The sequence below is a fragment of the Dipteris shenzhenensis genome, chromosome 32 (genome assembly GCF_047967505.1).
Source record: "Dipteris shenzhenensis isolate YYH24624 ecotype China chromosome 32, Dip_SZ_1.0, whole genome shotgun sequence".
Lineage (NCBI taxonomy): Eukaryota > Viridiplantae > Streptophyta > Polypodiopsida > Gleicheniales > Dipteridaceae > Dipteris > Dipteris shenzhenensis.
In genome coordinates, this window is record NC_141627.1 from 5630570 (window position 1) to 5774748 (window position 144179).

General features: G+C 42.2%; 2 protein-coding genes across 9 annotated transcripts; both read right to left on the reverse strand.

The window, feature by feature from the left end:
* Positions 1 to 14024: 14024 nt before the first annotated feature.
* LOC147880225 (leucine-rich repeat-containing protein ODA7-like) lies at positions 14025 to 71090 on the reverse strand. 8 transcript variants are annotated; one of them, XM_087371160.1, is made up of 11 exons: positions 70958 to 71090; positions 69896 to 69944; positions 69702 to 69768; positions 60071 to 60132; positions 43054 to 43125; positions 41145 to 41243; positions 40978 to 41043; positions 36943 to 37044; positions 29020 to 29097; positions 28711 to 28777; positions 14025 to 14395 (listed from the first exon to the last, which is right to left on the reverse strand). In XM_087371160.1, exons 1-11 carry the CDS (start codon positions 71071 to 71073, stop codon positions 14193 to 14195), a joined length of 981 nt encoding a protein of 326 aa, XP_087227286.1. In that variant the 5' UTR covers positions 71074 to 71090; the 3' UTR covers positions 14025 to 14192. The 8 variants fall into 8 exon arrangements, 6 of the variants coding, with proteins under 6 accessions (XP_087227286.1, XP_087227282.1, XP_087227281.1 ...); XR_015540590.1 differs by having other exon boundaries at positions 14313 to 14395; positions 29020 to 29060; XR_015540589.1 differs by lacking the exon at positions 14025 to 14395 and adding an exon at positions 27937 to 28310 and having other exon boundaries at positions 29020 to 29060.
* Positions 71091 to 105794: 34704 nt separating this feature from the next.
* Positions 105795 to 108424, reverse strand: LOC147880226 (U-box domain-containing protein 17-like). The gene has a single exon (XM_087371063.1). It carries the CDS (start codon positions 108110 to 108112, stop codon positions 106013 to 106015), a length of 2100 nt encoding a protein of 699 aa, XP_087227189.1. The 5' UTR covers positions 108113 to 108424; the 3' UTR covers positions 105795 to 106012.
* Between the last annotated feature and the right edge of the window lie 35755 nt (positions 108425 to 144179).

The following is a 144179-nucleotide window of genomic DNA, read 5'->3' on the forward strand; positions in this document are numbered from 1 at the left end:
GATAAGAGGCAAAGCAGAGGAGAAGGTTTGGCTATTTCCGGCATCATTTGCCACAAGCCTTATAATAGATTGGATTATATATTGCAGTTCTATCTTCACCGACAGTTCAAATTTCACTTGGCATAGTCAGTGTTTTGCAATTGATTTAGACTGTGATTTCACAGACACTTTTACATTTCTTGGACCATGTCTATGACTAGCAACCTCAATTTGGACATCTGCTAAGCTAGACCACTCCAATTACAGGACATGGAAATAGCGAATGGAGACCATTCTTGTACTCCAGGACAAATGGGAGTATGTCGATGGATCTACACCTAGACCATTGGATGATCCAGCCAGTAGTAGCTCTACTCCACCTGTTGTCATAGCACTAGCAATGGAATCTATAGAAAGATCTCTAGCTACATAAATAGTTTCTGCACCTGTAGTAGATCCTGCCATTGCTCGAGTGTAGGAAGAATGGGATAAGAAAGACAAGTATGCATATCATCTAATCAAGCATAATGTGCAAGATGTCATGCTAGGATAGCTCAACATACTAAAGACATCAAAAGAAGCATGGGATATGTATGTAGCTCTCTACAGGTCCAAGAACACTTCTAGAATTCTCACACTAAGAAACCAAATCAACTAGAGTTTTCACAACAGCAGCGAAACCAGTCATGCTTACGTACTCAAAATCAAAGATTACAACAATCAATTTGCAGTAGTAGAAGAGACTATGAATCTCGCAGAAATGGTTCAAGTCATCTTGAATGGACTAGGAGAGGGATACAAGAATCTAGTTCAGAGTATTACCATTCAACAACAAATTTCGACACTGGAAGAACTTCAGTCAATTTTACTTGGTAAATGACTCAGGACTCAGGCCATTCATGCACGCAAAGGTCATTCCAATGATCAAGCATTCACAGCTTCAAATAGAAGTAGAGGTAGAGGTAGAGGAAAGATCATTCCAGCGAAGTGGTCATCATCAGCAAAGTTAGAATCAACATCAACAACATCAGAATCAGCAAAGACGAAATCATTCCAATCGAGGAAGATCCAAGGATGAGGGAATGCATTCCAAGGAAAAGGGGATGCATCCACCAATGTGTTAAACATTCAGTGCAACTATTATCATAAGTTTGGACAGTATGAAAGAGATTGCCTCAAGAAGCACTACGACCAAGGTGGTTAATCTAGCAAATCGAAGAAATTTTTGCAAAAGAGGAAATCATTGTGGTGGACATTCTAGTCATAGTCATTATGCAAATGAACATGGGAATATGTTCCTTGCAAATGAGGAAATGTAGAAGACTGATACAATGTATCTAGACATTGATTGCAATTCAAAAGAGGATTTCAGCTATCAAGTCGACCAAGCAAATCAAGATCCTTGGTATATTGACAGTAGCGGTGCATCATCTCATATGATAAAGCATCAGAAATGAATCACAGAGATGAAACCATTAGAAGGTCAAAAGAATGTCATCTACATAGCAGATAATACACTGAATCTAGTTCAAGGGACATGCATTATCCCTATGAACAATTTCACAAGTACAAAAGGATTGGTGAAAGATTTACTCTATGTTCCATAGCTCAGCAAGAACCTCTTGTAAGTAGGTCAAATGATGGAACACAACTATTGATTTATCTTTGACGGAGATGAACGTACTATCAGAGACAAATCCAGAGGATTTTAGCAAATAGGAAAAGAAATCAAGGAAGGATGCTTGTTTAGAATGTTATCCATAGTACCGGATATGCATGCCATGTCAGCTCAATTGCAAACAGATGCCACTATCCACAAAATGGCACAAGAGATATGGACATGTCAATTTCAAAAGCTTGATAGAGCTCAGGAATCAAAACATGGCAATTGGGATTCCTAAGCTATAGTTTCTTGGAAATGTTTGCGAAGCAGGCTGCTTCGGCAAACAAAAGAGAAAAAACTTTGGCAGAAGCACCTCTTGAACATGAGGTATTCTTGATTTGATACATACAAATGTATGGGGTTATGCCCAGACCTTTTTGAAAGAGAAATATGAAGTGTTTTCCACATTTCGAGAATTCAAAGCCATGGTAGAAAACCAGATAGGCAGAAAGATCAAAGGTGAATACATGTCTTCAACATTCATGAACTTTTGCAGAAGTAATGGCATTCGAAGACAATTTACTTGTGTAGATACTCCTCAGTAGAATGCAAGAGCTGAAAGGAAGAATGGTACTTTAGCAGACAGTGCTAGAGCAATGCTTAGTTAGAAGCATCTTTCAAATCAGTATTGGGCAGAAGCAATAGCCACTGCAAACTACTTGCTTAATCGGCTTCTGACCAAACCGATTGACACCTTATGAAGCATTCACTAGACACAAGCCACGCATTGCGCATCTCCGCATATATGGTTGCATAGCATATGCCCACATACATGATGATCATTGTAGGAAATTGGATGCGAAGTCATGCAAATGCATCATGGTTGGCTACAATGAAGACAACAAAGCATACAAGTTGTATTATCCCATCAAGCACAAGGTCATTTTCTCTAGAGATGTAATCTTTGGTGAGGAATCATAATGGAAAACCTCAAATACACAGGAGATAGATGCACCGATTACTCATTCATCTATAGAAAAGGTTGATGAAAAAGAGCATGAATTGCCAAAAGCACCCCAAGAAGAACCACAACAACTCAGATGGTATAGTTGGTGGTTTCAACTTGAATTGCTTTGCCTTTTTGAGCATATGTCAATCTGGCTAGAGGTCTGATCCCCTTGTATAATTTTTTGAAATAGTCTGGTACTTCCCTAAGGCTTTCATAGCATTGTGAGGTGCTAGCTTTTGACTATTTGTGCTACTGCTTGTTGATCTATTGAATCGATACCCACTTGCTTTTCTTTTTTTTGTGTACTATCCAGCTCAGTCTTCATCCACATGCTAGGTTTGAACTTGTGGAACTTATGGAACTTCTTGCTTTGGGAGACTGGTGGAGGACTCGTGCTGGATTCTCAATGGGCATTTTGTTTTCAAAGAGTGGTTCCTCTACCATGCATACACCCTCAAGGCCCTTGGGGTCGCATTGTAATTTTGGTGGTTCCTACACTTGGGTGGGCTTGGTTAACTATAGTTCCACCACTATGGCTTGCATCCTTTCAAACTCATTGAAATGCTCCACCTTATCCTTTTCATGTTGCACACCCTCTTTCTTATTCCTTGACTATTTGTTGTTTGTTTCTGCCAGAGGGTCTAACTTGGGACACTCTAATGCCATCAATGCGTGAAGGATGGCCAAGTTTTATCAAAGATTTGACATTTTAATGTGGCATTCTCTACTTTTATTTCTAGATCCCAATCAAAATCTTCACCATAGCCTTCAATGATGGATTCTTCAAGATCACTATCCCATTCTATGCCCGCCATGAAGATAGGTACATCCATCACCTCAGATTCTTTATCCTAGATTGGTGGTTCTAGCTGTATCATTTGTGCGTCCACATCTGGCAACATTGGATGCATTATTTTGTAGTTGTCTATGTGGCCAATGCTTGTATCCAATTTTTTATGTCACTTTGGCTATTAAACCTTCTAAGGGTTTGAATTCAAGTGTTGCATGACTGGTGGTTCATCCCTAGCACCGAATTTCAATGATATAGCCTTTTCTTCCTCTTCAAGTGGTGGGAAACACTGTGCCAATTCTATCCAACCCTTGAAATTTTTCCACATTGTAGGACAATTTCCCAATAAGGTTCCGATTGGCATTGTGAGGGGGTAGCTGATTAAGCTGGCTAGGGTGGCTCCATCCATTTGGGATGAGTTGCATGTAGATCCATTACCCTTGACTTCACATGTCAAAACTGTTCGGTGTTGGTTCCCTACCCTCTTCTGTTGCTCTTTGATTTGCCCCAAACTTTTCTTGTTCATGTCTTGTCCATTCCTTCAAGGCTTGATACCGAGCTTTCTCCACTATCGCTTTGGGGCCAACTTCCTTTGCTTCTTGAAGAGCACTGACAGCAAATGTACTTGGGGTTGTGGCACTTTGTTCTAGGACTGGAAATGCTTGTATGGCTTTTGGATTTTTGCTTTCTGAGCAAAAATTAGTTTTTATCGTTTTACTTTCTTCTGCCTCCTTGCTATCATTGGTACTAGTTGGGATGCAACACTTGGTGTTGCCACACTATGGCTCTCTATGCCAATGATTCCAAGGGGTACATCTGCCTTTGCTTCATGGGGCAGTTGAGGCTTTGCTCTGAGTGGGAAATCCATGCACGCATGCCCAACTCCACAACCTCTGCACACAGGTTGGAAAGTACTTGGGCTACCTTTGTGAGGGCACTCAGCAATTCGATGGTTTTCTCCATATCCAAAACATTAGATAGGTGCTCGATATGTGGTTGGCCTTAGTTGATTGGTATACATCGGAATGAGTCCTTCAGCACCATCCATGTACTACATGGGTTATTCTGTTTCATACTCATATTGCAATTCTACTTCTTCAGGTTGGAGTTGTTGCACTAGAACTACTACTCTTTCCTCTCCTCTCTATCTCTCTACCTCTCTCCTCTCTATAGTCTCTCTATGTCTTCTTTCTCCCTTTCACTCCCTATCTCCCTTCTTTCACTATCTCTCTCCCAGGCTTCACTAGGGGCAGGCAAGCTGCATTAGATTGCCGACGACATTCGATGATCAGACAGTTTCTCATTCGCGAGTTGAGTCTCTAGATTCTGAATCCGCGTTTGATTTGTGGTCTCGTACTAATGTTTCAAGACCGTCCATGCCTCCTCCGTTGTGGTGACATGTTGAATTAATGCCATGACCGAATCACTTACACTGCATACAATAGAACACAATGCATCTACATTTCTTCTTATCCACGTGAGAATTTGATCCGCAATTGGTACTATATGTTGTCTTGCATTGGCTGGATCCAGTCTCGTGGATCCGGTCTCACAACCGGCTTCACGTCCACCCTAGTAGCAGTATCCCAAAGCTCGTATGTGCTTAGGATGGTCTTCATCTTGAACTTCCAGAGTGGATAGTTAGTGCCATCCAACTTTCCACTTTTGCCGAATGGTGGGATTCGCAGTCTTGTGGGCTGGGCCATCTCTCACAATCTGCTCGCAAATAGAAACACACTACCAAATCTTCTTGCTACAGCCCAAGCTTTGATACCATGTAAGAAAACAATACGTCTGTGCTTAAAAGATAATAGGATCTCGTATGCAAGAGAGAAAAGTAGATAGTATGGAGAATTTAAAATTTGATTACTATAAAACTGATACAATAGATGGTGCTGCCTCCCAGCCATGTGCTCCTGTGTGAGAAGCGTCGATGGCATGCTGGAAACAGTAGAGGACAGAGGCTGGATGTTAAGGAATCAGGGTTGATGTAGCCAGTGATGAATATGGGCTTCACGAGCTTGCTCTTATATAGCCACTAGTCGTAGTCGGTTAGACCCAATTGAGAGACCAACCTATCGGCCCAAAACGGCCGACTAGAGTTCGGTCCCAAAAAAGGCCACTGACCACACATTAGAACCATGGCGCAGAATAGAGCCATCCGAGATTTATCTAGGGCTCCAAACGGGCCCTGCAACCCGAGAGTGGGCTGCCCTGGGAAATGCTCCATCAACCCTTAGTGCGGTCAGTCATGGGATGCCTTACCACACTTGCATGTAGCCTAGTTGGAGGAAATAACTCAAGGAGGGTAAGAGAATGTGGGACTTGAGGACGACGAAAGATTATCTAGACCCTTGAACACCCATGGAGGCAAGAGCATCCATCCATTGTTGTTGTGATCAAGCCTTCTTCTCACCTTTGTGTGCATGAGATCTTCTTTCCATGCTTTGACCTATATCTCTCACTAGAATACGACCTACGCTACACTTGTGAGCACCTATGCTACAACGAGCAATGACAAGATTTTAGGTGTCCAACACCCTTGAAACCTGGTCTTGGGACAGATAGTGACAACATTTTGGAATAGTTGTCAAGGAGGTGAATGCCTTAGGCGAAAGCGGAGCATATGTTTGCATGTGTGAAAAAGAACCCCCTTGAAAAAACCATTCAAGGCAAAGGAGTGAAAAAATGCCTCTAGTCGGTGCACAAAGAACACCCCCCGCCCCCCTCCCCTCACTTTTGCAAGCCATTTCCATCTCTCCTCCATCTCCAAGTTCCGTCAAGCCTCCATATTTAGCATCTACCTCCATTTTCTGTCCACCTTCCGTCCACCACCACCACCACCATGTTTCCCATGTAGCTTCTCCTCTATCTCCTCCACTTTCCTTTGACCTCCCTCCCCTCCATCACCACGTTTTTCATCAAACTTTCCCCCTCCACCATCCGTTCTGTCATCCATCCCCTCCACCTCTCTCCACCCCCTCTACTGCTACTTTTTTCAAATACTTTTTTCAAACATTCCCCCTCCACCATCACTTCCATCATCCATCCCTTCCACCTCCCACCCTCCACCACCGCTTTTTTCGTCAAAGCTTCCCCCTCCATCTCCATGTCCCACTTTGTCCCCTCCCTTCCTACCACCTTCACTTTTTTCATCCATCCCCCCCCGCTCCATGACTTTTTCGTCAAAACCCCCACCTCCACCTCTATCAAAGGTACCCCCCTTTCTCTCTGCACCTCACTCTCTCTCTACACCAACTTCCTCTCTCCAGCCCACTATCTCTCCATCTCTCTCTATAGCCCCTTCCTCTCTACACCCCACCATCTCTTTGCACCCCCTTCCTCTCTCCACCCCACCATGTCTCTCCACCTCCTTCCTCTCTCTACACTTCCTTTCTCTCTCTATTCCACCATCTCTCTCCAGTCCACCATGCCTACTCTCCCTTCTCTTTCTCTAACTCTCTTAGGGGGGCTGTAAAGTTCAAAAGGGGGATAGGGTTGAGATAACTCTCTAGGAGTTTCAGGGTTCAGAGAGGGTTTAGAAGGAGTCCAAGGTTGAGGAGTGGAGACAAAGGAAAAGAAAGATGCAAAATAGAAAATATTAATACTGCAAGGGCCACAATTTCAAAGTCTACTAGCTAGTCTCCTTCGTGACTTCAAGGGGTAAATGGTTTAGGAGGAGGGACAAGGAAGGAGGAAGGAGGAGGGGGAGGAAGAGGAGGGGGAAGGAGGAGGAGGTGGACGAGGAGAAGGGGGAAGGAGGAGGATGAGGGAGGAGAAAGAAGGGAGGAGGAGGAGGAAGGAGGAGGGAGGAGAAAGAAGGAGAAAGGAAGAGGAGGAAAGAAAAGAGGGGACGAGGAAGAAGGAGGTAGTACAAGGGTAGGGAGTGCAAGGGTAAGGGCATGCTAGGACACGATAGTGTAAGAAAGCATGGATGCAATGGAGATCAATCACATGAACATAATATTCAGCTTGAACACTAAAGCCCAAAAAGCCTATTGAAGCTTCATTCCATTAAGAGAGATTTATATACATGGTGGTCTCTATACAATCTATAGGTACGTCCAGGTTGGGACCTCTTGTGTAGGAGATCTCTTGGATGAGAGTCCCTCCACTTTTTGGGGAGACCTCTTGGGTCTCTACACAAAGTGGGGCAACCTCATGAGTCCCTACATGAAGTGGGGCAACCTCATGAGTCCCTCCATAAAGTGGGGGACCTCAAAAAGCGTAGGCGTTTAGTATTTCTCTCTCTAGTTTTAGTCTTTCTCTTGCTAGATCCTGATTTTGCAAGTATGATTAGATCTTTTCTAGAGAACATTTTGGCTATCCTAATTCTTTAAGATTCATCATACCATCTTTCATGCTCAAGATATTACAAGCGGAGCTTTGCCGCTACTCTACACATACAATGATCTTATCGTCATTGCACTAGACTGCGATTCTGGCCTTGTTGCCACAAGGTTAACACTAAGATCAAGGCTTGTGCAAGGTATCATGTCCATGAAAGATATTTACATAGGTTAGAAGTAAACCAATGCATATTTTTAGACAAATATGAATGATCATGGTAAGAAAGAAGAAAATATGCATGTCCAACCATGCAAATTATATATGATGGGTATGATACTTTGTACAAGAAATAATATTGCTTACATTTGGTCATGTGTAAAGTATCATGCCTAGCACAAACATTCACATAGGCTAGAAGCACACCAATGCATGTTGCTTGACCCTCATCCATGACACATCATTTGAAGAGTTGAAACTGAATGACATTGTCTGTGAATTGGCACTTTATGAAAGCAGATACAAGGATGGTGATGAAAAGTACATACTCTATAGAAAACAGATTCCTTGAAAGGTGCATGTTTGAGTCCATTGATGGGCAACACTTTTGCAAAGCATGTAGAATCGCATGCAAAGAAGCCAGAAGAGAAAACTTACCATCAAACGAGTACATGCAAAAGTTTGCAAGAGTCATAGCTTGTCTTTGTTTATTCAAAAATGACTCGAATTATATATTAGAATCCGTCATCTCTTGAAAAGGATAACTAAATTAAGGGAGTTATGGTTTGGGTACGGGAAGCCACAACTTACAATGGATAGGAGACCCATTATAGAATTCTTAGGAAGGTAGAAGCGATTTTACAAGTGTTTAACAAGTATTGTAAATGATGTTTGGCCATGTATCCAATGTCTAAAAAGAGCCAATAAAATATAGGGATTGCACATCCATTGTGCTTCATGCTTGAACCAGTCTTTAGATCAACTGTGGATGTATGCATTGCATATGAATATTGTATGATATCATTTGAGTCACTTGAACATGAGGTAAGTAAGAAGCAAAAAGTCATAACAGTTATGTCAATTTTCTGGTGGAGGCCATTGAGATACTATACTGACAAGATAGTAAAGGTGGTTTGCCAAAAGTTATTAAAATGGTGAATGCTTTTTTTGTAAGACGAAGAAGTAAGGAAGCGTCAATGAAATGGTCAACCAGGTAGTAAAGAATAAAGTGGCATATGGATCATTAAAGTCTTTAAAGAGATAGTGAATCAAGAGTATCATGTGGACAAGCGAAAAGCACATGGACTAGGAAAAATGGTTAACCAAAGTTGGCCATGTAGTGGATGAAATCATGGGACAGTGAAGCGGCACCAACAAAGGATGTTCGAGTAAAGATGCCTGTTTGCGTGGAGATGATATTTGCAAATATATGGTCAAATGTCACGAAAAACTAAATGGAGCTTCGAGTCCCTAACAAGTATTTCACGTTCTCCCAGATATTGGTTTGTTAAAGGAGTTCAAAGTGAAAGATGGATGGCAATGGACAGTGAACCTTGGAAGAACCCATATACATTCTTCTTTGATAAACTACAGGATCTTTCAGTGTCAGGGATAATTGAGCTTATATAAGTTGTGATACAAGGTCCTTTGGCACGGCAACCAAGAGCAACATTTGTCATGTTCATCACAGATGTACAATGGGTTACATTGTTTGTTAGTTTGTGGCATATGCATTCAGGGACATGATTGGAAAGATATTGCATGGTATATTATTATGAAATGATCATAATTATGTAGGTGATGCTGGCACCCAAAACTTACAACCCTTGATGGTTGCATCTATGCATAAGGACGATGGTCCACCATCCAGGGTTTCCCAAAAGACTCTTGAAAGATTCTTGTGCTCTTTTTCCAAGAGAAAGAAACATAAAGAATAATCTCCTCCTCTCTTGACTATCGACAACCAAAGCATCCTTTCTTGATAGAAGAGATGGTAGAAGCATATCAAAGGGAAGGTTGGAATGTGGCGCTGTATGGAATGGGATCCCCTATGAGACTATACTACGAAAAGGTATTGATGTAATTATAATTGATGTCACCTATCAAATTGAGTACTTTGATACTTATTTCACTTGCATGCCGACATTTGTAATAAAGAGAAACCAAGATCAAATGTGGACTCAAGTAAGAAAGTGCAAGACAACTCAGGGGACTCAGTAAGAAAGTGGTGGAGAGCTCATCCTCTACTACTAAATCTGAGGATGGTAGCTCTACAGCTAGGGAATTTGACATCGATAGCTCTATACAAAGAGTTCACATCTATAACTACACACAAAGATGAAAGTGGATGAAAGATTGCAAAGGACTATTTAGGTTCCACTAGTCATAAGGGGAGGCAGCAACAAGGAAGAAAGCCAAATTATTGCAATGAAAGGCAAAGGAAAGGCAGTGGAGGTCTCAAAGCATGAAACATGAAAAGGAGATTGTTTTGAAGGGATAGGGAAGTTGAGTACTTAAGGATGTAAGGATGTGCCAATGAGTAAAGTAGATGTACTACTAAGTAATGAGGAGCTTGCATCTAAAACCTTGCAAACTTAATATCACACCAAACTGATATTAAGTCTATACTTGAGACCTCCCAAACTGGTCTAGAGCACCTATTAGTCAAGACCTTAGTATTCAAGCACCCGAGACCACTATCCAAGTCGCTATTGCACTATTTCAAGATGTGAAACTTGACAAAAAATTACAAGATCAGTTGTACGCAGGCTATAGTGTTGAAGAAGCAAAAGAAGAAGTTGAATGCCTTGGCAATGAAGAAGGAAAGAATGCAAACTAGAGTGCTGTTCTTATATGTAAGTCCTGTTTTGAAATAAAGAAATCATTTTGGCTTTCTCAACTATGTGTATGAATATTTTTTATCATTTATTTTAATATTTTAATGATGAATATTAAGACCAAGATTGTGTTTATGTTAAAAAATTTAATCTAGTATTTTAATATATTTTTGAATAACTTATCTTATAATGGCAAAATGGAGTCTAATTGAAATCGTTTCCTTTAATTGTGAATATAACACCAAAAGGGTGTACATGTACACCACCTCTTAGTGAATTAAAACACTAATTTGAAAAGGATATATATGTACACCACCTCTCTATGAGAACACTTATCTTCCCATGTGTTAAAGATTCAAAATTACTTTATGCAAGTAGATGTAAAGTATTGCTTAATTATTTTAGTTTAATATTTTAATAGTGAATATTACCACCAACTCTCTCTGAGGGAGAACTTCTCTTCTCATGAGTCCAATGTAAGCCTCAGACTCCTTTCGTCCTACTTGACCATCTACACAACAATGAGACATAGGTTTTGTGCATGGCGAGAGCATCTTTGATTATATCGTCTTATTTTGGCAAGCAGTTGAATGAACCAAGCAAAGTTATCAACCCTTATCCATTCTTTTGCTCAACCTTGAGAAGCCTATGACAGGATGGACTGAAATTTCTTGGAGGGAACTCTATGATGCATGGGCTTCTTTGAGACGTGGATTTTAGGTATCCCTTTATTTTACCTTTCAACTCAAAACTAAATTCGCATTCAAAATGATAGGTTAGATATCCAGATTGCCACCAAGGCTGCCATTTGCCTTCTTTCGTTCTCTCTTCATATAGCTGAGAATTTTCTCTGCTTGGACTTTATCTAGAAATGATGAGGAACTTCTTGACTACAAGCTCGCAGATGACACGACCTTATTCCTAAAGGCCTGACTCATGAATTTACAATGCTTCAGAATACACTAATCAACTAGCACAAATCCATCGACTTTTGGGTTAGTGATGTAGACACACCAAGATGGGAGGATTGATCTTGGCTTCAAATGGATAGAGAGGGGTACTAATTTTAGCTATTTGAGATGTTGAGTAGAAGTAGATGTGACCCCACCCAGCAATTTGCTCCAGTCTTGGAGAATATCAATAGACAGTTACCCACCAAGAGAGCACAATGGTCTCTTAGTCAACATCTAGAGGCAGACCCTTGATGGAAATCCTAGATGCCTTGATGCTTCATAGCTTTAGGGTCCATTCAATGTTGCATATAGGATTGCATGAGGGGCCTAGGGGATCTAGTAGTGCATTACAATGGATAGCACATGGCCATAAGGCTATCTTCTAGGTGCCATTTCCCAAGGACAAGCCTAGAATGGGTGTTTAGTGGTAGTGATCCATTTGGGATGTGAGCGAGAAGCTCCGCAATGTGACTCATCAACCATTGAATCAATATTCTAGAAGGTTGGGAGTATCAGCCTCAATGTTGATGCATTGGGTCCTTAAGATGGGTTTGGAGCCAATGGTGCCTTTATTGCATCATTGCAAAAATCTCAATGTTGGAAAAAAAGATGATCTATGGATTTAGTGTTGGGTAATTAGGGTCAAAATAGTGATATTTAGACCTTAGGCCCTAGGTTAGGACATCCATGATGCTATGTCACGATGATGGTATGTCATGGATTGGGATTATATATTTTCAAGGGGCCACCACATGATGTGATAAGTCCCCACATACATCCATGCTAGATGAAGGGGATGTGTGCCACATGGTACCAATCCATTGGTCTCTCTCATGTGGCCTTGCCACGTGTCATACAAGCATGCACTCACCATTTCAATCACTCTAGGCTAGCCAATTAGATGTAATTATTGCATCTATGGTATGTGTTTGATGCATTTTAATTGAGAACAATGTGTCGCTTAGGATGGGGCTGAAGCCCTAGCTTCTATGAGAAGCCACCAAGAAGCCCCTCCCTCTCACCTTATGTGTGCGTCTATCTCTACCTATGTATTTGGAGGGCACTTCAGGCTAGAAGGCCTCCAGCTATATTCTTTCAAGTCTAACCTCCTTAAAATACACTCGTTTAGAAGTTGTCACACAAGCTTCCAGGCATCAGAAGGCCTTCTTCATTAACCCCCCATCTTTCCCATTATGAGCTTGAATATGGATGACTTTCATGATCGTATGAAAAAACAGCCACAACACCTAATCCTTGCCAAGAGTTACATAGGCCTTTGTAAGAGGGTCTATGGATATCCTCATATTACAAGAACATATCTAGCCTATCTTGTGCAAACTCTAGGTTATTGAAATTACCTCCAACCACCAAGAATAGACATTATTGTCTGAAAAGAGACCTTGTCGTCGTCTAAAGCTGAAGCAAAGACATTTAAGATTCCTATCATGAGACCCCCCAAAGCAGAGCACGACACTTTGGAGTGTCTAAAGTTTCTATTAGAGGGCCATGACCCATGGAGGAAACCACAGTTATTTAGCAGGGCAGTCTCAAATTCTAGGAGAGGAGCATCCTGAATAGCATCTTTACGTTCTCGAAGGCCAATGTCTGAGGAATGACCACCTCTTCTAATTTCTTTTGGATTTCAAGAAGGCTTATCTAAGAACGGATTGGAGGCAGACCTTCTAGTGTAGTGGATATGTGAGATGCCTTGCTAGATGCCTACATTATATGCTAGCACCTTTAGCTACATCGAAGAGGCTTTCTTCCTCACATGCTCGGTGAGACAAGGTTGTCCACTTGCACCCTTTCTCTTCCTGTTTGTGGCAGAGGCCTTGGGGTATAACGTACAATCCCAAGAGACAAGTTTGGTGACTCTGGACTCAAAGTTATGATGATCCTTCATGCATGGATTCCATGATCGTATAACCCATCACGGCTCTGATACAATCTGCTGGAACAAACTCAATAGATGTATATGCAAATAAATCACACTCATATGACAAGAGAAGAGGAAAGAGAATCGACATAAGCAGGCAATGTATCCATCTCCTCAAACCTACAGGTCTTGTTGGAGCACGAAGGATATCAAATAAACTAAAAAACTCACACGTACTTAAGAGCCATGCTCAGTATATAGATATAATAGGTCGACACAAGCCATGGGCTGGTAGAAATCTGCTGCCTATGCACCATCAAGAGAATTGCGCCACTAATTTCAGACTCCAAATGAGAAAAGGAAGCATGCCAAACCAGTGCAATCATCTCCAATCATACATGCCAATCAGCCACGTGTTCTTCCACATTCCCACAACTTACCCACTACTCTTAAACCGTGGCTATCAAAGTTTGCCGCCCCAACGCTATTCACTTGCTTAATAATCTACAATTTCATACATAGCACCTAATTCAATTAGTTTTCTATAGTTAAGTTAGGGTGCTGGCAAACAACAATGAAGACAAATGTAGCATATAAGGTGCAAGATCAATCCTTACAAGATTAAATCATTGTAGAACAACAATGAAGACGAATGTAGCATTTACGGTGCAAGATTAATCCTTACAAAATCATTGTAGAAATTTGCTGGGCGTTTTTTTTCCCAATATTGAACAATGGAAATGTTTGTGGATATGGGGAGAAAATCCAGACCAACACCATGTTCTAATCCAAAATTGTGTAAATTCCAGCTTCTCAAGCTGAGTTTGCACACGTTTACTAGAGTATAGGTAGCTTCATTCAAGCTACAATATCACAGCCATTTACTACCTGTAACATTTCGTTTTTACTTCCCAAAACTTCTAGGAGACTTTCTTCACAATTGATTTCAGCTTTTGGTTTAACATATTCTGGGACACGTTCATCATAGTCCAGTTCAATTTCAGTTTTTTGAACATCTGAAATGTTTTCTGACTTTGCTCTGGTCAGCATCTCCTCGAACGCTAAGTTCACCAATCGATTAGTTTCCGCTAAATTTTTCAACAGTACTCACAGCAAGAGTTAGGATGATTTGGTATGTAAAATTAGGTACACATTCATCAATAAAATGATACTCATCTACTTCAAAAGTCACCACTTGTTCCCTCCGTAAGATTTTATTAGCAATATTTGAGCCTGATTTTTGTTCCACAACTCATATTTGTAAATGTATGCATTATGTTTACATTAGGTGTCTTTCTTGAAAAAGTAAAACAAAAGGAGGAGCTTATTTCAAGGGATTTTACATTAAAGGAAAAAAAAATCAATTGGTTTTTTGGTAGTGGTTGAATGACATTTTAGTCCATTGCTTCACAAATGAGCTAATTGTATAAGCTAGCAAATAAAACTTCTCATCAAGTGTCTGGTTTCCCACTATTGGTTGAAACAAAGAAGAGATGAATTAGCATATATAAGAGGAAGACGTGGAAAAGAGAGAGAGAGAGAGAGAGAGAGAGAGAGAGAGAGAGAGAGAGCTATATTAGTGACTTTAGAGGACTAAAATAATTTATGAAACAAAGATAGTGCAATGCATAAAGTAGAGCCTAAATGCTTTTTCGTGTTCACTAAAGAAAAACAACGAAGTGTACAAGGTGACAACTTTGTTGTGTAGCGTGCAATGTGACTCCAAATAGTTGAGGTATGCTGCAACATCTGACAACAGGCAATCAGGACCAACACGAAACTCAAGTGGGCTGAGATGTTGCCATCATTAGCTAATATAATGGAGATAGCTTCTTAAACCCCAAAGAACGTCTATTAGAAACTTTGAGAAAATACCAATTTAGCAATCCATCAGGTGCTGAAATGAGAAGATGCAGGCTGTCCTGCTGCAGCCCACATCTCAGGATCTCAACTCGCTGCCAAGAGTACTGCGAAGCAGGCACCAATAGCTAAAGGGAGGCGTATGCACTCAGCAGATATCTCAATCCATAAAATACAAAAGGTGCCAGCACATCAAGCCTTACAAAAACACTCACACCTTCTGGAGTTCTTCTTAGAGACCTCTGTACCACACTCCTAGATGGCATGCAGAGTATAGATGAGATCATGCCAAATGCCCAATAGGGTGGCCGCAGGTTGGGTCTTCTGAACCCCAATACCAGGCTGCATCCAGCTGGTGCTAGGCAGTGATGCTGGAAATTATCTTCCAAACGGTGGTTTCAAGGATATCCTCACTAAGACCTCTTGCCAAATAACAATGAAACGTTCTATCTCTCTCCCTCTGTAATAGCCATGTGTCCAAATGGGTAGGGTCCCATGAGCCAATGGCCAAAAAAGAAAGAAAACCTTCCTCGGGAGAACTGAAGTCTAGAGCCAAGACCAAAATCTGGTAAAGACCTTAGTGGGGAATACTGCTCCATCCAGCAGTGCTCTCTAGAGGAGCGTCAAGATGAGGCCTCATCTGCCAATCTGAGTGGTGTACGAAAAGAACTCCACTTCTGCACTCTTGTCTGAGCTTCCCACCTTGGATAGCCAAAACTGCTCCCTACAGTGAACTTGTGGAGGTCAATCTTTCAAACTGCTTCTCCTCCCCGCCTCCTCCCTTGCTGCCCCCTCTCTCAGCTCCCCCAGCCCCTCCTCCTCTAGCTGCAGGCCACCCCCCCCTGCTGCTCCTTTCCACCCCTCTCCCTATTCCTCTCTGCCCCCCTGGCTGCTATCCCCCCCCCCCCCCATCTGCCCTTCTCCCTCGCCACCCCCTCTAGCCCCTACTCCTTCCACCGCCCCCCCCTTTAGCCCCTACTGCTACCCTCGTAACCCTTCCCTTAGCCCCCCTGCCTCACCCCTCCTCTCTCCTCCTTTCAGACTCCCTCTTCCACCTCTCTCTCCTTAGCCCCCTCTCAGCTCTTCCCCAGCCCCCTCCCCTTCAGCCCTCCTTTCTCTTTCTCAAAAAAGAGAATCTTCCTGCCCCCTGCAGCAAGGAATTGATGGATGGAGATTCACCGTGTTTGAGTCGGCCTCTTCACCTCGATTGACGAATGGATTCGCATTCAGTTGATCCTCGACCAATTCCATCTGCCACGAAGACATTCAGTTTTTCAAAAGACGAGTTGCAGCAACTCAGAAAGAATATAGAGCTTGAAATCTCTACTTCACTCTTCGCTCGCATCCATGGTCCCACCCTTCCAGATGTCAAGCTAGGGATTAAAAGCTTGTGGCCTTACCAAAAGACCTCGCTCCTCACATTTTATATGTACGCTTATTGGGACCAAGCTTCTTTTAGGTGGTTTTCGATTCTCTTGCAGCCACATTGCTTCGGTACTCAAGGCTAACCCCTTGGCGCTAGCTTCCAGGAGACATTTTTTATCACCCTTCACCTTGGGTTTTGATCCTGTTGAGGAAGATAGTCAGGTCACCTCTCTCTTTATCCAATTTCCTAGCCTCCACTCAGGTGTACCACCGACACCTTGCTACTATTGTAGCATCCTTTGGAGTGGTCACATAGATCCCCCCCCCTGGCTTGCCTAGAGTTAGGTTTATTGTTTTTGACCCTAACAGCATGGATGACCATGCTATGCTTCAACACCTAGATGGTTCCTTTTTTCATTAGAGAATTGAGATTACGGATAGACAGGATCAATGCAAAATTTATAAGACCTTTGGGCATTTCACTAGAGATTGCCCGAGGAAGAAGAAAAGACCCAGGAAATCTTTTGGCGTGGCTCCTCCTCGTACTACTCCCTCGGCACCTACTTCTTGTCCTGCACCTTCGACATGCCATACTAGACATTCATCAACAGTACTATCTAAGGGGAGGTCCGATCTCTTCCAGTGGTGTTACCGGAGGCCTAATGCCACTGGTGTGAGGTGCAAGAGTGTGTGACACGAGCAATAATGGGTGTGGATGCAAAGCTACAGATGACTTCTCGTAAGAGTTGGTGTAGTAGATCGCTCAATGATTGTGTAAGTGTCTATGCTATCAGTGATGATGCAAATGCAGTGTGGTATGTGTACGGAGTGGACAACAGTGTGAATGATGGTGCAAGTGCTAAACCAAGAAGAAGTGCAAGAATCTTTGGGAGGATGGTGAATCGAGAAGGAGAACACAAAAGCGGAGCATGGTCACAAGAGCCAACCTTCAATGTGAATGAGACGAAACTTGAGCCACATGACAAGGGTCCGTTATACCAAGTGAAGGAGATGAAAGGAGGGGAACACAGCACAAAGAAGTGTTGGAGTAGCGAGCAGAGATGGGAAGAAGCATAGCTCATTAGGAGGAATGAATCATACACCAATGGGAGTTACACCAAATGGCAGATACACCAAAGAGGAGTACATATTTACAATAGCTAAATATTGGAAGTACATAATTGAACGAAAGTACTAAAAATCCCCTGTCCAAAAGCGAGAGCTTGCTAGACCTACAGAAAAGACCAAAGAGTCTCATGCAAAGAAGAGAGTACATTATGGAGCTACATAACTCAAAAGAAAAATATGAAAAACTCCCATGTCCAGGAGCCAAAGCTTGCTAGACCAAAGGAGAAGACAGTCGAGTCCCATGCACAGAGCACATCATGGAGCTGCAAATGCTCTCGAGTGTGTATCCTCCTCCTTCTTGATAGTCTCCATGATGTTGCATAAATTATTATACTTGGGCTTGTGACGATGATAGCCCAATCCTGTGTGATCATTCTTCGATCTGAGAAGGGAGACCTCAACCTCTAGAGAGGAAACATCCTGTTGTTGCAAGGACCCTGAAGTAGTGTAAGGTGCTAAGTTATGGCTGCAAGCTCTTTTTGGACCTCCTCGATCCTTGCCTTAGCTGTCGCGTGCTCAGATAAAACCGATGCATGTTGCTCCTGGAGCAGTGGGAGCTCCTGTTTGCAGCCCGGCTTGCTAAGAGGTATGCGGGGCTTGTATGGCAATCTTCTCTGCTTCCCACTCATGCTTTGCCTTTTCCACATTTCCTCCTCAACTTCTGGCTGCCGAGAACGGTGCTAAGTGTCTGTTAGTTTTTCGAACTCCAATCTGAAGTGTTTTTTATGGGACATCAATCAGTGGGTATGCCCTATGGAGTTGAAAATCGCAGCACCTAACTAAAAGGTGTCGTCCATGATCCAGTGCGCCATGTGTAGGGATTGCTTGGCCCAAGCATATCTGTCTCACTATATCTCATTCTACATGGTGGTAAGCTCGTCCATAGGAATGGCTGATGAGGATAACCCTAGAGAGTGTGCCCTTGGAGAAACCTTGTGGACTGATGTTGAGAAGATGGGATCTGTGACTGTACCCAAGAGCAAGAAAACCACTCCCAATGTCACCATCTATCATAGATGGCACTATGCCTCAACCAAGTGACTCAAGCAGCTCATAAGGAGTCTCAACCACATCAATCACCTCTCTAGACATCGAAGAGAAGATCGGAGTTGTATGAGAGTGCCACCCTAAAGAGAGAGTAGAAGATGCCGGCCCCGACTCTAGGAGAGGCTTGTCCGGTAGAGGCCCCTCCTAAAGAGACGGCAGAAGTGGGCTGGAGGGTAGGAGGTGAAGAAAAGGGAGCGGTAGTGAGTGTAGAGGCACAATGGAGGGTAGAAGACGAAGAGAGTGTAGAGGCACGAAGGGGAGAAGTAAGTGTCTGAGAGGCGAGGGACAAGCTGCCCGCCACTAATGGAGAAAGTAAGCCAAGTGGGGGCCACATGTGCAGGTGTGTGTACCCTGGCGTTTTCGCACAGTGCTACGGAAAGTGGATCAGAAGAAGGCGGAAAAGTCATAAGACTGAATGGTAAAAAGTGCATTCAAGATGGGACGAATACCTTTGTTGGCGATGAAGACATGATCCTAGTGCAGAGTATAACTGTGTGAAGAAGTATCATGTGAGGACGGCTTCCTTGGCGGTCCCCTTCTATGACCTTGCGACAGTCGTCTCCTCGTCTATGTGAGTACAAAAGCAACTGAGATTCACCAAAAGTAGGCTAAGATGGTAGAGTGGGGAGATGAAGGTAAGCCGAGACAAGAGCTGGCATAAGAGTATAGCGTGGACCCAGAAACTCACACGTGTCGCTATCAACATCATAAGACTTGATCAATGCTTTGCAAATCTGACACTCCACTCGTGAAAAGGCCACCTTCTCTCAAACTTTGTCAAGGAAATTGCCTCAATCTCTGACGTGGGCAAAACGCTTGAGAGTTTGAGATTCATATCGAGGAAGGCTTTAAACACCACCTTGAGCTTAGAGGACGAAGATGGTTGATGGGGAGGGGCTATGGCGTTGTCCACCTCTAGTGATGCCCTTTGGGGGATAGTAGTCAGAGCCACCATTATCAAAACTCGAAGCGCTTGAGGCACTAGGAGATGAGGTGGCCCAAACCATCACCGGCGTGCTCTATAAGCGGTCCTCGTCAGAAATGATGTTAATGTCAGGGTCGTTAGGAGCCACTTTCTGTCTCTTGGGATGTTGGACCTCCATTGTGAAATGCCTTGAGCTGGCGCCCTCAGACAAAGGTGGTGCGAGATGTGGAGAGGAACTCGGTAGTGGTGCGAGATGTGGAAAGGGACTCTAAGAAGTCATGCTAGTGTAAAAGGGAATAAAGAGTGTGTCCTTTGGTAGGCGAGGTTTGTACCTCCGAGGATGTGCCTCCAACATGAACTTCTTTGTACCGCTGAAAGGGAAGAGCATAAGAGTTGCCAAGAAAAGAAAAGGATGGGCTACCTACAAGAGGGCGAAGGCAAGGAAGGGGATATTTTTGTGCAAGGGGAGGTGCAAATTGCGAAGTAAGGGGGAAGGGGATGGCACTACAAGAAGGAAGAAGCGAGGGAGATGAAAGGAGATTGCCCTGCAACCGGAGGGCTGTTGGGAGGCTAGATGGCGAGGCGGGGGGAAGAGATGGCGCAAGAAGGGATAGATGGCACGGCAAGGGGAAGAGATGGCGCAAGAAGGAGTAGATGGTGAGGCAAGGAGGGGAAGAGATGGCGCCGCAATGGTAGATGGCAAGCCAGGGAGAGGGAGCAAGAAGGGGTAGATGGCGAGGCAAGAAGGGGAAGAGATGGCGCAAGAGGGGTAGATGGCAAGGTAGGGGGTAGATGGAGCAAGCAACGAGGAGGATAGGTGGCGAGGTAGGGGAAGAGATGGAGCAGGAGGGGGTAGATGGTGAGGTAGGGGTAGATAGTGAAGAGACATTGTAGCTAGCTAGGAACGGAATGGAAATATGGAAAGCATAATGAAAGGCAAAATGGAAAGGAAGGAAAGTACAAGTGCAAGGCAATAACCAGAATACTCACAATGTATTGATAGCTTGATGTTGACTGATATCTTAAGACTCAAGACAAGTACAACACTATATAGTGTATGACACTAGACTCTAGAAGGCCATAGTGTATATGGGATAGCTCCCAATATGACACGTGGCATGTCTAGGACTCACTAGAATATAAAACACCCCCTAGACACCTAGTACACTCATTTTTGACTCACTTTGGCTTCATATTCCAACACCCTCCCATGAAGGCAAGGTGAGAGACTACTAGAATGGAACCAAGAACAGAACATGACAATGACGGTCTAAGGTGAGGGACTATTGGAATGGAACCAAGAATAGAACATGACAATTACGGTCATCAAACTATGCACCCTATGTAACTCAGAGGCTAAAGTCTGAGCGTGTTCAGAGGCTGATCCAAGCACTCTCATGGCTTGAGACTCAACATGCTCAGAGGCTCACGTTATAGCATAGCTACATGACCAGCTCATAGGTCTAGGAATACACCAACATCCTGGAACTCGGCCAGGCCTGATAACGAGACCTATCAAAGCCAATACATGGCTCCCACAATACATCCCTCTTTCAACCTATCAAAGCCAATACATGGCTCCCACAGTACATCCCTCCTTGGCTTCATAACAAGAACATGTTAGGAAGCCACACACCAAGATAGGAAAACCAATACATCTTTTTAGGAGGACTGTCCAAGGCAAAGGACCTTTAGACTCAATGAAAACCAAACACACAATACATATCATTTTAGGGGGACTACCCAGGGCAGAGGACCCCAAAATACATCAAGCGTGTAGTAATAAATAAAAATCTCTTTGTGAAAGAGATGTCCTCCAAGTAGCTAATGCACATGTGTGCACATCCTTGTGAGTCAATGAAGCCCTAGGCAGGAATGCCCTAAAATATGTCGGTGAAGTCCATGGGTAGCTACATGGAGCAATTACATGATGACTCTCAAAATGCAGGAAGGAGAATCACCAATGTTGAAGTAGAAGCCTCAGGTACCACGACCAATCGTGAAGTCAATCAATGCGAAGTACCTCAAGCACCGATCGAATAAGCAATGTTGAAGAAGTTACTTGTTGATGTAGAGTGGTTTACATCAAGCTCAATGTAATGCACTAATCAGAGAGATCACTGTAGTGGAGTGTGTCGGAGTAGTATTGGAGAACTCGCATTTAGCTCGAGAAGTCTTCACCAAAGTGTGGAGTAGTCACGTGAAGGAGTCACCGCAATGTAATGTCAAGAGCTCACAGCTGCGTGGGCAATAGAGCTACGTGGAGCAAAATGGCGAGCACCAACTTGCGGGCAGCAACTCCAAGAGAATGTCGCGCAGAAGGAGCAAATGGCGGGCTCGAGCAAAGGTCAACGATGAAGAGGATGGACAACTCCAAATGGTTTGATTGGAGCTCTCGGCTAGGCCACTGGCCCGAGGATAATATGAAGTGGATGTTTTGTGAATGATCTGCAATTGTTTAACTAGGTCGTTAATGATGTCATTCAAAAAGTGGGTTCTCGATCACTGATCAATTACTAGAGATGATCTGATTAATAAAAATGTCGCCACCACGATGTCCTCACTGCCTTGGCCTCGACCCACTTGGTACCATAGCCTATGGCAATTAGAGCATACTTGTTTCCCCGTCTTGTGGGTAGAGAGATGTGTCTGACAAAATCGAAACCCATCTATAAAAGGGTGGCACAGGGCTGAACGGCTTAAGGAGAAGGTATTCACGTCTCGTAGGCTTGGGTCCCAGCTCGTTGACATGGGTCATGTCAACGCACATGAACGTAGCAATAACTCTGGCCACCAGAACCCAACATGCATTATCTTCCTCCAGTGGCTTTCGGGGCCATATGACCTCCTCCCATGCTAGCGTGAGCGCTTCAAGAATGGACTGTGTTTCATGCGGAAGCACGCACCGTCTCAAGGTGTGGTCCTTTTCCAGCTTATACACCTGTCCATCCATCAATTTGAAAGGGGTTACTGGAATGATCAGTTTCCTCTTCTCTGTTGGGGCCATACCTTTAGGAAACTCACCTGTGGACAACAGAGAAGCTGTGGTGGCATACCATGGTGGAAAGCAATCTACTACGAACAAGCATTCATCCATTGGTATATTGACCTGGAAAAGTCCAAGATCTGGCAATTCATCCTCATGGTGCTTCTCCCGAAGATATCCGTGACAAATGACCTATAGGTTGATGCAGTCTTCTGGGGGTAGATTGAGTAGATGGATTCTTCTCTTTCAAGAATTTGACTTCAACATTGTGGTGAGGACCAGGCTGGGTTTATCAATAAATACTTGAGGGCTTGATCATTAGTAATGATAATGAACTTACTGCCCAAGAGGTAATGTCAGTACTTTGTCATGGCATATACTATGCCTAAACCCTCCCGTTCCGTGGTACTGTAGTTTCATTCCGTTCCGTTCAATTGTCTGCTGGCAAAGCACACACGCAAGTCAAGTTTGTCATCCTTGTCAAGCTGGGCCAATATTGCACCAATGGCCAGTCCACTTGCATCCACATGTACAGGAAAAATGACGTCCCAGTTGGGTTGTCGTAGAATAGGTGCTTTCATGAGACACTCCTTGAGTGTCGAACGCTAGTTGTTGAGGTGTGGATCAAACAAAGGATTGTTCTTGGCGGAGTTCTGTCAATGCCACCACGATGTTAGAATAAAACTGGATAAACCTTTTGTAGTAACCCATATGCCCCAAAAAGGACTTCACTTCTCTGGGTGTGCAAGGGATGGGGCAAGGTGAATATCACTTTCATCTTAGCTAGATCTGTAGTCATTCCTTCAGCTGAGACAATATGGCCAAGGAGAAACCCTCGAAGTGCTAGAACGAAGCACTTGTCATGATTGAAGCACAAACGGACTTCTCTACACTTGTCAAAAACCCATCTCAACTTATGAAAATGATCAGTTTGGACAGCAAGATCCAGGTGAGAGGCATTCTTACCGTTGAAAGAAGAGAAACCGTCTAAAAATACCTCCAAAAACTTCTCAATATTCTCTTGGAAAAGTTTGGTGACAAGGCCGTCAAATGTAGCCGGTGCATTACATAGACCAAATGGCATCATTCTGTAAGCATAGGTCCCCCATTGGGTGACAAAGGTGTCTTTGATTGATCCTGCTCTTGGACCCTGACTTGGTTGTAGCCGTTGTACCCATCCATGAAGGAGTATATAGCATGACCAGCCACTGTCTCTAACACCCTATCAGTGAAAGGGAGGGATTTCCCATCATTCTTCTCCTCAATTTTTCAAAAAAGGTTTGTGAGAAAATTCCCTATACATGCTAACATCTCCAACACTAGTAGGTGAACCCAAAGGAAATAAATAATTGTAAATGAGTACGAAAATATTTTCACAAGATTCACAGCTATGCTCTTCTTGGACTCTCATATGTGGTGGTTTCTGAGGCTTGTTTTCATAATTGCTGAATCGCGATGGATAGAGGTTGTTCCTAAATAGGTTGTGAAGGAGCTGAAGTTGGCTGTATTTCCTCCCCTTAATCACCCTCTATGATATTATGAAGCTCCAAGTATTACCTTTGTCTTTAACATGACACTTCCAATCAATAATCAGCTGCTTCGTATATGTCGGAAACCCCTTTTTGAGATTATTCATGAAGGAGCAAATGGAGAAAGGTTGTGAATACAAGTGAACAAGAAGTGGTCACACAAAAACTCCAATAGAATGTTCAATGAAAAATGCAAGTACTTGGTATATATAATACCCGAGTACTACACACCAAAATACACTAAGTCCTAGTCTATCCTACACCACTATATCATTTAAATCCCCCATCAATGATATGGCTGAAGTACTCTGGAATGATCTTAGAAGTACTTGTTGTACATAAAGTACCATGGTTGCACAACTTCATCCATGTGTGGATATAGGAAGCTCTTGCATGACTTGCATCATGCCCACGATGGTGAGGCAACCTCTCTCCTTTGTGATAGCCAGAGTTGCATTGCCATTGACAACAATCCTGTCTTTCATGCTCGCATGAAACACATTGAAAATCATCATCACTACATACGGGATTGTATTTCAGATGGTTCATTGACCTTATCTATTGTTTCACTGAGGACAATGTGGCAGATATCTTCACCAAAATCCTGTCAGCACCTCTTTTCACACGTCATCAACATGGCTTGGGGATCAGAGACATTAAAACAATGTCAAGGGGGGTTGTAAAATGACATTGTTTCTTTTGTACTCCCAAAGGCTAACCACATGCATTCCATAGTGGCTGCATTTGCTGCTTTATACTCCGCTTCACTAGCCTAGTGGAGCATAAATCAATGAGACTTACAACTAGCTGCCTGTAAAGTGTGCCATTAAACTTTTCAGCCTCATCATGCTTAGTAAGTTTGAGTCCTTTTTCCAACGGAGTAGCCATAGGTTTGGAATATTCCATCTTGAATTTCTGCAAGAGACCTTTAGCATACTTTGTCTGTGACATGCATATTCCCTCTTGGGTCTTCCAAAACTCAATGCCAAGACAATAGTGCAATAACCCCTGATCTGTCATGTCAACTGTTTGACATAAAATGGACTGCATTGCTGCAATTTTCTGTGTATTACTCCCTATGAGTAGTATGTCATCCACATAAAGCACTAGAATGACCAAATCTGTGTTTTCTTGCAAAACTTAAAGATTTCGCAGAAGAGGTCTATGTGCAGCAATCCCAAGGATTTGTGGTAAAGGGACAACAGCACAAGGTGTGCAAGCTTACAAAAGCTTTATATGGGCTCAAACAAGCACCCCGTGCATGGTATCACAAGATGCATCATTTTCTTATGTCCCAAGGCTTTGTCAATACACATACAGAACAAAGGTCATTGATCTCAGAGATCAACTAGCAAGTGTTGATGAGGAAATAGATGACAAGAAATTAGTCTCTATCACTCTCAACAGCTTGGCTCCCTCTTATGGCACATTTGTTACCTCTTTGACTATTATGCTCAGGGCAGCCCCTCTCTCGTTTGATGAGCTAGTTGGGTTGTTGTTACAAGAAGAGGAGAGGACCTCCAATTTTGCCTATTCTTCTCATCAAGGTGAGCAAGTACTTGCCACCCAAGGAAAGGACAAATTTCAGGGAGGTCATTTTCAGAAAAAGAACGACCATGTATATCAGCCCAACAATGAGAGGAATGCAAGTACAAATCAAGGTTCTAAGGTGAAGAAGAATGTGCTCTGTGATTTTCTGACCTTCTTGAATCTTCTGCTCCTTGAGCTTATTGGTCAATGCAATGACCCTTGCCTCATTCTTGACATGACACATGTTTGCCAAATTTTCCCACGCATCCTTTGCATCTGTGCATGACTTAATGGTTGTCATAATGTGCCTCTTCACTGATGAGGCAATCAAGAACAAAGCCTGGGGCATTTCTATGATCAAACTTATTCTGCTCCTTCAAAAGTGTTGGAGATGGAGCAGCAATACAAGAAGTAGAAGTAGTGGCAGAAGTAGTAGAACCTGTGGCAGGAGTAGTAGAAGTGGTGATAGAGGATGAGCTAGTGCTAGATGCAATAGTCCTAATCTCATTACCACTCAAAATATCCCATAAGTTCTTGCCAACCAAAATGTTCTTGAGCATGAATGAGCACAAGGCATAGTTGGGTCCTTCCAACTGATCACCCTCGGTCATCATAATACCAAAGCTCTCATTCTGAGACATCCTGACTACAAAAACAACACTGACTGCAAGTACACCTGTAAAGAAGAATGCAACTGAATGGAAAATGCCTATGATTTCTATGTGCAATCACTGCACGTATGGCATCAACCACTGCAAAGTGGAACTGACTGCTCTGCAATCCACCAACAAAATGCGTCTTAAGTGCAAACGTGTGCATGTGGGCTCACCAAAAAATCTTGTACACCAAAGAAAAGTTGTATGCCAAAGAAACGTTGTACGCCAAAGAAACGCTATAGGCCAAAGAAAAGTTGTACACCAAAGAAACGTTGTACACCAAGAAAAGTTGTACACCAAAGAAAATTGTGGCCGTAGCAAAGTGCACCGGCTAGAGCAAAATCCACACAAATTGGCTGGAGCTGAGCGTCAACACCAGACCAGAGCAAGATGGAAGCAACACACTGACGGGAAGCAGAAGCAACACACTGACAGGAAGCAAGGCTAGAACGGGTGCTAGTGAGTGTGGCTCTGATACCACATCAAGGAGCAAATGGAGAAAGGTTTGTGAACAAAAGTAAACAAGAAGTGGTCACACAGAAACTCCAATAGAATTCTCAATGAAAATGGAGTACAAGTACTAGGATATATAGTACCCAAGTACTACACACCAAAATAGACTAAGTCCTAGAGTATCCTACACCACCATATCATTGTTATGTGTCTAACAATTCACCTTTTCCTAGTATGTCTCCATTTAAAGACCAGATGTCAGTTGAATGTTCTTGACAGTTTCATCAAATGGGAGAGCCAACAGTTGCATTCCATGCTGTGTAGCCTCCAGATTGATTCCATCTCAAATCAACGTGTTTCTTGTCAAATTCAGACCATAGCATAGTCATCTCAGCCCTCCATGTGGATTCTGCATGTGTATGAGAGACTCTAGCTATAATTTCTCGAAAGCAGCCTGCTGTTACACAGCCACCAATTGTGCTTTCAATGATGCAGTCGCTTTCTTTTTTCTTGCAAATAATTATGCAGAAAAACTGTTCTATTTCTAGAGGATACTCAAGAAATTGATTGGATGCTGTTGCTTTGCTACAAGTACTGGATTCTCTTTCTGCAATACTGGGATCTGTATTACATCAAATACATGACTGGCATTCCATATTTTTGTCTAAATGTGTGAAGATGGGCTTAACAAGCCCAAGTATGTGCACCTATGGGAGTCCTCCAGCTCAGTCTCGCAGAGCCCATCCCAAAACTCTTGGGGAAGGTGCTCATAGGGATCTCCACAGCACATCGTATGTTAGGCACGTTAGAACTATTGTTCCAAAGTCCACATATCCATTAGGGACTTTTTAGCCCTCCATACATTACACCATGAGTGATAGGATCCATGTTCCCATGGAAGGTGTAAACATAGATTTCTGCTATGTAATTGTAAGAGAATCTACAAGATGCAAACTATCCATCGTCATGTGAATTTAGGACTTTTCCCTGCCCTCTCAGCCCCCACCCCTTTATAAACATATTATGCACCTGGTTCTCTGAAAGCATGTCTTCCTACCTCAAATCAATGTCTGATCAAATCTTGTCATCCAAGAAATATATATAGATCTTGCAAAGTGCATCCAAATTTTGGTCAGTACCTGTCCATTTGCATGGAATTGGCTACCCCCTACCTCAAGTCACTGTCAACCCAGAAAGAGATAAAGATCTTTCACAGGATCCAAAATTCGGTCATTACAGGTCCATTGCCTCTACTGGTTATCCAAGCCACAAAATGCAATAATGATCACTTTTTGTTACACTTTCACCCCAACTCACTATATTGCAGTACACGTTGCACTATAATCCAACATAAAAGCAATCAAAGGCTCTTCAAAATGGGATTCTCCGAGATAAGACACCCAACCATGAGGTGAAGGCTGCATCATCCTCTCCAACTGAACTCCTTGAGGCCAAGCATCGTGCCCTCTGGCTACCAACAGACGTTTCTCCCACGTGCTATGAGGAATAAACAAAGACACAATCACCAAGCTTTTCCAAGCCTCACAGTGATCATAATCACCCTCCCAATGCATGAAGTTTCATGCTGTAGATGACTCAAGAACAAGTGAAAATATGCCCATGCCCACTAGTTCAATTTTCATAATAGGCATGCACAAATGTTGGCTCTTCAAGAGTTATTTGGTTATTCTTGAGTTTAATCGGTAAGACCTCTACTATATATTTTATGAACTATTATAACTTATACCTTTGAAACTTAAAATCAAGCGACACTAGAGTGCTTGAACGCTGTGACAAAACTGAGTGTGGAATTTGTATAGTGATCAAATTGTACGTCATAATTACTAAGCAATGACGACGAGTTTTCTTCATTAAAAGATGCAAATCTTAAAGTTACCTCTCCTATGTCCTTCACGTTCTATGGCCTCTTCCATTTTTATAGTTTCTCTCATGTTCTGTTCAGCCTATACATACATAAATCCATAACATCAAAACTGGGAATGCTTCAACCTAAATCTTTCCATTCTTCTTACTTACCATTGAAAACACATGTAAGCATGAACACTCAAATATTATTAGTACAAATTGAGGATTCTCATGCTTAAATCAAGAAATTAAGGACCAATAAAATGAAACGATAGTTCAACTAAACATTTAAATCTTATAGCTATTCATCAATGATCACAAAGAGAATCCAATCCAATACCTCAACCCCACCGTGTAGCCATGCTTCTGCCAATCTTCGCTCTTTCTCAAAAACAGGAGAATCATCAAGATAGCTTAACTACTTACAAAATAAAAGAACTCGTTAATTGTGCATAGAGATGCATTACATTGCATGACAATGAACAAAGTTTATCAAATTTGTTTTCATCAAGTCTTTGTAAGTGTGTGAAGTATGAAGACGATGTGATGTATAAATACTCTTATGATTGGAATCTTTCTGTTGGAATATGAAGCCAAAGTGAGTCAAAAATTAGTGTTCTAGGTATCTAGGGGGTGTTTTATAGTCTAGTGAGTCCTAGACATGCCAAGTGTCATATTGGGAGCTATCCCATATACACTATGGCTTTCTAGAGTCTAGTGTCACACTATATAGTGTTGTACTTGTCTTGAGTCTGAGTACAACAATCAACATCAAGCCTTATATCATCTGAGTATTTTGGTTATCATTGCCTAGCACTTGTTCTTTCCATTATGCTTTCCATATTTCCATTCCGTTCCTAGTTAGCTTGGCATTCTCCTACTGCCATGTCTCTTCATATGGTATCAGAGCCTCCCTTCCTACCTTCCCCTTCTTCTTGCTCTACCTAGAGGATGAGAGAAGCCTGCAAATGGAAGCTCCTCTCTCCTCCATGATTGAGCTCTCTTCCACTCCTTAGCCTCACCTTCGGAGCTGATCTACCTCGCCATCAACTACCCCTTCTTCAGCTCGAAATGCCTTGCCAACGGCCTCTTCTTTTACCTCGCCATCAGCCACCTTGAGCTCTTCTCCTCCTGAGAGCTTCAACGTTGCTGCCTAAGATCTGCTCCAGCTGAAGATGCCACCATCAAATAGGCCGTACAGCCCGCTGTAAGCAGGCCGTATAGTCCGTACGGACTGTACGGACTGTTTTCGTGCAGCCTGCCCATACAGTCTGCCCACTAGACTCGTACACCTGCAATCAGCTCTAACTCCACGCTCCACGCTGCTCCTGCTGCCCATGCAGCTCTAGCTCTTGCTGTCCACGCTGCCTCTGCCTTCTCTGTCCTCGCCAGCTCTTCTCTGTCTTGCAACAAACCCTCTTCTCTGCCCGTCACTTACTCCACATCCCGTCAAACAACAAGTGAAGCTGCTCCGAGCTTGATGTGAGCTCCAAACACTTCCCGACTTCTCCGATTACCGCCCCGATTGTCCTTGGTGCCCGAGCTCCTCTTTTGATCTCAATATGTATGCCCCAATAATAGAGGGGAACGTATAATTTTTTGGAAAGAACTTCTCTCTTGGGCTCATTTGTAGATTCATGGATAACTGGAGATCATATCAACATGTGGAATTGGCTTCAGATCAAAAGGAGAGAAGAGGAGGTATCCATTCACTAGAGAGAGGACTTCGGATGCCTTCCTTTTTCAACTCAATGGCAAAGGTGCTTGGATAAATGATGTCTTTCGCACTTTGCCACAATCACTCGATGATGCCTTTCACACTTTGCCACAATCACTCATGTTCTCATAGTCAAACAAGAGGTTGCATATGCCCATCCATGCAAGGATAAACATATTTTATGTGGATGATTGGGCACTAGACACAAGAGGTTTGATATGTATTGCACCGGATATCTCCACCTCAGATCATTGTCATGTAGTCATGGCTATCTCTGACCCTCATTTGAGACGCCAATATCTGCCAGTATCAGAATCCTAGATGCCTGATATGCAAAGGAGGGCGTTACAGAGGATGATTTATAGTTTTGGGTGTCTCACGTGCAAGGTGGAGCAGCATCTCTCCTTCTCATGTGACAAAACCCTCTCTGGTATTAGTGATTTTTATAACACTATCGCTAATGCAAGAAGAGTTGATATTCTCAGTTGGGAGATGGGCCTTAGATAGCAGCGCTCATCAGCAGCGCTTGCTAGATCAAAGAGTAGAGTATGCCTTTCATGCACATGAATCATTTTGGATACAGATGAGAGGCAATAATAATTTTATTAATCCATGTCTCTCAAATTTCATTACTCATTCTTACACTTTCTTCTGAATGAATGTTTAATATTCTTTCAATAGAATGTGAATGAATGACAATTAATATATTGCATTCTTGAAAGTTTTCTTAAAGTATATGTGTTGCTTTCAACAAAATGTGTATTGCAGTATGTTTCTATTGCATATGCAAATTAATATTTTTGGATTTTGTTTTTTTTGCAACTTCAAAAGCATGGTGTGTGGCAAGAGATCTTGATGCCGTTTTGCATAAGTTTTTATGCCTCCCTTTTGTCAACACATCCTGACATACTAGCTAGAGATGCTATATATAGGGTGTGGTAGCATGTTCCTACATTGGTTTAAAAAACATGACAGTTATGCTTGATGCACCTTTTACAAAACAAGAATTCAAGACTGCACTTCAAGGACAAGTGCCCAGGTAAGTGCCCAGGTTCAGATGGGTTGTCACCTTTCTTCTTTATTGCTTTTTGGGATATGATTGGGAATCATTTGACGTCAACCTTGGTACTATGGTACTATGCTTGACTCACTTGCAAAGGGCCTCATTCATCTCATACCTAAGGAAAGTTTGTAGAAATTTTATCTCCCAATGGAGGCCCATCACTCTCTTGGGAACTTGTTATAAGATTTTGGCCAAAGCCATCAGTTTGCATTTGCAGCCCCTTCTTCCAGACCTTATCCATAATACGCAAGCAGGCTGTGCATGGCAGAAGTATATTTGATAACATATTTTCCTTTTGGGAAGCTTCTCAGTGGGCTTATGCATAGTGGCCAAAGACTTGGCACTCTACTCCTTGAATTTGAGAAAGCTCGAGTAGAGTGGGGTTTTTTGGAGAGTACCCTTCTACGTTTTGGATTCTCAAATACATGGACTAGAGGGCTCTCCTCGTTGTACAAATCAAGCCACAGCCAAGTTTATTAAAGAAGTAAAGAGGAAGAGGTTTCAGATGTCAAGATGAGTCTGACAAGGATGCCCTCTTGCATCTTTTCTTTACTTATTTGTGGTGGCTGAAGCGATGAGCTTTTTTTGAGACTCAAGAAGATGTTGGGCTAAGATTCTCCCTAAGACAGCATGCAACTAGCCCTCCGAAGTCAAAACTTCCAAATTATCACAAGACAGCTTATTACTTAGGCCCTGATATGGTACTTTGTGCCCCACATGAGCAAGACGTCGTCCTATGAGAAGCCCATTAGGGGTTGTCCCGTAGACTCTTCGCCGTTGACATAACTAGTCAAAAAATATTACAAGCAAGACTCTGGTGCCCATAGTGACTAGAGATGCCCATAGGTATGCTAAGCAGCCCGACCTCTGCCAATGTTTGGGTCAGCCGACAATCGACATTGAAGCCTACACAATCCTGTCCTTCCCTTTGAACCAATCCCAAAATCCTCTTTATCAGATTGGCAGTAACCCAAGAAAGTTTTCAAGCCAAGGACAACGGCCAATACGAATTTGATGGAAGATGCATCATCCTCTAAGGAGAATGTGGCAGTGGATGGATTTGGGGTTAGTAAACTTTGGTCCACGGTGGTTTGTGCAGATCCATTGTGCTTACCTTTAATGATGGTTGTGTATGATGATAATCCGATGAATCCATAGAGAAAGCAATGAGGCACAAATGTAAAGCTTTATTCAAAGAGTGGTTACATATATAGGCAACTGCCTCCATGTTGATAGATCCTAGATCCACAATCATCTCCATGATTATCTCAATCAATCACCTCCTATGATCACTCACACATCACACCAACCTAACACACCCAACAGATGAGTCACTAGAACCTTCTAGCACACCTACACTCACACACTCCTTGCATATAGGACTCCAAGCCCATAGGCATACACACACACACATCAATTTACCCCTTCATTCCCCCCCACAAATTAATGACCTCATCCCTCAGTAGTATTACATGGGATGCTCCATGGCTTGCCCACCATCATGTGGCAACACACATGGCCCCAACCTGTGACTCACTCTTAGGATTCTTGGTTTACAATTGGGAGATAGACAATGACTATGTATGAAAAGCCCAATGAGTCCAACAAGGAAAGAATCTTAAAAGAATAATAATCATTTAAGGCTGGACTATCCATGGCAGAGAACTATTATTGACCTCACACACACATAACTTAGAAAACATATGGATCCTCACCCTTGTCAGAATTGACTTGGGTGTTATAAGTAGTGAGAGCTTTGATATTCTCTGGTTCTTCTTCTTCTTCAGTCTATGCTTCCTCAACAAGATTGGCTGAACATCTCTTCTTGGCATACCATTCCTTTTCAAAATGTCCAAGTTTGCCACAAAACTTACACTTCATTTTGCTCTTTCCCTTGAAGTTGCTTTTAGCCAAATATGAAATTCTTTGTAATATGCCCCTTCTTTGTAATGACTTCTTTGTTTGATCTTTCTTTCCTCTTCAAAGAGGGATGTTCAATTTCTACCAGACTTATCTCTGGTATATTGGTGAGTGTGGTTACAATAGTGCCATATTCTTCAGTGAGACTTCTAAGTAAGATGGCAATTACAATATCTTCATCAAGATTCAACTTGATGCTAAATAACTGTGTCACAATGCTCTTCATTGAATTTAGATGTGAAGAGATGGATTCTCTGTCCAATTTTAAATCAAAGAACTTGATAAGCAAGCTAAACTTAGAGCATCTTCCCTGTGCTCCAAAAACATGCTCAAGATGAGTCCATGCAGCATGAGCAATCTCACATCCATCAATGTGATGAATCACTCAAACCGAGAGCAATTATAGCAAGTGCTTTTTCATCTTTGGGAAGCCATGAAGCTTCTCCTTCTCTAGTTGTAGGTTTAGTTTCTTTTCCATTTGCTACCTTCCATATCCCTTTTTCATGAGAATAAACTTCAGTTTTGTTTGCCAAGTGTGGAACCCCTCTCCTTCAAACTTATCTATTTTCAGTTTGGAAGCCTTTTTTTTTTTCCAAGAAAGAGACTTCTACTAAGTAAGAGAAAAAATCCGCGAAAGCAAGCTCAAAGCGGAATACATCATAAAATCAATCATGAGGTTAAATAAACCCCCTCAAAGTGAGGTGGAAAACAACCAAGGTCGACGAGGCTGAAAGTGCCACCTCAACCCTATAGGAGTCTCAGAGAAGAAAGAAGAATCCTTCCATTCCCTGAAGAAAGAAGCTCTCCTAGCTGAGGCTGCACGGGAGTCTCCCTGCACACTCGTCCATACGGCCATCAAGGTATGTATGGTGTCTATCCAGATACTAGCCAATGTGTGTGAGGGATGAACATGAGTTCCTTCCAATGCCTCTGTGCATCTAACTCTCCAGATATGCCAGGCTGCTATGCTCGCTAGAATCTCCCGAGGTATCCACAGAGGCATGTACAGCTGCAAAAGGAAGGTGTGATATTACATCCAAAGAACAGGACTCAACTTGATGACATTGAATCGAAATGGCCCGAGAGGAGTCAAGTCTCTCATAGAATACCTGAGGCCCTGTAAGAGAAAGCCAAGCCACTGAGCCCCATGTCATTTTGGAAAGGTCTTACCAATTTTGGAAGCCATTTTGGGAAGACCTTACCAATTTAATGACAGTGTCTAATCCCTTTATAAAATATCAATCTTTCTAAACAAAGAAATCACCTTCACCATATAGATGCAAATCGCAAGATAAAAATCCTAATTGTTTGGTATATGCATAACCAGTTGGCTTCTCCCACAACCTCTTAGCTGGGGTCTTCTTTACCTTATACTTAATCTTTGTAGTCTTGTTGGCACTTGAAGAAAATTGAGAGTTTGGCATTTTGTCAAGAAATCAACATCAACTAAACTTCAAAGAGCATTCTCTCATCTGAAAAAGAAATCTCTGAATCTCTGATTTGAATTTTAACTCCTCAAGCATCAACTTAGTATTTAGTATAGCATCTATTTTTAAAAAAAATAGTCAAGAAATGCTTATAGAAACAGAGTAACCTTGGAGGATTGCTACCTCACACGACAAAGCATCAACCAGAGGGCATTTTCTACGCAATTAATGATCCTTGGGAGTTAAAGACTCAGTGCAAGTCTCAGACCAAAAGAAGCTTCACACCTCCAGAGGCAGCAACATCTTCTCTGCCTTCAAAGACCATGTCTTCTTGAAAAACCCGACTGATTTTTATGTAGTTTCTTCTCATTCCTTGGACCATTTGCTCTCAAAATTTAGCAGGTAGCCCATAGTGTCGCCTAAGTGCACGTCAGACCGTTTTTGAAATGATGACTCCAACAAGCTGTATCAACAGAAATGGCGCAGGATAGGGCGAGTGTAAGCACGGGCTGTGGAAGCCATAATCCTTCAATTGCTCTCAGCTGGAAGGGCGCCCTAACTAGGGAAATCTACACCCGAAAGGGCTGGAGCAATGGTGGCTTGTAGGAGGAGAATGAGCTTAAGGAAATTCATGGAAGGAAGGAGGAAGAAAACTTCATTTGGGGAAGAAAATAGAATCTAGGAGGAATCTTCAAAGAATCTTTTTCTAGGATCTTCAGCAAACTCTAATACCACGTGTGAATCCATAGAGAAAGCAATGAGACACAAATGTAAAGCTTTATTCAAAGAGTGGTTACATATATAGGCAACTGTCTCCATGTTGGTAGATCCCAGATCCACAATCATCTCCATGATTATCTCAATCAGTCACCTCCTATGATCACTCACACATCACACCAACCTGACACACATAACTGATGAGTCACTAGAACCTTCTAGCACACCTACACTCACACACTCCTTGCATAAGACTCCAAGCCCATAGGCATACACACACACACATCAATTTGCCCCTTCAAATCCTGCTTTTCCTCCGTCATCCGCTTGTCCTATTCTTGATGATGACCCAAGGAATGCATATCACGAAAATGTTGGTACACCACAACCTGGTGTGGCCATGCAAGGATAGCTTTGATGTTATGTCACACCTAATGGTTTGTAAATATGTACATTCCACTCAAATGTCTTACGTATAATGTTTAGGGCCTCTGCAATATAAATAAATGTTGCTTTGGGATTATATTACTTGATATTTGTTTGCAAGAACATAGTAGCACTCCTTCGTGAGCCATAAAGGTTCCTTTGTGGGATTTCGCATCTTTCATGCTGGCCTTACTACTCTTTTTTCAGGGGTTGCCCTGCTGGTTCATAATGATTTACAGCCGCATTTGGTTTATCATGATGCACTCCTTTATAATGATGTGCTCCTTCATAGGCCGTGAAGGTTTCTTTGCGGAATTTCGCATCTTTTATGCTGGCCTTACTACTACTTTTTCAGGGGTTGCCATGCTGGTTCATAATGATTTACAGCTGCATTTGGTTTATAATGATGTGCATGGTCATGTTCTTATTGTCAGATGCATCATAATTATGAATTTGTTTTGATTTATGCATCCTCTACATCTACAGTTCGGGCTGAAATGTGGCATCGTATGGCTGAATATCCCTGATGATTTTGTATGTGGAGATTTTAATAATTCCCCTGGCAATGAGGATAGCAGTACACATCGTTCACATATGAAAGGATTCCTATACACTCATGGTTGATAGTTTGCATGCTTGTGATTTATGGCAGCATCTTATGTCTGATGACGTTGGATATACATTCCATCATAATGCATTCACTCAGCATCTATCATGCTCAAATTGATGGTACATGCTTCATGTGATTGTGAGAGTGAAAAAGTGAGTGATTGAGTGTGACAGTAAGATGGAGCGGGCAAAAGATGAGAGGGTAGAAACACAAATGCAACGGGAGGCAAGGATTGCGAACGGGGAGCAGCCTGGTGCTGTTTATTTATCTTTCTTATTCGTATTTATGAGTTTTTAACATGTCAATCATCAATTTTCGCTGGATATTGCTTGGAAGAGAACGCGAGCAACACAAATTGTCAAATGCTAAGTTGAACAAAGTACCGTTGGCATGCTTGTAATCGTCGTCTTTCGATAATAGCGTGTTTTACTTACTATGGGATTTCCATTCATTCGCAGTAAGCTGAGTGGTAAGGCTCTAATGATCTGTCAGCATTTTGGCATTCAAACTTGATAAGAAAAGAAAACATGGAATCATACTTCCTTACTTCTTTCCCAATTGAAACAGCTTCTATTGCCCAAATCCCCTTCCCCCTCCCAAGCTTAATTTGATTCTAAAAGAAAACAATAAAGTTATAGTCAACCATTTATTAATGTGGAAGATGCAACAAAAATAATGCACCTCATTTAACTCAATTTGCTTTATGAGTAGTTTTTTTTCCCTTGAACTTCAACTAAGTATTACCAAAGTGCATGAAGTTAGGATTAAATCCTGTGAAAACCCCAAATACATCAAGTAGACATGCGGTAATGCTTGGAGTAGCCAATCCAAAGAGGGGATTTGCTGTGAAAGCCCTGTAGCTATGAGTGTGAACAACAAACCATGGTCCCACTGTCTTATGAAAGCTGCTCTCTGCTACACGTGAAGAACCTTGGACTTTGCTCTAGTGGACATGAGGGTGTGTATGATATCCATGCCAGATCATAGTAAGTAACTGGAAGATAAAGGTCTAGGTCCCATCTAGGACCTCAGGGCATTTGGGTCTCCAAATCCGCCATCTCCAAATCTGCCATGCAGTGAGATTGGCAATGACGTCCAAAGCCAAGTCTATGGGGGGGGAGTTGATATTTGTGCAAGGAGGGCCACATTGCATCTAGACCGATAAGCTAGGGGGTTCCCCTAGCTACGAGAAAGGCCCTGAATGAACCTACTTTCTTGTAAGAGACCTATGAGCTGGACTGAGTGAGCCAAGCCACAGATCCCCAATTGATGTAAAGGGTGCCTGTCATCATCTTGTCGAGCAAGTGTGCAATACTAGACGAGTCAGAAGAACATGAGAATCTTCCTCTTCTCGTAGGAACTCCAAACTGCCTCCAAAAGTAGGTATGTAGGAGAAAAGTGACACGAAAGTACTCCCAGTGTGCTCTCCGGATAGGCACACTTTCTAAACTCTGGAGCTGGCCTGATCTCACATTCTAGCTGTGTAGTTGAAGAAGGGAATGTCCTGTGGGGAGCCGTCATATCATTCCACTCCCACTCTCTTGGATCCCACGGAAGATGCTGGAGGGGCCATCCACCATAAAGCTAGAGATGCCATAAATGACCTGTGAAGAGTGAAGGACGAGGGCCTTGAAACCAATCACTTTGATGCCCTCAATCGGTGTCTGCTCTAAAAATCTGATGAGTCTCCGACCCTTGCAACCTCATACAAGGCAGTGTCTCCTCATACAATGCAGACACAGGGGGGTGTAGGTCGCTCTCTTGCGGGCACGCTGATCCAGATTTTGCTCTATGCAGATGATGTGGCTCTCTTGTCTTCCTCAGCAGAGGGGCTTCAAAGACACCTAGACGCACTACAGTCCCTTTTGTGAGTCTCATGATTTAAAGGTCAACCTGGGTAAAACCAAGGTCATGATCTTCAATACATCTCGAGCCATCATGGGTCAGGAGCACTTCACATTTGTGGGGTCATCTGTTGAGATAGTTTCATCATACACTTATCTTGGGATTATCTTCTCCGGACCGAGCTTCACTATGAGACCCGCGATGCAGGCACGCTTGAGTAGAGGGTATGCCTCATTGGCCAGGCTAGAGAGGCAGTGCTTCCGCTCACACTTTCAGGATCCACGCACCAAGGGGTTGCTTTTTGACGCCTTGGCTCGCCCAGCGGGGATGTACGGCAGCCCTTGTTGGGGGCCAGACTTGTCGGATACAGAGTGGGCCCGTGTGGAGCGGCTACAGGTTCTCATGCTATCACGGATGATTCGTGGCAAGTCATCCGTTCCTCACCAGATCATTCAGGCTGAGTTTGGGTCACCCCCTTTACAGCTAGATGCTGCTTTTCAGGTCATCACATATCTGTACCGAGTTAGGGAATATGGGGATTATACCTCGGGGCGTAGCAGGCTACCATGGATAGCTCTATCCTCTTCTATGGCACTTGCAGCAGGAGGAGATCAGAGGTGCTGGTATGCACGTACAGAGAGATGGTTTGAGCAACTGGGGCTCCACATGGATAGACTACCTCCCTTCCAGTATAACATGGATGCTCCGTTCTCTCCCCTCTTATCACATGAGGTCAACCAGGTTATCCGTGAGGATCTACTACAGCTACACACTTTTCGGAACTGGTTGGAACCGAGTGAACTCCCAGTGAAGCTTAGCTTCTACAGAGATCACTTCTTACATATTCTAGCGGAGGGTTTCATTGACCCACCAGGATACACACAGATTCACCTACCCCACTCGATGAGGATCTCTCTTGGGCAGTTCCGGGTCTCTTTACACAAACTTCGCATCGAGAGCGGCAGAGCAGAGCGACTACCCAGGGAGCGGCGCATATGCACACTATGTGACATACAGGAGGTTGAGACAGAGGAGCATTTCATCTTCAGGTGTCCTATGTACTATGAGATCCGAGGACGTTTCCACTCCCTCTTCAGGGATAGTTATGGGATTTTAGCCCGTTTCCTCTCTTACCCAGACCAGCGGTGTTTGGCAGGTTTCATTCATGAGGCACTTAGACACCGCGAGAGGATACTCTGAGCACGGAGACGGGAGCAGACTTCTTCCTCGATTGATCCCTCTCAGAGCTCTATCACGGAGTTCTTTCAGCTAGATCACATGGACCCCAACGAGACGAGGCCTCGACATGACCGTGACCCAGAGCCCATGACCCGACAGCTGAGACAGAGGGTCGACACACAGATCACACTTGGAGACATCCCCTCCTTGTTTAGAGTCGGAGCCCGACCGACGGGGGTCACACTAGCCCTAGTTAGACGCAGAGCTACGACCAGGAGACGTGCCAGGACCGCACCTCTGAGTGGCCGACAGCACTCTATTGCCGACTTCATGCATCCACTGCCTCATCCATCCTGATATCTTGCTGTTGCTGGGGATGATGATGATATTGATGATGATGCTGAGATTGATATATAGTCAACCATCGACATGACTATGTTGTACTTAGGACTTAGTCCTCCCATTCTGCATTTTTGCATTTTTTGCATTTTGCATTTTGCATTGGTATGGATGCTCGTTTAGTAGCTCCACTACCACAACTCGTTGTATCAGGATTTTCACACTCTCATAGACCCATCGGTCTTCCGAAGACTTTAATAAAATTTCTTTCTCTCTTTCTTTCTCTAGCTCCATAGAATGTGGATAACCTATAAAGGAACATATGTGACTAGAAACACACTGAGCCAATGGATTTGTTGACCCTATATCCCAATTGATTTATGCCCCCGCAGCAGTGCAGAATATATCCAAAGCTGTCCTGAAAGAATTGAGCGTATGTGTTGTGGCATCCAAAAAAACAACAATGTCATCTGCAAGCTCAATGTCTAGAAGTTCTACATCCTGTGTGAGGGGAAGTCTCAGCCCAAAGATGAGTCCTATGTACTAGGCCCGACACGAAAGCAAAGAATAGGAAACTGTTGGAATATGAAGCCAAAGTGAGTCAAAAATGAGTGTACTAGGTGTCTAGGGGGTGTTTTATAGTCTAGTGAGTCCTAGACATGCCACGTGTCATATTGGGAGGTATCCCATATACACTATGGCTTTCTAGAGTCTAGTGTCACACTATATAGTGTTGTACTTGTCTTGTGTCTTTCACATCAGTCAACATCAAGCTTTATATCATGTGAGTCTTTTGGTAAGGTGGGATGTACTGTGGGAGCCATATGTATTGGCTTTGATAGGTCTATTTGTTTATCAAGCCTAGCTTGAGAGTTCCAGGATGTTGGTGCATTGCTCTCCCAAAGGCGAGACACCTAGAAAAAATGAAGCACCTGCATGCCACACCAAGATTTGAGCGTAGATAAAGAATTGTAGTGTCGAAATGGACATGAAATTCCATTCAACATCTATGTAAGTTAAACCAAGGAATTAAATCTTTTCCAATAAAAAGTTACCTTTAAAGCATCTTCATCATCGATTCTATTTTTTGATATATCGAGTGATTGCAGACTTTTGCAATCCTGTAACACAAGAATTGAAAACTAATATATGGAATCAAAAAGCCTTATTAGAGGATGCATTTATCGCTTAACAAAACTATGGACCAGGTTGGATGGCTTACATATAAGTGAGACACGTCTTCTTCTGTACGAATGCGGTTGCCAGAAATAGTAAGTTGTCGTAATAAAGGACAACATGATAGTCCCTTAATCTCTTTTATCTGCAATAATATACAAGATGAGAGGCATAACAATCCATGATTACACATGAAATGACCAACAATAGCAAAACTAACTAATGGATCAAAAGACATATCTACAATGATCACATTGGAGGAAGACAATGCCATGAAGCGTGAGAGAAAAAGGGAAAATAATGTGTGTACTCTAGCTTTCTTCTAAAGCCAAAACCTTGACATGTAGAATGCCTTTCAAAGATTTGAACAAAAAGGAACGTGTATGACCTGTAGAAATATTACAATGACATGGTTATGTTGGCTACCTACATTGAATTTATTCCACTTATGTTCAGTCTAAGGTTTCATATATAACCTAGTACTTTTTGTTAGGTTAGCTGTTGGTTAAACCTCAATGCATAAGGTGGTTGGCACGTGGAATTCCTCCATGCAATCTTGGACGTGGTTCTAAAGGAGGCACATCAAGGTCTATAGGTCTTCTCCTTTGGCGACACATGAACGTCAAAGCTCCATGAGAGTCAGAACAGCTTGTGACCTCTAGCGATAGTCAAGTACGTAAGATGAGAGCTGGTGATTGGATCTTGCTGCTGGCAGATACTTGGCGGTGTGATCACAACGGTCTTTCCAGGTGGTTTCCTATGGTATAAAGTCAATGCTGCTGCATGCAAGGGTGCGCTTGCTTGAAGTCTTTCACTGTGTGTGTCCCAGTGTAGTGTGATAGCAGCAAGCCTGTGTGGCTTGTCTTGTGAGCACGTGAAGGAACAAAAAGAGATGGTTGTGAACACAAGTGAGCAATAATGTGGTCACACAGAAACTCCAATAGAATGTTCAATGAAGAAATAAGTTCAAGTACTTGGTATATATAGTACCCTAGTACTACACACCAAAATAGACCAAGTCCTAGTCTATCCTACACGACCATATCATTGTATATGCATTCTGAGGGCAAAGGGCATTCCGTACGTGCAGGCTGGTACGTCTGTATGGACAGTCAGACAAGAGCATACAGTGGGACAGCGTGGTTGTACGACGGATAGTACGTGGCAGTACGGCGTATTACGGGCAGATGCAATGGCGAGACTGGGTACGGATCGCACGGCAAATCGTACGACTGTACAACTGAGCGTACGATCAATCGTACGGCAGTTCATACGATTGTACGATAGATCGTACCGTAAATCGTACTGCAATTCGTACGATTGTACGGCTGATCATACATCTATACGGGCTGCTTATGGCGAGGCATCCAGGCTGATGTTTGCAGCTGATGGCGAAGCTTCTGGGCTGATGTAGCTCCATCAGCTCCCGAGGTGAGGATAAGGATTGGAAGGGAGCTCTACCTTTGAGGAGAGGGGAGCTTCCATTTGGGGGCTTCTCTCATCCTCTAGGTAGAGTGAGAAGAAGAGGGAAGGTGGAAAGAAGGCACACGGTGGAGAAGGGAGAGAGATGGTGATACTCAAAGAGAGACATAATGAACTGGAAATGAAATGATTAAGCAATGACAAAACGAAAGTACTCACATGTAGACCAAAGAGCTTGTACCTTGATACTTGATTGATTTGACACTAGACAAGTACAACTCTTATATAGAGCACACACACATATGAATACCAATGCATATGGGATAGCTTCCAATGTGACATGTGGCATCCATAGGACACACTAGACTAGAACTCACACTAGAACACACCATACTGACTCATCTTGACTCCATTTCCTAACAAAGTTGGTGTTTTGGGATTACTATAAGACCGACCAGCATGTTACAAACGTTTTCTTTGATTCACAATAGCATCATCTAGGATTGTTTAGAGAGAAACACAACCCATTAGACCTGGTTGTCAGACAAGTCGATTGTATCCAATCCTTTGAGATTCTCTAGTCCCTTGATGTCTTCAACTAGATTCTGCATAGTAATGTTGTAAAATGATTACTTACACAACCATGTTTCTTACTCTAATCGTGATAAATCTGCAATTTTTTCACGAGTCCGTACTTGGATAAATAATTTGAAGTTCATGTGCGTGCTATTCATATTATTGCAAAAATGAATATTTACACAAGTATGTTTCCTACTCTAGTTATGAAAAACTGCAAATGTCTCATGAGGCTGTCCATTGGATGCCAAACATTTTTATATTCATATGTGTGTTATTCAGACCGCAAAGATTATTACATCCTTTCAAAATCCACAACAAAGTAAAAAATATAAATCATTGTCACCTTATTCATAATGTGCGATTTGCAATTTTGTTCATGTAATTCTTGTCTTTAGATCTACTCGGTCGCCAAAATCAAACTTTTGAACTGATTCTTAAAAATTATTAAGTCAGACAGAAGCTATCCACCACTTCGAGTGCAGCTCATTCTCATACCACCACTTTGGCACAAACTGTGCGTCTTGCACCTTCGACACGTGCTACCAGACCTCCAACAGATCGTCTTGGACTTTCGGCACCAGCCACTTGACTAGGACCTTAAGCACCAGCACGTCCAGAACCTTCAGCACGTCCTACTCCTGTTGTCCCCTGTTGGGTAAAAAGAGGGTTGTCGCTCCTACTTCTGCACAGGAGGACGCCGCTGGTGCCACAAACCATTCATCTTTACAGGCAGGTGACATCCCATTCATAGTTTCTAGTGCTGATGTGGTGGCCCCTGTTCCCCCAATTGCAAAGCAAGAGGGGTTACCCACTCATGGTTCACCCGTGGAGAGAGTCAGAGCTGGCATTCACACTGATAGTCCCCTGACCTTCCACCTCAGCAGCCCCCTTCTTCTTCGCATCGTCATGTTACTTCTCTTGATAGAGGTAAGGGGGTTATCTCTTCCACACCACCAAGTGCAGGGATTCTTCACACTCTGGCTCCAGACTTGGCTCACAAGAACTTTTTTGTAGCTCTGGCAGAGATGGCACAGTTTGATATGGAGGAGTTTGTTCCCTCCACTTCAGGGGAGGCTCTTATCGGGATTCCTATAGACAGAGCCTCCCCGTCTGCAAGTGTGGGGATTCTTTCCCCTATTGATTTTCCTCCACTTGATAGGAGGGGTTTTTCGCAAGAAAGGATTGTCTCTGCCACCACGTCAGGTAAGGTCTTTCACCCGACCTCTCGTTGATGAGGATTGTCAGCTAGAGCGTTCAGGGCCTAGGTGGTGTATCACATTGCCACCGTAGGCAGATGATTCGTAACTAACTTCATCCAGGTGTAACAGGTGGCTCTATAGACGTACTCTTTCTTCAAGAGCACAAACTAATGCTAGAGATTGTGCTAAGTCAGGCAAGTTACTTTCAGGACACACTTTTTGGTCGCCTACTCTCGGCACTAGGGGAGATACTTGCATTTTTGTTTCTTCCGCTATGCTCCCCTTGGTGGTTGGACACGGGATTATTGTTCCCTCTAGAGCTCAGTGAATTATTTTATTGATTGGGGGAAGTAAGGTGGGCTCGCTAAACCTGTATGCCACAAATATTAAAGGGGACCATGTCCTTCTATGGAAGGAACTGCTCTCTTGGTCCTCTATTGCAGATTCTTGGATTATTAGAGGTGATTTCAACATAATTGAGATGCCTTCAGATAAAAAAGGGGTAGAGAAGGTGGGATTCACTCGTTGGAGAGAGCAGCATGGAATGTCTTTCTATTTCAGTTCAGTGGCAGAGATACTTCGTATGATGATGCTTTTCACACTCAGCCACAGTTTTCTTGGTCAAACAGGAGGGTGCAGATGCCTATCTATGCACAGATTGACAGATTTTATGTGGATGATTGGGCTCTAGATAGAGGCGGGTCAGTATGCATTAGCACTGGTGCCATGTTTTGGTTGTTTTGATGGTTTCAGAGCCTCGGATGAGAGGACACTCTGCCAGTATCAGGATTCCAGGTGCCTTTTGTGCAAAGAAGGGCCTCACGGAGGTTGTTTTGCAGATTTGGGATTCTCACACATAGGATGGACATCCTCACCCATCACATGTGGCTTCAGCCCTCACTGATATTAGTGATTTTTATCATTCATTTGCTCGCACTAGGAGATGTGAGATTCTCAGGCAAGAGGTTGGCATTTGTCAGTAACTCACAGCCCTTCAGAGGAACAGCAAAAACGGCCTACAGATGCTTGGATTCAGGAGCGCCTTGCTGCAGCAAAGGCTCAGGATCAGACACTATTAGATCAGAGAGCAGAGTATGCCTTTCATGCCAGAGAGTCATTATGGACTCAGATCGGAGGCAGGTCAATAAGCATTTTTTCTCTACCTTGGCCCCAGACATAGTAGAGAAAGTGTCTCTTAGCTTATTTACTCAGATGGCATTCTACAGACAGATCCTAATGCTGTCATGTATATTACTATAGATTACTAGACCTCACTTCTTAGAGCAGATCCAGACACGCAGGCCAAAGAAGATGCTAGGGATGCTACTTGGCAGTGTATACCTATATTGGTGAAACCTGATATGAGAGTCTCACTTGATGCACATTTCACCAACACATAAATTCAGGACTGCTCTTACTTGCCTTCACAAGGAAAAGTGTCCAGGTTCAGATGGACTGACTCCTTGTTTCGTTGCTTTTTGGGATCAAATTGGGGATCACATTACCTCAGCCCTGTAAGGCGTTTGGGACTTCGGCGCAATGCCTGACTCACTTATCGAGGGTCCCAATGGAGACCTATCACTCTATGTACAAGATTTTGGCGAAAGCAATCAACCTTTGTTTGCAGCCCATTCTTCCATACCTCATTCATGATTCGCAGACGGGCTTTGTACATGGCAGATAATATCTTCTCGTTTTGGAGGCTTCTGAGTGGGCCATGCACAATGGCACGAAGCTAGCCATTCTACTTCTGGACTTTGAGAAAGCCTATGATAGGGTAGATTGGAGCTTTCTGTAGGGAACTCTTCTTCGTTTCGGATTCACAGATGCTTGGATTAGAGGGGTATCTACTCTCTATAGATCAGCCCACAGTCAGGTACTTATTGGAGGAGTCAGGGGAGACAGGTTCAGGATCTCTAGATCAGTCCATCAGGGATACCCATTAGCCCCCTTTCTTTTTTTGTTTGTGGCTGAACCTATGAGTATCTACATTAGATCTCAAGTTAATCTTGTTGGGCTGAGACTTCCATTGAGGCAGGAAGATGAGCTTTTGGACAATGAGCTGGCAGATGACACGGTTGTTTTTTTGGATGCCACACCACAAACGCTCACTTCTTTCAGGACACAGCCTTGGATTTGTTTTGCATGGTGGCAGGGGCACATATAAACTGGCACAAATCCAATGACTTTTGGATCAGCAATGAGGACGCTCCAGACTGGGGAGCTGATTTTGGTTTCACATGGATTCAGAGGGGTGTTTCTGTCAAGTATTTGGAATGCCAGGTAGGTGGGATGCTGGAAAGCATCAGGAGGAAACTCCTCTTCTAGAGTTTGGCCAAGCTAGACTTGGCATCTGGGGTTGTGGTGGTCAACCAGGTGTTTTTGGCCACTGCTTGATTTGTTTGTTCATGATAGTGCTGCTCCAGGGACACTATCAGTCAGCTCAAGAGACCTATAAGAAACTTTTTGTGGAGTAAACTTGATGGGACGGCAGATGCCATAGCCAAGGTGGCTTGGGAGACCCTCATACTCCCCACTGGGGAAGGGGGTCTTAATATCATTGACCCAGACATGCAATGCATGGCCTTGCTTTGTAAGATTGTGGTTAAGGATTGATGCCTCGACAGGAGCCTTGGAAGGATTTTTTCGTACGCACCATACACACATGTACTCCCACCTCGGGAAGAGATGGATGGACATCACTAGATGGATTTTTACTTCAACCCTGCTCAGACCTCCCTCCTCTCCTCTTATGGCTGCCATTTTGAAAGCTTGGGATAGCTTCAGAAGTACGCTTCAAAGAGTGCCACCCTCCTCTCGTGAAGAAATGGATAGGCAGTCCATTATGTGGAATGAAAGCATACTTGATGAGCATGGCAGACCACTCGGCACTTCGCACTATATGCAGTGGTCCAGATGGGAGAGAAGCCCTGCATCCACTATAGGATCTTGGAAAGCTTCTAGAGAATCGGAGAGTTTTATCAGTTGGTCATCTCAAAGGGAGTGTAGGGAGGATTCAACAGATTGATGCAGCCATTCCAGTGGAGTGGATGGAACGCCCCTTACGGATTCCACTTGGTTGGGTGCTTTCACTGGGGCGGGTATTCCTATTCAGGTTATTGCTTTGCAAGATGCACATGAGGATGCCATGGTTTTTGATGTTCAGTCTAGAGGGAGGCTACATATGTCTTCTAATGATATCCTTCAGGGGGTTTCCTTCCAGCCGGTCATGGTTGCAACTTTTATGGAGCAAGGTACATATTCACAATGGTACCTAGATCCCGACCCTTTTCTTTTGGCTCTAGGTTCATGAAGACTTTGGCTCTATGGAGGTGTCCCTATCAGATGTTTGCAGTGGGGCCCTAGAGAGTGGCAGTGGATTGATGAAGAGAATCGAGAGAAGAGCATCCCCTTCTTTCGTTACACGGTTAGAAATGCTAGGAGATTTCTGCAGATGTGCAGAAAATTTATTAGGAATATAAAAACCACTCTCTTCTTTTGGCTTTATATTCACGTAGGGATTGCAATGAACCTATGGAGGTCCAGGTGTGGGACCATCCCACCGAAGTGCCTTCTGAGCCTTCCTCAACCACCTTTTCTAGGGTAGAGGCGGCCTTAGTTTCGCTCTATTTTGGGCCTGGTAGTTTGGGTGTATGTTATCCATGCCCTTGCTGGTCCTGACCCTTTCCTCCAATTTTTCTTGGCAGTCCTCATGGACCAGCTGTTGTGCCTCTACGAGGCATTTCTTCTCGACTGCTGGATCAGGGTAGCCGTGATCACAACAAGACCATATGCTCCGAACAAGCATTCCAAGCTGCCCATGCAGCTCGCCATGCAAACCAGACAAGTGGAAACCAGCTCACCAACCTCCTTAACCAAGCCCTCCTTGAGTTTGCCTCATCACCAACAATCTCTCTCCCTTGACCCCTCTAATAGGCTAGCTGTGGGCTGACATCTACTAAGAAGAAGCCCCTCTAATCCAAGCATCTAAAAATCCAAAGCATCGAAGGGTACCTCCAAGAAATCCCAATCTACTCTATCGTAAGGTTATCAAAATCCAAAAGTAGAATGGCTATCCTTTGGCCACTTTGCATAGCCCATTTCGAAGCCTCCCAAAATGAAAAGATATTATAAAAATGCTTTGGCCATGCACAAAGCCCGTCTGCGTATATGAATAAGATATGGAAGAGGGGACTGCAGATGCAAAATGATAGCTTTGGCAAACATTTTAAAAAAAGTGCCCAAAACAGAGATTGGAAACCTTCTGCAACCCCCCCTTTGGGATAAGATGAATGAGACCCTCTATAAGTAAATTAGGCATAGCACCACAGTCCCAAACGCCTTGTAGGGATGAGGTAACATGGCCCCCATTCATTTCCAGAAAAGCAATGAAAAAGAAGAGTGTCAAATGTCTAAAGCTGGGCACTTGCCCTTGTGAAGGGCAAGAAATGCAGTCCTTACAGACAACCTCAACTGAGCAATTGCTGCTGCTGCCCACCCTCCTCTCCCCCATCACCTTCCTCCATCCTTCACGCCATTCCATCACTTGTTTGCTCATCTCCACATGCCATTTCTGCAACTCCCTTCGTTGTCTTTCTTGGAGCGCTTCTCCCTCCTACACATGGGTCTTGCTTTCTTGGAGCATGCTACTGTAGCTCTTCTTGATGTTGCCATCATGGGTCCTCCTGCCACCATCGTTGGATCTTGCTGCCATCGTTGGGTCTTCAAGGATTGCACAACACCTGCAGCATAGGCTGCGCCTTGTTTGGTGCATCATTGCTGTCTTCTACGTACCTCCTTTGCTGCATATGAGTACAGGCCTTGGTGCTGCTTCCAGTAGCCTTTGCCAGCGAAATAGCTCCCTCCAATTGTTGCATATGAAGTTGAAACTGTTCATTTTCTGCTCACCATTTGCTACGTCCTTTTTTGCAATTTGGAGTAGCTCGGATTCGCATCAAATACAACATTTGAAGCTGGCTAGGTTCCTCTTTTCATTGTTGTTTTAGCAGGAATCTTAGGGTAGGTACATTTGCTCGAGAAATCGAGCTTGAGGACGTCAGTGTTGCACCTTGTGGGGCAGCATACAATGTTTTAGTTTATGCATTGTTAGGTATGCGTATGGTTGATGCTTCTCAGAGATTTAACACCTCACGGGGAAGCAAATGTTGTGTCACAACATTTGTAGAGGAGGCTTATGCATGAGTCATTTCAGTGCTAGTGGTATACCGCCTCAGTCTCAGAAGACCATAGGTCAGCATCAGCACAAGAGTCAGACCCTATTCTCAATGACATTTCCCTCTCTCCTCATCCGTGTTTTGACTAGAGCTTATTTTGTTTTTTGCAGTCAATCAGGTGCATTAGGGGACTATCTAGGTTCTATAGTTTCCTCCAGAGAGGGTCACATTTTCCACTCCACTTCAAATAGCTGTGCTCACATGGGAGTGAGATATACACACGTCATTGGACTTCGACTGGGATTCGGAGGACATGCATTCGTATGACACCTGAGGCCTTGAAAGAGAGAGCCATGCTACCAAGTCCCAGGACATGAAGAAAGGATAACACATAAAGGTGCTCAACATTCTAGTGATCCCCTTCCATATGATCCTCGCCTGTTTGCAGTTCCGAAGCAATGCTGGACACACTCATCAACAGAGAGGCAACAAGAACACGTGGAATCTGCCCTGAAAGGTGAATGCTTTTGGTGTGAGTGCCTCTCAGTCAAAAGGGTCAAAAGAAGTTGAGGATGCAAAGGAAGCTGACGCTAACTTTAAGACACAGTTAGTGATGAGTGCAATGGGAGCACTCACGCAGCTCATGCGAGACCCGAGGTTCCTTGAGTTTATGCATACTCCTTTGAGGTCCAAGGAGAGAAAGAAGCATTCTCATTCAGGGGAGCCTACTCGGGTTCAAAAACAGCAAAAACAACCATTTGGATTGAATCCATTGGATGGACAGCCTCCAGTAATGCCAAATGTATGGGGAGTTGCAGGGCAGCAGCCCTTTCAGGTCCTGATATGGTTATGCATGGCCAAGGGGCTGATTTTCAGAATCTAAATCAAGGGCAGCAAGATCTTTCCCAACCCTTTATGCACCCAGGGTATTTTGGTGGGGGTTCAGTATTTCAAGCAATGGCTGGTCAAGTTAATGATGGTCAAGGGATGCTTGGAAATTACCTTGTTGGTTTACAGCCTGCGATGCAAGGGATGCAAGGCAATGTATTTGGGGAAATGCAGCCCGCAATTCCCAACATGATGTATGGCAATATTGGCATGCAGCCAAGAATGCAAAGTGGAAGGACAGGAACCTTTGGAGCTCCTACAGGTATGTTTGGTATGCTTGGGGAAGGTTTGACAAACCCTCTAATGGGTAGTGGTAATGCAGGACAGGCTGGAGGGAATGCAATGCAACCTCCATTTTTTGCAGCCACCTATGAATGATAATCCGGCACCCAAAGGGAAGGTAAAAGATTACAAAGAGGGTGGTGCAGCAATGAAGTTTGAAACCTTTAATGGGGCTCAAGACAGCAGTTTGATGCAGCCTTCTCAGGAGGGAACTTTACTGAGTCGTCTAAAATGTGAAAGGCAGCCACCTTCTTAAAGGGGAATGCTCTACAGTGGTGGGCAAATTTTTTGTCCAAAATAGAGCACCCACGAGTTGGGTTCAGTTTAAGCAGTTGTTTTCAGCTACCTGGTTGACCACTATATTGGCATGAAGGAATTCTCCCGTGTTACATTCCCTCCCGCCAATGCCCTTGCCCACAAGTTGGGTGCAGCTCACTGTCATAACTTGGAAGAGTACAACAAAAAGTTTTGGGAAGCTCTCTTGTCTGAACAAATTGAAAAATACTGTTGTGGGCTGTCAAAGGAAATCAGAGATTACTGTACTAAAACAAAGGTTACCAACATGTCTCAACTTATTGAGAATGCTACCACAGCTGATGCATTATTGTTGGGAAGAACCAGCGGGTATAAAAACAGTAAGTCTGAGAGTTTCAAGAAAGCAGGGAAGCCAGGGAATGCTTTCAAGCCTCCTTTCAACAAAGGTAAGAAGCGTGATAGGCCAGGTTCTAATTCATTGTCACGTGAGGAAAGGAAAGCCTTGATGGAGGCTAATAAATGCTTTCACTGTAAAAAAGAGGGCCATATGCCATGGGATTGCCCAATACGTGAGCAAAAAGGGAAAGTGGAAAGAGCAAAAAGGCAAGAAGCCTAAACCATCTGTAGGATTAATGCCTGATGTTATCAGTGAGCAGCCAAATGATGATGCTACTGAGCTTTAGAGGGCATGGGGCAAAGTCAAGGATCAGATGTCATTGATTTTCTTTGACCCAGGTGCTCATGCAATTTCTCCTAAAATTGGCAAGCAAACTTGGAATCCGTGCGGAGGAGATGAGACCTATGAGTGAAGCAGGATTGGCTTGTCTTGGCTTTAGCACTCCCGTTACCCCTATCATTGGAAAGCTCCAATTACATATACAGAGCTTTGTGGACAGCGAGGAATTTTATATAATGCCTCTTGAGGGCTGTGATGTCTTGTTGGGAATGCCTTGGTGTCACAGGATACATGCTTTGGTGGACACATATAATCAGAATATCTCCCTGGAACATAGAGGAAAGAAGCATGTTTTGGATGTCAAACTAAAGGGAGAGTCAGTCCCTCTTGTACCTGCTTCAGCTATATGCTTAGTAATGAAACATCCTATTTCTGCATACTTAGTTTTTGCAAAGGATTTTAGGTCTGGCGATCCACAATTTGTAATCTCTAAGCTTGATAAAGAGCGGACAAGTTTCCTAAATCAGTTTAGCGAATGTTTTCTGACTCGTTGCCAGGTGAACTTCCACTTGAGAGGCCTGAGGATCATGCAATTGATATAGTTGCCAAGGAGTAGTCCACCAAACAAGGCACCTTATAGGGTGAGTGCAGCTCAGCAAGAAGAAATCATGAGCTAGGTGAAGGACCTTTTGGATAAGGGGCTGATTCAGCCCAGTTCTTACTCAACAACAAGATAACCATTAAAAACAGATTTCCAATTCCAAGGATTGATGATATCCTTGATAGATTGGACGAGTCATCCATTTTCAGTCGCATAGATCTCAGGAGTGGGTATCATCAGATACGCATTCATCCAGAGGATGTGTCCAAGACAGCTTTCACGACCAACTTTGGGTTGTATATGTTCTTAGTGATGCCATTTGGGCTTACGAATGCTCCTGCCACTTTTAATCGGATGATGGATAGAATCTTCCGTGAGCATAAGGCTTTTGTGGGCACTTTATTTGACGACATGATTGTGTACTCAAAAGATGAGGCAGAGCACAGGAAGCATCTGGCAATCGTGTTTGCAGAACTCGGCAAGAATAGGATGATTGTAAATGCAAAGTAAAGTGAATTCTTTATGCCTGAGATTCACTTTCTGGGACACATTATCTCAAAGGATGGGGTGCGCATGGATCCCGCGAAGATTGAAGCAATTCGCAACTAGCCACAGCTTAAGAATTTGCATGAAGTACGAAGCTTTTTGGGCTTATGCTTGTACTACAAGTGATTTACACACCATTTTGCTGAAATTGCTTCACCACTCTGTGCTATGCAGAAGAAGGGAGCATCCTTCGTGTGGGCTGAAAAACAAATTGCAGGGGCTGATTTCACAGTGTAGACAGATCGTCAATTTTTTAGATATTTTCTAACTCAGACGAAGTTATTTGAGAAGCATATGCGATGGGCCAATTTCTTATCCATATTTCACTTTCAGATAGTGCATGTGGAAGGTAAAAAGAATGTGGTGGCTGATACATTGCCAAGGAAGCCTCAGGTTTCCGCAGTAACCATTGCTTACCACAGTGAGTTGGATGCAATGAAGGACCAATATGCACAGGATGAGTGTTTCTCACGGATTTATGACCAGCTGTCTAATGATCAACAGCATGACCATTATACTCTCAAAGATTGCTTCCTTATGATGCATGGACGCCTTTGTGTCACAAAGTAGCTAAGGTCAAAGGTTATAATAGAAAGTCATGCTCCACCGTATGTAGGACATAGAGGCATTGATGCTACAGTTAAAGAAGTGGAACACTTTTTCCATTGGCCAACTTTGAGACGGCATGTGGATGCCTTTGTCAGAACATGCATCATCTACCAGAAGTTCAAGTTTGATAGGCAGAAGACACCTGGATTGTTGCAGCCATTGCCAATCTCAGATAGACCGTGGGAGAGCATTGCCATGGATTTTATATTTGATCTTCCTAGGACGCCTACCGGGAATGATGGTCTCTGGACTATTATATGCCGGTTCAATAAGCAGGCACACTTCATTCCAGTAAGGAAGAAAATTACAGCGAATCATATGGCAAAGTTGTTCATGCAGAACGTTTCAAATACCATGGGATGCCTCAGTCTATCGTAAGTGACAGAGATCCGCACGTGACGAGTCTCTTTTGGAGAGGGCTCTTCGAAAATATGGGCACTACGTTGAGATTTTCATCTTCTTTCCATCCTCAATCAGATGGGCAATCCGAAGAGGCTGATTTGACTGCTCTTGATTTGCTGAAATGCTATGTGTCTGAGCATAAGACACAATGGGAGCAGTTTCTACCCTTAGTAGAATTTTCTTACAAAAATACTGTGCATACTTCTACTGGGAAAGCTCCGTTTGAAATAGTGGAAGGAGGCAGGAAAGCTCCACCTATCTTGCATACAAAAGATAAGATTTTTGAAGCTGATAGGTATGTTGAAAGCATGGATGTAGCATATAAGAAGGTGAAGCAGGCCCTCCAGAAGACACGGGCAAAGCAGCCGATCGTCACTGTCGTGAATTGATATTTAATGAAGGTGATTGGGTTCTTTTGCGCTTTGAAAAGGAAAGGCTGAAAAAGAAAAGGGGCAAAGACCAGTTGTTTCCCAAACTCAGCATGAGATATTATGGGCCTTTTCAGATTTCAAAGAAGCTAAGTGATGTAGCTTACAAGTTGAAGCTACCGGATCACTGAAGGATTCACAATGCTTTCCATGTGAGTCTCTTTAAACCTTTCAAGGGTGATGTGCCAAAGGATATGCCTGATGAGATCCAACCAGAGGTTGAGGAATTGGATGAGATCCTAGTTCCAGAGCAGATTTTGGCACATAAGGAAAGGAAGATCAGAGGTAGAGTTTCCCGCTGCTACTTGGTAAAATTCAGAAATTATTCTCCATTACATGTAAAGTGGTTGGAAGAGGGTGATCTGGCAGATACACCTCAGTTATTACAGCTCTATCTAGATGCTTTTCATCTTGAGCTGACCTTGGTTGTGGCTCCTTCAGGCTCACCATGGCATAGGTCTAGAGCATTGCTTGATGCTCAAGAGGGCGGTAGTACCTCTGTCTCTATGTTACAGACATGCTCAGATATCTAGAGGTCACTTGGTGACATTGTTTCTTTCACCCGAGGTACTGCTTGCTGATAATATATCTGCCTATGATCAGTGTACTAGTCACTATGAGTTGGTTTTTGCAATTTCTATGGAATGTTATCCTAGGTTCTGAACAATCATATATGCTGTCTTCAATGGTAATACATGCTTTTATGATGGTATATTCACAAGTATTTCAGTTATTGCATATCCTTGTAACATTCAGATGCAATTGAGGATGCTTACCAGGTTTCAAGAGAGGGGTATGTCAGGAGGGCGTGAGTTTCGATGCTCACAAAGGGCCTCAACCCCGGTAATTAAATGGCGAGGTCATAGGATGTGGGTGTGCAAGTTTCCCCTAGGCAATTGTGCCTTGGGGGCAACTGAAAGGTTTAGGGCCAAAAGGGGCCCAAAAACCTCACGCCTTTCAAGTTGGTCTTTGGTTGGCCTTTAAAGAGCCCCCACTAGAGGGGGCCTAGGGGCAAATGAGGCCCTTGGGGGCAACCCAAGCCATGGACTGCCAAGTGGCAAGCCCATGCAGCCCCATTTTGGAAAGGAAGGCTTGGGAAGCCTTAGAGCAAGAAAGGTGACGGGACCTTGAGGAGGGAGTTGGGTGCAACGAGGAGCAACGAAGAGCCTTGAAGTAAGCCCGAGGATGGCTATGGCGGGCACAGGAGCCGGTACCGTTACCTAGTGAAGGGCAACGTTCCAGAGTACGGATTTCGTACGGTCTGCTGGTATGGGCTGATACGAGCTGGTTCGCCCTGCGCGTACGGTTGGCTGATACGGGTGTTGTGTACGCAGTGCGTGTACGGGTGGTGGTACGGTCTGTGTGTATGGATTGCATACGGAGTTCTTAATCATTGCTGGTATGGATGACTGTACGTGATGTACGGCTACACATGCGATGGCGTACGAGTTTGCAAACCAGTTGCGTAGGGTGATGTACGGATTGTTTGAGTCCTCTTCCACGGGTTGTACGGAACAATGCTGTACGGGAGGTGTTCCTTGCTCGTGTACGGCTGGCACATAGTATGGTGTGTATGGGCATCCATTGGCAGGCTGTACACATCGGAGCAGCAGATATTGTACAGGATGTACGAAAGATTCGGGCTACTTGATGGCCATTGGTTACAAAGTGCTGGCTTCGTGGTTGTATGGGCTGTACGACAGCCTTCCATTTGCCATTTTAATATGGGCTGCTACTAAGTGGCTGAATGGAGGTACATATCAGCTTGATAGGGGTGTGCACATAGCTCATGAATGAGCTTGGTTGAGCTCTTGGTTGGTGGGAAGGTGCACCCCTCCCTTCTAGTGATTGCCCATGAGCATTGGGCTGTGTTTTTTAAGAGACTTTCTTAGCAATGAATGCTTTCAGAGGTTGTTCGTGTTTCTGATCTCTATGGGCAGTTCAATGATGCTTTCACCCATTGTTTGGTATTCCAATGAGTCAGTGGACACTTTTGATTGTCTGGGGAGCGTGTGGCCTTGTTTGGGCTGCTAGAAGGCACTCTCAGGTTAAATGCAGGTGTTTGCACTGAGTATGGATGCCTATGGTCACATGTTGTGATAGCAGAGCCGCAGGGCTAATATGTTGTGATACTGATGCCTTGGAGTGAGGGAAGAGTATTGAATGTGTGTGAGTTGGTACTAACGTGTAAAATCTCTTTGTGGCACTCTTCAATTAATAAAGAAATACCGAAAGAAGCGCCAAGGCTTTGGGTCCAGTCTATGGAGCAGGAGCGCTCTAGCTCCCCCTTTTTGTCTGTGGAGTGTTTGCTGAGTTTAAATGTGAAGGCTTTTGTTTGGTTACTGTTCTACCACCCTCTTGTTAGCCTTGAGGCAGGTTTCAGTCCTCCTCTATAGGGTCGAAACCTAAAGACAAACGTTTGCAAAAGATCTTCATGGAACCAACCACCAAGGGGCTAGTCTTGAGCACTATGCTCATACTCTAGGAGAATTAAAAGCCATCTAAAAGAAAACTCGTCCTAATAATCAAATATCAGAAAGGAAGGGGGTGAGGTCTGGAGGTAAGGCAGCAAGCATCCAGTCCCTAGCCTGTGACATGGAAGGGCAGGATCTGTGGATGCATGTGAAGAGGGTGGTGGAGCTCTCGAACTCCACATTCTTTTGAAGCTGCAGCAAAGAACGTGCAAGCTCTCGCAGCCAGCAGAAGTGGTAGCCATTCGTGAATTGAGGGTGGAAGGCCGACTAAAACAAATCAAAATCCCAACGTCGCTTGAGAGAAGAAATAGCAGGGAGAGATGCAACAAGGGAGGGGTTGAGAGGAGAGAGAGGTAGGAGGGAAGGGAGCGGCTTAGAGGAAGAGGGAGAAGGGGAGGGGATGAGAGGGAGGGAGAGAAGGGGGGGGGGCTGAGAGGGAGAGGGAGGAGGGGAGAGGCTGAGAGGGATGGAGATGGGAAGGGGGGTGTAGTGGGAGAGAGGGGGAAGGCAGTGGGGGAGGGAGAGAGGGGCGGAGGGGGCAGGCAGTGGGGAAGAAGGGAGGAGCAAGGGAGGGCAGATGCAACAGAGGAGGAGACAGGGAAAGGCAACAGGGGGTGGAGGGAGGGACGGCAGGGAGAGCCAGCAAGGGGAGGAGTGAGGTGGGGTACAGGGTAGCATAGAGGGAGGGGGGTGACGGGAAGAAATTGTAGTTTGCAATTAGCTGTTTTAGCACACAATCACAAGTCTTGCCATTGTTAACACAATTTCAATGTCAATTTGACCAAGTAGGAACAGTCTATTAATAAATTCCAGACACCAAGTTTTAAAAAACTCCCCAATGAAGGGTCCAATATAAAAGTAAAAGAATATCCCCCTGCTGGCCTACCTCATGCAAAGGGCTGAACAGATAGCCATTCCAGTGACCATATTATACCATCTATGAGATGAAGGAAAGGGCCTACTCTCCCATATACTGATAAAAGCCTCCCTCCTATGCCTAGCGCGATCCGAGTCTCCCTACAGTCTATCCCATCTGCCTCTAAGAGTATGAAATAGGCCAAAAACTAATATCTTGATTTATACTTTTGAGAAAAATGCTTAAATGCTCAAAATAACTCTGAAATGTTTCCTAAGATTTACTGAACCTAATGGTGGACTCAAAACTCAATTTTGATCAAATTTAAGCCAAAACAAACCCAAAGCACACTAAAAAAAGCTTTGGTTTATCAGATGCTTGAATCAGAGGGTTTCTTCTTTATATAGATCAGCCTACAGCCAAGTGCTTATCAACACAGTTAGAGGTCAGGGAAACAAAACATGAATTTGGTTTGGGATGTTGGTCCAGAATGGATGTCGGATTACCTAATGTGCCATGGATCTAGATTGGAGAATCAACACACAAATAGAAACGCGCTGTAGGATCCAAGAGCTTTGAAAAGATCTGGAATGAAACACCATCTGGAATATTAAATCCGGGAAAGAACCTTTGACATCTCAGGAAAAAATTTGGGAAATGAAAAAGAGGCTAGGATTCAAGAACTGTGCTAGAATCTAAAAACTAAAACGAGATGAACTAATGGCATGAGAACCCAAGATTTCTTGTTGCTAACGTGTTTTGGGTCGAAATTGATGACTTGTACCAGTGATTGGCTTTGATGACATGTTTTGAGACCACCCTTGATGATGTGTTCTAGAGGATACCCTTGACATGGCACGACTAGTTTGACATGAATATTTACTTCTTGAAGTCCACCAATCTGCATGAGATGAATGCAGGTAGTTTTGCATGACTGCACTGTGCCACTGTGATTAACCGACCTTGACAACCAAAATGTGAGAGAGATGGATCTTAAATGCAGGTATTTATGCATGACTACACTGCGTCGTTGGAAGTATCAGTGATCTGACAACCAGAATTTGGCAGAGAAAATCACAATTGGAATAGATGTTATGAAAGACGACATAATTAAAATACTGACAAAAACTATGTCTAGATGTTCCAGATACTATGTCTGGGCTTAAAAATGTCACTTGTGGAAAACTTGAACTTATTTCCATCCATTACGCAAATAATATTGTCGCACAAAGAATATTTGTGATGATGAGCTATGCACCAAATCAGTAGAGATAGGAAATATTGACCTAGCAACCAAAAGTGATATATGAACTCTACACTTCTCTAGAACTATGCATGCAGGCAAGTTGAACAAACAAGAGATATCTGGTGTTGTAGGATGAAACTTGAACAATCTTGATACCTTCTAATCTCTGGAATTGCACAGAGGAATCAACGATACTTTCCAAATTTGATGTGGATGAGGAACTTTATTTAGCTGATCTTCACTTGGCAAACTGTCTCGTTGTAGTACTCAAGCTATGGGCAAAAGTTCATGTGTGCTTGAGTAAGTGGAATGGTTTTTTCGTTGAAGCACTGGAGCTCACAAGACTGACAAAACGCTCTCTCTGAACCTTCAAACAAGCATATCTTGAGCTTTTGGAGAGCTATAAGTACCAAACGTTCAAGAAAACTAGGTCTACAACTTGAGTTGAAGATTGACAGTGAACATGAGACAGCTATAGCTTGAAAACCTTCGAACTATGGTAGAGCTAGCATGAATGAAGCACTATGGTTTAAAACATACACACTTCTTGAACCATGCAAGGGTGGAGAAGCATGATGAAGCAACTATGGCATTGATACCATGTTGAAAGAAGTGGGCAAGGAAGAGGGGAGAAAAACTACACGAGTCTAAGATCATTTCTCATGAAAACTCATCTCCTCTTCCACGTAGACGTCAGTTTGTCTGGTTTTGTTGAAGCATCTTCCTCATCGCTTCCTTCAACCTTTTTCTTTGAAATTTAATTGGCAGGTCCACTTTTCCCCAATGCAATAGCTCAGTTAAATAACTCTTCATATGTCTTTGTCATTTGACAATCTCTAGAGACCTCGGAACAATCTGATTACACTTGTGATCAAACATGCACGAAGTAACATATGATCCGGTAGTGTACTAAGCTGATTGATAAGAGACCGCATCCTTAGTTTTAAATCCGGATACATTCATTCTCCTTTTGCTTTAGCAGTCATTCTCAATCATAGAATATTCTGGCATGGCAGATCATGCCATTAAAATTGACATTGGTACTCGACCTTAAGAGGACAATGTATGCTACCTTTACAAAGAAAATCAACTAACATTTTGACGTTCTTTACAATGTATGCCGCCTTTACAAATAAAATCAACTAACATTTTGACGTTCTTCCCTTACATTAGAGGACTTCGGTAATGCTCAATCATTCTTCACCTTTTCAGCTAGGTTAGAGTCTGAATGTTTGAGCAATAACAAAATATGTTATGAATTTTGAACAACAGCAAGATATTGACTTAACATGAAGCAAAACATTACTCAAGGGCTTCTCATCCTTTAGCTTTTACCTGATTCAGGTATAAGCAATGTAAGCCCACACAATTATCCAATCCCTCAATTTCAGAGATAGCTGTAAATTCAACAATCAACCAGATCCAGCATATAATTAGGATGGCCTTAAAAAAAAGGGGAACAACATCTACATGCCAACATCGATGTCACCTTCACCACCACCATGGAGTGTTTTTTGTAAAAACCATAGGGAGCAAAAGTAAAAAAGCTGCATTTTTTATTGCATTGTATTTTTCTCACTTACATTGCAGGAAAAGAAATTGTGATTAAGTTCATCAACTATAGCAACAAACCACAAGGATGATATCATATTTGAAGCAAAGACTACCACTTAAATTTGAGATATAGGAACCATAATAAGAAAATATTTCAGCACATCCAAAGCATTGGCATTGGATACGATAATGGCTAGTCTCATGTTTTCTACTTGGAACATCTGTTTTAGTATTTTTTAACGTTGTGGAATTTGGCTAATTAACATGCACCATTAGATTATACACTTTAAAAATATTCCCATGTATATGATAGGGTGGGTCTTATGGGTCTCTCGTGAGAATACCATGTCATCATTGTAATCCTAGGCGGGAGTCACATGCAACATCAGCAATTCACATGCGTTCTAGAGGTTTGTAGGTCTACCCTGATAATCAAGAATCTAGTAGTTCCACATAACAGGGTGCCTATCAATCTCTTCCTTGTGAACAAGGGGGGATCCTCTGAAGTGAGTTCCTGAAGCTGCCTCAAGCTTTCAAGGTAGCATCCATACAAGGGAAGAGAGGCATCCTAAGGTGTGCTGAAGTACAGGTCCATCTATTGCTGTCTATCCAATCACCACCTCGAGAGGGAGTATAGGAACCAATGCTTTGAATAAAGAAGTCTTTCCAATGCTCTTGCCCTGGCATAAGACCATTGACCACCATTTTGCAAAGCAAAGCCCTACACTGCAGATCTAGATCTATGATATTAATGCCCCCATCCTGCACAGGGGGAATCAAGGTCTCTTAAGCCACAATTCTCTAGAAGTTTGAGAGAGATGTTCTAGGTTCTTCTGGTTATGTGTAGTGGTCTAGATGGGAGAGAGATCCCATTTCCTGTGTAGGTTTTTGGAATACCTTCAAAACGCCATAGATCTCAAATGATTCGTCAACTTAGAGGAAGTGGAAGAAGAATTGAGTAGATTGATGTAACTTTACCTTTTGATTGGGTCCTTGTAGGGGAGAGACAACATGCTATCACTAGATGGATGGGGCATTCTTGAGAAAAAGGTATCTCACTCCCAGTTAATGGTCTTCGAAAGGGGTTCCAATTGGGATACTCTGGTGGATGGGGCTTTCATCTTTGATGTGCACTCTTAAGGGCAGGCTCCTAGATCCAAGGATCAAAAAATTCTGGTGGATGCACACCTTGAGGTAATTAGGATTATGGGTTATGTTGAGCAGTGTATTTTGGCTTCTAGATGTATTTAGACCCTAGTCGTGAGAGCATTGTTTAGCCTTTTAGAGGTTGTGGCTTTATGAGGGTATCTCCATAAAGTAATTGCAATGGAAGCCGGGGAGCACATATGGAATGATGCAGGAAATCATTTGAAGGGCCTCCATTTTTTCAGTACACTATTTAGCAGTGCCAAGAGATTCCAAATGAGCATTAAGTACAATATTTAGCAATGCCAAGAGATTCCACATGAGCATTAGAGGCTAAAAGCCTCTAAAGCCTCTCATTGGGAGGGATTTCCAATTTCAGCAGATGTGCGAAATTCTTTTTGGATAGGCTATGGAAGTCCGTCATGTGCACGGATTGGTATCCGACGTGTACTGGGTACACAAGACTAGCTCAGGTAGCTTGGGGAGGCTTGGAGCTAGGCACGCTTGATTCTCGGGTTGAGTGGCAAGGGTACGAACTAGTTAGAGGTCTTCGCTATTTTTGGCGCTTGGGGCCCAAGTCTATATACGGGGCCCAGAGGTTTAGTTCTCAGAGAGCCGATGGGAGCAAGTTTCGTTCCCATGTGCTAGGTCTGATCCTGGATTGAGTCGTGGACGCGCGCCTGCATCATAGCGTAGCCCAAGGCCCAGTAGCAGATCCCAGGCTTCACAGTGCCACCTGGTGGTATGAGACACCAGGTTGGTTAGGATCTGGTTGGGAGTTCGTGCCAGTAGCTCAGCTCGTGGCTCGGAGGGGACATTTCCTGATTCGGGATCACATCTCGTAGATGTCATGGTTGGGTGGTGAGCAGCCTGCTTAGTTTCCTCACGTTGGTGTGTTCTTGTGTTTGCTTGCAGAATGTTTGCTTGCAGAGCAGAGGCTTCAGGAGTGCTGGGGACGTGTCAGTTGGTATCAAAGTCAACTCCTAAGGTAGGAACTTCTGTTGCGAGAATTTTGGACGATTTTTTCTCCAGGTATGCCCTAATTTCAAAATACGTGCTCAAACCCTGCAAGTGCTTGTTTGGTTCATCGGTTTTGGGAAGTGGTTAAGATTTAGGGAAAGAAGGAAGGAAGAAGAGCGAGAGGGTGAATTCGAGGCTGATAAGTGGGGTTAGGTGAGAGAGAGTGTGAGATGTAGCTAGGAGAGAGTGGAGAGGATTGTAGGAGAGGCGTGAGAGGGGCCGCTAGGCAAGCGATGGGTTGAGGGGAACCCCAGGGGATCCCGTGTACGGTCAGGGCTGCGCAGTGATTAGGTGACGCATGTAGGAGAGTGTAGAGGGGTGCGCCATAGGCTGGAGCAGGATTGCGGCCAGGCTGCTGTTCAGGGAGGCTAGATGCTAAAAAAAGCACCAACCCTCCAAGTTTGTGAGGGTGGGCATGCTTAAAAAAAGCACCAACTCTCCAAGTTTGGGAGGGTGGGCTTTCTTAGAAAGCATAGCTTTCTAAAAGCTGTACCTTCTACGTTATAGCCTGGCGAGACCATAGTTCTGCCTCAACTTATGCTAGTGCGCACGAGAAGACCCCTCCACACCCCCCGCGGATTTCGTCACCTAGGTATGGCTTGCAGCAGACTTCCGTACGGCACAGCCAGTAGCGGGGCCAGCAGCGGGAGTCTCAAGGTTCACTGACTCGAGCTGATCGTCAGCTTTGTATCTCTTTTATCGGCCAGCCTCTCTTCTCTTTCGTCACCTCCTATCGGGATAGTTTTTTCTTCTGCTCCACTCTCCTTCAAGCTCCGATCCCACCTGTCACTTCTCTAAGTTCACTCCCTTCATCAGATCAGGTTTCAGATATGGCTGATTCAGTAGACCCCGCGCTTGCTATGGGAGATCAGGATATCAACTATCATGCAGAGGATGACCAGGGTCTCTACGATGATCTGATTACGAAAAAAGCCTTCAGTGAATTCACCACTTCTCTTGATGGAAAGTTTGAGCAAGTTAACACGAATCAAACGGGGTTGACACAGCAAATCCAAGGGATTCAGACTACACTCACACTTTTGACTAGCACTGTTCAGGCGCTCACGTATGTGGATGCCATGGCTTCAGTGTTAGGTCCGAACATCACTCCAGATCCTTTTCTCGGAGACCAGAAGTCTCGTACCAAGGAGGTTGTTGACACTTAGTTGCACAAGTGGCAAGTACACTTCCAGTTTCACCCTTACCCATATGACAAGAAAATACAGCTTGCAGCCGGGTTTATGTCAGGAAAGGCTTTATTGTGGTGGAAGGAACTCCAACCCAAGCCTGCAACATGGATAAAATTCGAAGGGGTCTTCAGGAAAGAGTTTCTGAAGAAGGAGGAAGATTATGATATCGTAGGCAAGTCAAAGCCCTCGATATGTCCAAGATGAATTTGACTTTTGAGGTTTATCTTCAGAGGTTTCGGGATTTGCAGACTAGAGCTACAAAGATGGATCCAATGACCTTGATAGATTTCTTTGTGGATGGTTTGCCTGACTCGTACAAGTTACAGATCAAGAACAACAAGTGTACCACGTTGCAAGAAGCCATGAATTACACGCGCATTTATGATGATACCATGGCCAGCGCCAAGGTAACCACAGTTGCCGACACGGGTGGGAAGAACAAGAGGAAGTTCTTCCAGTCTACCACTAGTACCGAGGAGCCAAAGTCTATAGACAACGCCTCCAAGAAACATTTGACTCAGGCGAAGAATGATCGTGCCCGTTTCCTTCGTACCTTGAAGCTAAAGAAAGAGGGACCTTGCTTCATCTGTGAGGAGCGGGACCACACTAGGAATGATTGTCCTAAGCGCAAGAACCAGAAGCAAGCGCCGGGACCGAAGCTCCAGGTGGATCCGAGTACCAAAGCTAAGAGAGCTAATCAAGTTTCGATGACAGGTATTTCTATAAATGTCATTACCTGCCCACTTTCTTGGAATTGCACTTTTAATACTTCGTTATTTGGTTCCCATGATCTTTTCCGAGCTTATGGAGAAGTTAGGAACCAAAGAGTTCACATTCTCTTTGACCCGGGCAGCTCTCACAACTTTGTTAATTACAAACTTGTGCAGAAGATGGGGCTCTCCACGATACCTAGCGATCACACCTATGAGGTGTAGCTTCCAGCTGGGAAGCAGTTTTGGGATCGCAAGATTGAAGCACTTTCTATCCGGATTCAAGAATACACAGCGGCTCTTACGTGCTATGTCATGCACTTGGAGCATGTGGACTTGTTAATCGGAATAGAGTGGTTTAAAACCCACGATATTCGGATTGGATGGAAGAAACATACTCTTTCTTTTTTGGATACGGACACCCAATTTTGTATTCAGTGTGATAATATTCCCTCTTCTCAGGGACCTATTGTATCTACGATGCAGCTTCGGAATATATTAAACACTTCTCATTATGATGTCTATCAGTGTGTTTTGATTCCGCTTTCTTCATTTGTTGTCTCTGTCAATAACAAGAATGATTTAAGTGTGTTTGAACACCGTGAATTGAGAACGTTGTTGGATGATTTCATGGATATATTCCCTGCTCAACTGCCGGAAGGTTTACCTCCAGAACGGGCAGTAACCATCGCATAGATTTAGTACCTGGGGCTCAACCTATTAGTGTTCCACCTTATAGGATGAACCAGCTTGAGGAGGATGAGTTAGCTTCACAGCTACAAGATTATTTAAATATGGGCTATATTCGCCCAAGTAAATCACCTTGGGGAGCACCTGTCCTCTTAAGAAAGAAGAAAGATACTTCATGGAGAATGTGTATAGATTATAAACGATTTAATAAAGTGACAATTAAGAATCGATACCCTCTACCTCGTTTCGATGATCTAATAGACCGTTTGGCTGGAGCGAAGTATTTCATTGAGATTGATTCACGTACGCGTTATCACCAAATCCGATCTATGCTAAACACATAGATAGAACCGCATTCCGAACTAGGTATGGCCACTACGAGTTTCTTGTATTACCTTTTGGTTTGACCAATGCTCCTGCCACCTTCCAGCAAATGATGAACGATTTGTTCTGAGATTTTCTGGGCAAATTCGTTGTAGTGTTCTTAGATGACATCTTGGTATATAGCCGAACGCTAGAGGATCACATAGGACACCTCCGGATTGTCTTCGTTATTCTAAGACAGCATAAGCTCTATGCCAAGATGAGTAAATGTAACTTCTTTATGAAGGAGATCATTTACTTAGGACACAAGATTTCTTCTGAAGGTATTAGCATTGATCTCGATCGTATCCAAAAGGTTTTAGAATGGCCTATCCCTCAGACTGTGAAACAACTTCGTTCTTTCCTAGGATTTACCGTATTTCTACGGAAGTCTGTGCGTGATTATTCACACATCACGGCACCCCTGTTCTACCCAACCGATCTCTTGGAATGATGCATTGAACAAGGCTTTTGAAACCTTGAAGTTAACTATCAAGGAAGCACCCGTTCTTGCATTACCCGGCCTTATGTTTTAGAGGCCGATGTGATGATTTTGCGAATGGAAGAGCTTTATTCCAAGAGGGCAAACCTGTAGCCTTTAAGAGTAAGAAGCTAGACGACACCCAATATCGTTGGCCCACACTAGAAAAAGAACTCTATGCAGTCGTGTATGCACTGAAGGTTTGGAGACACTACTTGTATGGTACGAAGTTTCTTGTATTGACCAATCATCAGTCAATCAAGTATGTGTGTGATGGCTCTGAATTGAGGGGACGCAAGGCTAGATGGGCAGAATTAATGCAAGATTTTGATTTTGATGTACGTTATCACAAGGGTTCGTTGAATAGTGTGGTGGATGCCTTAAGTCGAGTCAAGTTTGTAAATGCTATGTCATTTACGGAAATATCCTCAGACCTATTTCAATCCTTGAGAGGGCTATGCGCAATTGATAGTCATTTCAGTTCTTATTGATAGAAAGTCCAGGATGGGAGCTCCATGGTTGACTAAGACTCAGGGATTGTGCCCCCTACGGTACAGGCGGCGGGAGGTCAGTGGATGATTAGGATTTGTGTGCCAGATGTTCTGGAACTTCGATCCAAGATTCTCTGGGAGTGTCATGATGCTCCTAGTGCTGGACATCCGGGTATACATCGGACTCTGTCTCTTGTGAAGCATACCTTTTATTAGCCTAAAATGCGTGCATTTATTGAAAACTATGTGGTAGGTTGCCGGGTTTGTCAGGTTACTAAGGTAGAACGCCTTAGAAGCGCGGTTTTATTACAGCCATTGCAAATTCCAAGTAATAAATGGGAAAGTATTTCCATGGATTTTATTACTGGTTTGCCTCGAACGCGCAAGGGTCATGACTCCATTTGGGTCATAGTCGACCGTCTGACAAAAATGGCTCGATTCTTACCCACTAGAACAACTATTTCAGCTGTTCAGCTGGCTCACGAGTTTGTGGACCACTTGTTTAAGCTGTATGGTTTGCCCTCTGACATAGTCAGTGACAGGGACTCGAAGTTTACAAGTAACTTTTGGACACTTGTTTTTGAGAAGTTAGAAACTACTCTAAGTATGAGTCCTCAGATCATGCACAATCCGATGGCACTACAGAGTTCATGGGAAGATTATCTACCTATGATAGAATTTGCTTATAACAGTGCAAAGCATTCGAGTACTGGTTACAGTCGTTTTATGCTTATGTACGGGTTTCAACCTAAGTCACCGATTATGGTTGGATTAAAGGGAATCCAAAATGATGCGGCAAAGACCTTCTTGCAAGACATGCAGGAAATGTTGCAGTTTGCCAAGGAGTCTATTAGAAGTGCCCAAGATCGGGACATATTTTATGCTAATAGACATCGTTCACCTAGAGAGTTCTCTGAAGGAATGACGGTATATTTGCGAATTCCCAAGGAATCCAAGAGCCTGAGTACTGGTGGTTCCGAAGTTATCCCCCAGATACTGTGGTCCGTTCAAGGTTATTGAAAGAATTGGACCTGTTGCATATAGACTAGAATTGCCTCCTGATGTTAAAGTACATCCAGTATTTCATGTCAATAGACTGAAAGAAGTATTGGGTGCGGATGATCAACTTGTTTCTCCTCAAGAAATATAAGAAGACACTGGAAGACTCTTGGACTGCCGACATCCTAAAGATTAGCCTTGAGGGATAGGAAGTCGAGATAAATTTTAAATCTACCAACAAAGAACTTCGGTCTGATGGCTTAGGTCAAATAGATCAAGACACGAGGTCCTTTGAAAAAACAAAGGTCGATTCGGATTGGAAATCCTCAATGGAAACAAAAATGTAATCGATTGAGAGACATTAGACTTGGAATTCGGGGAGACGAGCACGATGCAAGCTCATAGAGATGAAGTGGGTGCACAAGATCGAGTATAAGCTTGACGGGACACTTAAAAAGTATGAGCAACTAGTGGTTAAGGGATTTGCATGCACCAAAGGCCTCTACTATGAAGAGACATTTGCTCCCATTGATTGAATGGAGACAATCCAAACTGTGATCCAACTGTATCTCCCTCTCGCTTCTCAGTTCGCATTCATGCTTCTGCACCTACTAGTTAGTACAAGCATAGTTAGTGAGAAGTAAGCTGACCTTCATGGTCATTATTACAAAGCATCATCGGGACCAACAAAACTACATGTGCTTGAGTGTATCTTCTCATTGGGTGATGAATAGCTAATCAATGCCAACATAGTTGCTGAACTCATTTCTTTGGGTTTGTCATTGCCATCGTCCTTGTTGTCTTCCTTTTTTTGCACCCTGAAGCTGCCCCAAGCTTTCAGGATGGGAGGAAGGCATCCTAGGGTGTGCAACATAAAGATCCACCTAATGCTGTCCATCCAGTCACCACAGAATCCAAATAAAGAAATCTTTCCAAGGCTCCTATCCTGGCAAAAGTCCCCTGACCACAAATTTGCAAAGCTAATCCCTGCACTGTAGATCTGCATCGATGATATTAAGGCCCCCTTCTTGTGCTAGGAGATAACAAAGTCATTTTGAGAAAGAGCATCTGATTTTTATTTTTTTCCCCATGAAGTAGACTTCTATTAAGATGAAACAAATAACCTAGAGAAGAAACTTAAGGCATAGATATATCATGCGGAGCATGAAAACCCCTAGGTAAAATATCACTCAAAAAGTATTGAGTAAAAGGAAAACCTCATAAAAGAACCGACAACCTCTCCACTCTCTGGGAAAAATCATCATTTGGCTGGAGTAGACCTAGAATATCTCTACATTCAAAACCAAATAGCCATCAGAATGATTACAATATCTATCCAAATACTGGCCAAGGTCACCACATGAATTATAGATGTTTAAGTCACAAAACGTGTTCCATAAGTCATCTCGTGAGTTGTAGAGGTAATTCTATGCATTGCACAAGTCAGCCCATGAGTTGAAAATGTCAATGTCACCGATGTTGAGTCAATTATTGAGTTTCAAGTCACCAGTAAGTTGCAGAAGAGGAAGTTAACGTGGGCAAAGGACTAAGCATGGCAACTTACACGTCAATGTCCACAATGAATTCAAGTCAAAGGGACCACACCAACCTCCGTAACATCATCTCGGAGGGTCCTCATGCTGATGCTGAGGGTTAGATGTAACTTCCCCAGCAAGAAGCTTTTGAAAGGAACCATTACAGCGATGTAAGATTTCATACACACCTGTATACAGGTCATCTCTGGGCTAGATGTCAGAGTGCACCTTGCCTTTCCAACACCCTACTCACAGTTAAGGCCAAGGTCAAATCACATCTATCAGTGGCATGAACTTTTTGCAGGCCTTCCTATGGGATAGATTGCAGGTGTGGGCCACTACAAGATGTTGCATTGAGTGCCCTAGGGCTCCAAGTCCAAAATGCCAAAGGTGGCCTCCTTAGACTGTTAGGCATAGTATTAATCACCTAATATATGTATGCAGGAATTCATATCTATCACAGTGCACCTCTCCAGTGCGTGCAGCTCACATCTTTAACACGTTGAAAGGATCAGTTAAAAACTCTTTCAACACATTGAAAGGGTCAGTTAAAAACTCCTCGCAGGTCACCTAGCAGAGCTTTGCACACAAACTGATGCCTGTAGTTCTATTGAGTAAAGAATATTGCTCTCAACAACATTACTTTCGAAAAATCATTGACCTAGCTTTGAGATTCTGTGAATTTTCAACTTTCATTATAGTCCCCAAAATGTAGGTGAATTTCAGCAAACGTGAATTGTGCACTGTATGGTTCCAGAGAGGAGGTATAGTAAAAGATCAGGAATACCATTGCACTCCAAATGTAAGGTACGCAAGCCTGTATAGACATCAAGATGCTTGATTTTTACAATGCCCTGTGAGAGCAATTTGTGTCGTCAGCATAATAAGTATTTTATGTTGTTCATAAAATTGCCTGAGACATCTTGCTGTTTTGATAGTTTCATTTCAGCGGCTCTATTAAAGAAAGATGGATTGCCTAACCTTCTGATGCAAGTACAAGACTTCATTTAATTCTGGGCAGCTTGAATACCTGCAAATAGTGGTTCTTCTGATAAGATGGAAGATGAAAGCTAGAAGTTTACAGAAAAAACCGGAGGCTTATTAGAAGCTTATTAGAACCCACCAAACTATGAAGCCAAGTAAAAGCAAAGATTAAAAGACTTCAGCCAATAAAGAGAGGATAATATCAACTCCATTTGCTAAAGAAAGGAAAATTAAAAAAACTCACCACCACATAGCACTGCAAATTTAAATGCCAGTAAATGTGACTCATTAATTTACCAGGGGTTAATCTTGTTCCTTGTTATGCAAAGCAGGCGATAACGAGATAATACTTACAGACAATTTTGTTAGCAGGCATCTTATAGTCGCCCGGATGTACGAAATGCAGTACTTCATTTTACCATGGAGGCCTACCGCCAATATTCTAATTCATTGCCTGACCGTAACTAATTCATTGCCTGACCGTAACCGTGTCTATTTCCCAAGTTGATAAAAATTTCCTAGAAGCAAGTTAATAAAGCTTTGCTTCACGGTTGCTTACGCGACCGATTCAAGAGGGTTTTTATCACGCTGCTCTCATTTCGTTATATGGATTTCTCACTCCACAACATCAAAATCGTCATTTCTTGAAGACAAGAGGGTTGCAAATCAGGCTGCTCTCATTTGGTTATGTGGATTTCTCACTCCACAAAAAGCTGCGATCCAGTCCTTATTAATTCGATAATCCCAAAAGCTAAGGCTTCGCTCAAGGAGCCTGAAAATTGCGCAATGGGCATCATAAGAACGCCACCGGCATTTATGGGATTCAATTTCTGCTTGCTTGTGGGAGTTTCGCCGCTATGAAGAGCGACATTTCGTATTCTTGCGTAAACATATAGCATAATAAAACGGCCACCATCCAACTGACACATGAGAAATGCAAAGCACTCCATGGATCGTTATTGTCAAATTGATCAGTCAAGAGTGGCAGTTAATTGCTCTTTCTTGGGAAGAAATTCGCCCAATTTCTGGTTTCTTATCAGATAAGATAGAGAGTCTTACAGCTTCAAATCTCTGCAAAGCTTCTTAAGGGACTGAGGATTGAGATCAAATCCCATGGAAACTGCAGGGTTGGATCCAAGAGCAATTTGCACGATCATGTATTCACATTTTGACATGCAAACTCACGTTTTAAGTTGCCCCCTAAAAAAGAAACAAATACAAAGCCAAGAACTTTTAGACAAAGCGGTTACCACGTGTGAGTTCTCTCAGTTGTGAGTTGTGAGTTGTGAATTGTTCAAGCAACTCTTGGCGCTGTTAGCACTTTCAATTTCAATACAATGCCCAAAAAAAAAAAGTTAACGTAAATTTTTGGCCTGCCGTGAGGTAGGTCTAATTGAATGCGATTCCCAAGAAGCGAAAATCGCCACTTTTGATTTTCAAAAAATCATACTTTCTCTACAAATCCTCCATATTTTTAGCCTCTCTCTCTCTCTCTCTCTCTCTCTCTCTCGCACGTGCGTGCGCTCGCTTTTAATTCATCATCTCTCCACCCTCTTTTTCACGCTACTAGTCCAATTCATCTTCTTTTTTAGTATTTTAGATTTTGGGCAGGCCTTATGAATGATTTATTATCATTCACCTTAGTTATTATATTATTTTCTTAGCACTACACCTCCACCGTGGAGCATTGAAGCCCCTTCTATGAATTTCCATGTCGATTTCAATTTTCAAAAAAGCACAAATGCTTTCTTTAAGGGTGCTTTGCATGCGTGGCATCTACCCTTTCACAGCATTTTTTGCCTTGCTCCTCAAATATGACATACTTGCCTTGCTCATTGAATATAACATAGTTGCCTTTTCTTCTGAACTTCTACAAGCTCATAGAGCTCAAACAAGTGTCCCACTTAGACGCAGTCATCACAAATCATCGACTCCATACAACCTTCACAATCTTATATGCTCCTATTGTACTCCTTTCGTCATAGAGGAGAGACAAGGGGGCAATGATGCACTCTTAGGACTAGGAGTGGGCCAAAAATCGATAGAAATTGATGACCTTGGCTTTAAATTCCGTGGGGATTGGCCCGAAATTGACTGCAATTGATGAATTTGGCTCTTAAACCTACGAGAGAAATCCATTGTTAATGGCAAAGGTGCAATAAATTTGCCTGTTGCAATTGGGAGAAATTTATAGTGTGCAAAATCGTTAATTGGGTCAAGAAAAGGCGAAACTCGACTAGCTTAATTTTAGGCCCTTTAAACACCAAGGACTTCCCACCCATCCTTAATGGGCAGAGACAATCAGGATGCTCATTAGTGTGGATAGGATTAGCCCCCTTTATACATACCAAAAATTTGGGTGATTCCAAAAGCTAAGTCCATTGCCACCTATGGCTCATCATAAGAGATTTCTTGAGTAAGCAACCTTGGCTGCCCAAGCTTGGACACCCATTGACCAACCAATCAAATTCAAGTAGAGGATCACTCCCTATTAAATGCTATCTTTTTTTCTTGGGCGGTACTGCTACCTTTTTATAATGAGGATCACCACCCATTAAATGCTACCTTTTTATAAAGATTCTTGCTTGACCACCTCCCCATTCAAGACTTCCCAGGACATTCTTCGGCTACCCACAGGTTGGGCCCCTTTGGGCATTCCTTGGCGGTGTGTAACCACCCTTATCAACATTTTATGCTTCCCCAGTTCGACTATGCATTTATTCGAATTGGTTCTACTTACCTAACATAAATTAACTAGTTAATAGAAACGACGATAAAAAAACAAGTTTGCAGCACCGCAACTAGGCTAGATTCGATGAAATGTCTCTTGTTGCATCAACGTACATGCTATGCACTTGTTTTTTAAACAATAAACTGCCAAATCTAGTAGTGGGATACGAGGCCATTCCCATTACCCCCCTACACTAGCTTCAGGGGTGGAATTGCATTTATTGGGTCCGTCCCTATACAAACCTCCATGCAGCTATGCATCCAACCACACTTGCCTCTAGTGATAATTTGGGGGGTGCTTGAGGGTATCCTCGACCTCCTACACTACGGACTACACCAATGTGCCAGTTCCTCCATCGACGCATGTCACCCACACTGCTAAGCCACAAAACTCCACCACTCATTGCCCACACAACACCCAATTCCATTCTCACATGAATGTACTAGAGTGTTCCTCCACATGTACTCTACTATGCAATGAGAATCACATCCTCTTCCAATATTCTCTAAGTTACACATTCCCTCAATGGCTGCAAACCTTTTGTATGTTGGTCTTGTGCCATTTTGTTGACATCTGCATGCACTGCTAGTGAGTGCCCTTCCTTGTTGCTAGACATTTGCTCTTGCTTTCCTTTTAGGTGATCACTTTCTTCCCACTGCCTTTGATTCATAGGTCACCAACACCGCAACAATGAGGACCGACTTGTCGCCAATCCAACACCGCCAACAAGGAATTCAATTCCCACGAGGGGGCTGATGACTTCATTCCTAGCATGCAGCAACACACATGCAGCAACACACTGCCATGGATATGTCCTCTCAGGTAGAGGCTTCCTAGCCAGTTCATTACTTTCGCTAGAAATGTGGGTGGCCATGGAGTTACTGGTGGCATGTTTACGTCTCCTTCATTTTGTGAGCACCTTCACCTCTTGGCAAGTGGGTTACTCATAAACATCCATGTCCTAATCCAATGGGAATCCAATACATATGCATGCGCCACATGACCCCCCTCTTTCCTTCCTCTCCATTTGTTGGAGTTGCCTCTTGTCCTCTCCTCTATTTGCCTCCACTAGCTACTATTGTTAGAACTCCATCCTATCCTACTATACATTCAACTCAGGCCATAAGCGCCCCCCTAAAGCACACACCTTGTGTGACATCTCCCTTGCCCATTTTGATTTCTTCAGACTCAAAGTCACAAAGCCAACTAGCCGTACTTGGTAGAGCATCATAGCAGGGATGCAACAAAGTGCGGAGTTCATGATATACTTATTCTAATCGCATAGAAGGATGAGGTTGACAAATGAAACGTAAAGGGGGAATATGTGCAAGAATCAAGAACTGCTGCTCTCACTATATCATTGAGATTAGCAATGTAGAGGGAATGCATCACATCAAATCACAATGCAAGTCAAAGTGGGAAAAGTTCAATGGCCTCTTTCATCGTGTATATGATTACAAGCATCACATCCCATCAAGACCTAATTATTGCAACTTGTCCACTTAAGAGAGAAGGTTACATGCCTTATGATTAGATCTCTAAGAGGAGCTTACTAGAAGCTGGTGCCACACTTTAGAAGGGATCACAATGTCGGCTAGTCCAATTCTTTTCCAATCGGCAAACAAGGAAGAGCCTACCCCCAAGAGGGATCTTTCATTTCTTAGATGTCTTGTAATTGTGGTCTACTTTGTGAAGCAGGCAATCCTGAAATCATATCCTTCTTCAACTTGTTCTTGTTGATGGTGGCAATCCATAGACTCTAATAATGAGCGAAAGCACCTCTCCTCTTGTGATGGAGATGATGAAGCATGGTCAACTAGGGTTCATTGAAAGAAGGCAAGGTACATTATGGGAACCTCAAATAGTTGTTGGTAGAGACCATGAAGAACATGGTATCAATATTAGAACAATGTGATACCTCTCAGACGAACCACTTTGTGGATGCAGAACAGGGCAAGGAGAAGCACAAGGCAACATAGCTCATGCGATAAGAGGCATTGGAGAAGACTAGGTTTGAGGTGTAGCATCAGAACACGTAAGCCATGTGTGGTGCTCTGAATCAAATATCAGACTTGATTGGTTCTTTTCTATTGCAAGGGCAAAGTGCCAAAAAATAGGAGTTTAATTGGGTTTGTTTTCATGCAACCAGAGCTTGGCCTTTGGTGCTTGCATTTTCCTTTGTTTTTTATTTCTGTGGACTCTAGACTTCGAACACTTACAAGGCATTCCATGCATGGCGTTCCATGGAAGTGTGGCAAATCTTTTTTTTTTTGGATGCAAAGAAATGTAGACAATACTTTCAAATGCTGTGCATTTTGTCTACCTCTTTCATTGGTAGCTTAACAATACTTTGGAATGCTACGCATTGTGTCTACCTCTTTCATTGGTAGGTCATTTCACAAATGAAGTAGACTTTGGTTGTTACATTAATAAGACATTATCAAGGGTGTTGTTACACATACAAGACAATATTAAGGATGAGCTTCCCTATTCCTTAAAAGATCTTTACTTAGAGATGCAAGGGTCTCATGCTATCATTGTTCACTATGTGCAAGTCTTTTTTTGCCATTTGCCATTTTAGAATTATGTTTTGCATTCATCTATTCCTAAATTTTTGTACATATGCATCTTCTCTCACATTACATGATGAACATGATACATTACACCTTGTCTCATATATATTTGCCCTTTTACAATTATGTTTTGCATTCATCTATTCATAAAATTTTGTACATATGCATCTTCTCTCATGTACATAGAGATGCTAGTACACATACATAGGTACTAGTAGACATAAATAGATATATATTCAGCTTAAATATGCATCTTCTCTCATATATAGTTTCCAAGTGAAAAAAATAAAGGCGTATCACTTACCTATTAAAGATCTTTACTTAGACATGCAAGGGTTTCATGCCATCATGGTTCACTGTTCAATAGATTTTTTTCCATTTGCCCTTGTAGAATGTAGGCTTTGCATTCATCTATTTCTACCTTTTCTTAAATATGTTTTACATTTATGTATTGCATACATATGTACTAGTAGACATACATAGATATTAGCAGACGGTAGACATACATAGACGTATATATGCCTAGCATATATATATATTCTAGAAGATATATATATGCATAGAATACAAATATATAGTTATAGAAATTTTTATAGATTGGATATATGTATATTCTAGTAGAAATGTATATATACATAGAGGGTATATATATATATAGCCTAGCATATATACTTATACATTTATATGCATACACACACACACGCACACACCCCTCCCCATAGGGAACCTTTGATCTTTAGGGGTGTATCTCATTTTGGTAAATGTTTTGATACGACACAGTTTATACCTATCCCAAATATTAGCAGATATTGGGAACCTTTATTTGTCCACAATGAAGAGAAGGGTTTACTAACACTGATACATTTTGATAAGTTAATGGTATATACATGGAACATGGTACCCAACCTTTTTTATAAAACATGGATAGTAGCAGGAAGTGTACAAAAAGAAGATAAAATAATGACTAAAGATGGCTTAGGATCTTGTAAGATCTTTGGGGGAGAAGAGGAGAAAGGGTAAGATCCAAAGCACTTGATTTTTGTCAGCACAAGTACAATCTTGGGACAACCATGAGAAATGTATAGAGGTCCAATTTTGCCTCCAACTCCTTCTATCATTCTCCTCCTTATTGGAGTATATTGTGGTATTAAAAATACAATGAACATGGGGTATATATCAGCCTTGGATACCATTGGACCACCACTTTTTTAATGCTCAACATGAGCTCAACTTCGGCTCTTTAGCCCATGCAAACTCTCTCAATGGGAGCTTACTTGCCTTGAGCTACTTCAGACAAGGAAAGCATAGGATCTATGCATTGAAATGGCCAATCATACCCACCACGACAGAGCCTCTCGCGATAGAGCCCAACTACTATTGGCTTGTCGTAAGCCTACATAAAATACTGATATGTGATATATTTTCCAAGCTCTCACAACGTAGAAGTATACGCAGAGATAATGAGATGCAAGCTTGAGCTCATTAAAAAGCTCGAGGTTGTAACTGTGGGTAGAGGGTGCAATAGTAGCCTATGTCCCCTATCAATGAAAATGTCTATTAGGTGTTTTGGCAACGATATATTGCATGGCGGTTACCCTCCTCATGAGCTCATGGTTAATTCATTGCTACAGCTGTAGATTATTTTGTGAAGACTTGCTAGATACGTCTACTGAGAGCTCAAGGTAGTAGATTAGAGAATTGGAGAAGCTTATGGGCAAGCTTCTCACTAATGGCGATCACATTGGAAATGTCCGGATAATTTTGGACAAATGAGGCTTTGAGTTCTTGCATTATTTACCTCAGAGAGCTTAGTGCATGGAGAAAATTATGTCACAACCCTTATGCCTTACTATGAGAAATTGAGTCAAACACTAGTTATCACGATGACACATGCACTACATTGAAACGGAGTACCATATGCTGGTCACGAGTTCCATATACTGGTCACGAGTTATGTCTCTTTAGAGCTTTTTACATCATCCACATTATGGCCTTCATAGCCTTTATATTATGATTATGCGAGCTCTTAGAATAATGGAAAATATGTATGGGCCCCCTTTATAACATTGTGTAGATGGAAGTATATGAGCTCTTAGAGTATATACATATAACAAAGGCGAGCAGAGATGCACTAATGCATACTGAACTATAGGGTCTTATTTTCTTCAATTATGTTGTCTTTTATTAACATAGATGGCAGCTATATTTTGAAGTTTTCGACATATTATGCTCTTCTTAGATTTCTTTGGGGGATTTTTTAGAGTTCTTTAGAGACTTTATTGATAGATGGTAAGAGTATCATGCAAGGATTTGTGTCCTATTATGCAGGGATTTCCACCCGTAGGGGTACACATTTCATAATGTAAAATTTAATACACTTTATACTTTGAGGAGATTATGCTTACCAAACTTTTTTACAACAAGAAATTTGATACACTCTTTACTTAATCACTATTTTAGAAAGAGGATTCTTCTAGAAAAACATCCTTTTATGATGTTCCCTTTGGAGATACTATTGTTACTATGTTATGTGGATAGGGATGAGTTTCTATGGATGTTTATGGTACCCAAGGATGTCTCTTCATACCGTCCTCGTAGTTTTTTGCAAAAGTACCTTTGGAATTTATGGTCCCAAGGTCAAGGAGGCATTAAACCTAAATTGTGGTATTTGTGATGTAGGGATTAGTCAAGACATATTATTCTTGGTTTTGAACTCATTATAACACCCCTTAGTGGGATGATCCTTTCTAGTTATGAATGGATTGACCCTGATGATATAGGAATTGGACTCCCTTTTAAGATTTTATCTTGCAGATTTATGGGCATGGCTTACTTTGAAATGGAAACTGAAGGGTACTTCCCATTGTTATTTGAGGAGATTATGCTTACCAAACTTTTTTCCAACAAGAAATTTGATACACTCTTTACTTAATCACTATTTTAGAAAGAGGATTCTTCTAGAAAAACATCCTTTTATGATGTTCCCTTTGGAGATACTATTGTTACTATGTTATGTGGATAGGGATGAGTTTCTATGGATGTTTATGGTACCCAAGGATGTCTCTTCATACTGTCCTCATAGTTTTTTGCAAAAGTACCTTTGGAATTTATGGTCCCAAGGTCAAGGAGGCATTAAACCTAAATTGTGGTATTTGTGATGTAGGGATTAGTCAAGACATATTATTCTTGGTTTTGAATTCATTATAACACCCCTTAGTGGGATGATCCTTTCTAGTTATGAATGGATTGACCCTGATGATACAGGAATTGGACTCCCTTTTAAGATTTTATCTTGCAGATTTATGGGCATGGCTTACTTTGAAATGGAAATTGAAGGGTACTTCCCATTGTTATAATTTTGATGAATGCATAAATTTAATTATGATACTAGCAATTGGAAAATGCCAACAGGAATTCAAGAAAAGGTATAAGTATACGAAGCTTATATCTAGATTTTTTAACCTTGGATATTCCCTTGGACTTAGTTGGAATTCCCATGTTTATGGTTATTTGAGATTCCCACTTATTGCTTGGATTTCACTAACATTTTATATACATTTCTTCATATCTTTAATTGCCCACCTCTGTCGAAGTTGTAGGAAGGGTTCTCACTTGCCTTCCAGTGGTAGCATAGCTTGTTGGCTATTTCGAGGTTGATTCCAGCTGTTGTAGAGTCACCATAGCAGAATGCTAGGCTGGCCCATTTGGCATGGGTGCCATTGCGCTTCACCCAGCCAAAAATGGTGATTGTGTTTGTGTTGAGATCCAAGGGTGCAGTTTTGACACAACGGTTGATGCCATTGAGTGAGATCGCCCCTCGTCCGTTGTGCCCCATTTGATATGCAAACCGATCCGTTCCTAACACCAACTCAACTGGTGGGACGTAGATGATCAAGTCCCTTCCATCAGGGCCGACATCAATTGCGCACATCAGCTTGCTGCCACTGAGGGCAAATCGGTTGTTGGAGGACAACAAGCGTAGGGCATTGGAGTCAGAGTCATTTGCCAAGACATCAAGTGTGAGGGCTTTGCCCATGATAAACTATGCAGAGTCCATGTTTGCCTGTGGTGCAAGAGGGAAGGAGTAAGCACCAAGATCCTTGAGGGCACTAGTCTTGGTGTTGCGGTTAGGTCGCTCTACCCAGAATTGGTGAAAATGATATTAAATTGGCTAGAAATGTATTAAATATAACTTAAAACAAATAATATAGACATGTAGTCATGTATCCATTGAAATATCCATTTAAATATATGCTTGTATATACAAAAGGCATCACAGTCTATCTTTCTTCTTGGCTAGTTTGAGTACATAGAGAATAGGGGTCTTTGAGTCCCCTAGTGGATTCCTAGATATAAATCTAGCCGCAACAGCACTAACATCCTCCTCTCCTACTGCTAAAGACATAACTGTTGCCATCAATGCCCTACCATGAATGTTTGATCCAAAGGCATTGATAGCAGCCACGCGATGTACCAAAATGACTTTGTCGACATTCCAAGTAATGTTGGAGTATCCGATAGCACGTGGCAAAGCCTTGCACCTCAGCAGCTCCGAAGGACCTCAAGGAGAAAATTTGCTGTGAAAGACCACGATATGTTCTGTGACTTTGCCAAGGTAATGGGCCAAAGAATGATCTCACCCAAATGCGCTGCGAACATTACCCCGTCGAGATGAGAATTCATCAAGCTCAAATGCATCTTGCAACAATTCAACAAACATTAGAAGATCGACAAAACAAATTATACTGAAAGAACATCAAAATAAAAAATATTGTTTGAACTTACCACTGCAGCGTCATCGGCTTCTATCCCTTCCTCATTTGCAATGTTGATGGAACCAGGTGCTATGTGATGTTCCATTTGGGAGGTGGATGCTTTCTCTTGACCTGTGTTGGAGGTGGAAACTTCTACATGAGAGGGTTGTGCATCGTATACGGACATGTCTGCATCCCTCATTGAAACCAACGTCGTCAAGAGAAAGTCATGTTTGTGGATGGATGCAGGTGAGTTGACATACCTCTCCATTAGGTTTGCATTAGAGAATCTAAGGCATGAAGACACGGTGTTGGCAATTTGAGGAACACTCTACAATAGATTTTCTCCAAGTATTGCTAAATATAATTGAGCTTTCTATTGGAGACTATTCATCAGTATCATTGTACTTTTTGCAATGTATTGACATATATGTGAGTATAATAATTGACTCCCACTTTGACACCTTGTTAAGAGGAATGGTATGATATGGATTATTCTCACTTATGTGGTATTAAGAGGTTGGTTATTAATTAACTACTCTCACTAGTTGTTTGAAAAGGGCAATAGTACATGTTTGAAATTGATCTACTCTGATATTGAAAACTAGTCTAGTAGTATAGTAGGATAGAGGTTTGATAGGTCAAAACACACACACACACACACACACACACACACATGCATGAATGTACAAATGCACGCACTCATTCATAGCTGAATATATATGTATATACTAGTAGACATATTTTGTGTTTTTCCTAGCTATCATTTTAGATTTGAACTTATGTTTTGTACAATGAACAGACAGAGTAGATGTGAACTCCATTGTACTAAAGGAAAAATGAAACAATATACACTTCCCATACATGCATAACATGAGGGCTTTTCTCACATAACATCCTTGGAGCTATAGTACAACTTCCATACGAGCCTCACATGAGGGCCGCTCTTATGTAATGATAGAGAGAAACCTCTAGGGGTGTAGATGTGTGTGTAGTAGGGTATTGTGGAGCAGAAGATGCGGGAATGATGGATGTCAACCCCCACATCAAAATCCAAACAAATGATGTGGAGCATGCAAGCCACAGCAATGATCTTGGGCAATAACTCCACATTCAGATGTTTCATAGCATGGTAAAGGAACCCCCTTATTTGCTTCAATCTCCCAACCATATCTATTCGAGTAGATGACAACTTATAGTTGAACTTTTCTCATCCTTTGTTTTAGATGTAGAGAATGGGATGAGCAACCAAGGTGGATCCATGTACCCACCATCCCCCAAAATATGCTCTCGGACATTGTGGTTCCCTATAGTGCAGTTAAGTCCATTAAGAATACATTTCTTAGTTGTTATGGTATAAAATATTAAATTATAGAGCATTCTAATATCACATCATGGCATCCCCACCATGATGTCACTATCCACTACTTCTTACAAGTTCATCGAATAATTGTGGTTCTGATCAAACCAATGAGTGTGTACCTCACCATAAGAAGCTCATGTTGATGTGTGACACATCAATAGCTCCACAACAACCGGGGAACCCTTGCTTTTCCTCAAAGAGGTCTTTAATTTCTTGAATTCGAGGTTCATTCTCATGCCAAGTAATCAAAAAATATACTACAATATTCCTCAATCAATTGACCTCTTTGCTTTGACTGAAGGATAGCTATTTTCTTATTCATTTTAGATTCTAGAGGAAAATACCTTTCTTTCCATATTTCTTACACTCAGATCATATATCATACCTACTATAGACCTTATACTTGTGAATTCCTCCAATCAAAGCTTGGTTGGACCTTTCAACAATTGTAGGGTCACACTTTCTTTTCCCACCTCATTGAATTCTTTTTTTTAAAAAAGATTCTTCAACTTCTTCAACCCAATCTTCTACATCTTCATCTATCTTTCCAATACCATCAAATTCAAAAAGCTTTACCTTCTTGAAAGACTATTTCAAATCCATATCCCTAGGGTCTTATGCTTCTCTCAAACCCCTCTTTAAAATTAAAAAAAAGTAAACTAGCCGAGTATATTAAGAAGGATAAAAAAGGGGGGGTTATTCTCCCTACAAAAACCCTTACAAAACTTGGCCACAAAGTGGGCAACAAACCCTTGGCCTACACAGATCTGTTAATACACCTTAGACAAATACCTCCTGATTTCCCTTAGATACGAGCTAAGCAGCTCCTCCTTTGTAGCCATTATTGAAGCCATGTCTATTAGGTTATGAGAAGTTATAGCCAAAATGTACGCTTCATTTGATCTAGACACCCGCTTCTGTGAGAAGACCAGTGTATTTCAAAAATTCCAAATAGCTAGGCTAATAGCATCTCTGATATATGGCCAATGGAAAGTCAAAGTAGAGGGGAATTTCTTGGCATCACTAAGCAAGACAACCCTCCAATTGGTTGCCCCAAAATTTGATATCAAACCCACCATCCTAATGCCCCTACCCACATTCCACCACATGCTTCTAATCACACAAGACACGACCACATAAGATGTTTCTAGATTTCAATAGCTCCCTCATAGAGGGGACAAAGAGGGCTGATGTTAACCCATTTTGAGATTTTGCCTCTGACTCACAACACTGTATGGGTGATCTTCCAAAGAAGAAAGCCAGCTTTACAAATCCTGCACCCATGCCAAATCTATGAAAATCTCTCCTTCCACCATTTTACACCTCTTCTTAGCTTTTGAGACCTACATACAAAGGTATAAAATGAAGCAACCCTTTGTACACCACTCTGGCAGAGATTTTGCTTAGGATGGTTTTCCCAAAACACCATTGCTTATCCAGCCATAGCAAAGATAGAATCATATTAGTTGGCCAGCTTTCCTCCACCCTCTCTAAAACTGTATTCATAACTCTCATCTCAAAGTGATTGAGACAAAACTCCCAAGCTAGCTTGTGAATTGGCTTCCAACTAGCATTTTTTGCATCCCATATGTCAATCCATTTGCAGATTCCTTTCTTGTGAAGTCCTCTTGCTCTCGCCGAGGGCCTGTGGCCTCTGCTGAATTTAGACTGGTAGCCCCCAGATTGCCATCCCCCTTGAGACCTGCATGGCCCTTCCACTTGAACTAGTTGCAATAGCATTTCCAAGCACCTACTAAACTGGCCACTATATTTGAGCCTTTGATTTTGGCTAGGAATTTTGAAAATAGTTTCTCATACCAAGTAAGACCAACCCATGAGCCCACATTCTTCCCCTTGGCGTGCTCCTTGAACCAATGGGCAATTTGCACCATGGAACTTTATTGGCAAACATTTTGGGCAACCACTTGCAAATTAGAGATGTATTTCAAGACTCCATGTCTAGCAAACCTAAACCACTATGCTCCTTAGGTATCTTGAGAAGCTCCCATGAGACATAGTGCAACCTCTTTCTACCTCCTCTTCAGCCCAAAGAAAAGACCTAAATAGTTTTTCAATTTCTGCCCAGTGAGACTTTCAAAAATTCCAGAAATGTAGTCATAGCAGATATGTGACGAATAATCAAAATCCAAGCATTCCACCTGAGCTGTAGCCCACTCTAGTATCTTAGTTTTTGCTTGAGCTTCTCTTTCATCCAATTAAATCTCTGCCTAATAGAGAGATCCATACCCAGTGGGGTCCCGAGGTAACAAACAATTACCCCTTTGTTGATCCATTGTATTGCATAACCAGAAAGGCATTCCAAAGGCATAAGTTATACCAGTTACATAGAGACCCAGAAGTCATGCAAAAATCTTGAATGATACTCAGAAGATGGCGAAAATGTCTTTTTTATCCTAAGAAATAATCATACTGTCATTCGTAAATAATTGGAGACACAATTGGTCACCTAAAGGTAGCTTGAGCTCCTCAACCTTTCCTAAGGTGATAGCTAATTTAATCTTTGTGATCAATGGAACCGTGCATACATCAAAGAGTAATAGTGCCAATGGGAACCCCTGCCTGATAGATCGTTTTAAGGCATAAGTACCCACTATCCTCCATCCACACAGAGAATAGTAGAAGCATTAGCGAACAGAGCTGCTGCAACCATTTTGATAAAGTGTGTACCAAGCCCCATGCATCCAAGAACTCTCAGTATGAAATCCTACCAATTTTTTTCATTGGTCTTATCTAGCTCAATCCCTAGGAATATACATCTCTGCCTTGTAAGCCACGACATAGTCAATGGTGGCAGAATAAATATTTAAGATATTCTCAAAAATATCTCTCAACTTAATGAATCCAGTCTGTTCCTTATCGACAATCTGTGAGCGGATTTCCCTAATTCTTAATGCCAAAGCCTTGGCAATAATTTTGTAAGATGAGTTCAATATGGAAATGGGATGCCAACAATCTCCGACTACTAGTCTCATCTATTTCTTGGGAAAAAGTTTGACCAGCCCAGCATTGACATCTTTTGTGACATCTCCTCTACACCATGCCTCATTAGCGATCTCAACCAATTCAACCTTAATTAAATCCCAAAATTTTTGGAAAAACTCTGTGATGAACCTGTCGGGGCTTAAGGACTTTTCTTTACCCCCATAACCAAGATTGTATCCCATAATTCCTCAACAGTGAATGGCCTAGCCAAGAGGGACCTTTACCCTTCCAAGATTCTATTAGAACAGTCTGAAAGAACCGTATTCAACTTTTCCTACCACCCTAGGTCCTTGTTACCTTTAGAGCTCACAATAAAACTTAACTCCTTGCAAAACGTTTCAGCAATACTCCAAAATTTAGTTAATAGGTTGCTGTCTTTATCTCTAACCTTGCCAACCATCTCCCTAGTATATTTCCTATGTATAGCATGGAAGAACATCTTAAATGGATAGTCACGGATTGAGAGCCAAAGGAGTCTACTTTTTACCTTGCATCCTCAGCCTTCTTTAGCTCTATTTGTTGCAAGGCAACCTCCACCTCCACCTTTGCCAACAAAGTACTTAACACACGATCTCGAGGGCTGGCATCCACCATAGCCTTAAGCGAGGTATAAGCACATTAAATGTTGTCTTCAAGGTGCTTTGGCTTTAGCTTTCTCCATTGCACCCCATTCTTTAGCCTTGATGTGTATGGCTTGAATGGACCTATCCTAATGACTATAAGGGTCAAGAGCTTTATTGGTTTCAGAAACCCAAGCTTTTCTGATCATCCTATGGAAATTTTTACAATTCAGGAGAGTCTATTATCGAACTTGAAAGGTACATCAAGAGATCTACCTACTTGACAAAGAATTGAGAAGAACCATTTGATGGGAGAATGATTCTGAGTACATGCCTCCAAAAGGAGACCTTAACCACCAACCTTCATCTAACACATAGACTCTATCAATCCTACTTGCTCTAAAATCATTACCCACTCTCCTGTTATTCCAAGAAAAGGTGCTTAGATTACCTTCAACAAGATCAACACAGTCAATTAACCCCAATGCTAGGACTAGATCCACCCAGGCATCCTTCTCATTGCCTGCAATTGATTGCCCACCATGTGAACGGTCTTCTAACTTTTCTATCATATTCCAATCACCACCCAAGATAATTCAAACCCTGAAGGGACTTCTTTAGCTTTGACCAATAGATAGTCCTTTCACATTGAGAGTTGGGAGTGTAAATACTAGCAACATGGAACACCAAGTTTTCAACCTTGACTTCTACACCAATGAACCAACCATTACTTTCCTTGCACACCTTTCGAGCACTCAAGGTGGACTTGATCAGAATGGCTAAGCAACCTTTCCCCCTTGAGGGAGAATTTGCAAAGACAGAGAAACCCAGCTTACTCAAAATGAACCACAAAGTGTCCGACTCCACACATTTGAGTTCTTGAAGCAAAATGATATTTGGATTGACCCTCTTAATGAACTTCACAGATCCGACTTGAATTTTCCTCCCACAACAGCCTCTCGGATTCCATGACATTATTCTCACCCCCTTCTTTGAGCCTCTTTGACTCCCTTTGAGAGTGCTCATTTTGGGACAGGACTCTGTAAGCATCCCTAAAAAAATTAAACCTATTTTCCTTACCACTACTGGTACCTCTAGCCAACTCCTTGAGTTTTTTTGGCATCCCTTTAGGGATCTTGCTGTTCCCTTTTGTGGAAGACTCTTGTAGAACTGTGGACTCTCTAGGCTTATCCTCCAGAAGTCTTTTCTTGTGAATGCATTTGGAATTTCTTCATCTTGTAGAAGAGGGTGATCAATTCTAGCCTCACTCCATGAGAGTTTGATAGGAGAAATCTGCACCTGGGGAGGATGGTGTTCCATAGCCACCTCCCTAGATGGAGCTAGAGTAATGGAAGAAGTCACCTGTTGGACCTATGGGTGATAGCCTTGTTTTGAAGGGCTTGGCCATGTCGTGAATGTAGAAAATCAGTTACCAACATTCTAGTACACTTCAAGGTAGTGATGAGAGTCAATCTCCATGATTCTAGGGAGGGCACATGTCTTTTGGACTCTCTACATAGTTGAGGATAGGAAACTTGCATGCTGCTAGTGATCACAAGGAGAAGCACTCATGAGGCAGTCTGGCGGCTGATGCTTATAATTGCTGAGCAGGTCAACATTTGGTGTGAGTTGTAAAAGTGTGTGTAGTGTGAGCCTTTGTGGCAATCTTGATGCATTATAATGAGCAAAAAGCTCAGTAGGAATGCGCTCTAATAGTTGATGAATTTAAGTGAAGTTTTAAGTTGATTCTTGTCTTGTCCCCTATTGATCCTTTAAAATTCTAATCAGTTAGCTATTTAAATTGCATGCAACACTGAACTTAGGCATAAAAGCCAACAATTAGAGTCAAGACCCTCTTCCTAAGCATAATGTGTGAACATTATCCTAGATTTGTACTTGTCCAAACAACCTTTAGACGTAAGCTTGGCTTTATGCATCGAGACCCTTTGCCTAAGCATAACCTTTGATCACTATCCTAGATTTGGTACTTGTGAAACTTCCATTAGACTTAAACTTTGATTTATATGCCCGCTTGATGCCAACCACATTCTATTTGAGAGGTCTATCTAACAAGCCCCATCTTGCCCATTTTTTAGGAAAAAAAAGTCCCATCTTGCCTAGATAATGGCCATAGCATGGATGCTCTTCCCTGATAGCATCCACACACATATTATATATCATTTAAATAGGGTTGATCTATATCAAAATGTATTACTAGAGATTTAGGACTCTAGAAGATATTTGGAAGCATAAGAGAAGATATCTTGTGTATCGTTTTCAACAAACAATGTATCTTTACCCTACCTCTACAATGATATCAACAACTCTTGACTTATCATATTTGCATCAATAATCAAATTTACATCAATAAATATATTTACGACTCATTCAGTAAATTAACTGAGAAATTAATTAATAATTTGTCAAAAATTCATTGATTGATAAAGTAATTAATTAATCTAGGAGAGGAAAGATAGGGAAGTATGAGGGGAGAGGGAATATGGGAGGGAGGAGAGAATGAGTGTGAAGGGGGGGGGGTATATATAGGAGGGAGGAGAACAATAAGGTGGGAGGAAATATAGGTTCACCAACCAACCAAAACCTTAACACTAATTTGGTAGAAGGACATAAAAATGTCCTAGGACACTTTTATGTCCTGTCAAATTAGCAACTTCCTAGAATTATTCAAAAGCATCGATAAGGTATTTTGGGGGGGTTTTAATTATTTGCCTTAATAGCTTATATGCTGAAAAAAACTTTGAATATATTATGGATTGGAAATTGCATCTGTTACTTTGAGTTCTACCTAAAGTTTTAAGGTCTACCTAACGCCGATATTTCAAGCTATTTTCTTAGGTTTTAGATAAAAAGGCCATACTTCTTACTTAGAATGAGTTTTCTTAGAGTTTGTAAGTCCTAGAGTTTAAGGATAACTATAACACATATGTTTATATTTCACTGGAGCAAGATTGGGAGCCAGTGCATATTGCGGAGGATTGGGATTCCTCATTAGTTGAGGCAATTGTGCTCTCATTGGAGTGGGTTGAGACGTGGCACTTGTGCATTAGGTGCTCGTGCCCGTTGTTTGTACACACTGGGATTCGCAGCTGTTGGTATTGTTGGGGCCGGGGTTGTGCTACCCTCATTGTTGGCTCTTTCCCACGACTTCCATAGGAAGAGCAGGGTATTCTCAATATGCAGGGTTCCGAGGCTTTTTGTCACCTATAGATATATCGGGGTTGTCATTTGTAGTATACATGTAGCTTAGGAGCTCGAGTTGTATTTCGGTGAGAGATGTAGGCTTAAGTGTGGTAAGCAAACATAGTGCATGCATGTGTAAAAGGAATGTGTATCATCATGGTTGAGGTAATGAAGGCTTCCTTGGAGCTATATCATCATATTCATTATGATCTATGGCCTTAAATGTAATTTTAGTGAATGCTGATGGCGAGTCAAAATTTGATCTTTTACAAATTCTTTGACATGTATAACAAGTTCCAAACTCAACCATACTTTGTATATGTCTTAAATAGGATATTATGGAGTAGCTTGAGTTTTTATGGGATCTAATGTCATGTAGAACACCAAATTCAAATCGTATATTGATTGTTCCTTATGTTGTAATTCATGCTAATTTCAAGATAAAAGGGTTAATGGATATCATAAGAACCTTCATATGTTTAAATTATACCTATAGAGTTCCTCTAATCATGAACGAGTGATACTAATTTAAAAAAGTTATATGCAGAACACTTATATACGTGATAATTCAAAACTATAAAAGTGAGATTTAATGCACAACCTGTTTTGGTAAGTTGATATTAGGAGCACTTCATCTCTTTTAGTTGTAGCCTTTATTGTGATGTGGTGACTTTCACTTATGATATAATATTGTTATACTTAAGATATGATGCTTTGTGGCTATTATGTGCAGTATATAAAGATGTTTAATTATGAAATGCGACTTATAATGCAACCTACTAGGCTGACCACTCTTGTTAATTGACAAATTAATCTTGCCAAAGGGATTTTTGAACAAATTTTTGTCATTCTTAGGTGTTTGATATACTTATAAACACTTTGTAGACAATTCTAGCTCCTTGAAATCAATTTTATTTTCAAGCATGCTAGATAAAGTTCCAAATCTGAGTACTGTCTGGGTGAAAGATTATGTTATCATACATTTGTGAGCATTTTGTAATCACATGTAATAGTTTTTTGTTCTCCTTATATTTTTAGATAATAGTCCTATGAGCCTACCTTAAGCTCAAGTGAGGAAATCACCAAAAAACACATCTACAATAAGTTGTGATTGTTTAGCCAAAACCTCAAAAGGACACATCTTTTTCCTTTCCAAAAAACTTTGTCTGCACAATTTGAGCCACTAAAGCATAGTTCATAATGTGATTCTATGACATTTGTTACCTACTAATGTTGTAATCTCTCTCTCTCTCTCATCTACCTCTCTCTAAGCCCTTAGCCTCTTGCCCTAGCCCCCTCCCACCCTTAGCCCAATCTACCTCTCTCTTAGCCACGAGCCCAGTGCCATTCTTAATCCATGAGAGTTTGTGAATGGCTCTCCCATATATATGAATGTCACAAAAGAGATTGGCACCAGTGCCATTCTAATATTAGAATGGCTCTGGTGCCAATCTCTTTTGTGACATTCATCACAAAGAGAAATCTCTAAGTTAACTAGATTGGCAACAGTGCCATTCCAAACATCCCTTTAGCTACTTCAACCTTCAGGCTATCCACAAACTCTCATGGCTTAAGAATGACACTAGAGCCAATCTCTTTTGTGATAGTCATCACAAAGAGAATGGCACAAGAGCCATTCTGTATCAGAATGGCACTAGTGCCATCCTCTCATGATGCACAAACTCTCATGGATTAAGAATGGCACTGGTGCCATTCTTTGTGCAATTCTCTTTTCTAACAGTCATCACAAAGAGGATTGCCCCCTGAAGATTAGATTTTAGAAAAATCTCCATGTTAACTATATTGCCATCAGTGCCATGCTAAGCATCCCTTTAGCTAAGAGATGACATAACTAGATTCACAGTAATGCCATTCTAAGCATGCCTTTAGCTACTTGAACCTTTAGGCTATGGTGAACCATCCACAAACTCTCATGGGTTAAGAATGGCAAAGGTGCCATTCTCTATGAGAATGGCACTGATGCTAATCTCTTTTGTGATAGCCATCACAAAGAGGATCACATCAGTGCTCATTCACAAACTCTCATGGATTAAGAATGGCATAGGTGCCATTGTTAATCCATGAGAGTTTGTGGATGGCTCTCTCATAGGTATGAATGTAACAAAAGAGATTGGCACCAGTGCCATTGGCTGTGGTGCCAATCTCTTTTGTGACATTCACTCTAAGTTAACTAGATTGGCAGCAGTGCCATAACTCTCATGGATTAAGAATGGCACAGGTGCCATTCTTAATCCATGAGAGTTTGTGGATGGCTCTCCCATAGGTATGAATGTCACAAAAGAGATTGGCACCAATGCCATTTGAATCTTAGAATGGCTCTAGTGCCAATCTCTTTTGTGACATTCATCACAAAGAGAAATCTCCAGGTTAACTAGATTGGCAGCAGTGCCATTCCAAACATCCCTTTAGCTACTTCAACCTTCAGGTTATGAGGGAGCCATCCACAAACTCTCATGGATTAAGAATGGCACTGGTGCCAATCTCATTTGTGCTTTGAACATAACTAGATTGGCAGCACTGCCATTCTAAATATCCCTTTAGCTGCTTCAACCTTGAGGCTACGAGGAAGCAGCCATCTACAAACTCTTATGGATTAACAATGGCACAGGTTCCATTCTCTATTAGAATGGCACTAGTGCCAATCTCTTTTGTGACAGTCATCACAAAGAGAAATCTGCAAGTTAACTAGACATCCCTTTAGCTAAGAGTTGGCATAACTAGATTGGCAGCAGTGCCATTCTAAACATCCATTTATCTACTTCAACCTTTAGGCTATGAGGGAGCCATCCACAAACCCTCATGGATTAAGAATGGCAGAGGTTCCAATCTCTTTTTTGACAGTCATCGCAAAGAGGATCACATTAGTGCCCACTGAAGAGTAGATTTTTTAGAAATCTCCATGTTAACTATATTGGCATCAGTGCCATGCTAAGCATCCCTTTAGCTAAGAGATGACATAGCCATGCCAAGAGGTGACAACTAGAATGGCAGTAGTGCCATTCTAAACATGCCTTTAGCTACTTGAACCTTTAGGCTATGGGGAGCCATCCACAAACTCTCATGAGCTAAGAATGGCAAAGGTGCCATTCTACTCATGCTAATCTCTTTTGTGATAGCCATCACAAAGAGGATCACATCAGTGCCCCTTAAAGTTTAGATTTTAGAGAAATCTCCATGTTAACTATATTGGCATCAATGCCATGGTAAACATCCCTTTAGCTAAGAGGTGACATAACTAGATTGGAAGAAGTGCCATTCTAAGCATCCCTCTTACTACTTCAACCTTAAGCCTATGGGGGAACCATCCGCAAACTCTCATGGATCAAGAATGGCACAGGTGCCATTCTCTATGAGAATAGTATCGGTGCTAATCTCTTTTGTGACAACCATCACCACATCACTACCCACTAAAGGTTAGATTTTAGAGAAATCTCCATGTTAACTATATTGGCATCAGTGCAAATCTCATTTGTGCTTTAAAATATCAATGTTAACTAGATTGGTAGCAGTGCCATGCCAAGATCCAAACACCCCTTTAGCTACTTAACCATTCAGGCTATGAGGGAGCCATCCACAAAATCTCATTGATTAAGAATGACAAAGGTGCCAATCTCTTTTGTGACAGTCATCATAAAGAGGATTGTTGAGATATCGAGCTCCACTCGTGATATGCCAAGGTGACCGTTGTGCATTTATGTCACCGACCTGATAGCTGTAGATGTGGTTGGTACACCGCCCATGAATAATAGCTGGATGACAGCTATCTTTATGTACTCTAGTAAGTGGCTTAGTTAGTATGCCACCTTAGTTAGCTGAGTTTGGTTTGAGACCCACATATAGGGTTCACCTATTCTTTTGTACTAAGTGAGTTCTTTTGGCTTTCACAACTAAGAAGAGGAAAACTATTTTCAGCCTCCACCTTTGTGTATATTCCCCCATTGTGTATGTGAGAAAGCTGCAAGTGAGACTCCTTCCTTCTCTCCCACTCTCTTCACATGGTATCAGAGCGCAGTTTGTGGTAAGGAGCTCGAGAAAGCAAACCAAGTTCGTGGTGTCCTAGTAAGAGGATCAGTGTTGCTTTCCTTTTTTTTTGAGTTTGGGAGCAAATCTCTGTAGGTAGCACAGCCGAAAAGTGCAAGAGTGCACTATCTCAGATTGGGATGCTCTTTGTAGTGTGGCGGGAGGGCAATATATGTTACGAGGCCATTTTGGGGCCCGTTTTGGTGGCAGAAGTTTTTCGCAGGCACTTAGAAAAGTGCCTTGTTTTTGCTATGCAGCCACTATTCTACAGATCGGTGAAAAGTTATCACAGAAATTACATCATATGCATGTGCACAAAGATATTGGGAGTGACAGAATCATTATTGTTGCTGTTGATGCATAATTGTCACTAAGAAGTGACTGTGTGGTCAAATACCACTTTCATCAATTTTGCAGATTTGCCCTTGTGAGGTAGAAGTTGTGTTTTTTTACAGTGACAGAATATTTTGCAGTGTTTTGTAATGGCATCTGATGCTCTTTCATAGATTGTCACTAAAAAGCTTGACAAGAACAACTTGCAAGCGTGGAAGTTTAGAATGATGATTTTCCTTAAGGGAAAAGGCTATTGGGAGTTCATTACTGGAGTTGAACAAGAACCAGTTATTCCTAATGTTCCCAATCAATAGGAGTTATAGGTATTTAAAGGCTAGCATGAGAGAGCCAGAAAAGTTATGTACTGGCTATCTATCAGTATTTCAGATTCTATGATTATGCATATTCAGGATGCAAGCATGCCAAAGGAGACGTGGGATACTTTGACAAAAATGTATAGCACAAATACGCAAGCCAGGAAAATGCAGCTCAAGTAGGAGTTGTATAAGGTGTAGAGAGAAAATATGAGCATCAATGACTACCACATGAAGGTGAAGAAGATTGTAGATGCACTTGCTTCTATTGGGTCACCAGTGGAAGATGATGATTTAGTTTCTATGACCTTGAATGGTCTAGGAAAGGATTATGCACAATTCTGGACATCCATTGCCAGCGTCCGTGAGAATTTTCCTGGTTTTGAGGAGTTGATTGCTCTTCTAATTTCTGAAGAGTAGAGAAATGGTGGTGCATCTTCTTCAAGAGGAACTTCAAAAGAAGCTGTCTTCTACTCAAATGCTGGAAGAGGTAGAGGCAGAGGTAGAGCAGGCCGATTTGGAGGCCATGGCAAAAATCAAAATATGTAGCAAATTCAAGAAAACCAGTCCTATGGAGGAGGACGTGGTAACTTTAGAGGCAGGGGGAGCCAAAAATGTCGTGGTGGATGGCAGAGAGGCCAAAATGCAAATAGAAATGTTAAATGCTACTATTGTGGTAAAATGGGTCATATGGTTAAAGACTGCTATAAAAAGTAGAATGACATCATGACTGGAAAATTGCAGCAAGGCAATTATGCATCCTCTAGTAGATAGGGTGATGACAAAAATGAGCATCTGTTTATGGTGCAACACATGACCAATTCTATGACAAGTGCAGAAGAAAGCAATGATGTGTGGTATGTTGACTCAAGTGCATCAAACCACATGACAGGTCATGCAGAATGGATGCAGGATGCAAGGAAAATGGAAAGACCAGAATTTGTGGAGACTGGTGATGATATTGCACATTCTATTATGCAAATTGGTAAAATTCCTTTGTCTATGCAGGATGGGAAAAAGAAATACCCATCATCTATTTCATGTCCTGGTTTTTGTTGGTCAAATGGTTGAGCAGGGCTTACAGGTCAGATTTAATCCTCATGGATGCTTTGTTGAGGATATGAAAAATAAAGGTTGCTTGATAGCAAAAGGGAAGAAGAAGGGTAGGATGTTTATGTTGGATGCAGACATGCTTGAATTGAGTGTAGCAATGTTTGCACATGGGACTGATGTAGTTGCAGATATTGATATCTGGCATAAATGCATTGGTCATGTTAATGTACAATGACTTATATTAATGCAGGCCCAAAATATTGTTGTAGGATTGCCTAAGTTCAAGGTTGCAGAAATGCATAAGGTATGTGAAGCGTTTCCTATCCCCATTAAGGAAGTCTTTCGGATAAAAAATGTGGATTTTGAGGTGCATGAGTCAACTATTACAAGCGCTAGCCACGGCTTATTTGCGCATGATTTCATTAAGAGAGGGACTACTATTCTCCATTACGGAGGTGACAAATATGTGTATCAAGATTGGAAAGAATTGTGTGAGGTTAGACCAAGGCTAAACAAGTACTCTATCCAAGAGGACCCTTATGCTTCTATGGAGGATATGGTGTACATTGTTGGTGATGTTCGGCATGGCAATGTGTGATGTTCGGCATGGCAATGTGGCTGGGTATATCAACAGCTATAGAAATATAAATTCAAAGCCAAATGTTTATTATGTATTTTCGCCTTATTTACCACCTTGGTCCATCTCCAAGAGGAGAGCGGATGCTGTAGAATATGGATTCATTTGTGTTGAAACCATAGATGATATATGTGTAAGAGAGGAGCTTCTTGCAATCTATGATTTTTGATACATGATATGTACTCATTTGAACATTCAATACTAGCCAATTCATTTTTTTCTTACAAGTTGTGGACTTGGGTCTTAACTTTTGTGTATGATTTTTGTTATCCGCTAGAGCTCTAGCTACTACAAACACTGAGAATTGGGATTTTCCCGAATTATCTAATACGGTCTTCAATGCAAATATGTTTCTTCTGCTAGAACTCTAAAATTCCAACCGATGGATGCAAAACGGGGAGTCAAACTTTGCAGTTTACCAATAATTAAAAAACATTAGGTAACTTAGTTCTTAGCCAAAATGCCACATGATACTTGTGTAGAAATGTGAAGAAATTTGCAATAGAGAAGAAAAACGTTGACACAAAGGTCTATAACTCGGAGAATCCTTCACCAAATCACAGAAGACTTTGCAAGTAGCAATATTGGCCTGTCCTCGATCCACTAGAATAGACAAATTTAGAAATGGTGTTTTGTGCAAGCAGGTCCGAACCATGGGTGTTCGAAATGTAGGAAGAATCCAAACTTTAAAATGCTTTCTCTGACTACTTTTTCTTACTTTTGCTCCTTCTCCTGGGCTGGTTCAAAGCTAAATGGAAGCTTGGGATTTCTTCGAAAGTGGAGGATAGAGTAATAAGCTCACAAATTGATTTCATATAGCAAGGGATGCCAGATTCACGAGATGAGTCTCAAATCGCCATTTTTGCTTCAAAGAACCTTCACAATGCTCAACACAGTCTACATCTAGCTGATGGTGACACCCATGAGGTTCTCTTGTGAGAAATCGGCTCACCTAGATAAAAAATTCATCACAGGCTCCAAAATTGCCCAAAAATTCGCTTTTTTCTTCAAAAACCACTCAAAGCTTGGAAAAACCACTCTAGAGACTTCCAAAACCCCCAACAGGCTTCCACAAGGTTCAAATATCACTCGGGCAGCTTAAATAGGCTTGCTCCATCCTCTTCAAAAGCTACAACAGTAGGATTTGGGCTCTAGGCACACACATGGGCTCAACTAGACCACCCGCACACTGATACTAGTTGAGAGATCTCAACAGTGGAAGCACAATGAAAGAAGGTGAGAGAGAGGGAGAGAGCCAAAAGGGAGAGCCACAAAAGTTTTGGTGGGTGTAGAACACCTAATCTTCTATATCATCCATATATATATATATGTGTTTGAGTATTGTACATAACCGAGGTTATGTACAATACTCAAACACATATATCATCCATATATATATATGTGTTTGAGTATTGTAGGGGTTAAAGGCATAGTGGCCTTTAACCCCTACAAGTGAATTGGACAATATCAGTCAAAATGGCACACAAGCATAGGTCTACTTTAGAGGGAGGGCACAACTAGAGTCAAGATACTAGACAAACACATAAGCTAAAGGGTACAAAGATTTGGATATATAAGGAGCTCACTTCCAGCTCCCACAAAGAAACTTTAAACCCACCCAAGTAAAGGAAGCACGCAAAGAAGGCAAATGGGTGATTCTATCAAGATGGGAAAGCATTGATTAGGGACTTGAAATCCAAACCCAAAGACTCCCAATCTTAAACATTTGTTACAAAGGCCACCTTATGATACTAAAAATCTAGCTCTGCCTTATAATAGCTCGGAAGAGCTGAGCCTTGTGTAGCCCCTCAAATATCTAGTTCTCTAGATGGAGTAAGTTACTTTTTGGTGTTTGTACTTTGCCTCAGAGACCAGTGAGGTCTTCCGCAGATGTTAATCTCTCTCTCTCTCTCTCTCTCTCTCTAAAATATACTAAATGCAACAAACTGAATTCTAGTGTAACTAAATGTACCTTGCATTATCACATCCATGATTTAGGAGCAGTTGCATCTTCAAGAGTAGCATGGTATGGCTCCAACCTACTTTGAGATCCTCTAATTGGGAAATGATAAAATTTTTACTTTCTTCATGTTGATTTCTATATTGATTCTAAAGTGCTAATCATCGTGCTAGTACCTAAATAAAGCATTTAAAAAAAGGTATACTTACTTCTACTCAATGTGGATGTCAGGTATGTAGACATTCATCAATTGCAACATCCATCGACAAAAATATTTTTGGATGCAATTTTAACAACAATACCTTTAGTTGTGATATCAATCGCTCACATTTTCATGAGATTGCAACCACTAGTTTAGGTGCCATTTCTTATTGCCACTATGAAATTAGCTATGTTTGAGCATGAGTTCAAGCTAGCATTCATGCCAAAAGTAACTGATGAAAGTATGGAGGGCCCTAGGTAGACGTGGATGGAGATTTGGATCTACAAACTTATGGGATTCCATCTAAGGGTATTTATGGTAAAGGACAAGGTAGTAGTGTAGCTGCTTGAGTGCATGTCGATGTTGTTTACTCAACCACATTTTGATACAAGTTTGAGCTATTTTTCATGTTAGATGTTATTGATATAGATATGGAAGGTCCTAGGCAAGCCACGAACCCAAAATTTCTTGGAGCATTGGAAAGATTGATGGGATTCAATTTGAGAGTATTTCTCTTCAAAACCATGCAAGCCAAGGACCAGTACCATGGACAACATCATCTTTGGCTCCCTAGAAAAAAATACTATAAGGGCTCAAGAAGCATCAAGGAAGAGGGATCAAAGAACAAAAATGAAACACAAGAAGAAGATAAGTGTAATTGAAACATCTAAGTCTACAATACCAAAAAATATTGTGCTATTTATACAAAGGAAATTAACACCCTTGGAAGATGGGTTATGAGGTAATATAACAAGTGCTTCATGAACCATGTATCACAAGATATATAGGGGTGTAGAATGTAAGTGTAGCATTGATTTCAAATCTAAAATAGTTACTACAAATCCTAAAGAATCCAAAATCTTGAGACTAATTGTTCACTAAAAGAAGTACTCTCTATTGCTTGTTGAATGCATTGTCAAGAGACAATGAAATAACCATTGGCTAGGTCTCTAGACTTTTAGATATATATCCAAAATATTTTCACAATCCCCAAGAAGTCTTGTCCTGCCATGAACTCAAAAAGAAGCTTCCACTAGATTTTTGCAAACATCAAGCTTCAAGGAGGATTTTCGTATTGTCACCTTTGTCAAAAATGTGTTTAGGTACAAAGCAATACATTTATCATCTAACCTATTTTCTTGATTCATTTTCATATTGTGCTTATATTTGCTTTGTATTGTGCTATCAAAATTCCTCATCTGCATATATGTGCTTTCCATTCTTCTTTCAAGCAATTGTCATGTCCTTATGTGTGCCTTCTATTGTGCTTTTAATCAGTTTTTGGTGCTTATATGTGCTGTCTGTTGTTCTTTCAAACAGTCATTTGAGCTTATATGTGCTTCTCGTTGTGCTTTTAAAAAGTCCTCATGTGCTTTTAAATACTTTCTATTGTGCATTCAATAATTTTCAATACTTAAATGTGCATTCAAACATTTTTCATATGCTTTTACAATTCCTCACGCACTTATATCTAATTTTTTTTGTGCTTTCAAAAAGTCTTTTTTGCTTATTTGTTCTTTTTGGTGTGCTTTCAAATAGTCTTCCATGCTTGTATGTTCCTCATGCGCTTATATGTACTTCCTATTGTCTTTCAAATAGCCTTATGTGTAATCTTCTATGCTTATAGGTGCTTCCTATTTTGTTCCAAACATTCAGGTCATCGTTTGCTTGGGTGTAGCCATTTTTTGTGAGGTTCAGGGAATTTTCTGTAAGGTATCTTGCATGATCCATAACTTATGCTTTGCTCAATAGAATTTGGAAAACTTTGTCTTGAAGTTGTAGTATACATTCCAAACTTGAACATGAGACAAAAAAATTATGGAATATCGATTTGAAATGAGACCATTAAAGCATTACAAGTGCATGCGAAACATTGTGAAGCATGCATCCTAAAGAGTATAGGAAATATAAATTTATTCAAATACATTAAAATTTTGTTTTGTATGTACATGCGACCAAGTTTTCATTCAAAAGTACACTATGTGATCTCCTCCTCAACCTAAGGAAACATTATGTGATCTTCTCCTCAACCCAAAGTACACTACGTGATCTTCTCCTCAACCCAAGGAAGCACCTAAATGAGGACATTAGGTATGGGTTAATGGGCCTCCAATGTTGTGCTAAAATTATGCACACCCATTTGAGGGCACGCTGCATAAATTTTTTTGATTTGTTGAAAACCAAAACGGATTGAAAATTTGGAATCCAAACTAGTGGGACTACTGCATGATGGTCTTAAAACATTGACAGTTGTTGATATTGGTCTATAGATTCACCCTAAAATGGAAGAAGTTGAAAATGTGCAATTTGTGCATGTCCAAAAATCTTTTAATAAATCCAACACTATTTAAAATTTTGAATTGTTTCTTTTTCCATGCACTTGCTTGCTATATGACTCATAAGCATGCCAAAAGTCTTTGCATTTCATAATACACAGCATCAAACTCGATAGCATGCCCTTTTGGCCTATTTGTGTTTTGAAGCATTTTAGGCCACATTGCACTTGTTTGGGATATCTAATTTTGATGATGTGTATTGCCAGAGGGGGAAACCCGACGGTTGAAAATTCTGCTACTCTCGTGAATTTTAAAATTTCACACCTCCCACCCATCGAATCTTGGAATATTAAGTACTTGCAATCTTCCCCCTTGCAAATGCCTTGCAACTTGTATGCACCTCGATGTGATCTTGCGCAGACTTTGGTTTGGCATTATTGTCTTTCAGGTAAGTTGTCTTCTTTGCTCACCTCACAAGCTAGCTTCTCTCTATTCTAGAGGGTCTATTTTGGACTGATCATTGCCATGGTGTCAATGGCAACATGCAGCTCGCCATGGCTTGCAAGGGAAGTAGACAGAGGTTGCGAGATAGGAAAGTTAAAAAGCTTGGTCAAGACACAAGGAATTTGTTGTGGGTCGAGGAAAGCAATGGCACGCTATCAAAATGGCAACAGAAGATAATTTTTCAACAGTACGAAGGGAACAACAATGAGAATAAAGAATACTCCTTGCAGAGCAGAAGCAGCTTGCAGTTTGCAGATGCACACATTCGATTATTACCATCGGAATGAAGAACACGAGCTATGGTGTCACGATTGGTAGGAGCATTCAAGGCAGCAACATCAAGCCATTCAAGTGAAGACTAATCTTGAGTCTTCACAAGCTTTAGCCTGCACCCTAAATTTCATAGAGTAACAACCCTACCAACACCTTGGGAGATGCACGCCCAAGAGGCGATGCTCTCTAACCTAAGAAATGGCCTACAAAAAGTGAAAGGGGTGCATAGCTTAGATCAAGTAGCTGTAAAGAGGGAAACATTAGCTATGTTGGTGTCCCTTAAAACAAAGTAGAAATCAGGCTTGGGCTGTGGTTGAATATAGAGCGGAAACAATGCACGATCATCTTGATCAAAGAAGTCTGTGGGCTTCAACATAATGCAAGAAAAGGGGAGACAGCCTAAGTGCGGAAGTCATTGCTAGAGTGATGATATTTTGGCATAAAAATATCAAAGTTTCTCCAAATAGAAAGGACTTCTATAAAAAGCAAGCAAGACGCAAGGTATTTGACAAGCACATCTTACACATGCTTGATCAACAAAGGTAAATTGTTGCCTAACCCATCCTGTGGTTCTTTATGATTGAGCTTTGGGATAGTTTACTTGTTTCATGTTTAAACTAGGCAAGCTTGGACTTAATGCGGTTGCCCTAAACCAGCCTCGAAACATCATGCAACCATGGCTGGTTCAGCTCAAACACCAGTTATGTGATTGTCTTGAACCAACGTGGTTGAACAAAAATTAACAACAGCAGTATATTTTGCAATAGAATGGTAATATAATGTTATTGTACTAAACTAGCTCGGTGGTTGGGCTATCATGCAACCATGGCTGGTTCAGCGTAAACACCATTATGTAATTGGCTTGTGTGGTTGAGTAAAAATTAACAACAATATATTTCACAACAGCAATATATTGTTATTTTACTAAACCATCTCGGTGGTTGGAACATCATGCAACTGTGGCTAGTTCAGCTCAATCACCAGTTTTGTGATTGTCTTGAACTAGCATGGTTGAATAGACACTAGTTGTTGACCGATCCGGTGCTTGAAATTATTATGTTTCTTAGTACTTAAATTAGTTAAATTTAACTACCTACTATTTGTGTCATCACGAAGACTAAAGCTTTATCACTAGAGGGCAAATCAATGGATGGACAGATTACATGTCTTCACGAAGATTGAAGCTTTGTTTTTGTCTAATATGCGAAGTTGAGACCGTCATGCTAAACTAGCCTGATAGTTGAAGTTGTGATTGTCTTAAACCAGCCTGTGGTTGAAATTGTGACCGTGTCCTAAACCACCTCAGTGGTTGAAATTGTAACTGTCCTAAACTAGCCCGGTGGTTGAAACTATGACTATCCTAAACTAATGTGTGGTGGTTGAAATTGTTTTGTTTTGCTAGTAGCTTGATTAGTTTAATTATTAGATTCATTATATGTGGTGGTATTAAACCAGCCCAGGGGTTGAAATTGTTTTGTTTTGCCGTAGGTTGATTAGTTTAGTTAGACCATGTCTTTGCACATACTCTATTTTGTTTTATTTTTCTCGTAGTAGTGCAAAAAGGGGTGCAAAAAGGGGGCTCATTGTACTATTGTTCCCGCATGTTGGGTTAGTAGTAGACGGAGCTGTATCTCAAGTTTATAGATTAGAATTCTAACATTTCAATTGGGCAGAGAAGCTTTTAGCATTGTAAGTCCTGGTACATAATGAAACTAAAAAACAAGAATGTTTGTTATCATAGAACTCAAAGACAGGAATGTTTGTTGTTGCAAAACACACATACGCTTTGACCTGGCCCCACAAGCTATGTATGACTTGAGATTTGGTCATGTTGGAGCATTGCCCATGGGGATCGATGCCCATGTTGAGAATACTTTCTGAGAGTTCTTGAGTGTTTTCATTGAGAGAGAAAGTGCAAGTTTGCTCAATAGTAAGATCCTACAAGACCCATCTACAAAGCAAAGGCTAGCTTTCCACCGACTCCACAGCCATCAACGTCATCATCTATGAGCAAGTAGCTCGTAACTTAGCTTCTCATGCCACCACCCATGCTCAGCCACCATAGCTCCATCAGCAAACCTTCTAGCTATGCTCACGCAGACCCACGACTAATGGATGGATGATTCACATGCTCCAAATCATAGGCTTCTCTTAACAGTTGATGCTCCAAAGCCTGCGCTAAGCTACTAGCATCTTCTACATCAACAACAGCCATGAGCTAGAGCTATAGGCGCCTCCACCATTAACATTAATGGGTAGCACAATAGCTGCGTCATGCCACCAATGAGCCAGCACGTCCTAAGTCCAATGAGCATGCATACAAAGGCTATTAATGTTCTCCTTCAACTCCTCCACTCGTTGCTCACTCTGTGCATCAGCTTCTCTTGTAGCTCCTACATCATCACTCTAGTTTTTGCAATATTCTCCCTTTTCAGTTTCTCCACCATCTGGTCTTTTTCAATGTTCAATACGTTCTGCATGTTGCAGAGCCGTTTGTAAAGAGCCTCCTTTTCGGCTCTCTGATCTTCAAGATTCTTTCACATCATTGCTAGCTCCTTCTCCATGATGTCCCCATCTGTTCTGACATTTCCAAGCCTATCTCAGAGCTGCTTGATGCGCTTCTTTGTTTCTTCTCTTCTATGCCTTTCCATGTTGACCATTTTTGTAGCGACCTTAGCTTGCTCTCATGCCAGCAAGGCCCTCACTTCAGTCTCCTGTACTTTGGCTTCTACACCCTCCCTGAGAATTTTCTCATGTATCGTTGCCTTTGCCGCATCTATGGCTTTCTCTTGAAGGGAAAAGTCACCTTTTGAGACATCTTCTTATCGTATTGCTAAAAAATCCCTTTGAGGGTAAATGTCATCAGATGCATTGCAACTCCAGCGGACTGAGTTGACAATTTGGATTTGCCATCCATGCAATTCTTCAAGTTGGTTATCATGCTCTCGGATATCGCCCTTGAGAAAGAGACATCACATTCTTTCAGTTACTCTACTACTGCTTGAACCTGCCAGAACTTCATGGCTCCTCTCATATCTAGAAAGAAGTGCATTGTCTTCTTCAACACATCTTGGAGGTCTGTTGGCAATGCTTAAAAATGGCTCATGATTATTTGGATGGCACACCGAGCCTCCAGTCACCACGGTGGCTTGAACTTTGTAATATATAAGATCCATGGCATTTGGCATTCAGCATTTGGCTACTTTGCTCTCATCTGACCCTGCTCTACTACTTTGCTCCATGCACCCTCCTCTAGCTCTCTTCTCCCCCTCCTCTACTTTGCTCCATGCTCCCTCCTCCAACTCTCATCCACTCATCTGCTCCCTTGCTTATCCGCTCCACTACTCACCCACTCTTTTCACTATGCCTATGTGACTACTATCACCCCTTAATGCAACATGATCCCAATCTTGTCTACCTTCTCGTATAAGGTCATTGTGTTGCACTTTTTAGGACTTGAAATGCTCGCTCTTGTGGAATCTCTTCGTTCCCTCAATCGATTCCCCCATATCTACATGTCACCACCTTGAATGTCATGCATACCGCGGTGCTCTATGGATTCCCTGAAGACGTTGATGAAGGGCTAAGGATTTTCAGACAGAGTACTCTCGTCTTGATGGGAGGGCCGTATTTTGAGTCCTACATTTGTGCGATGTGCACGGTCTTCGGCCTCTCCATCGGCTCCCCAAAAAATTCGAATGCAACAAGCTAGGCTAGAGGCAATATTGAGTTGTACCCATATCCTCTTGCCATCAGCAAATCGGCAATACTAAGATGTACAAATATTCTCTTGCTCAACGAGGCTCATAACCACTTAGCAATGGTTGGATGTAATCTCGTGGCCTCCAAGGATCTCAATGATCTTTTGGCTCACTGGATGTAATCTTTTGGCCTCTAAGGCTCTCAGCAATTGCTAAGTTTTTATAAATGTAAGATCTTTTGTTCAATTTTGCTCCATGAGGCTCTCAGTATAAATTGTTAATTTTTGCTTCATGAGGCTCTCAGTATAGATTGTTGTTAATTTTTATATAACCTGTTATTGGGCGTAGATGTAATCTCTTTTGCTCAATTTTTAGTCGATGAATTATATTCGATTATCTAGATGGCACCACCGGGCCTCCAGTCACCGCGGTAGCTTGGAATACTTTTACCCTCATGTAGGATTTATTGCAACAAGGACTCAAATACCCGTAAAGTAGGACTACATTTTCTTTGGTTTAGATCCAAAATAGCGCCAAAATAGCTCCAACAACCCACCGTGATGGTTGGATGGAGATACAACTAGAAAAATACAATTATATTTTTAGAAAATGTAATTGACAATATGGCCCTTAAGGGGTCCCCTCTAAGGGCAAGGATCATATCGACATGCATTATACAATATCCAGGAAGCCATTGGACAAATATGGCATGTCGATATGGCCCTTGTCCCTAAGGGGGACCCCTCAAGGGCCATATTGACAATTGCATTTTTCTTGGTTGTACAAGCAAATATATTTTCCATGCTGCACTAATATATAACTCCAAGAACCAGCGCAGTGGTTGTCATAGGTCTCCTTCTATTTGCCAACATGGTAGTTGTCATAGATCTCCTTCTGTAATAAGTAAAAATAGGTAACTCCATAACTCCAAGAACTAGCGCGTTGGTAGCTCCAAGAAAACGGTCTTGAATTTTCATGATCTGGATTAGCGCGCTGCCCAGTGACAAGTGGCAAAGATGTGGCAAAAGATTGGGCGATGAGAGGTGGTCATGCCAAGGACTGCGTTACACGAAGCAGGGCAGAGCTGCACGATGTAGTCTGGCCAAAGACTGTGCTGCCTAAAGCAAGGAAGAGCTGAGCTCTGCAGTGTTCAGAATGATAGATTGCAGTGTTCGGAATGATAGATTGTGTCTCATCATTACGCTAAGAACCAGCACGGTGGTCGCTCTAAGTCAACCTTGAATTTTCATGATCTGCATGGACACGCTGCTCGTTGATAGATGGCAAAGTTGTGGCAAAAGGTTGCGCGATGACAGGTGGTCAGGCCAGAGACTGCACTACGCTAAGCAGTGCAGAGATGCACGATGTAGTCAGGCGAGAGACTGCGTTGCATGAAGCAAGGTAGATCTGTCGTGAGTCGAGCTTTGCGGTGTTCAGAATGATAGATTGCATCTCATTATCATGCTAATGCGGCATCGTGATGTCAAGAAAATTTTCGACGAGAGCGCGGGTCCGTACCAAATTCAAAATCTCACCTATGAGCATGTTGCGTCACGACCCCAAGATGGCCCCAAAAATAGTTCCGCAATTGGCTACACCCAAGTAATCGTTGACCCATTGTCATGTGCTTTTAGAATTACTCATGTGCTTTGAAGTAGTGCTTGTGCACTTTAATTGTGCTTTGAAGCATTTCTAAGTTCTCTTATGCTTTAATCGTGCTTTGAAGCACTTCTAAGTTCTCATGTGTTTTCAAGTAGTCCTCATGTGCTTTCTATTGTGCTTTGAAGCAATCCTCATGTGCTTTCATGGCTTCTATGTGCTTTCTATCGTGCTTTGAAGTAGCTTTCTTGTGCTTTGAAGATGTTTCATGTGCTTTGAAGTAGTCCTTATGTACTCTTATGCGCTTTCTATTGTGCTTTGAAGTAGTGCTCATGTGCTTTTATTTACTTTCTATTGCGCATTGAAGCAATTTCATGCTTTGAAGCAGTTCTCATGTGCGTTTTATGTGATTTCTATTGTGCTTTGAAGTAGTCTTGATGTGCTTTCATAACTCCTCATGTGCTTTTATGTGCTATGCACATTTAGCACTTTCATGCGCTGGTCATGTGCTTTCAAGGGTGTTCATATTCTTCAAAGCACCTCCATTTGATAGTCATGCATCTACTTTGATTTGTAGACAAAGTTCTTGGAGTTCAAATCAATGCATCATGGTATAATTATAGGGTATCTTGATGTAACTATAGCGCAACATAGTTTTGAGAGGTTCCAACCATATTTTATGAGAAAGATAAAGAATAGGAATACTCCTTGTTGCATTCAACATGTGCAAATGATGTACTTCAAAGATGCCATAAACTGTCTTTAGTGTGTGTGTCGTTTGGTGTGCATGGAGCAACTTGATATGTATCAGCTATTGAGAAATATACACCGCTAATAATGTGGGAAATACGTATCTCTAGTAATGTGAGAGGGGGACTTAAATTACATTTCTTGCAAGGTCCACTTCATACACTTAATTTTGTGAAGCAAGAGAAGCCATTGGGCACCTCCCTTCTCGATATGAAAACAACACTTACGCAAGAATCTAAAAAAGGGGTGTAATTTTGCATTTTTGCAAAGAGAGAGAGAGCGCGGATCAATGATACAATTGAAGGACTCTCAAGAGGGAGGTGGCCTTGCGTTGGGCACGTGGTGTGCCAGTAGAGAGGAGCCGTTGGAGGACGGGGACGAGGGCAGAGGAGTGGCGGAGCTTGCGTCGCAAGGAAGTAGCGATAGTAGTGGTGTCGGTGTCGAGGGGCGTACAGGCCGCTAGAAGCACGGCCATGGCGTTCTCCTGGGCCTTGCTGCTGCCGTCGACGACCTGGCGGACGAGCGCCTGCAGCGCACGGTCGTCGACCTCGACTCGAATGGCCAATGCGGAATCAGGGCGACGAGCGAGGATGGCGAGCACGGCGAGGGAGTCGGGGGCGACGTAGTCGGCATGCTCACCAGACAAGGTGCAGAAGAGGGCAGGGACGGCGGAGTGGGCGAGGAGGGCGGAGGCATGGTGGCCATGGAGGGCAAAGTTGAAGAGGGTGGCGGCGGCATCGCGCTGGCCACGGGAGGAGGTGGAGTCATGGAGGAGCCGAACGAGGCCAGGGATGGCGCCGGGTTTGGAGCCAACCAGAACTCGGTTGGAGGAGCTACCTCTAGTTAAGCTAAAAAGGGCAGCAGAAGCATTCTCTCTAGCCTCCATGCTACTGCTAACTCCACCACCTCCAACGCCCCCCTGTAATACGTTGACTATGGCGTCCACAGCGCCCTCGTGCTCCATTATCTCCTCCTTGTTCTTCTCGTTTATCGATAGATTCAACAACGCAGTCACTGCATTCTCCTGTGCCTTCATATCCTCTCCCTCCTCCAATAGCTTCACCAGCCTCGGTATCGCCCCCGCCCCCGCTATACTCGCCCTGTTCTCCATCCCCTCCTTCGCCAATAGCCTCAGCTCGTACGCCGCTTGCCTCTTTACCTCCACCTTGCTCCCCGTCTCTAGCTTCTTCACCAAGAACTCCGCCGTCAGCTTCGTCGCCTCCAGCCCCGCCTTCGTGCACGGTACCTCGTCCGCCGCCCGGTGCGTCTTCACCGCTTTCTCCACCGGCTCCAGGACGAAGTCGTTCTCCTTGCACCACTGGGTGATGAGCCTGCGCAGATTCGAGTTGGGGATCAAGTTGTTGTGGAAGAGCTTCAGCCCGCTCTTTGGGCATGTTGTGTGGCCCTCCTGCAGCCACCTAGAGATCGCTGCTCTGTCGTAGGTCTGACCGGTGGACACGACGACGGGATCTACCATTAGCTCCAGGGAAATGGGGCATCGAAAGTCGTCGGGAATAGTAGCTCCGCCATCCTCCTCACGAAGGAATATAAGTTTTCTAGAAGCCGAAATGTTGTACTTCCTGCAGGCGCTACTGGTCACCTGCTGCTCTTCGGGTGCTAGACCGTAAAGAACGCACCTGGAATACCGAACGAAGCTCATGAGGCTATTCGTGTCGGGGATCTCCGCGATCTGTTCGTTGCTCGTTAGGCGCTCCTTTTCCTTTTCTAGTAGGAGCAGCTCTCTCTCACAATCGGTGGCATCGTTGAAGTGTAGACCTAAGAAAATATGCCCTAGCATTTCCGGATCAGGACTGATCTGTCGCTCAAAGTCGGCCATTACAGAAAGCACCTCCGATTGCAGCCTCTTTTCATCGGGGTCGACGTGCCGCTCGGTTTTGCTGGCTTGCCGCTGCACCAAGGTCACTTGCTCCCTCGTTTCCTCTGAAACTTCAAGCAACTCACAGGGAAGCCCGGCGAGAGCATTTGCGATGTCCAGAGTGAGATGATGGAACTGATCTGCAAGGGTTTCCTGCTCCATGAGCAACAACAGATTGCTGCTGTCCCTACAGCCATCTATGAGAGCCTTGATATTCCGAAATATCACCCGGAGCTGCCTGAAAGATGCCAACGCTGAGGGAGGTATCCAAACTCCGGAATCACGGACTTCTTCAAAGAGCAATGACAGGACGCTAACCCTCCTAGCTATGTTTCTGGTATTAGATCTCTGACAAACTTGGGGTTTCTTGCAACCAGCAATATCCTTTGTGGTTGATACCAGAGACTTGACGAGGGAGAGTATTGCTGGATCCAAAGGATGCAACAGAGCTGTGTCTTGAGAACTAGGCCGCCTGCGCCACGATAGTCGTGAAGACACAGGGCGGGCCATGCGCAAGGAGGAGGGAGAGGAGTGCGAGGAGCTGCGAATGAGGAGCCAGGAGCAGGAAAGGAAGGGATGAAGATAACGTGTTGAGTTTGATAGGGGAGATGGAAATGGTGAACGGAGGAGAAGCAAGGATGAAGGATTTGAAGGCAGATGGTGAGCGTGGAAAGTGTCGTTGTGCCGTGTAATAGATTCGACAGGCCGGTGAACTGTGATATATGGAAAGCGTAGATGAAGAGTGACTTGACTTGGCGATGGGATCACCGACGACGAAATCAGACGACGATAGGATCTGATTTTTTATTTATTTTTTCCTATTCATAAAATAAATGCCCTCCTTTGCACAAACGCGTCTAGTATCAATGCCATCCTGGTCCCCCCCCTCTAGAGCTCCGGGGCATTGTCCTTGGCCCTTTCTCCTTTCCCTGATATGACTTCATCTCGATTTCTCTTCGCACCCCGTGCTTTTTTGCGTCACTCTTAAGATGATGCTGCTCTCGACACACAAGAACAAGCAAGTTTGACTCACTCCAACTATAACATTTACTCACTCCAACTATAACATTTACTCACTCCAAACGTGCTATGAACTCCCTCTTACCTTAAGTTATTAGAGACGACAATTCTAGGCATTGTGGCCAATAAAAGAAGGAAAATTACAATAGGGAAACCATGTTTGTGAGGAACAAAATCACACCTCTCAAACCTAAAAAGACACATCATACCTCAAGTGTGGCTCGGTTCTCATCACATCTAGATTAAACTAGGTCCTTGGGATGCAATTTCGAGGAATGACATGTTATGCCAAATATGTCTAGGATGAATGAAGTGGAAGATGATGAAGATGCCTTGCTTAGATACATCACATTCTAGCAAGTCCAAAAAAACATGGGATCATTGACTGGAGCCTACATGGATTGCTTCAACTCCCAACATGGAGGTTGGGTGACTACTTGTTGGAGCTCCACGATTCCCAAGAGGCATGGTGTGATACCATAGACACAACCCTAACATAGAAGTAGTGTCAACGTAGCAACAATAGAGTGTTTATTTAAATGCTAATAATATCATATATAAGGGCTATATGGGCTTGAGTGCCCAAAATAACACATTTTAATTTTTGAACAATTCAATTCAATGATGCCAAATTTGTAGCGATGTTAAGCTTCTTCTTCTACCCCCTCCATTTTTAGTAATATGTACCCTTGCTCTTGAAAAAATCTTCAATCTGCAATAGCCTCCCCCCCAACTGGAAAGAATTTATAACTTATTAACATATTGAGGAGGAGGGGTCGAAAGGCAAGCGTAGGAGAGTGATTAATCACAAAGTCCCTCTATTTATGGGCGAGGAGAGTGATTAATGAGGACATCTCTCCATTTATGCATGGTGAGTTGTGGTTCTAAATAAGGGGGGAGGGGCCTCCCCCCCCTAAATTAGGAGAATTTAATACCTTATACATGTATTAGCTTGTTATTAGCCTAGTGGTAAAACCTTGTGAGTGGTTATGGATGTGGTGAGTTCAAGCACCCCCTTTGCATGAAGTTTTGAAGCTATCCCTTTGACCATAGCTTACGTGGGTAACTCCACCTTTTCACCCATAAAATAGATTGAAATTTTCAATTGAAGAACTAATGGAGGAATTAGGCAAGAAACATTAGGTAATTTATGGGGGAATTGAAGAGGTTTGGGAAGAGAGCATTAACTTGCATCCTTTACTTACTTTCCTTTCCTTTTCTAGTTTGGCTTTTCATCCAAAGGTAGATGTCTTGGTAAAATAAATTCTCTTTTTCCATGGCATGAGAGAGAGAGAGAGAGAATGCCCCTTTACCTTGGAAAAATATTTAATCTTGTTATTCTAGAGAACATTGAGAGAGAGGTGAAGAGACTAGTGGAATACATTATTTCCTTCCATTTTCCCATTTGGTTTCCCTCTAAAAAGTTGAAGATTTTTCTTGTCAATGCCTTTTAAAGCTAGCTTTTCATTTGAAATCTTGTAGAATATACTCCCCATTTTTGTCTACAAATATCCTAGTCCCCTTCCCCCCGAGTCCACCCACCCTTTTTTTAGTCTTTCTCTACAAATTTCATAGTCCCCCCCCACCCACCTACCCTAGTGTCCCTCTATGTGACATTGATTTTTGTGTAGAGCTAATAATTAGAGACCCATTAGGTAAGATAGAGCCATGCTTTATACAATAAGATTCTCAATTCTTGAAATCCTTTCCTCGTTGCTTTCCTTTCAAAGGTTGTTAGATAAAGAGACATGGTTTAAAGAATAAGGTTCTCAATACTTAAAAATCTTATATGACTCATGAAGGTGGCTGGCTATCTAGAGAAATTTTCTCACGTGAGGATTAGCACCATGTCCTAATATGCAAATCGCATGGAGTTTTGATTACGTAGATAGAGCTATGCCTAATAAAATAAGATTCCTAAGGCACAAAAGTCCCTTCTCACTCCCTCTATTTTCACAAGATGTTAGATAATCCTTTTCTTAACGAGTTGTATATGTTTATTTTAGACTTTTTGGCAAAACCATTGGTTTTTCCAAGTATCAATTTTTCTCGCCAAAATTTGAATGGGCCTTAAGGTCCCAATGGAAGGACTAATGATTGTTTAACATGCAATACTTATATGAAATGAAGATTTATGCATCCGGGTTGATATAGAGAACCGGATGCATGAGTCCAAGCAATTCAATTGATGACCTTTTAGAAACTTCTATAAATATTAAAAACAAACCTTGGAATGAAAGACCGAACAAGAATAAGAGAAAGCAAAATGAGCTTTGGTCAATCATTCCCCATCGTGATCTTCTAGCCTTAAGAAATATCTACAAAATAGCCAACGCTACTAGTAACATGAACTCCAACCTTGAGCTACCTAAGGGGTTAGGATACAGACATGCACTCTTTTAAAAAAAACATATTTCAACTAATGAGTATCAAATTTACTCCAGCAACTCAACTTATAATGATGATTCTTGTATTAAAGATTTGTTTAAAAACCATTTGAGAGACATGGATTGCGAGGCTAAAATCAAACACATTAATTATGAGAGCAGAATCAAACACATGGATTATGACGCACTTCCCTAATCTCTTGGCACCGCTTTCCAAGATGGATTGGTGTGTTTTTTCAGATGGACTTTGCCATTATTCCCTAAAGTCTATATTATCACATTGAGATGTCAATATGTTCCATGTCCCCTGTGATATGGGTAATCTACTCTGTCTATCCTCATTCTGCTTGCTTTTTTCATAGTCCTCTGGGAAGCTACTCTGTTCTTTGATTGTGGAGCAATATATTTTGCTGGAATTCTCGGTTCACCATACTGGTGGAGGATATTATTCGAGATTATTCGACCTGACCTATCCTTTGGTTGGGAAACAGGAGGGTGTGAGTCGACTCAAGGTGTAGCCTTCCCACTACCTTGAAATGGATTAACTATAGGTTTTAGGAGGATTGAGGAGCCTACTGATTCTTCATCCATTAACAATCTAGACTCGATGAAGAAACTATATTTTCTCCCAAATACTCTTGAGAAAGCATACCTTCTCATTGATGTTGAGTGAACTCAAAAGAAAATCAAGCAATGGATAATCTATATTGTTCAATTTATAGACGATATAATCAATCCAATCTATCAAAGCTGCTTCATGAATAACTTATGCTTGTAGGGTTTTCAGGAGGCTCCACCAGACTGAATGAGTCTAATTCCTATACTGGGGTTGGTTGTGGAAAAAATACTCGAAGAGACACATCATCTTCCTAGTCGGTTGAAAAACGAGAGGAATTCACAATATAAGGAGAATACACGCTGTAAAAGAATTTATCTTTCCATGGACCCCGTTTGATGGTTTGGTTCAGTATATCGTAAATGGATCCGATTCACAGGGGACTAGAAATTTATCCGAAGGTGTTGCGTTCAACAGTTTAAATGGATCTAATTCATAGGGGACTAGAAATCTATCCAAAGGGGTTGTGTTCGATGATTGGAAAAATAATTCTTGGTCCACAAAGCTCTTCCAATTTTTCCAAATTCGAATCTTTGACTCCAACATACTTAAACGCTGCTTGCTTGGTGATTGGCACTCTTTTTGTCACTTCATGTTTCAAAAGAATTACATGAGTTTTCAATCTTGTATTCACCATGACCATATTCTATGAGTGTAGTAGTTTGATTAGACCCCTGTTCTCATTAAGTCTCTTGTTCTCGTGTTATAATAGTTTCATTGGATAATGGGGAGCGCCTTCATGTAATGAAATAGAAGTAGAGTTATAGTAAATGATTCATTAATTTGAAAGTTACCAATTGCATACCTACCATGTTTGCTAAATGTTAATGGGGAATTGTCTTCTAGAATAATGCATAAGGACTCCATTACACTTAAATTTCCATCATGGGTACTTCTAGAATAATGCATAAGGATTCCATTACACTTAAATTTCCATCATTGGTACTAGTACAATTTTGCAGGGCTAATTCTAATAGCCTCAAATCAAAATTATAATAATGCTCAACATTTTACTATAAGAGAGATCCCCCACAATGCTAATTAATGTGAATGTGAGCATAATTCTTGAGCTTATGGTAATCGCACTACTTTTCTATGAGAATTAGAGTGCTCATTTCATGGCCCCACTAGAGTCTCCAATCTCAAGGCTCAAGAAGTATATCTTAATAGGAATTAATGCTGTGGTACCCATTGATACTCCTTAGTCTACCATGTGATGACTTGTCAAAATGACAATTGCAAGTCATAGCATTGTAGAGAGAGTTCAAATCCATGGTTATGAGATTGTGGAGAGTATTCAAATCCAAGGGTTGGAGAATATTCTTGGAAGATCATATTTTCATTCAAGATATACAATGAATCTGCCTCATAGGGTTCATATATAAACACCCAATATAGCACGTGTGATATCTCAAGCGGTATTTATATACCCCTTATACCCATAAATTATGTATATTTTCTATAACCCCATTAGAAAATAAAACCCATTCTATTGATTGCACATGCTATTTTTTGTTGGATAACGGATATGTAAGATGCAAGGAGTCCCACCACTCGACATGGATTAGGATTCAAGGTGTGCTCATACCACACATTGTGATATACTAGAAAGAGCATATTAAAAAGAGAGATGTCATATCAATTGTGTGAATTTTTTGATCGCTTCATAACACTAGATGTATAATTGTCTCAAATGGATGAACAAGACTGAATGACAGTCACCCACTATTGAATTATGTAGTGCTTATACTACCCCTTGGGAGGAGGCCTTCCACATGCCAAGTAAAGCAATCATAGTAAGAAAGTTGGCTCACTATACATACTGAGTGCATTGTCAAAGTTTATAAGGAAGATATGCTGTAATAAAGTTTTTGGCTCATTGTGGACTTTGGCTTGAATCCCAAGGCTCAGCACTCACCCCAACTCTGACTCGAGCCACATTCTTGTGGCTCTTATCTATAAAATGTGTTTGTAAGGGGAGTTTTGTTGAGGAAAGATGCCGCTAACAAGAAAACCATATCAAAATAGAGAGAGAAATAAGGCTTCCAAAAGGCATGCAATCCTAGATATCTTAGGGGATCTCTCAAATCTGAGGAGAAGTCCCATCCAATGTATTTTCTCAATCAACTATTTTCTTCGTCTTTAAGCGCTCGATACCACGCACCTGCTTTGCCATCCAATTGGATTCCAAAGGCTCCAATCTTATCGCCATCGGAGACGTCTCCAAAGGCTGCACATATTTGCTCGAATTGTTCTACGTATGTGATTGGATCACCTTCTCCATGGAACTTCGTGATTAATTTGGCAATGGCAATGGATCTATTCCTAGACCCATGGTTGTCTCTAGCTATAGGAAATGCAACTGGCACTGGCGCCCCCCTTCCTATAGCTTGCACTATCGTTCTAAGTGCATCATCTGACAACACCGTCTGATGAATAGGAGGTGGCTGTTGATATGGCATTTGTGGTGGATTTGGATATGTATAAGCCGGTTGTGGGGGATTGTAGGCTTGTTAGGATTGGACCGGTCTTGGATTTTGTCTCATGTGGGGATCCACAAAATATGATGTGCTTGGTGTTTCATGTAGTGGATTCACCGTTGGACGAGTTTGCGTGAATGTTGGTCCTACCGACACTGGGTTAAACCTAGGTGTCGGCCCTTGATAAGCCATTGTTATGATCGGTGGTCGTGCCATCGAAGGTCTATCTTGGAAATGCTGTAAAGGTCTTGGTGGTTGAGGCATTCGTTGGGCATTTGCCTCCATCTGTTGTGTGTTCATTTGTGATCTATAACTCCCTTGAGGATCAGATGGTCCTGCTTCCGATTCAAATCAAAAGGCTGGTCCACCTTCAGCATGTAGGTTCTGAGAATGTAGATCATGTTCGAAGGGTGGTGTCATCCCCTTGTCGTGTGTTCCATAACATCAGGAAGTCCTGAAGTCACTGTGTTCGTGCGAGCCAACAAATTCATGTCCTCTATATTCTCAAACAGTTGAGCTCGTGGGTCAAACCTTCCAAAGAAATTGGTGATTCTTTCATAAATCCTATTGGAAGTTGACTGCGTAGGGGACTGAGTCCCTGTGTTTGGAGCAATGGAAACTTGAATTTCATTTTGATTAGACATGTTGTCCTCCATGCACTTTGTCCTTCCTTACCTACTTTGATCGCTTGCTTTTTGGTTGGGTTATTTTGGGGTTTCGGATTTTGTGGTGTTCCAGCTTGACCCGGGGGATTCACTCTTCATTAAAGGGGGATGTCACCTGCGTGCATGAACTTCGAGAAAACCCCCTATTTAAGATCCACGTAGGATGATAAAACACCCCTATTTAAGCTTATAAGATACCACCAAAATTCCATTATGTCCCCCCCTTTCCTTAAATCTACATTCTTTCTCAAGCATTTAGATTACACAATAAGCAAATCTAGGTTACTTTCCCTATCACTATATTATGTCCCCCCTTTTGAAATATGACATGGTCCCCCTAGCTTAAATTCAATATTGGGGAAAAAAAAGGGCCCCCACCCCTAATGTATAAGCTTATGCCTCATTTCAAAAAAACCCCCTATTGTACACTCACGTGATATCATAAGTTTCCCCCTATGAATCCCCCAGGCAGCTTGACCTTCTCTCTGTTTTACGCAACTCTCGCGTGATTGCCTTGGCTTGCATGCGAGTAATCACGTTCAGGGACACTTGAGCAATGTGTCCACGTTCAATCCCTAACAAGTTAAGACTTGTCGTTCTTGGATTTGAAGCATCAACAGGTGCTCTTTGCATCAATCAATCTTTGTACAAATGGTCTATACCACATCCACTACACAATGGAACATTGGCAGTGAGTGCAGTCGTAACTAGCGGTGCATTATTGTGCCTATATGGACAATCCTTGTAATAATGAGGTCCCGCGCATCCATAACATTGGACAGGTTGTCCCGCTTGCGCCTTTTGTGGACACTCGTTCAGTTTGTGTGGTCCATTGCACTTGTAGCATTGTATTAGAGGTCTAGTGTTTGTATTGTGCATATCCCTAGCCTTTGCATTTACTGGCACTGGCACAGTAGCGTGCTCGCCAGGAAGCTAAGGAAAGAGAGATAAAAGAGAAATCTAGGAGGATGACCTTGTACAAAGGCACCCTCGAGGATGAAGACTTAGGGGATGATGAACCACAAATTGAACCAGCAAGGATCCCCCTAGCACTAAAAATCACCGACGAAACCACGTTTGGCTTGGAATCATTGATAGACCCAGGTGCAAGCCACAACTTTATATCATGTGAGGCTTGGCAAACATTGCCAAAGGGGAGCATGGTCCCAACCAACGTGATAGTCAGAGCTATCAATGGCACACGGACGAAGCCCATAGGATACATAACATTAGATGTAATCATTGCTAAACATGTGTTGCAGGTACGCTTTTATGTAATGCCTGTAGGTACCATGGAAGAGCATGTGATCGTGGGACGTACGTGGTGTTATCTAACCAACTGTCACATGCAACATGCCAAGATGGTATACAAGGGCAATGCCGCTCAAGTATCATTGCTACACGAGGGCCCATCGACGCAACCTCCAACTCCAAAGAGGGGTGATTCAACTGCTGAAAAGGGTAAAGGTAAACAAGTTCTAACACAAAACACCTCACCCACAAAAACCTCTCAATCTCCAAATCCTACACCAGTAACCTCCACAGCACAACCTCATCAATCACAATCTCGCCCACAACATACGCCTTGTTCACACGACATAAAGACATCGACAGTGTCAAGGTGGATTCCCAAGAGACTGCTACAAGCTCAAGGCTATTTCAATGGAGAAGGAAATGTATGGATACCACGTCAACCTCATCATCAGAAGCCAACATTTCCCTCGTAGTCTAAACCCCGTCAATTTTGAGCTAAGAAGACACAACGTCGAGTAAAGACACATCAACAATGGGTACTAGTGCAACTACTGGAACACCAAGGTTTTTACCAAGGCAATGATCAAATATGGTTACCCAAACAAAAGAAGTCAGCTGCTACGAACGCATCATCTCAAGACAAGACACAACCAAAGATATCGAAGAAGACAAAGATGGTATGGGTAAAAAAAGACGAACTCCGCTACAAAGCAAACAAGCCCATCACTGCCAACAGATGCGCAACACAAAAGGGCAGAACCACAAGAATCTACCTGGAGGAGGGTGACGCCGAAAGCCACACCTCAAAAGGTAGAACCACAAGAACCTGCTCTAAAAGACAAGGGAAAAAGCAAAATGGTAGATGTTACAAACGTTCCATCATCATCAACATCTATGCCTTTTTTGCCAAGAACGCCAATAACCACATGGGTGATTAGACCTAAGGTAGTTACACAAGAACCTACCGTGGGTAAATCTAACACCTTCGACAAGAAGACTCAGCATGTGGAAAAGGAAACAGTTACACAAGAACCTACTTCCGCAAGGGAGGTAGCACCATAAGAACCTGATTTCCCACATGACAATGCAAGGAACGAGGAGCATTATGAAGTAGTTATCATCAAAGACACCAAGATGATGCTCAAGGATCTTGCACAATCAGTTCTTGCTATGATGTCGCAAGTCAAAATCCCACCAACAGTAACGATGTCAGCTTCAAGGTATGCCATTTGGATTTTCAATGCATTACCATGAACCAAGTGTTGCATATCAACTACTCAGGTAGATAGGTCTAACTTAAACTAGGGCACAATTTTGTCAAGCCAACATTCCAGGGTCCTTAGCAGAAATAACCGCACAAGGGCAGGACTATGTATGCACAAACACTCACAACGCGAAGGTCAAGCCCAAGTCCAAGTCAAGTCAACAACCAAGTAGGTGCTAGAAGCACGACACCTTTATCAAATAGCTTAAGCACTTACTAGGGTCAACACATTCCAGCACACACACCTGCCCTATCACAAGGATGAAATGGAATGCACATGGCCAGAAGTCAAAAGGGTCAAACACAACAGTAGCAAACAGATTGCAGGCTGCAGGAGCTAAGGTTATTGCAGTGCGCTGCAATAACCCAAGTTAATCAAAGTGGGATCCAGGGAGCTGTAACAATTCAGTATAGTCCACATTGAAGATCTATCACATTGCATGGTCAGAATCAGCTCAAAAAGTGGCTTAAAATAGGATGCTGCATTAACACCGCATTGCATCGGAGCTATGCAAAATGCCACTACATGTATCCAGCACACAGGTAGAGCATATACAAGACCTATCAAGCATGCCAGGGCCATCAATCACTGATATAAGCCGAATATGCATTGAATAATGATCATGCTACATTAACAGGCTAATGCATCGATATGCATAGGCCTCTCATAGGCCTTCACAATAAAGTACAACCAAGGGTTCCATATGGTCATACTATGCTTCAATAGTGTAATGAGAACTCTTAATGGTCAACCAGATGCTTGCAGCAGTCAAAAATTAGGGACGCTGCATTAACAGGTTAATGCAGCGTGGTGACAAAACTCATCCAAGTAAGTCAGGTACATACAGGAAATGATCAAATAACATGTTATATCACATTCCTCATGTTGGTGCACAAAAATAGGCCACAGGTGCAACCTTACAGGGCATGCTGCAATAACAAGTTAATGCATCGGCATTTGTCAAAGTGATCAAATAAAGGGCCAAATATGCATTGTGAAGTGAGGGTCAATGTCCTAGAATAGGTGAAGGACCACTGATTGAATGACAACTTCAACAGGGACCAACTTTAGGGGGGCGCTGCAGTAGCCGATTAATGCAGCGTGTTGCATTAATTTTTTATAAGGCAGAACTTTCAGGCACTGCATTACGGTTTTCAACTGAATGCTGCTAGACTTTTTACTGAAAGCCAACACCCTCAACCAAACCCCACTACCAAAATCCCTTCCAATCAACCTCCTATGAGTGCATTAGCACCATGTACACTAATTACTCGAATAACTATGATACATCTCATGTAGCATACCCAGAGCGACTAACGGCCGAGGAACAGCAGGCTGAGTGGGAAATTTTTGCGGCATTACAGCCATGCCAACCTGATCTATCTGCCACCCACACCACCCGCCAACCCTCGTCCACCACTGCCTTACATACTTACCCCATTCAGTACATCCCTTCTTATATTTTCCCCCCCACATCCTCATCACACCCCTCTGTCACACACACCTCTTCATCACCCATTTTGCCCCTCGAAACCCCATCTTCCCCTCATCAGCCCAATATTTCCAAAGATACAGAGGGACCGGCAAGCACCCATGATATGCTGCAACAAATGTTAAATCTATTGATCGACAATGAGGATGTTGCACCAGCACTGGCCAATCTATTTCCAGACATCACAGCTGATATGCCGCAGGTGGACGAAGAGGAAGAAGCCAAGCAACCCCCACCACCACAGCCACCCAAAGAATGGACGGAGCACGTCTACACCTTCCAGGACTTGCAGACACAAGCCAATCCCTGCAACTGGATAGGTGAGATGCAAAAACAAGGCTTACGGATGATTGATATAATGGACGTCTGCACACTCACACGCTTCATCAGAAAATCTATGTGGTGTTGGGCGGACGACCAACCACGAAAGTCACGCGGAGGGTATGTGCAACCTCAAGCAACCAATTTCCCGCCGACTTCAGAGCAATTGGGGACTCAACCAGCTTGGCGAGTCAAGATTTTGCAGCAAAGCCTTCTTGCATGGAGCTATTATTGCAACGCACACATTGATCAAAGAATCGACCCAACTTTCATGCCCATGACAAGAAGGTGGAGCTGGACTACCTTCAAAAATTTGCAGAAGCAAAATCCTAACATTGTTTATAATTTCCCCAAATTCAATTTTGCCCCAACAACAACCTCTACAGGCCTTGCTCAGCAACTCCGGGATTGGAACCAAACACACCAAACGGTTCCAGATCCAGCTTTTGTAGCCGCCAGCCACTTCAATAGGTTGATTATTTTGCTATTAGATACAATGCCGAGGGAATCTCCAATTTTGGAAGAACAGGAGCTGGGACTGCGGCACGAGGTCACATTCAATCTCGACATCGGCCCAGATCTCAAGCAGATATGTCGGTTATATATTCGTGTCAGGAACCTCCATGCCTGTCACATCAGAACATTTGAGGACATGGTGGACACCAATTTTTGGCCACCTCATCCATATTTTACTGGCCTATCTAAGAAGTTGTTTGCAAGACATGCTCTTATTAAAGCATGCTTGACAACCAATATTTTGAAGCCAAAGCCATTGTAGCAAAATTCCAAGGATGGAATTTAGAACAGGAAGGGGGGCATGTTACGCAAGTAACATAAGCCTAATCATTTGTATTCCATTCATTATAGGCCGTGGGCCACAAAAGGGATTAATTAGAAGATAAAAGGGCTTAGGCCAATTTTAGGGTTGAACCTCCTTCAAAAGGTCTTTGTATAGAAGCCCAGGATGTTGACCTTGGTCTTCATTCCTTCATTTGCTTGAGTGGGAATAGAGAAGAGCTTCATCACTCTTGTGTATTGTCTCCTTACTTTTCCATGTACTCTTGCTTTGTTGCTACGCATACGATCGTTTCCCCATTCACCACGCTCACGATTCTTCCCTCTATTCTTCTCATCCCTCTCCCCCCTACGATTGAGTAGTAGCTTTGATCAAATCTGAGGACGGTGCCTGTGACAACACCGCAACGACTTCAAGTGAACCAACTCTCACAAGGAAGTGGCTTGGAGGTGAGCACTCTCAAGCAGCAATCTGCAAGATCCCCACGACACGTTGGTCTCTGTCAAGAGGACTTAACAGAATGGGTGGAACAATTGGGAGGCATGGTAGTCCACTCTACCTACGTGCATAACTCTACAACTCGATTCAAAATCTGCTATCATACTTTAGAATGTTACCATGCACTACAGGACAAGGAAGTGATCCCCCATCTCGATGCTTGTGGATTGGGAAAAATGAGATACAAGTTACCATGTTTCCTGAAAATGAACTATGCAGTGCAATTCGTCAGGAATTATAACAGAAACACAAAAGAGTCGAAGATAGTATATGATGATGGACATGAAAAAACAATCACACTCAGCATTGACGCCGTCCGGAATGCATTTGCTTTGGACGTCCTTGCTGAGCCATATGTGGATTTATGGAAGTTGGGCAATAAGTTAAAAGGTGCAGCCACATATGAAAGTCATAAGCAGTGGGGAGGCGTGAAGTTCATAGACATCTCACCCCACCTACAGAAGCCCGCGAGGGTGCTACGCCTACTTGCAAGGGTTGAACCCTCCGACCACCACAACATCATACCAGCAAACCACTTGCTGTGCCTACACAAGCCGCAACAACATGTCACTAATTGGGCAGACTATTTCTACCAGAAGCTAGATAAGGTTTGCGCGCAGCATAACAATATCATACAGCATCCAATGCTACTGATGCCCCTAATCTATCATCTAGCGGCATGGAAGTTGGATAGGTCCCACTTTGGATTTGCGGACCAGAACAGGAGGGAGTTGCAGGACCTAGCACCGCAACCAGAACACAAAAAACACAAGGCAGAAGTACAGCCTCGAAGAGCAACTAGAAGCCAGGGGCAAGCACAAACCTTAAGGCAGGACGAACAACGAAAACAAGAGGAAGACGAGGCTGTGGAAAAGTGGAAGAAGATATCAGAGGAACATCACAGGGAGAAAGAGGCTGAGCAGCAAAAGAAATTAAAAGAACAAAACAAGGGGAAAGCAAAAATCCAGGAAGAAGAGGAAGAGGCAGTTCAGGACATTCCAGACTTCGAGGTGCCACAGCATATGCCCGCACAACAAAATATCGACACGACTCGATTAAATAGCCTATTGTTAGCATCCATCCTGATGCAAACAATGCGGGCCAGGACGGAAGAAGCGCAACAAGAAGACAACGCGTTCAAAGCGTTACAGGTGGTAGCTTCAACAACATCGGAAAACTACAAAGATGACGAAGCATACCAGAAATATAGAGAGATGCATGAGGATTTGCTGGACAGGGAAAAAGAGTGCTTCAAAACTCTCACTCATTTCCAGACGCAAGGCCTACAAATTTTTGCACGAGAGCAACCAACAACTCGTACGACAAGTGAAGAGCCAAAAGGAAATGAATAGAGCCTTGGAAATGGCCCGTGCATATGAAGCAGAGCTACAACGAAGAGTACAAGAAGCCATGCAGAAATTGCAACATCTCAAAGAAGAGCACCTCCGAGAGATCGAAGCAAGGGAAGAAGAGTTGAACCGGGTAAAAGAACAAAATGCAAAGCTTATCAAAGATAAAGAACAGATTACCCAGCAACACATTCAAGAGGCATATCAAACGAATATGAGCCTACATCGCCGCACCACGGAGTTGGAGACCATGCTCCAGTATCCGAGACACTACTTCGCGAGAAATCACAGCAAATTCGTGAGCTGGAAGAAATACCAAAAATTCCAGTCTCATCGGATGACCAACTTGAGAATGAACACAGGCTTGTCATGGAGGCTTCTTCAAATATAGTAAGTTTAGCTCTGGAAAACCGTACGGTTGACCAGACGCTAACTTATTACTTTAATGCCCTGACATCCTCGTCTGTACAGTGCGTGGTCGACCTCACACAACCTCTCCACCCCCTCCAGTTCACACACCTTCTCGAAAAATATACACAGCACACTCACCCCATTCTTGCCATGGCCTTTTTCCGAGGCGATCTTGGCCTATAAGATCAAACCGAGGTCTACCAGCTCCCCCTTCACCCTATAGTCCTTAATTTTCGCTCCTGGTGCCGATGCATTCAGGAATCTGAAAATTTTGAACCCTCCGAACCCATAATGGAGCTTTCCAAACCCGCTGACTTGACGGATTACCCATATCCACAAGATCAGATTTTTGAATCCCAATTTTGGCTCCAGACCCAAGGCTAGATCGAGGCAAGTATGTGCTACCAATTTTTGGTAGAGCACAACGTTGTACAATACAATCCCATCGACATCATAGTGTTATACAATAGGGTATATGAGTGCATTAGCACCATGTACACCAACTATACCAATAACTATGATACCTCTCATGTCGCCTATCCCGAAAACCTCACAATGGAGGAGCAACAAGTTGACTGGGCAATTTTTGTGGCATTGCAGCCACCACAACAGGATCTATCCACCACCCCCACAAACTGCCAACCCTCTTCTACCACAACCCTACATACATACCCCCTTAAGTATCTCCCTTCTTACATCTTTCCTCCCACACCCTCGTCACAACCCTCTATCCCACCCACCTCCTCATCATCGATTTTGCCCTTCGACACCACATCTCCCCAACAACAGCCCAAATTTCACAAGGACACACATGAAGCGGTAGACACCCATGATCTTGTACAACAAATGCTAAATCCACTTATCAACAATGCGGATGTTGCGCCGGCACTAGCAACGCTATTTCCTGACCTACCAGCAGAAATACCGCAAGTGGAAGAGGAAGAGGATGCCAAGCAACCACCACCACCAGAGCCACCCAAGGAATGGAAAGAGCATGTCTACACCTTCTAGGACTTGCAAACACAAGCAAACCTTTGCAACTGGACAGGTGAGATGCAAAAACAGGGTCTAAGGATGATTAATATTATGGACGTCCGCACCCTCACCCGCTTCATCAGTAAATCCATGTGGTGTTGGGTAGACAATCATCCACGAAAGTCACGCGGAGGGTATGAGCAACCACAAGCAAGCAATTTCTCGCCGACTACAGCACAATTGGGGACTCAGCCAGCCTGGTGAGTCAAATTTTTGTAGCAAAGCCTTCTTGCATGGAGCTACTACTCCAATGCACATAGGGATCGACGTGTCGACCCAACTTTCATGCCCATGACAAGAAGGTGGAGCTGGACCACTTTTAAGGATTTGCGAAAGCAAAATCCTAATATTGTGTATAATTTTCCGAAGTTCAATTTTGCACTAATAGCAACCTCTACAGGACTAGCACAACAACTCACGGATTGGAACCAGACACACCAAACAGTTCCAGATCCAGCTTTTGTCACGGCAAGCCACTTCAATCGGCTGATTATTTTGCTATTAGATACTATGCCAAGGGAGTCACCGATTTTGGAAGAGCAAGAGTTGGGACTGCGACACGAGATCACGTTCAATCCTGACATCGGCCCAGATCTCAAGCAAATATGTAGATTATATATCCGTGTCAGGAATTTACATGCTTGTCACATAAGAACTTTTGAGGATATGATTGACACCAATTTTTGGCCACCTCATCCGTACTTTACCAGCCTTTCTAAAAAGTTGTTTGCCAGGCATGCTATTATCAATTCATGCTTGACAACCAACATTTTGAAACCAAAGCAATTGTAGAAATTCCAAGGATGGAATTTAGTACAGGAAGGGGGGCATGTTACGCAAGTAACATAGCCTAATCATGGCACATGTCATTGTCACTGCCAAATTGATGTACCTGTTGAAAAAATACAAACCTGCTGGCTAGAAGAGAAGAGAGCTAAGCTCTATGACAAGGGAATGAAAAGGGCCATGGGGTCGATTGTATAGTATGAATGCATAGTATGAATGCATGGTGCTCGAAAAGAGAATGTCCATGTAGCCACTTACTAACCACTGCATACATCATCCAATTTGGCCTAAAAACATCAAATTCAACATCCAAATTTGCATCAAATGAGAGGCTCAAAATGCATCCTAAAATAGTGCCCATAATTGCCCAAAAATGTCCAAAAATTTGCTTGAGATTACTAGGTTGTTGGCCCAAAATATTGCTCTAAAATTGATTACCAAAAGAGCCCAAAAAACCAAAATTTTAAAGGCACAAAATCTTTAGTCAGATGGCCTTTAGAGTTGGCCAATAACTCTGTTGTTATGGGCACCCTTTGGATAGCCAAATCAAAGGTTCTAAATTTAAGAAAAAATTGATTTTTATTCTTCACTCCTGCAAAACGATTATACTATACACAGAAACGAACAGAATACGATCGTCCATAATTTACAGCACAAAGAAGAGGATTTCTAGCTCCTGCTCGTAATCTAAACACATACATATTGCTCCTTTCTACATAATCAACTGCCTTCATCCAAAAACGGATTCTCTATAAGCCTCCTCATAAAACTCAAGGTGTGCATACACTTGTTCTACAAGCTCATGAGTAGATGTGAGAATAAGAAGACTAGATTCGATTCCATATGATGGCTAGTGACTCTTGATGGCGTATGCAACATTTAGAGACTCCAAAAAAGAAATAAATGGCACTGTGTCCATCAATGTAAAACTAGTGAACTATGCAACTACAAGCAAAATAATGCAACCCCCTTTTCAACACACATCGATACAAGCTTTTGGCAATTGACTATTTCGACCTGGACTTGGATGAATTTCCATTGCCGCATTGCTTAGCTATGGATTTCTCGACCATACTTATTATTGCATTGTTCCTTGGTTGAATTTACGAATTTCAAATCTGTTGATGAGCACGAATTGACAATTGAGCTGAACAACTTCTCCACATAATGTTTGCAGAGTTTCACAAGAAAGAACATGATGTTTTAATTGAAAGTCTTTCTGATACTCAGAATGTGATTTTGCCTTGCTGGCTTTTCCTTCTTATCTTGCTTCACCACAAGATACCTAACCGAGTGTCCAGAGAGCAGTAGGTCAACAGAGAGAGAGGCCAGTCTTGGTGGGTGCTAAGACTCACCCTTGTCTTATGTTCTTCTTCTATTTATATGATGGGCTATATGTGTTACATTGACGAGGTACATTTGACTTTACCCCCCCAACAGTCTTGCTTCTTCCCCCACCTCTCAAGAAATTCTCTGAAGACATGTTAGCTCAGAATCCCTTTTTTTTCTGTTTGTTGACCTCATAAATTTTTACTAGGATGTTGGCTCAAGTGTTAATCATGATTGATGGCACTCACACTCATGCTTTGAGATTTTTTAAAGTGATGATAAAACCCATCCTAGTTGGACCCTAGGATGTCTTGGTTAGTCTTGTGTGGGTATATTACTAACAAATAATGGTACTTGTTTCTTAAAGACCTAACCTCCAAAGAGATATATTATCCTTGAGGAATATTTTCTTATAGTTGGAATACCTTAACTCCCATGATAGGCGTTAAAGGTGTATTAAGTACCATTGAATACATTTGACTAGAATGATGTTAAAAAACAACACACAAGTCTACATTACCTCACCATTTGGAAATTTTCTTGGATCCTTGCTCTCTTTACGCCTAAGAAATGAATTTATTTACACCGCATGACTTGGTGTTAAAGAGCCTTCATGACATGCCTAGCTTGTCTCTTCTCTATTGTGCCTTTAAAGCGAGCTGGTCTCTCTTAAGCAAAGCATGTATCTGTGCTCCTTGTCTATGCTAGTGTACGTCACAACTCTTCCACATCCAATGCTCTTCTCCTCAACCTTGAGGAAGATCTAGAATTCTATCTATAGGAGGCTTCTTTGTTCGAGTAGTGCTAGAGACAAAGCTCTGGTCTTGTCTCATTGTTCTCAATAACCATTAGATTCTCCACCCTTGGCCTTTGGGGGCATTCCCTTCTTATCAAAATCTAGTTGTCTTTGTTTGGCTTTTCTTAAGTTTGAAAACCTAATGATGCACTTCGTGTTTTTATGTATAATTATGACCTTAGTACCTTGATGAATCAATTGATTGGGAGGCACCATAATATGTCTGCTTTTGCATTATGAGTCCGGATCATAATAAAATGTGAATGCTATTTTAATGTTTGACGTGGATACTCCTTTCAAATCAATCAATCCTAGCTCTCCTAACTCTTTATTCATGTCCCTGCACTGAGATTGGATTGCACAACATAATCCTAGTCTAGCTACGTGTCAATCTCAATCCCTCCCATGATATCGATGAACAATAGTTGAAGCTCTATGATTTTAAGTTTTGTTTGTTGTTAAGCTCTATAGAACTTGTTTTTAATAGAATGTGCTTAAATTGGGTTTGATTACTTTACAACATACATCTTTGCGAGACAAAGCGGTTTGTGACTCACTTCCTTAATAAAGTGCTAACACGTCAAAATGTTTTGTGATTTCCCTATAGTGGCTTATATTTGTTTTGATCTCCCATAAGGCTTGATTTGTTTATAGTATGGAAGTTGGTTCATTTGTGAAACTATGATTTACTAAGTCATACACTAAGCTCAAAATGAAGCCTATGGCACTTTTAAAAATTCTCCCACATGTAGCGCATCAATACTTGCTAAGTTTATTTTGTTTAAACGTGGGTCTTCCTATGTATTCTTTGAGTAATGCACTTGAGTATCAATGGCTCTATCACCCTAGGCTCTTTGCAAGAGCATGCTTTACTTCTAAAAACCATAGATTTACGTCTACTTGAGTGCATTTGTTGCATAGCTTGGGCTAAGTTAGCTTGGACCCTAGTGGATTAATAGAATCATAAGGCTCTCCCCTAGTTGTTTGGCCCCACTCTATGCTAATGATTTATTTTATTGTTGACAATCTCAATTTCCTTACCTATAAATTAAAAGATGTAGTTAACTTGTCTTTCATTATCCATAAAATCTAGCTCATATGAACTTTGGTTTCCTTTGTTTGTGCAAATCCAAGACACCTGATTATATAACTGATTTGATTGGCGATTGATTCACTATTAGCTTGTGATGTAAATGCTTGCTATGTATCCTAATATTGTGGCCTCCTTGTTTGATGTTTATTATGAATCTCTCACAAACGTTCAACTGGTCCTTATTCTTACATGTCTCACAAGCCCTTATATTGTTAATTCTGGCATGCTCTAACCCATGTCTTATCATTGGATCTCCTTGTAACAAAGCTACTTGTTTTCTCTCCTTCCTATTTGAGTTGGTACCTCAAGAATTAAAGTTTACAAGGATGACTTCTTACCTTCTACCTCAATGGATGCAAAATCAGAATACAATCTGCCATAGCTACTTATTATTGGGGCTATCCAACTAATAGGACATTTACTTTGTAATGCCCTAGATGTATAAAAATTTTACATGGTTAAACTCTAGTAGTGGCATTTTATGCTATCCTTTGAATGATGTGCATCTAAATGGCCTTAATTTTGAAACAAGGTTGTGCACTCATCTCTCTTATCCTAGCTTTCCCTTTCCTTTTTTCTTTGAAAATGATATAGTTTTTGTACAACAGTGGTGGTAAAAACTATTTCTAACATAGTCTCCAATTTGATGCTTTAAAGAACAAGTTCTGATGTTTAGAATTACTATCATTGGTGACCGTTATTTGTGATACTCATCTTTGTGGGGATGGTCTTAAATGATCATGCTTGTGGGAGTATCCCTAATCCAATTTCATTTCTTCATTGTAAACTACATGCATTTGATTCTTTATTTCTTTTTGCAACATTTTTTCTATTCAACATATGGATTCAGTGTGCTCTTGATTGCGATAACAAGTAGTAAGGACCATGACACATGTAGTCCCACTATTTCTAAACCTAGTGTTCTAACTCATGTTTTGTGTGGTGGATGGATTCAAATATTAGGTCTTGACCTTGGAGTACTCCATAGTTTTTTATGATTAATCATTCTAACTTCACTCTATAGAACCCTTTTGTAACTCTGAATCCTGACCTTTAATGCATATTTTTTGTATGGTTTCATATGACACCCACATCTGCTTCATAGTGTACCCACCAATAATGTTTCAACAAATTATTGTTTACTAGAACCTATGGTCCTAATATGGGATATTTGGACCATATGCTAGTCCAAGCACAAACACATGTGCCACTAATGCTCCTTGGAATTTCATATAAAGGGAAACTATTGATAGAGATGAGCAAGGGATCCATATACATTTGGTACATGACACATATCTCTTTTTGGTTCAAACATGGATCTTATAAAATAATGCCCATTTCTGCCTATTGGAAATGTCGGAGATTCATCTATGTGAAGGCACCCTAACTTGTGGAAAGTGATCGGCGACATTGTAGTTCAAGTTCATAAAGAAGCTTTCCGCCAAGGTTTAGCTCTATCTATCTTTTTGCAATGATGGATTCCATATAAGAGGTATGCTACTAAATTTTATGTCTCTTCCTTATGATCTCTAGCAACACATTTATCTATATGTTATTGATGCCTGACAAGGGGAGACGTACCGCTTGTCATACTTGTGCTATAATAACATTTTTTGTTAGATAACTTTTTGGAGCTTTCCATAAATGGTTGTCATAGATGAGAAGATTGTATCTTCACTTTGAGTTCCACATGTATTGTCGACTATATGCCCATCTTGGATAAGCCAATTGTCCCATTGACATCACTTTTTGGATAAGACCTTTATCCCATTGTCCATATTTTAAAATACTACAAGTGTTGGTATATGATTTTCCTTTGTTATTAAGCTTTGCATAATGCATTTGGAACATCTAGTGGCTAGTAACTGGGACATTGAGTTGCCTTATACATATCTCATGCAAATGATATTGATTTGATTTTGTAATTCATTTGATATTGTGACATCGATAAAATGAGTGGAGCTCTGCATTGAAGCCTATCATCCCACATTGAAAGGTTTCTTGTTCTGACATGAATTTTATGTGGATGGATGCGGGTGAGTGGAGCTCCTTCAATATTAGTTGCTTTTTACAAATTATTTAATTTAATATTCCCTAGAAGTGCAAGATTGCAGCATCATGTTGTAACTAAACCATAATGTACCTTGAGTATTTGGTAACTCAATGGTTTTTTATCACATGTGATGAACTTTAGCTTCTTATTGGATCAATATCTTCCCTTTTTATGAACTTAGTGATGCATATGTCCTTTCTCATTGAAGTTAAAAGATGGGCATGTCTTAAGTTTGTCAAAACACGCACACACACATGCCCATGCATGCATGTAGAGGTGGGAATGCATTTCTTATTACTTAACACACACACACACATGGAGCCCTTAAAAATTTGATGGTATCGAGAAAGAAAAAGGCAACCTTACTGTGCTGCTAAAAGAATGCAAGGATTTCTTTGCTTAGTCATACGAGGACACGAAAGATGTGCCACCAGAAGTGGTGCAAGAGCGTGTAGTATTATCACCACTGGTACGGTGACTGGATGCAAGGGGATCTAATGGATGAGGTAAGGGAGTTGCTAAGGGAACATGAGCAAAAGAAAATGTCCCCTCGCGTGTTGAGTCCTTAGTAGGTGTGACCACAGATGGGGTAGTGATATGGATGGCCTCTAGGATAGGAATAGGGGTGGGATGAGCGCTAGTTTGTACAAGCAACTCCGATGGGGTATCCTACATCATATAATGATACATCTTATTTGGAGTGGGATAACGTCATAAAAGCTCAGTCAACTCGTGCATGGATGAACCACATGCCTCCCATAGCGAAGAGCTACCAAGATACATGATGATATACAATATTTTTTAAAAAACATTTACATTATAAATACAAATGCATAAGAGGGAGGGAATATGCATTTTGCATCCATGCATAAGGGAGAGGGGATATGCATCTAGGTCCCAAAGTTAATATATACAAGGACCAATGACTTAATGACGCGGTCTTACTTTTGGAGCATGCTCCCCATGCATGCCATGGTGATGTGCATGCACAGAAGAGCTCTTATCAGAGGAGAATGCGTGCAAAAGAAATTAGAAAGAAAAACCAAAAAAAACTTGCAAAAACAAAAAAAAAGCACACACAAAAAGCACATCCACAAAGCAAAATCAAAAAGTGTAGAAGCAAAAAGCAAAACCAAAAAGTGCAAAATCTGAAAGCAAAACCAAAAAACACTTGCAAAAGCAAACAAAGTAAAACCCAAAAGCACAAAATCAAAAAATAAAACCAAAAAGCGCAAAACCAAAAAACACTTGCAAAAGCAAACAAAGCAAAAACCAAAAGCACATGCAAATAGCACCAAAAGCAAACCCAAAAAGCAATAACAGCAAAACCAACAAGCAAAACCTAAATGCGCAAAACCAAAAAGCTAAAAGCAAAAAGCAAACAAAGCAAAACCCAAAAGCAAATGCAAAAAGCACACAAAGCAAATCCAAAAACTACAAAACACACAAAAAAAAGCATTGAAAAACCTCCGGGGGTTCACTATGTATAAACCCTCTATACCACGTGCGTTCAAGGCATATTTCTAAAATCCCTTATCTGTAAATTTTTCATTAATAAAATGTACCCCTTTTCTATACAAATCTGTAAATTTTTTCCAAAACTATTTTAAATAGTCCCTTATGTATATTTATTTCTGTAAATTTTAGAAATAAAAAATATCCTTCTGTTGAACTCAAGTGATAGGGTTAGATATGATGAGTGACCCCCCGAGTGAAAAACACACATGTAACAAGCAAAAAAAACCTCACAAAAATTACTCAATAAGAAAATACAACTTACTAAAGGGGGTGGGGGGTGCTGTTATGGATAAAATTGTCTAAGGAAAAAGGCATTAATATGTGTGTGTGTTTGTATATGTGGCAATAGTATAATAAAATATGGTGTGCATAGGGCCCAGGGTTGAGGTGGCAGGGCATGACCATGTGCCACCCTTCCATGTAAGAGGACCCATAAGGTGTGTTGTACATAATCCATAATAGTAATATTATAAAATGCAAGGTGGCATGGCTCCTCCATGTGCCACCCCTCCACCTAGGCTGCATTTAGTGAGATATGGCTCAAAGTCCATGGGAGAAGCAATATAAAATAGGTGGAGATAGATATTATATTGAGTTATTCCCTCCATATGGGATAGGCCCATGTGGGGGAGGTATAGAAGGACCAAGAAAGCTAGTTAAATAATGGGGAAAGTAGGATGAGGTGGCAAGATTCCTTGTGCCAACCCTCCACTTGTCCTCCTAGAGGTTTGAACATATTATAAAATTGGAAAGAGACCAAGGGAGTATCATAGACTTGAGATATGGGGCTTGATTTATGTGGAAAATTGAGGCAAAGGGTTGTTGCACACAATTGAGAGTGCGTAACCACCTAGCCCACATGGGAGACTTTTCCACACACACCATGCATGTGGGAGGATACATTAATGTGGAGAGACCCCCTCATTTGGCTATAAAAGGAAGGGGCAATTCCTTGATGAGACACGCTCATACTTGTAAAGCCACCTAGCTAGTATTTTGATATTTCCCTCTCATCCCTTCTTTCAAATAAAGTATGGTTCTCTTCCCTTGATGTCTACATCTCAACATTCCTCCCCCTATCATGTACATGCTTCTCTTCCCCCTCTCCCTTTGCCCTTGTGTCATAGTCTCCCTTTTCCTTCCCTCCACTTCTAATTCCTTTTTCACCCCTATGACATCACTTTGCCCTCATGATCTCCTTTTCTCTATGGCCTTTGAGCGTCGCCATACTTAGCCTCTAGCCTCTGGTCTCGATAACTTTTCCGGCTAAAAGTTTTGGTGTGGCTGCTGGGATACGAATCTCCACGGCTAGCAGCGAATCTTCTACTCGTACGGGTTACATCTACAAAACTATACCATCTGTGCTCTTTCTAAGCTACTGCGCATGCATTCGATTCGTGCGTCTCCTGTGCGACAGTTCTCTGGACTGCTGCGATTTCTGGTTGCGGACAATTTTTGACGTTCACCCGCGTGACAGTTCTCTGGACTGCTGCGACTGGTTGCGGACAGTTTTCTGCGCTCACCTGACAGTTCCGACAGCTCTCTGGACAACTGCGGCCTCTGGTCGTGGACTGTTCTCTGAGTCCCTGCAAAAGAGTAACAACAGATCCCGCGCCCCCTATCTCTTCTCTTCTTCTCCTTCTCCTCTCCTCTCCTCTCTTTTTATTAAAGAGTAGGATTGGAACCCAAGACCTCCCCCTTCACAAGGGAAAGTCTTATCATTGGGCCAACAAGTTGGAAGTGGTAAAAATGTAATGATTTTTGTTCATATATTGAAATCGCGGGAGCTGTAACTCTCTAACCATAGGGAGTTTGCTCTTGCTGTAAAAAGCAAAAATACTTCATTTTATGTGCTCTATCCACATCTCTTGCTAGATCACCAATTCAGAACTTCTCCAAGCTCACTTCACGGACGCACGCCTCACGAGAAGGGTGGACATTTATGTCACTTCTCGACGCATTTAAGGAATTGATGCCTGTTCCTCCGCACCTTACAGCTACCAATGCACGAGATGTCTTCCTTGATCTTCATGTCGACCTTCAAAGGCTGATTTTCCAGTGCATTATTGAAGGAGATGACAGGTGGAATGATACACCGTGGATGATTCATGGTGAAGAACTACTGATACGCTGGGAGGATTTTGATTTTACTTCTACTCATTGTGCGGTGATCGAACTACTTGCTGCTTCAGAGGTAATTAAAATGGTGTCCTTCATCGAAGGGTGGGATGCTCCCCAAGCTTGGGGGGAGATTTGGCGCATCTGCCTTTTGATTCCTGTGGAAAAGCTCGTCCTGAATGGTTTATTCACAATATCATTACAAAGGTTTCTAGGCCTCGGCTATGGTTGGTAATGTTTCGACCAAGGAATCCACTTGTACCTAATCAGCCTTTTGTGCCTCATTTCGAGCTTCAAATTGTAATGCTTTTTGGGCTTAAGATAAACTATCAACAAAGGATTGCAAGTTTATTTGGTGCTGAACGTTTGGCTCAAGTGTTGAATTCTCCCCACCCTCTCCTCCTACCTATCTTGGACTACCGAGAAACTTGGGATGTCCGAATTTTAGTCTTGGTGTGATGACATCTTGGATTCTTCAATTTGATGGAGCTTACAAATCTTCGACCAAGGCGGCTGGCGTGGGTGTGAAGCTCACTTCACAGGGTGGTGAGGAGTATTGTTACAGCAAGTCTTCACCCGCAAGTACTTGCAATCAAGCTGAGTACTCGGCGCTCATTTTTGGGCTACAAAAGTCACAAGAACATCATGCCAAGCAATTGGAGGTGCAAGGAGATTCTCAACTGGTGTGTGAACAAGTTAGTGGAAGGTGGAAGGTGCGGAGCAAAGGCTTGGTTCCACGACATCAACAAGCCTTGGAACTTTGCAACCAATTTGAAGAGGTAAAAATTCAGCATATTCCTCGAACTCGAAATCTTGTTGTTGATTTCTTGGCACGTGAAGCTTGTACTTCAATCACGCATGACGCGAGTGGAAGCGCCACCCCAACAAAGCCACAAGCCACGAAGGAGGGTGATCATTTGTAAGGAATGCAAAGGTTGTGGCCATCATGAAACTAAGTGTTGGGCATACTTGATACGAGTTCACCGACTTCGGCAGATCATCAGGAGGGTTCTCAAGGACATTGCTCAAAAGAAGGATGCCAGACCGCACACCCCTTGAAGAAATAGCATGGCGACTACAAGAACTGGAAGAAGCTGAAGGTGATGTGCAAGCTCTCCAACTGTTGACATTTGTCATGGCATTCTTGTTCGCCTTGATGAACAACCTCATGCAACGCCGCGCCTCTAACCCTCGCTTGTAATGATCGATGTGATATCATGAGGGTTGGTCCTTTTAAGATTGTCTATGTGCTATTCTATGCAGAAGATTCTTCTCGTGAAATATTTCACACTACACCAGTCACACCCTACCCTGCCTATGTGTGCTTTTTGGATGTATCTTCACCCGATTTTCAGTTCAAGCTTCCTCTTACTATTGTTCGTCCATAGATAAGCCCCTCTTTTCCATCTTCTAAGCATGGCTGACATTCCCGTGTTTTGTGGACGGGTAGAAGAAAATCCAAATGAGTATCTTGTGGCCTTCAAGTGCCGTTGTGTTTCTCTCAACTTTCTTACTGAAGACAGATGGCTATTGGTTCTTCCCACATTTCTAGAGGGTTTGGCTCAAGTGTGGTATGAGAAGCAAACCGAAGACGTTCGCCAAAGCTAGCCAAGGTTGACAGCAGCTATGATTGAGTATTTCGGCAAAGAAGAGGAGCCGGAGAATGTGTACCTGCAGGTGGCAAACTTGAAGCAGTCAGAAGGTGAGATGGCACGTCGATATGTGGATCGAGCGGCCATGCTCCTGGACCATTTGATTGCCACATAGGAGGACAATGCCGGGTTTTGAGCTGGAATGACTCAGCATGTGCTGGGCTACCTTGTAGCAGGAGAGAGTGATGAATTCCGCCTCAAGCTTAAATGGGAGAATTCAGAAACTATGGTGCTAGCACATGAGATTGCTCAAAAGTTTGATAAAGTTTAGTCTGATCCTGCTTCAAAGAAGACGATTGTCCCTCCGCATCCCCCTCAATTCCTGCAACAACAACTGGGGGGGTCTAACTCAGGGACATACCCCCACCCCTCATCAGGGATGTATCCACCGCCTCCACCTCAGATGTATGGTCCTCCCTTAGATGCTTACCCTCAACAAGGTGGATATCCTCATCCTCCACCTCGAAGATTTCCCCAGCCTCGCCCACGAGCCCCCCTCCTCTCTACTCTTGTGGCCCCTCCAACTAAAGAGGCCCCCCCTGCAACAGAACCTGGAGTCAATGACCTAGCCAAGGCCCTAAATGACCTTTGGCTTGAGATGGTGGGCATCAGAAATCAAGCCAACCGCCCTCCAAGAGATCGTGCTAATGTTGTATGCTACGAGTGCCACCAGAAGGGTCATTATCACACAGAATGCCCCAATATTCCAAGGGTGAATCTTCTAAGTGAGTCGGGCACTGAGGATTCTGATGTAGAGATCCTTGACCTCGAGAAAAAAAGTCGTGCCACCTCGGACCCCTCTCCAAACCATGGACCGGGCCGCCCCAGGAAGAAGGTGTCCTTCTTAGAGCCCTTAGATGCTGAGATGGCAGACCCACCAACAGAGAAGACTAAAAGATCTCGCAGGAGTAAGTGGTCACCCTCAGATTTTCCCATCGGCTCAGGGCAAGAGGACTATTCGGTCATTCAGGACCTTGCTCATCGGTCTTTGAGCATCACACTCCCTCAACTAATAGCATTAAGCCCTAAGGTGAGACGTGAGCTGCAGTAAGGTCTCTCAACAAGGAAGAGCAAGAAAAAGGGAAAGGTACGAGAGGTATCTTCTATCTCTGAAGAAATTGATCGGCATCCGCATACAGTAGATGTCATCATAGATAATTGCCATGTAAAAAATGTGTGTGTTGATGGGGGAGCTGCATGTAATATCATGGTGCCCCGAATCATGAAGAAATTGAATTTGAAATGTACAAGGCGTTCCTCCACTCGAATCAAGGTAGCAGATGGTCGACGACTCTCCACCATGGGAGTCATTGAGGATTTGCCCATCACTGTCAATGGGTTGACCACCACAATTTCTATGTAGTGGACATTGAAGATACAGGCCGAAGTTACCCAGCCATACTCGGGAGACCATGGTTGAGAAAAAGTGATGCAGTCAGCTATTGGAAGACAGGACACATGTCTTTTGGTGCTTCGAAGGAGAAGATCCCAGTGCAACCTGGTGCCATGGAACCGGAAGAAGAAGAGGAGCATGACAGTGATACTATCTCATCTTCAGTGTCTGAGTCCATGGAAGAATCATACGGGGGGGGGGAATTCTCAGAGGAGGAAGTTTACATGATGGGGGTGTCTCCGACCCTACCACCTGCAGAAAAGATAACAGCTAGTCCTCTATAGCTCGAATCAATGCTTTCTCTAGACCTCACTCCAGGTGAGAAATATGACTTTCTTGAAATGTTCAAAGATTTCCCTGACCTCTTTGCAACTAGCTACCACCACCTTCGCCATGTGACTGCCATAGAGCACAAGATAGAGCTGAAACCTGATGCAAAGCCTGTGGCTCAGAAGTATCGGAGATTAGGGCCCCTGCAGACTGATGCTTTGCGCTCAGAGTTGCAGAAGCTTGTAGAGGCTGGGTTTATTGTTCCGGTTCACAATACTGAATGGGTTTCACTAGTGGTAGTCATCCCAAAGAAAAACAACAAGTGGCGACTATAAGAAACTCAATGCTGCCACCAAGAGGGATCATCATCCCTTGCCCTTTCAAGACCTCATTCTTGAGAAGGTAAGTGGTCATGAGATGTATACTTTCTGTGATGGTTACTCTGGGTTTTATCAAATCAGAATTACCGAGGAAGATGTGCTTAAAACCACATTTGCCACACCCTGGGGGACATTTGCATTCAAAGTAATGCCATTTGGCCTCACCAATGCTGCTGCCACCTTTCAAAGATTTATGCAGATGGTGTTTGCTCCTTATTTGGGGGATTTCTTGGAGGTGTTTTTAGATGATTTCTGTATATTCTCATCATGTAAGGAGCACATCATGAAGGTTAGATTGGCCTTCCAAAGGGTCAATGATGCAAATGGCAGTCTCAACCCTGAGAAATGCACCATTGGAGCCACTCAAGGGAGGTTATTGGGACATGTTGTCTCATCCGAGGGCATCAAGCCTGACCCCGAGAAGGTAGAAGCCATCCTCAAGCTCTCCCCACCTACAACCAAACATCAGGTATGCTCATTTGTCAATCTAGCAGGATACTATCACCGCTTCATTGATCAATATGCTGCTTTGACACGGCCCATGACTATGCTATTAAAAGATGGGGTTGATTTCTCTTGGGATGAGGATTGTGATCATGGGTTTGCACAAATCAAGAATGCTCTGGCTTCAGAACCCATTCTACGCAATCCAAACTGGTCAAAGACCTTCTATATCAATCCTGGGTTTGGTGAGCACACTCTGGCAGGTATTCTTCTCTAGCAAGGGGAGGATCGGTTCATGTACCCCGTTCGATTTGCTTCTCGACAATTGCTCGACACTGAGCGATGCTATTCAGAGGCTGACAAGCATGCATTGTCTTTGGTGTTTTGCATTGAGAAATTTACGCATTATGTGGCTGGAAAGTCCTTCTTTATACTCACTGGCACTGGTCTTGCAAAGCAGGTTCTTCAATCACCAAATCCCATGGGCCGGTTGGCCAAATGGTTGGCAGTTCTACAAGAATATGATTTTTCTTTCAAAATTGTAAAAGGGGGTTGTTCCAACTTGAAGAATGCTTTGATTGATTTAGAGGAGTGCCTTGATGTAACCCTGGTAGCAGCCATAGAAGTTGGGGATCCTTGGTATGGTGGTATCTACAAGTTTTTGACCGCTTTCTCCTTTCCTTCGGAAAGTACTAGCTATGAGAGAAAGAAGATCTGCAAAGATAGTAGGTGCTACACCCTCCTTGACGGGGTGTTGTACCGTCAAGGCATGGATGGGGTACTTAGACGGGCCATTGATGCAGATGAAGTGCCTAAGGTATTAAAGCATTATCATGATGGATTTTGTGGAGGCCACTATGCCAGTGACTATACAGCTAAGAAGATTTTACATGCTGGATACTATTGGCCGACCTTGTTCAAGGATGTCACTTTGTATTGCAAAACCTGTGAACCATGTCAATTCTTCGGTAGGAAGGATTTGCGTCCCGGGCAACATCACCCAGTGATGTCCATCCATCCATTCCAGAAATGGGGAATAGATTTTGTCGGGCCCTTGCCCATGACTGCCCGCAAAAAGAAGTATCTTTTGGTAGCCACTCAGTATGTCACTAAGTGGGCTGAAGCTATCGCCCTCTCTGCTGCAAATGGCAAGGCAGTTTCAAATTTCATATTTGAACGTATCTGCACAAGGTTTGGGACACCCATGGAGATAGTCTCTGACCATGGGAGTCCATTCTTAAATGAAGCAGTGGAGTTACTCATGGATCGCATGGGCATTGATCATCACACTTCTAGCATCTATTATCCAGCATCCATGGGTCAAACAGAGCGGACCAATGGCCTCCTTTGTAAAACCATGGGAAAAATGGCCGCAGGGAACAGGAGCCAATGGGATCAGAAGGTCACTGAAGCAGTGTGGGCTTACAACATCACTCATAAAACATCTACAGGTCACACCCCTTTTGAGTTGGTGTATGGTACTGAGGCAGTTTTACCACTAGAGATAGAGATTCCGGCCTTGAGATTGGCACAGGAACAGAGGATGATAGAAGATGAACATGTAGAGGCTAGATTGGTACAACTTGAGAAGTTAGATGAGGCCCGACGCCTTGCACTACATCAAACAGAGATCCAAAAGAATCGACAAAAGGCCCGATTAGATGCTAAGATTCACAAGGGATGGGAAAGACACTTTGCTGAGGGGGATGTTGTGCTATGCTTTGATAATAGATTGGACCACCAAATGGATAAGAAGTTTCTGCCACTGTGGGCTGGTCCATACAAAGTCATCAAAGAACGTAGCAATGGGTCTGTACAAGTTCAGGAGCTGCATGAACCATATGGCAAGAAGGTGATCAATGAGCATTACCTCAAGCCTTTCTTTGTGCGTGATGGTCCCAGGCATGGAAATGCTGTGCATTCCCTGCCTGGGGGGGGGAACTGTTATGGATAAAATTGTCTAAGGAAAAAGGCATTAATATGTGTGTGTGTTCGTATATGTGGCAATAGTATAATAAAATATGGTGTGCATAGGGCCCAGGGTTAAGGTGGCAGGGCATGACCATGTGCCACCCTTCCATGTAAGAGGACCCATAAGGTGTGTTGTACATAATCCATAATATAGACAAATTGGCAATCGACTACTCAATAACCCACTTTAAGTATGAGTGGGTCTCTTTAAGGACTTCAAAGGTTGCAAGCCACCAAATGTTTTTTTTTAATTGCACACTAAAGTCCTCATTAACTTTGTTATCTTATGCATGTTGTGCCTTGTTCATAAGTGTGATATTAACTCTCTTCAACTTGTGTCCTTTCTCTACTTCACACTCATCCACCTTGATGACAAACACTAATTTTCCATGGAAATCTAAACAAACACACAAGAAAGCGATCAAGACTATGCACAATGGTCCCAACCCACATAATTCGATTTGCTTCATTGAGCTTTGATTCCTCTCCACTAGCATCAGAAATTTCTTGTGAGTGAGAAGCTGGACAAAAACAGCTATCTGGCATGGAAGTTTAGAATTTCCAATTTCTTGATGTGTAAAGGCTATTGGAATTTCATCACAGGAGATGAACAGGAACCTATTATTCCAGATACCCCAACTGCAACATAAGTACATGCTTTTAAGACCTGGCATGAGAAAGCCAAAAAGATTATGTATTGGCTTTCTATCGGCATCTCTGATGCTACAATTGTGCACATTCAACATGCAAAGACACCTAAGGATATGTGGGACAGATTGGAAGGTGTGGGTCTATTTTATGAAATAGAAAAGTGAGCAATGGTGAAAAGGAAAAGGGTATGCATATCTACTAAGGCCTGATGGAGGGAGAGAGTATTTCTCTCATGAATTTAGTGAGTACATGTAGAATTAGGAAATTTAGAGAAAATATTCATGCATACATACCCCTAAACAAAATGGGTTGCAGAGATAAAAAACAAACATATTGTAGAAGTTTCTCATGCCTTGCTGAATGAGAAAAATATGCCGAATTACTATTAGGCTAAAACCGTGGCAACTGCAATATATACATGAACAAAACTCCCACTGCACAATGCATGGAGTTACAATTGAAGAAAATTTTAAGGAAGGAAGCCAGATCTTTCACATCTGAAGTTCTTTGGATGCATTGCATATGTGCACATTCTAGATGAGAAGAGAACTAAGTTGAACCCTAAAGCAAAAAAGTGCATCTTCATTGGTTACTCTATGCAGCAGAAAGGGTACAGATGCTATAACCCTACAACTCCACCAATGAGGGTGTACCTAATTTAATAAATTCATGTTCCTTTAGAAGTGGAAACTGAAACCTGCCCAAAGCAGGCTCAGTCAAAGGAAACAATGAGCAGTAAGCACATGCGAATTGACGATAGGCCACAACTCTCCATCCGATGTTGTGTCCAATGAGATCAGTAGGTGTTATGCACCAGTGAAAATGACAGAAGATGTAGATGAAAGAAGTGATAGTGCGATACAAGATGTAGAGCAGTAGTCACGAGTCTTGAGTGGATTGGGAGAGTCCTCTAACAATGGGTCTAACATTTCTCCATGGACAAGGAGGTTGCAATCAGAAGCACACTCTCAAGGAAGTGTAGAAAGTGGTACACATGTATCATGAAAAGGTGCATTAGCCCATATTATTTTATATGTCTACAAGACACTCACAGGTTGATGGTGAATCAAGTGGCTTAGAATAGAGCCTTGATGAGGAATTGAGGATACCAAGGGTAGTGAGCCCTAGTGCAAGGAGAGTCCAAGATGCTTCCAAGACACCTGATATTGAGCCACTATTGTGCAGATCCACATGAGTCAAATAAAATGTTCATAGGCTGAAATATGATGGATATACTCGAGGGGGTTCACTCCTTCATAAATGTGCCTATCATGTGAGTTCAACATAAGGACGTATTCAATTTCATTTTTTTTGTCACATTTTCACATACAGAAGAGTCCCATAAAAGGGGCTTGGGGAAAAAATTTACAGATTGAATAGAAAAAGGGACATTTAATTAATGAAAAACTCACATATAAGGGGTTTTACAAATAGGCCTTGAACACACATGGTACATAAAGATTATACAGTTATCCCCCTGAGTGGATATAGAGCCCACCATTATGTGTACATGATCAAGGTGATATAGGAATCTAAGCCTACATGCTTTGAAGCAACAATAGGAAAGAGAATTTGGGATGCAGCCATGGATGAGAAAATGGCAGCTTTGGATGCAAACCGCACTTGGGAGTTGATAGCATTGCCTCATAGTAAGAAGGCTATTGGATGCAAGTGGATTTACAAGATAAAGCACAATGTTGATGGGTTTGTATGCAGGTATAAGGCAAGGCTAGTTGCTAAGGGATATGTGCAAACTTATGGCATGAAGAGACTTTCAGTTCAGTTGCAAGGATGGCAACTGAGAGTAGTGATTGTAGTGGTTGTAACAAAATGGTGGTCATTGCACCGAATGGATGTCAAGAATGCCTTCTTGCAGGGTGATTTGTAAGAGGAATTTTATATGACACAACCACAAGGATATGAGGATGATGCACACCCAATTTTATATGCAAGTTGCGCAAAGCCTTATATGTCTTAAAACAAACACCCAAGGCATGGTTTGACAAGATTGGCTAGTATCTTGTCACCATTGGATTTTTTATTTCTAATGCTGATTTTCCACTCTAGGTGAAAAATACAGAGGGGGATTGTGCTTATAGTCATCTACGTTGATGATTTGATTATCACTAAACATACTTTGGTGGCGTTCACTCCTTTATAAATGTGCCTATCATGTGAGTTAAATATAAGGACATATTTAATTTCATTTTTTCTCACATTTTCACTTACAAAAGGATACCATAAAACAAATTTAGAAAAAAAATACAGATTGGATAGGAAAAGGGTACATTTTATAGATGAAAATTTTACAAATAAGGGGTTTTACAAATAGGCCTTGAATGCATGTGATATATAGACTTTATACATAATGAACCCCCTGAGGAGATAGTGATGTAGATGTATGTGACATCAAGCTGCTCTTGAAGCAGAATTCAAAATGAAGGACTTGGAAGAATTGCAGTATTTATTGGGTATTGAGGTGATTAGATCACCAAGTGGCATACAGTTGTTGTAGAGGTAGTATGGATTGGATATGCTATCTAAGTATGAGATAACACGATGGAAGCCCATTTCAGTTCTCTTGGAGCAAAATACTAATCTCAGTACAGACACATGTGAGATGTTGGAGGATGTTACTATGTATAGACACTAGTAAGGAGTCTTATTTACATGAATATCACCAGGCTTGACTTAAGCTATGATGTGGGGTTGGTGAATCAATTCATGCAAGCTCCAAGGAAGCCACATTTGGATATAGTTAGATGTATCTTGCAGTATATGAAGTCCATGTTACATAGGTCTATGGATATACATATGTTGACTAGGCTGGTAGTATCTCACATAGGAGATCTACTAGCAACTTCAAGCCATGAATGAGAGTAATCACTTGTAAAGAGTATGGAGGCTGTGGCCATCGGGAAACCAAGTGTTATGCATATCTGATGCGAGTCTACCAACTTCATACGATCATTAGGAAAGTCCTCAGGAACATTGCTCAAAAGAAGAATGCCAAACCGCACACCTCTTGAAGAAATAGCCTGATGGCTCGAAGAGCTAGAGGAAGCTGAAGGTGATGTGCAAGCTCTTCAATTATTGACATTTGTAATGGCATTCTTGTTTGCTTTGATGAACATCCTTATGCAATGCCGAGCCCCTAATCCTCGCATATGAAGGCTAATTTTGTTGAAAACTCTTCTTGTATAGTATGTCACAATAGGCCAGATACACCCTACCTTGCCTATGTATGTGGATGTATCTTCAACTAACTTTTAGTGGAAGCTACCTCTTTCTATTATTTGTTGGTAGATAAAACCTCACCTCCCTTCTCCCTCCTTTTTTTCTTCCTTCTTCTTCCTTTCCAATGGCAAACATCCTTGTATTTTGTGGGAGGATGGATGAGAACCCAAAAGAATACTTGGTGGCAAACATAAATGTGTCTCTTTGAATTTCTTGACTAAAGATTGTTGGCTAGTGATCTTACCTACCTTTTTGGAGGGCCTCGCCCAAGTTTGGTATGAGAAGCAATCGGAAGCTACACGACAAAGTTGGCCAAGGCTATTTGCAACAATGGTGGAGTATTTCCAGATGGAGGTGGAATGCGAGAACGTTCATCAGTTGGTGGCAAACCTAGGACAGTCAGAGGGAGAGTCAGCACAATGGTATGTGAACCGTGCGATTGAGCTACTTGATCATCTAACTACCATGCAACCGGATAATGAAGTGTTTCGAGTAGGAATGACCACTTATTTGGTGAGTTGCTTGACCAATGGAGCATTAGATGAGTTCCGATTGAAGCTCAAGTATGAGGAGCCTACTACCATGGCACAAGCATAGGAGATTGCTCAAAAAGTTGATAAGGCACTTTCTAAACCTGCTTCCAAGAAGAGCTTCATGCCACCCTTTCCTCACCCTTGACTAAAGATTGTTGGCTAGTGATCTTACCTACCTTTTTGGAGGGCCTCGCCCAAGTTTGGTATGAGAAGCAATCGGAAGCTACACGACAAAGTTGGCCAAGGCTATTTGCAACAATGGTGTATTTCCGGATGGAGGTGGAATGCGAGAACGTTCATCAGTTGGTGGCAAACCTAAGACAGTCAGAGGGAGAGTCAGCACAATGGTATGTGAACCGTGCGATTGAGCTACTTGATCATCTAACTACCATGCAACCGGATAATGAAGTGTTTCGAGTAGGAATGACCACTTATTTGGTGAGTTGCTTGACCAATGGAGCATTAGATGAGTTCCGATTGAAGCTCAAGTATGAGGAGCCTACTACCATGGCACAAGCATAGGAGATTGCTCAAAAAGTTGATAAGGCACTTTCTAAACCTGCTTCCAAGAAGAGCTTCATGCCACCCTTTCCTCACCCATTTGCTCATCCTTATCCTTCTTCATCAGCTAGACCTTCCCACCATCCATCTCCTCCATATTTCCAACCACCTCATCAAGATTTTCCTCCACCTACCATGCAACCTCAACTCCAATCCTCTTTTTCCCAAGCTTTTTTTCCCCAAGCTCCAATACTTCCCATCCC

What these genes read in the sequence shown, in the direction of transcription:
- LOC147880225 (XM_087371160.1), bottom strand. Translation starts at nt 71,073, where the DNA reads ATGTCAAAATGTGAATACATGATCGTGCAAATTGCTCTTGGATCCAAC. An exon ending in CGATTACAAGCATGCCAACG is followed by an intron (nt 29,098 to 36,942) that starts GTACTTTGTTCA and finishes TTTTGTAAGTAG; the next exon opens with TTAAGCTATCTTGATGATTC. An exon ending in ACGTGAAGGACATAGGAGAG is followed by an intron (nt 14,396 to 28,710) that starts GTAACTTTAAGA and finishes TGGTGAACTTAG; the next exon opens with CGTTCGAGGAGATGCTGACC.
- LOC147880226 (XM_087371063.1), bottom strand. Translation starts at nt 108,112, where the DNA reads ATGGCCCGCCCTGTGTCTTCACGACTATCGTGGCGCAGGCGGCCTAGT.